This window comes from Ixodes scapularis, unplaced genomic scaffold (assembly GCF_016920785.2).
Source record: "Ixodes scapularis isolate PalLabHiFi unplaced genomic scaffold, ASM1692078v2 PGA_scaffold3__209_contigs__length_174095766, whole genome shotgun sequence".
NCBI classification, from domain to species: Eukaryota; Metazoa; Arthropoda; class Arachnida; order Ixodida; family Ixodidae; genus Ixodes; species Ixodes scapularis.
In genome coordinates, this window is record NW_024609868.1 from 98706965 (window position 1) to 98851143 (window position 144179).

Here is a 144179-nt window from a genome sequence, read left to right on the forward strand (position 1 = left end):
TTTAAGATTTCATCGTTACGTATTTTGCTTGACAACCAGGTCTCGGTGAGAACAACGACATCTGCGTCTGATGAGTCCACAATTGACGACAAGTCATCGCGGTTACGCATAACGCTTCTAATGTTAGTAAAAATAACAGAGATATTTACAAGGGGTGACTCACTAATGCCATCCGAACGCTATGGCAGAGCAGGTACTGGGTTAGAACTGCCGGTTTTTCCGAGCACCATGACGGGGTCATGAAGTCGGGAAGGAGACCCGTCTGGCTTCAAGTTCCGCTCAGGTGGGTTTAGTTCGCGAACGGAGTCTGTGCCAGGCGCGTAGATGTAACATTTGTTGTCAACGAATAGTTTGTCGAAACGCAATTTGATGGGCTTTCCATGCGACCTGGCGAACTCTATCAGTTTCCGCCTAGCAAGGCGGACGGACGGTATATAATCTTGACTAGCGGAAAAAGTGGTGCCCTTAAGCTTGAAAGTGTTTGAAAGTACCGTCTCCTTTTCTTTATAGACCATCTTTACAATAATGGGGCGATGCTTTTGGTGACTGAACCTGCCAAGACGATGCGCTCTTTCGATAGCTGATGTTGAAAGTTGGATGCCCAATTTTTCGCGACACACGTCCAGAACAGCTTTTTCCGATTGTGCCCAAGTTTCCCTTTCCCCGTCGGGGAGGCCAAAAAAAAGAAGATTCGACCTGCGCGCTCTGCTTTCTGTATCATCGCAGCGCGCCCTAAGTTCTGATATCTCGGAAACCGCGGATGTTATCTGGGGATCAGATCTTATGCCTTCACTTGCACTTGCTTCTTTTATTGTGGAAAGTTTGTTTTCTAAGTGGCAAACTTCTGTGGTGAGGGCATTGAACGATTCATCAGTACTACTCTGTTTTTCTTTTAACTCTCTAACCTCCTGAAGTAGTCTGGCCAAACTGCAATGACGTGACGATGTTGAAAACTTGGTTAAGAAGGTCCTCTTGCGCTTTCGTTATAGGACCAGGGTTAGTCTCAATATCCCCTCCGAGGATTAGAAGTGACATATATTAAACTTTCTACGTAGGCAGCAACACAAGCACTACCAACGCGATACAGTTCACAGCATTCGAGGTACAACACTGAGCATGCCTTGGGTAAATGGTCAGCTAGAACGAGAGGGACAAACACAGACAGGTAGAAACAGAGACATACACACCGCTGACTATCAACTAAGACTTTATATTTCTTCTTCTTCACTGTGACCCACAAATTCACACCTAACGTAATGCCAATGAATGACCCTAAATCCTTACAGTACACTAATAAATGAAAATACTAATTAAATAATATTAAATTAAAATTGAAACTAATTAATTACATTAAATTATTAATTATTAATTTTGGTACAACCCACAGACCACCGCCGAAACATGTCCCTCCTAGTCCCTTTCACGGCGCCGTGCCACACTGCAAAAACTGCCTTTCTTTCTTGCTGACCGTGAGTCACAGTGAAGAAGAAGAAATATAAAGTCTTAGTTGATAGTCAGCGGTGTGTATGTCTCTGTTTCTACCTGTCTGTGTTTGTCCCTCTCGTTCTAGCTGACCATTTACCTAAATTATGTACCAACTAGCTCAACTTCAGCCTGTTATTCAATGCCTTGGGGCCCGGCAGCAAAAAAAGGCACACATTGTTGCTCTTTAAACCAAGGTTTTCGAAACTACTGACCTGTAACGATATGACGAAAAACTTAGGCATCCTGCTCGGATGGAAGCTGTCGGGCCCACTGGCGATGTTGAATGATGCCGCCGCTTGTCTACCCAGTGGCACTGAGCTCGCGGAGTTGGCCGATGGTGACTGGTTGGGGCCAAGCAGGGGCAGAAACGTAGGAAACACGTGCTGAAGACCGATCCACAAAGAATAGGCCGGCGATGACGGGTGCAGTTTAGTTGTATCTGTAGACATCGCTGATGTGAAGTGGCCTCCGATGATGGTATCGCCGTTCCCAGATAGTGGTGACCATGACTGTGCCAGGAAGGTAGACAGCAACTGTAACGATCTGACGAAAAACTTAGGCATCCTGCTCGGATGGAAGCTGTGCTTGTTTTTTTCTCTGGTTGTTAGTTATTGCTTTATGACGGCAGAAAAAAAGGAAACTGTTCATCACAACAGCCTATTTTTAACACGATGGTGCACAACCCTTTCTTGTGAACGTAGCTAAACGTCGATCTTTCTTATAAATATTAAAAAAATGGTTTGAAGTTTAGACCATTTTCGGTTCTTTGGATCACATATTTGGTCTATTAGCATTTACGGAAGCGCGGTTTTTCAGCCAAGACGATGTAATACATTTTCCAAAATATAAATCCGTATGGGTTGAGATAAGTGGCAGAAGGGGACGCAAAACGCCACTTTATCGTAAAGATAGCCTTGTGTATAGGTCTGTTCTGAATTTTTAAATGTTAATGACCATTCTAACTCGATTGTTGTAAACTTTAAAGTGTCTTAGGTCACTGATTGCTACTGTTTACCGAGCCGCCGTCGCCCCCCCCCCCCTCTTCAGCCCCCCCCCCCCTCCCCCACGGCGAAATATATGAATTTTAAAATAATCCAAATGAACTCCTTGATTAAGCCTCCTGTTTAAACCTGCTTGCTGTTTTAATTAGTGGCTTATATTGACTGTGTGATCGTCATGAGCATCTTGCCGACGTTTCTACGATGTCAAAAATTTTTGGCTGCTCAAATGTCATTACTGCACCAACAATATTAGCGTCAGAAAGCGAGAACTTTCTTGATTTGCGTTTTACCGGTCATAATCCAAGCTATTTTATTTCAGGAATTCTTATATTTGACCTAAGCGATCAGCTACCGATATTGTTTTTCCACGAGTTTGTAAAAACCGCACACGAAAACTCCCATTTATTCTTATTTCTTTCTAATTTCATTCTTTCTGTGTGAATTGCATTTTATCGAACGCGTTCTGCTATGTGTATGACCTCCCCAGGTACAGTAAAAATTTCAGTTAACGCCGCAGCTTGGGCGAGTTGGTGGCACATATTAACACACTACACAAGACTACTGTAAACGTACAATCACACCACTTACTCCTTACACACGAAAAAGAAAGAAGAAATCAAACAAACCGCTCTGACTCATCACTCATTTTTATACACTACGTCTTCTTCTATGTCTGAAATTATCGAGTTTTCAGAATTACACGCACCTATCTACTAAACACCAAAAAATTTTGTTATTTTTCTGTAAATTTCAAAGATGGTGTACTAATGCAGTTTTTATAACTCCTGACGATGTGCTCGACTTCAGGAATTTCCCCAGTTAATTGATTACTGTGCCTACCTAAAATTGTACAACATAGCAGGTGAACCTCGCATTCACAATCATGGCAGTGTATGTCAAAGTGGCTAGAGTTAGCTCTGGTACTATTGTTTTTGTGTTCTTAGAGCCTATCATTAAGGCAACGTCCAGTCTGCCAGATGTAAATTTTCCTAGGCGAAAAGGTGAAACGAATACACCACTTCCTCTGAGCTGTCGAAGAAGCTGCTCTGATCTTTCTTGGAACAGTTTGCCCTTCGGTGGGAATAAGGGGAGTTCACTTGTTTCAAGAGGTTCGAAAGCTTATTAGGAGCAGAGAAGAGGACGTCGAGCTTGAAGTTATTGCGAGTTTTTGATGCCATAAGAGAGTCTGTGTATGGAGGGCAGAACGACTGGTCTCGTTGTTCTATCCCTGGCTCTTGGTACGAGAGATGTTCCTTTATTTTTGGTTTTCAGGATGCTCTCTGCCACCGATATTAATAAAAAAACAGGGTATCCGCCAGATGTTAATCTTAAAATTGTCGCATCAAAGTTTACTAAAATGGAGCGCTCGCAAGATTTTTGAAGCGATTTAATTGTTTAGGCATAATATTACTATACCTCTTTTTACCAGATTAGAATGTGCTGAGTTGAAAGGAAGAATCGGTTTTCTCCGCTGGACTCATATATTCAGCATATACGCTTGGGAAGAGAATGGAACCTGAGATATCAAAATCGGATAGATCTTTCTTCCGGAAGCATCATGAGTAATATCCAATGAATCCAGGCACTTTTTGAAAAGTTCAGAGAACGCTGGCCACAGTGGTTGAAAAATTGCTCTCCTCGACGTCAAGAATGATAAAATAGTCGTCAACGTACGATCCTTCCTTTCAACTTAGCACAGTTTAAGCTGGTAAAAATGGGTATCGTAAAATGATGGCCAATCAACTCGCTTCAAAAGACTTGCGAGCGCTCTATTTCAGTAAGCTTTGAGGCGCGAATTTCAAGATTAACATCTGCCGGTGTTAAAGGGGCCCTGCAATCATATTTAAGCGTCTACCTTTTTTGCGGTTTCCACGTCTCTTGGGGTTGGGGCAAGCCAGCGGGCACGGAGAGAGTAACTAAATATCAGTGCGTCATATTTTAACCGGACGACGCGGAAACCTTCTCCACCGACGAGGGCGACCCGCGGTACCGAAAGCGCGCAAAATGTGACGTCTTTGGTCCTGGGCTTGCCACTGGTCAAAGCCGCTAAGAGCTTTTTTTTAGTCGAGATACAAAATATAAGTGTCGCGAACCGTTTCAATTATGTATGAAAGTAGTTTTTGTTTACTATTTTAGATCAGAAAAGAAACAAATGCAGTTTAGAAAGTACGGAAACGAGAAATGACCAGTCGACATACCCGCCACCAAGCGGCGGAAAAAAACGGCGCATACTAGAAAAGGCTAGTGGGATGAGGCTACGACAAACGAGGAGTGTAGAAAGGTCCCGGATGTACGCGGCGGCGCTGTGGTGGTATACCGGCTCAAGAATCCGATCGGTTCCGAACGTTCCGAAGGCCTTCGGCGCGGGCCCTGCTGGCGATTTGGCCATTTGGCGGTGCGTCAGCGCGAAGTGGCTCCCGTTTTGAACTGATCTTTACCCCGTGTTTGCTGTCGTTTGTGGCCAATCAAATGTTATGCCGAATTAGTGTTTAGTCGCGCTGCAAATGCAATGCGAGCTGCCATGGCCGCCCGCTTCATACAGCCTATCCAACACGTGCTTTAGTGGCGCCCTCTCGAGCCGTCGACACGGAGTGCGGCAGCCGTGTGCGCTCGATGAGCTCACTACTCCTCCTCTAGTTCAAGGCCACTCAAGCCAGGACCTACGACGTCATGAAGGAGGTTATTTTTTGCTTGTTTTTGTAATTCTAATTTGCCTATAACTTTTAAAATAAAGCGAAATTTGAGAAAAGAAAAGTTGGATTAAGTTACTACGTTCAGTACGCTCAGGTTCAGTGCAAATTAAAAACCAGTCAAAACTCATTGCAGGGCCCCTTTAAGGAGTCGCGAGGGACCCCTTCACCGGTCGGTCCTCATTCCATGGCCATGGGGGGTGTGGGGAAGAGGGGAAGCGGACGCAGCCTGGCCGTCGTTGTTTACTTTCGACGGGTGACCGCGGTCCTCCCGAGCAGGCACCCCGCGGCGAAGACGTTGTCTCTTCCGCGAAGGGGTCATTTTGGTTTGTGTGTGCGCGTGTTTTTTTTTTTGTGCTCCAGCGTCTTACAGGGTTCGCTGGTGACGATGGAGTTTCGGGCCAGGAGCTCTGGTGTGGCGCCACTCTCTCTGGAACCCAAGGCTGTGCCAATGTTACGGAGCTGTCAGCCGTGGGCGTTCCAAACTTGATGAACGGCCGGGTCGGCCCCCAGCTGATCATTGTAGGGCTGACGCCCCGTGACTTCGAAAAAGTGTGAAACCATTGGTTAAGACTTCCCTGAGGGCGAGGGAGTGAGTGCCTTCAAAAGCCCCGGAAGGGACGAGGGAGTTCGATTCGCGGCAGAGCTCCAGGCGATTCTGCTCGCCACTCGGGCCGCTACCGAGGGTCGGAGGGCCCACGTGACGAAGACGGTAATCTACACCGACGCAAGGGAAGCACTTCGGGAGCTCTGCCGCCCAGACACACGCAACTCGACAGTTGAGAAAATCCGAAGCTGGATTCGTTCCAAGCAAGCACACTAAACAGTTCCGATCGCGTGGATTCTCGGCCACGCCAACATCCCGGGAAACGAGCGGGCGCAGCTACACGCCGTTAATTTGCCCTCAACAGGCCTCATCCCTCCGCCCGTCCATCAAGAACAAGAAACAGACCTTTTTGAGATTAAACGAGAGGAGCGACTCGCTCGAAAAGCCCAGCTATCCGCACTCCTGCCTGCGGACCCTCACCTGATCCCGCGGGGTTTTTCCCGGTGGGAGCGGGTGGCACTCAGACGGCTGCAAAGCATGACCCCAATGACACCGGTTTTGCGAGCCTGCTTCTACAAGCCCACCAACCCCGCGAATCCCGGACCGGACCCAAACTGCCAGCACTGCGGGGTCGCGGCGACGTGTTCTCACTTAATATGGGACTGCCTCGGGGCCTCGCGAGAACGCGTGGAAGTGCTTGCGACATTGCCACTCGAACTCCGGCCAACTACGTACAGTGAATGGGCAAGACCAACCACCGCAGTGCTCAGTGACGCAAAAAAAAACTGTATCCATCCGTCATCGCGTTCCTCCGGTCCTCCGGGATGGATTGAGAGACTCATTTAACCGTCGTCCCCCCACTTCACTCTCCCCTTTCCCTAACCCTCATATAACCATCGTCACCCCACCTCACTCTCCCTTTTTCCCACCCCCTGCACCAAGTGAGGCCCCCAAGCCAGGCGTGAGGATCAAAATAATATGCGTTTGAAAGAAAGGAGGTCGATTTTGGACTGATTTGTACATCTGTAAGACCTGTTCGATCCGAGTATTCCAACTTCCCCTACTTTGTACAGATGTACATAGTTTGTAAAGTAAATCGGTTTGCCAAAGAACTGGCAAAGTCTCCATCGCCTCCTGAGAACTTCAACGACCATCAGCCTGCCAAACTTGGCAGGACCAAAGTACATTACCAAAGAACGAACCAACACTCACTGGCGCAGTCGGCATGGATGGTCTTGAAAACTGTGGAGGCGACTGAAGATCACGAAGGAGACTCAAGTGCAGGCTAGAAAAGGGAGCCCACGGCGGACCATCACGTTACCCCAGGAATCCGCGCCAGCACAGCCGGCGGCTAGGACCAGCGGAGTCCTGAACCTGTCCCGAAAGAAGCTACGTCCCGGGAACGAGAGTCGAGCGTTCCTGGCGAACCGAAGCTGTTATGCGTCCAAGCGAGTGAGATCCTGGCAGTCGAGCCAGAGGAGCCGGTGGCAAGGGCCAGCAGAGTCCTGTGCGTGTCCCAGGGCAAGTCGCTCGTCGGGCGAACCTCTGATCTTGCGGGGCTCAGTTTGTTCACGACGGAGTCATCGAACCGGCGGCACGGACGACCAGCAAGCTAGCTACATGGGCACGGACCCCACGCGGACCTGCAAAGTAGTAAGCTCAGTCTTCTTTCCCGTTTTGGAAGGGGAGTGGTCGTGTTGCAGTAGGCCAGGACAGGGCGTATGATTACGAGGTTTGGGCATTTCAACATGGACAAACGCACCAGAGGGACGATGGACGCCGAAGGGACGTCGGGGGAAGGCGGTAGCACCACGACGTTGATGAGCGAGCGCCAAAGCGAATTCAACTTTGAGGAGGCGAGACAGCGAATAAAAAGTCTCGAGCTCGAGATGGAGCTCGAGCGCGTTCGATCGGCCAACCGCCGCGCCGAGGAGGGCAGACCGGCGGAGACAGGCGAACGTGGGGAGCAGGATGACCTGCGACATTTCTCCAAAGCATTGTCGGGCGTCATTCAGAAATTCCCATCCGAGGCCAAAGTGCCCGTGTGGTTCGAGGCGGTAGAGACCATCTTCGTGACATATCGCGTACCAAGGGCCATATGGGGCCCGTTGATATTCCCACACGTGGTTGAAAAAGTTCGGTATTTGGCCACGCGACTCATCGCGGCGGAGCTCAACGACTACGCGCGAGTTAAGGAAACCGTGCTCGAAGAGTTGCAGCTCGCGCCTGGTGAGTACCAAAAACAATTCATAAGCGCCACTAAGAGGAGAGAAGAAGCGTGGATACCATTCGCCACGCGGCTGCGCAGCTATCTCCACTTTTACTTGGAAGTGAGGGGAATTCAGACTAAGGACGACATAATTGACCTTCTCGTGGCTGACCAGTTGAAGGCACGGATGTCGCCAGAGGCGCTTAGTTACGTCACCCTGAAAGAGGACCCTAGCTGGTACAGGGCGCCGGAGCTGAGCCGGCCGATGAGGATCTACGAGCAGGCCAAGGGTAGAGGTGCCGCGTTAAAGAAAGTTGACGCAGAGAGCTCAGGGACCTTAGGCAAGACAAAAGGCGGGGGAGCGGCGAATACGACAAATATCACGCGAAGTCCGGCCGCCAGACTGGGTACGGGCCAGCGGAAAGAATGGTATACGGGTGCGGCTCCCTGGACCATCTAAGAGCTGACTGTATACAGGATACGAGTCGCGGGGCAAACGGGACCATCAAAGCACCATCTGAAACCGAAAAGCTCACTGCTCGGGTCACCACGAAGCTGCGCTCGTCGCCACCCAGTGGGCTCATAACGAAACGAATAGCTTGTGGGGGGCGAGAGATCGGCGCCGTTCTCGACACTGGAGCGGACATAACCGTAGTGAGGGAAGCCATTGTACCCGATGAGCTCAGGACGCCTTGCGGCAAGGTTTGCCTAGAATCCGCTTTCGGAGAATCTGTGGAGGCGAGCCTGGTGTTGCTGCCTTTGGCTTTCCTCGAGAGGGGTTCTTCTTTTGCTGAAGTTCGGGAGGCGGCGCCGATTCTCTGCGCACTGACCGACCGACTCACGTCTCGCACTGATTGCCTACTTTCTGGTGAGGCATGGGAGACGTTCCACGGAGCAACAATCGCGGAAGCGCCGGTCGGAGCGGTGGCAAGTGTAGCGGCGGGGGAGGCGGCGCCGTCAGGTGTGGGCAGCCCTGCACGGGAGCCCGAGGGAAGCATAGAAACACAGGGGAGCAGTACCGAAACAGAGGTTGAGGACTGCGCCGAGACGAGTTCTTTGCCACAGACGGATGACACTGAAACAGAAGACGACCTTGCAAAGCGGTCGAAGTTCCGCGAACAACAACTGGGGGACCCCTCCTTGCTTGAGGCGTGGGAAAACGGCCGCGAGGGCAGTGTTCAAGGGATTGGCGTGGCGTTTCAGGAAAACGATGACTATGGGGACTTAGAATGCACCCCACGAAAAGTGAAGGGGTGTCAAGAGGCGCAACTTCCTGATAGTCAAACAGCGCACATCGGAAGAGACGCGCACCTCGTTCGCGCGGTGTTCGACAGACACCGCCGGCTCTTCTCGCCCAATACGGCTATAGCAAAGGTGGGAGAATGCCGCGTAGCGCTACACCCGGGGTACGTGCCGAGGCGGGCCTACCCCTACCGCATACCCGAAATGCTGGGGAGAGAGCTCGGCCTTTCGACAAACATAGAGAAAGGCCAGGTGGCTAAGCCTGAGATCAGGTACCTCGGCCACGCGGCGGGGTCCGGCAAGCACGCGCCGGACCGGGCAAAACTGGCGGCCATCGAGGGACTATTGGTCCTTACTACTAAGCGGGAGCTGCGTAGCGCACTGTGGCTATACGGGTACTATAGGGACTGCATAGCGAACTATCCGGAGGTCGCAAAACCGTTCACCGACCTGACCGGTGGGAGGATCCCGAACCGACTTCCCTGGACAGGTGCAGCTGACAGGGCCTTCGAGGCACTGAAGAGGGCGCTGTGCAACGCAGTGGCGCTGTACACGTCCGATTAGGAAAGGCCGTATTGGCTTTACAATGAGCTTCGGCTATCGCGGTGGGAGCACGTTTGGCGCAATTGGGAGAGGACAGGGAAGAAAATCCGGTCGCGTTCGCAAGTTACCGCTTCACGTCCACTCGGATGCGGCGGTCGATCGAACGAGAGGCATTCGGGGTAATCTGGAGTCTGAAAAAGTTCGAAGTATGGCTATTCGGAGCCTCCGTGACGGTAGTCTCCGATTACGATCCCCTGACGTGTCTGACGCTAAGCGTCCCTCAAGGTACAAAGATAACGAGGTGGGCTCTGGCTCTCCAGAAATACGACGTCAAAGTCGTGCACCGGAAAGGCTCTAGACACGGGAACGCGGACGCCTTGTCCAGAATCGTAAACGAATGTTGGGAGCCCTGCGACACAGTCGGCGCCCGTCCCGAACTGGGAGGTGAGACGAGCTAGGTGCCGAGCCATAAGCGCTTGACGGAGCAATCATGTATTTATTTTAATTCTTTTTGACGGGAATAGTCCCTCAATTTAAACCTGAAACAAAGAGAGCTGCTGTCAGTGTCGCATGCCGTTTGTTACTCCGCGCCAAGTGCATTTTGTCCTTGTTGTTGTGAGCATTCTAAGCCATTTTTCGGCGTGGCTCGCCTTTTGGTTTTGTGATAATTGGTGCTTTTATTATCTGTGCCGGCCCATGTGGATGAGGATTGTGCTTGTCGCGGAGCTAACCGTGTTGGTTTTCCGCAGTCCTTTGTTGTTGTTATCGTCTTTTGCTTTTTTGTTTTGTTTTGTTTTGGGCGAGGGGTAGTAAACTGTTAGCAGGTCCAGGAAGGACCAGAAACACTCACGGTGGGGAGGTGTTAAGGAGTCGCGAGGGACCCCCTCACTGGGCGGTCCTCATTCTACGGCCATGCGGGGGTGTGGGGAAGTGGGGAGGCGGACGCACCCTGGCCGTCGTTGTTTTCTTTACTTTCGACGGGTGACCGCGGTCCTCCCGAGCAGGCACCCCGCGGTGAAGACGTTGTCTCTTCCGCGAAGGGGTCGTTTTGTGTTGTGTGTGCGCGTGTTTTTTTTTTTTTTTTGTGTGCTCCAGTGTCCCACGGGGTACGCTGGTGACGATCGAGTTTCAGGCCAGGAGCTCTGGCGTGGCGCCACTCTGTCTGAACCCAAGGCTGTGCCAATATTACGGAGCTGTCAGCCGTGGCCGTTGCAAACTTGATGAACGGCCGGGTCGGCCCCCAGCTGACCATTGGAGGGCTGACGCCCCGTGACTTTGAAAAAGTTTGAAACCATTGGCTAAGACTTCCCTGAGGGCGAGGGAGTCAGTGCCTTCAAAAGCCCCGGACGGGGCGAGGGAGGTCGATTTTGGACTGATTTGGACATCTGTAAGACCTGTTCGATCCGAGTATGCCAACTTCCCCTACTTTGTACAGATGTACATAGTTTGTAAAAAAAATCGGTTCGCCAAAGAACTCCCAAAGTCTCCATCGCCTCCTGAGAACTTCAACGACCATTAGTCTGCCAAACTTGGCAGGACCAAAGTACATTACCAACGAACGAACCAACATTTACTGCCGGATACCCTATATGTTAATTAACATAGATTGCAAAGCACATCCAAAAAACCAAGAATAAAGGAACATCTGTCACACCAAGCGCCAGGGATAGAACAACGAAACCAGTCGTTCTGCCTTACATACACAGGTTCTTTTATAGCATCAAAATTCGCCGATAGGTTCAACGTCGATGTCGTCTTCTCTGCTCCTAATAAGGTTTCCAACCTCTGCAAACAAATGAACTTACCTATTCCCACCGAGACGCAAGCTGAACCAAGATATATCAGAACAGCTTCGTCAAGTGCGCAGAGGAAGTGGTGCATTCGTTTCTCCTTTCGTGTGGGAAAATGAAATAGGGCAGACTGGACGATGCCTTAATCATAGGCTCCGAGAACACAAAAACAATAGCACCAGGGCTAACTCTGGTCATCTGGGCATACACTGCCGTGATTGTGGGTGTGAGGTTCACCTGCCATGTTGTACAATTTTAGCAGGCACAGCGATCGACTAACTAGTGAAAGTATTGAAGCTGAACACATTGTCAGGAATTAAGAAAACTGTATTTGCACACCATCTTTAAACCAGACAGAAAAAGAAAAAAAAATTCTTGGTGCCTAGAAGAAAGGTGCGCGTGATTCGGGAAATTTTGTAGTTCCGAACCTAGAACAAGACAAAGTATATAAAAATGAGTTGTGAGTCAGCGCGGTTCGTTTGATTTCTGCTTTTTTTCTTGTGTAAGGAGTCAGTGTACGGTGTGAGTGCACTTTTGAGGTATTGCGCTGTACTGTGTAAATTCGAAATTTCAGTGTAGAGGCTTCAGTTGATTTCGTGCCATAATAGAGGGTATAGGGTACCAGTTGAAATGACGTTTACAATGAAGAAACCCGAAATTTATGAAATAAAAAATGTATGGGTCAAATAAAGCACATTCACGCTAATGCATTCTATCTTTAATCTGTTAGAAAACATAAACGATAACTGTGGTTTACTGCGACCTGTATAAAATAATTAATGAACGTAATTAAATATATGTTCCATTAATCCGACTAAGAGATCAGGCAATATAAACAAACTAAAAAAAACTCGGATTTTACGAAATAACACGTAGATTTCCTATAAAAATATGTTTGCAGCGCTATTCAATGACCCCCATTAAATTTGGAGATCAGTGGGAAATCTTATTAGGAGACCTAACTGTAAAATCCCTGGTACACTTACTTTCAAAGGCCTCGAGTATAGCGATGCTTTTCTAGCTAAAAAATTTAACTCTAATTTTTTTAGCAATGGTGCATCACTCCAACCACATACTCCGAGACCAACCGTAGACAAATATATCTCCTCTACATCTCTAAATTATATTTTTCTTGCTCCAAGCAGTAACCAATAAACACATTCATTTTTTAAAGCTAGTATGGTACGTTGCTGGGCTAGTTGTTTCATCCAAGTTAAACGTAAAATAACGCTAAAAAAGACACGAAGTAACCAGGACAAGCGTTTGCCCTGTTTACTTCGTGTCCCAGGTTTTTTTTTTTTTTTTTGGCGTTGTATTTTATGTTTTACGTTCTCAAACCATTAAAAAAATACAATAAAAACTTCCGCCAGAGTGAACGAAATCAAATCCGAACAAATTCTAGTCGTTGCCAACATATTGTGCTTTCCGCTGTAGCATATATGCATTAACTACAAAGATTTTTTCTGACGAAAGGAAAATTGGGTAAGTGGTGTTTATTACACAAGTGAAGCTCTTTCGACAACATAAATAAATATTTGCCCATATTTGTTCTCCACTAACTTTCAAAAGTGCTTCAGAAGCTCACGGAAACTCGGCTGAATAGGTTTTTCTAATGGAAGCCATGTTTCTGCTAACGGTGCAATACGGCTTTCAGGATCAAAGTGGGCTTTAATAAAAAATGAATCAATACTTTTGGAAGTAAGCAAATCACAGTTGGACTATTTCTTGATTTTGTAAAAAGAATATGATTCAATAAAGCGCAATATTTTATTTGAGGCGTTACACTAGGTTTGGTCAGAAGCTACCTATCTGGTTCGTTACTGTACACTTGCTTTAATGGTTACCGCTTCAATCTGGGTAAATTGCATACGGTGCTCCGCAGGGCTCTGCTATAGGCCTTCCTTTTTTTTCTAAACATTAACGATATCCTATGTATACCTTGAAATTGCGATACATTAAATACCAATGATACAAGTGTGTGTGTTTCTTTTTCTGAAACAGATTTCTGTGATCCTGAACAATGGTGAATCTGTGGTTGTGCGAGTTGTCATCGTGGTTTGATCGAAATCAACTTGCAATAAATGTCAATAAACCCAAAATTGTAACTATTAAGATGTAAAGTAAACCCGACAACTATGATATGCATCTAAATTTCAAAGCCTGTGTGATTGAGCGTGCTTGTGTCTATATATTTTAGGAATTATTAAAAACAAAATTTAAGATGCACACCTCATATCAATAAAATTCAGGCGAACATCTGCAGACCTATTTCAATTTTATATAAAATGAGTATGCTCGGCCCAAGTTGGTTAAAGCGCAATGTATACTATGCTTTATTGAATTCTTACCTGCATTGCTGTACACTATAGGCCCGAGTAAAACAACTAGACAAATTTCGAAAGGTTATTGATTTTACATGAATGGCAGTACGTTATATTGAAATCCCTGGCTTCGTTTGGCCTAAACAACCCCTTGTTTTTTTTTTTTTTAACGCCATTTGTTTCGAATAATGCAGCTTTTTCAACTAAAAATTTCAATATTTACCTTTAATAAAAAAAGAAACCAGACAAATCGAAATTTTTTGCCATATACCTTTCTAGAAACACTCAATGCAATCATTGACGTGACGCATAGAGCATACTTTTGCTGAGGACAAATTACGGCACACAGCAACTGGAATATTTAATACCAGATTTGCTAAAGAAACATCCAGACATTCAAGACATGATCCGAAACTCTAGGCCAAACGAAAGGTATAAAAATGTTATAAAGTACCTTTTGTTTTGTGCAAGTTGCAACGAAATAAATATTTCATCATATATTCTCAGCAATCAATATATCCACTTTTTCGTATACTTTTTATCGTTGTCTTGTTTGAAAGCTCTTTCCTTCTGCCATATATATAATAAGGTAGTTCATGAATGTCTTAACTACTGTATGAAAATGATGCATAGTTTGTTGGCAGGTACTGTTCAGTGTTGTATGGGTCTAAATGATTACTGCTTTTCGGGTTTCGCTGCGCGATAGTCAACCGGTGAAAGCGCCACGTCAAGCGGAGTATATCTGCCCTTTACCCGGCTATCGGATACTGTAAAAGTGTAAATGAAAACATAAACAAAAAACATAATATAATCTCGCTGACGGCCCTGCCTTTGCGTTGGAGCTTCTGTTGGTAGTGCTCAAGCGCAAACGCCTGACCTCACGCGAACATCATTTCTGCGCACACGGAGAGTCCACACATTGTGTGGTCCATAGCGGTCTAGTTTGTAAACATCGTGTGGGTCTGTTGACATAGCGTTAAGGTTGAGCGGATCTGAGTCAAGGGTGGAGGATTTCACGTTTTATGTTTTTCAAATAGAATGAGAGAATACATAGCAAACATTTATTTCAACCCATTTTGGCGACTTTGCATGATGTAGGGCTACAAGTCTTTCATGCAAAAGTTTCCGACGTTAGCTTCTCCACTTCATGGGGTGCAAATTGAAGTGGCTTCTCAGTCATGGTGATTCTGTCGGCCATCGATGGCTCCTAGAAAAAAGAAAAGAAGCTCAGGGTGTATCTGATAAACACTTATATTCATGCATATGAGCTATTAGTAAACTAATTACCTAAATTAGTGTTTATGTAACTTTTGAAATGTTTTCTTATTTCTAAGGGCATAATTTGTTCGTAGAAATGACATCGAACTTCATTATAGCTTATTATTGACGTAAATCTGGGTTAAATTTTTTTAGAGGGCGCTATATGGCGAGCAATGCCACTCTTGTGAACTTCTTTAAACCATAACTATGCGGTCCAAGGGTGCCAGCGATGTCGATTCCTCCGTGTTCTCGCCGCCGATTTCGCTTGGAGAGCCGACGGAGGATGGAGGGATCGATATCACCGGTGGTCTTTGACCACTTGGTTTTGGTTTGATGCAGTGTTAAGGGTGAGATTGCTTGCCCGTAGCACCCAGTGTAAAATGTTTATTCCCAAGTTGCATGTATGATTGAACTATCAGGTCAGGTGTTATTCTTCAAATGAAGTACGCCTAAAACATTGAAATAATATATAAATATTTGTTTTCATTTAGTGAGTTAACAAATTGTTTTTCAACTTTACTAGGGGCCACTAGGTGGACCAATTTGGTCCCAGAGCTAAAAATCACTAAAAAAAGTTCCCTTCCTAAACAAATTCTGGACCCACTTCGAAAACTTGGTTCTGTAGAAAAAGTATCTTAGCAAGGACATGTAACTCGAACTTACTATATAAAAAAGTTAATGTGAGTCTGCCGTCAGAACCATGCAGTTAGTTTACGTAGGCTAGGTAAAGTAACGTCACTGTTTTGGGCGCCAGGCCTATCCCATTCAAATATTTCAAGGATTTTACAGTACCTTTTAAATGGCAATACCTTCATCAAACTCCTCGAAAAAAATATATTTGGATGGGCCGTGATGCGCTTCTAAGCCTCATGATTACTTATCCTGTGGTATGACCACTACTGAATTCAGCCTTACTATTTTAGAGCTTTCTTTTCGGTTCAAAAATGAGCGTAACATTTCTGGCACGGTGTGTAAGCTTCGTTGGCATCAGAGGCTATCCCACTGTTTGATGCACCACTTGCGCATAAACGATTGTTTTTGTGCGCTTTAGAAACTTGTCATTTGCGAGATTCACGACTGCATGGAAAATGTCACGTGGCATTTTAGATTCTATTTACAATCTTTCTTTAAAAAAACATATACACAAATAAATGTATCATGAAGCGTTCTACATTGTGGCATATTAGCTCGGTCTCAAAATGGATTATCGACAAAATTACAAAATAGAGACAACTTAGTTGGAAATCTCTTATTCCCAAGCGCTTATAATATTTTACAGAGCTTGACTGTAGTCCCATGATTACATAAACGAGGCGGTTGCTGAACTCATGAGGATAGATGAAAAAGAAGCTTAAAATATAGAAATGGTTCCTTTAGGATATTCTTAAAGGCCTCGGCAGACGTCAGATAGTGTAACGTAATTTAAAAAAAAAAAAGTATTAGCTAAGCTTTAGTCTTGTGCTTTTTTTAGGTATTCGCCTTAGCTAGAATATTCCAAATAAACATTTCCTGCTCGTCATCAAACTATGCTATAGATGTAGTTAAAATTATAATAAACGATATATTCCACTTTACATTCATGTGAAAACTTTTGAGGAGTAAAGAGATGCAAGTCAGACAATTTTTACGAGTTAATTCGAGCTGGCATACACGGTGGCTGATGCAAACGATGTCGTCGCGGAAACGCGATTTAGTACAAAAATGCATTACAGTGGAGATATCGTGAGTTCAAGCATTGTTTTTTTATGAGAGCAACTAAAGCAGTTACTTTTTACATTGTACACCTCATATTTTTGCAGTCTTAGAGTGCATAGAGATATTAAACGCTGAATTGAGGTATTCATCAATCAGACTCCTACTGCTATAAAGTTTAATTGATGAACGAACGAGGTAGAGGGCTTTAGAGCGATACACTGCCAGCTGAAAGTTACCCCAAATGGTGGCCGCCATGTCGTACATTTCTGACCACTACACACGTGACCTTATAGTTTCATGTCTAGATTTTAACAAAGTACAGCGCTCAAATAGTTGAATTTTGATCTCAATAACAGTACCGACAAGATAAGTCATGTTTTGTTTGTTTAAAATCCAAAATGCGCTTCTATGACAAAACTTGGGAAGCTTCGCATTGCCTCCTCTATATGCCGGCAGCCGCCGTGCTATATCTTGGGTTAATATCAAAGCTAGACACTTATCTCTGGGGCGAAAAAAAATGTTTTAATAGTCTGTCATGCTTTTTGCAGCGATGGCAATACAAATCTTGGTTCAATTGTGCGTAAAAGCCTTAGGATTTGATACGGTTACGTGTCTCGTGGTCGAAATTGTACAGCGTGGCGGCAGCCAAGTGGGAGTCACTTTATCCTGATGAACGGGATGGGACATAGTTTATCGCTCTAAGCCCCTCCACGTCGCTTTATGAATCCTATTCTTTTCCACACACTTCGATTTTGCATTGGTGTGATGATAACGTCTATAACGTAAGAAGTGAAGATAACTAAACGTAATGAGCGAAATTACATCGAGGTGTTTACACTCCCATCCCGAGGTTGCTTAAGAATTGGATTATAAAGTACCGATAGACTTACTTTAAGCTCATCTTCTTTGGGAAGGAGCTTTAGCTTTCTCCACAAGCGCACGCAAACATCACTTGTCAAATGTAGTCGTTTCTTGTATGCTCTGGGTCCACCTAATTTGATATAAAATAGATCTAATAATGTTCCACCTCTTAATGTTCAATGCGCAACTGAGAATTATATGTATTCATAAAATTAAAGTTCAAACATTTTTAATAGAGCATGTAAAAGGATTAGAAAAAAAAAATTTATTATATATTTAAAATAAATGAGTATGAAGACGCTATTGATTTTATAAAAAAGTGATATATATATATATATATATATATATATATATATATATGTATATATATTAGATGCTTAATAATATAAACATTTATATAAATTTTTAAGTAAGTTCATAAAAGTAATTTCGGACACCATTACAATCAGCAATATTGACTAATTCATATATGGTCTCCCTAGGCCAAAATTAATAAAATGTTTTATGACAAACCGGAAATGAGCAGCTAAAAGGACTTAGGTAACGTGTTTATGAATACGTATATTTAAGGAAGAACATAGCCTACAGCACTGCGACTATCAATATTTGTTTTTAACTTTTCACAGCTTTTAGGCCAGCGCTAACTACTGGCCGAGAACCAGTTTCTCAAGGCGGAATCTTTTTCTTCCACAAATATGTGCTCGAGCGAAATCCCACTTGGAATGTTCTAATAGTAATATTATGCTCCTTAAACCATTCGCAATTATCACAAATAATAAAATTAGTTCAACGTAACATCGATAATATACAGCAACACGTTAATTTAGAGAACAAATTATAACATTAATTCGGGGAGTAAAATAGCCGCGTGATAGAGTCGTCCACGTGACGTTACTGCATGCTGATTCTTCCTGTTTGAATTCGTTATACACAGCTTAGACATGACTCGGGGGCAAAACATCACGTTGTAGACCACGTATTTCAGAACTAAAAAGTACCATATTTTGAGTTTCAGATGCTTCTGAAGATGGGATAAGTTTGTTAGATATATCTGATAATATGTGCTGCTATGATTGAAACATGTTTCTCACTATTTTGCAAATTTCAATTATAGATTTTAAAGTAGTTTGTTGGATACTTTGTATTAGCTGAGACTACAAATTTTGTTTGTGACCTGGAACCTCTAATTTCATGAGTTAGTTAAATGTTTCCGCGTGGTTTGTATTAGAAAAGATATTCAACATGCAAATATGGGCTTTTTGCTTTGATGAATTTCCGGAGAAAACAATGTTCGTGGTTTGGCTATGCAGAATACATTGTCGGAGCAAGTTATTCTACACAGACAAAAAATCTTAAAGAAATGTTTCCGATATCACGTTTTGCTGCAAAATACTTTTAATATGAAATACACATATTTATATTACTGAGTTTATTCTTATATTTGCAGATTGCTTCTAAATGCACTGGCGTTTGTTGTTTTGGTTTTTTTTTTCGCTTGTGACTGCGCGAGTGTCTAGTGCAAATCTTAGCTTTCAGCAATGTAAAACAAGGAAAAATATCTTACCTGTCAGAGCGCTAATCACGAGGGCGAGCAGGATGGTGAGAAGAGCGCTTATGGAATTGCTCCAGTAGGATGACAGCCGTGAGAGAATAAAAACGCCATCAAGCCTGCGTGATATATATACATTTTTGGCATGCAATGTCTAAAACTATGAGTTCTTTTTATCTAGAAAAGGAAGCTAATACCTTTGATGGACCAGCAGCTAAATTATACTAACAAAAGAATAAATCTGCGAATGATATTGTCTTGGATAAATATTTCAAGATGACAATTAGGAGGCACATGCGTCTAATTTAATTACGAATGACCGTAACTTAAGATATATATTTTAATAGTCGTGCTCAAGCAGAGTTGAAGACTTCATGGTTTATGTTCGAACATGAGTCATGCGTTGTATTATTCATTGAGCTTATTTAATAAACTATATGAATTCGTTTCATAATTCATCTAGCTTAACACACAAGGGGCTGGTATTGAGCACAATCTGAGAATTTGTCAAATAAGCAAGCGAAAGTGAATAGCTGCTTTATCATGTATGTATACTGTCTACAATAATAAATACTAGTGTCAATTTGCAGAGGTTTATTTGCTAGACAAGCTGAGCACTTTGAACCCTAAATTTGGTCACGTCACACCTAAAAATATTTATTGTATTATATAATCAGTTATGACATCAGGACATCAAATCCACGTTTTCGGAGCAGTATGCCCGCAAGGTAATGAATACCGCGCGACGGTTATCTCTTTTACGACTGTTAAAATGATTTGAAAATGCTTCACAAATAAAAACAACTTTAGAATTGAGAATATTTTAGAGGTATTATCAGTCGTTGGTGAAGCACCCTGCGTAGTGGATGTAAGACATTATTTACTTCTTTCAATACCCAAGTTCTACTTGCAAGTATAAGGATAGTAATTACATATACAAAACATATATTTTAGTTTATCGAAACGCTACGGCGTTTTGCGGCAGTGTATATGCATATATATATATATATACATATATATATATATATATATATATATATATATATATATATATATATATATATATATATATATATATATATATAATATTGCGAAGTCCGGGTCTTGGCTGCCGAGAGTTTGTATAGAATAAAGAGCCACTTCTAAACCTTAACTCCCTTACTTAGACGTTACCCGTCTAGGGTCGAAACGTCTAAGTAAAGGAGTTAAGTTTTTGAAGTGGCTCTTTATTCTCTCTCTCTAAATATATACAGCGTGTTTTTTTAAGCTTAACAGAATTAAAAAAAAAAAAACATGAAAGCTAGGTTAACGCGGTCTGCACAGGTGAGTTATACGGCAAGAGGGACATAGTATAGGGGGCTAATCGTAACGATCAGTCGGCTAATTAGTGAAAATTCGTTAACTTTTTAATTATTGAAAATAGAGATATAGTTCCAATTATAAACTTGCTCAGCGTCGTCGAAAACCCCTAAATCAGTCATTTTCAGAAAGACTTTGAACGCGTGAGAAGCGTAGTTGTACACTAAAGTTACCGCTCGTGGAGCAGGTACAAGGCTGGGGCTAGATAAGAGACGGAAACATTGCACGGGCGCCTTATCGCAACCGCTAGCTTTGTACGTGCTTCATGAGTGCTAACTTTAGTGCACTACTACGCTTCTCACGCTCTGAAAGTCTTTCTGAAAATGACTGATTTAGGGGTTTTCGATGACGCCCAGCAAGTTTCTAATTGAAACTATATGTCTATTTGCATTAATTAAAAAGTTCATTAACGAATTTTAACTAATTAGACGACAGATCGTTACGACTGGCGTCCTATATTATGTCCCCCTGGCCGTATAACTCACCTCCGCAGACCGCATTAATCTAGCTTTCATGGTTTTTGAAAAAAAGTTATGTTAACCTTAAGGAAAAACACCCTGTATATATATTAATTAGTAGGATTATTGCTTAAGGGTTCCTATTGTACGTTTGGTGTACCTAAGAGAAGGCCGCTTGGCCGTTTTTAGGGCACCCGAAAAATAAGGATTATTGTTATAATTATTAAAAGTTCTGGATTCTTTCCTGAACACTGAGTTTTCTTAGTAAGCTCCACACAATGCTTTCATTAAAAAAATCAGGTGTTAAAGTCCTCGTCTTTTAAGCTACATTGTTCAGGAAGGGCGTCGAGAGCACAGTATTTTAAACGTGAGACCCAAGAACGAAAAGGGGCATGACGAGGCGCTAACTATTTGACTTGTCGCCTTGGCCCCCAGCCTGCAATGGTTCCTTTCGCTAGTGCGATAACATATAGGCATAATTTCAGGTGAGACACAAAGTGATCGTTTGGCAAGGGGCTTGGCACTCGGATCGAGTGAAACCAAACTTGTTTCATAATGACTGGAACTGCATTGAATATTTAGAAAATGTGAAAAAGGTCCCTTTTTTAATGACAGGGCACGAGACTACTATTTCTACATAAACCCTTGAGTAAGTATGTAAAACTATTTTATCAAGTGTTTTTCATGAATTAACCTTCATGGTTAATAACGATAATAACGTTAAGATCAGCGGATGCTGATCTTAACGTTAAGTTTTGGCGAAGCCTTGTGACAGTGCAGTGAAAATAAAATTAACTAAGAAAGTAATTATACCAAGCAACATTTTTTTCCCAAATAGGTCCTTTAGCCGAGACCAACAACACAATAGCCTTTTTTCTGCACGATACGTACATATTGGAGAAAGAATTCGGTCTGCACTCCGAGGGACACCCTGCATACAGGGTGTTTCGAAACGCGGGCAAAATCGCTCCTGCGAAAAGTACGCATTGAAGAGAAAAAATGGTGATGTCATAGTGGTCCGTGTCAAAGGGCCCATGAAGGAGAACGATTAGCTTTTAGAATAGTTCGGTAAATGCCTTTAAGTAATTAAATTGCTATATACTGAATTCAAAGGTATGGCCTTAATTGAAACCTTGCTGGGGGTCACGGGAAACTACTAAATACATTAACATTACAATGCTATAAGGCACGCGCAGCCTTTTATGGCATCTCAAGAAAATACTAAATTTGGACGCGTTTCTGAGTTTCGGTGTCTTGTCGTAGCACATCTCCGCGTGAGCAACCCCGTTCCCCGTGGCCCAAACGAGAAACGTATGTACTGTACGTAAACCGCCACGCATCGCAAATAGAAGAGCCTAGATAAGGAAACATCTGGACCGCCACATGAGGTTTGCCTTATTGAATGCGATGGCAGTGTGAACAGGCACCTTTACGTGCAATGAATGGCGGCGCACGCATGTTGCGCATTTTAGACACGGGGCGTGATTGCCCTCGCGGAGGTGCACTCCGATAAAAAGCCGAAAGCCAGAAACGCGTCCAAATTTAGAATTTCTTCCGAATGCCGTAAATCACTGCGCGCGCCTAATACCCTTTTAATGTTGGTGAATTTGAGAGCTTCCGATGATGCCCAGCAGGATTCTAATTGAAGCCATGTCTTTAAAATCAATAATTAACAAATGAATTACTCAAAATTAATTAATTACCGAATTATAATGAACGATAATAATTTTCTTTAATGTGCCTTTTGCAAAAGATTACTCCGGAATAAACTTTTGTGTGTGTGTGTGTTTGTGTGTGATGTGTAGTGTTCGCAGGTGAGATTTTGCCCGCGTTCCCGGAAACACCCTGTTAGATCATTCGATAATGCTAACATTTAATGATTGAGGCAAAATTTAGAGCATAATACTCACGTCCTTGGTGTCTGGAAGAAAGCATTGCTACTAATATTCATTGCTCTTGTAATATTTCCGGGACAGTAATCCATGGTTACCGGCATTCGAGGTGGACGAACTCCAAGGCGTAATTTTTCACTCATATGCCACAATTGGAAGGTAGTCGTCAGGAGTGTGGCTACACCGGCTCCCTGTAATTTGAGAGCCGTTAAACCTTTACAAACTCATTATGAAAGCAAAAAAATGTGCCTTTCTGTAAAACGTGAAGGATGTATCACATTTTTCAAAAGCAGCAACAACAACAATTAGATGAGTTTTAACTTTATAGCGCTAAGGAGCTGGTGTCACAGAAAACCCAGCGTCAGTGGCGTGATGGGAAAATCCTGATTGGTCATAGGTTCATGACGCCACAGCTGCATGACCTCGCGTGGGAATTTCTGACAACCCACAACGGAACGTTAGTCGCGCGTGGAATGAAAGTGATTAAAAACATGACTTGTATTGCAAATTAACGGCGGCTCCATGTCTCAGATGATTTCACTTTATAATGTAATGAATTTTTTTTTAAAGAAATAAAAAGAAGAATTTTAGGCAGGATTCACCCTCAAGTTGCCAACCAGACACGCTAGTCACTAGGCCACGCATGGCACGCTTGCACAGCTTGGGAACAACCGGCAATTTATACGTTGATATGCGTTCTCGCGAAGCCGAAGTGAGGCGACAGCAGCGACAGGACGATTCGGAGTTTCGATAGCGTCTTCTGATCTCGGAGAGCACGCGCGCCTCCGACCACGAGAAGCGAATGAGAAGGCGACGTGAACGGGAGCATCCTCCAAGTTTTTGAAAGTTCAGTGTGTTAGAAGGTAGTATAGCGTGGAGCAATAGTTTGCTCAGACTAATGTTGAGTCATGTTGCACAAATAATGTCTAAATTAAATTTATAAGATCACTTTAATAACTGATCTGTCTTTTAATATCCGGTTGTTGCAAATAACGTCTGTCTAGACGAACAGTGAGTACACATGCAACTGAGAAGACCTAATTCTAGCCGGGACTGCAATGAAGAGCAGCACACAAACTACCGCTAACAGATATTCAGCTTTTTTACACTGTTTCTCTACCAATACAACGGCGTTGATATTTAATGCAAGATATTGTGAGAGCCTCTTGGAAAGCTAGCTGGAGCCAGCATCAATATCACCTGTACCTTGAAGCACCTGGTAATAAGAGGAGACCAATCTTCCAGTTTACCATGAACCTGAAATATACGCGTCTGTAGCTCGTTGCTCGCCCTCTCGCGGCGGAAAGGGGAAGCGCTCTTGTGACGCTCCTCCGGTTCTCCCACTCAGCGGGCACGGCGGAACTGCTCACGAAATGTCATTTCCGAATGCAAACAACACTCTTCACTGTCCCAATGTAGGGAGTACTGCGACCGCTATGGGATTGTACCTTACTAGTGAGTTTTGCTATATATATAGAAGCTGACGCAAGCGCAGCGCGTTTGCGTTAGAGTTTCGTGCTCCACGTTGTGCATGCGCGCGTTCACCATCAAACAATACAAGACCGCTAATTTCAGGTTACGAGCACGCACAGTGTGGAACACGCAACGTTAACGCAAACACATATTGCTTTCGTTCGCCCTCCCCCCCCCCCCCCCCCCTCTCCGTATACGTATTACTAAACTGTACTACTGTTTTATCAGTCTTCCAACGCCAACAAAACGTGCTGCAGTGAGCAGACGAGCAAGCGTCTGCGCGTTCCTTCGAACTGCGAAAGCTGAAATCGGCAAAGCGACGGCGCATAAAAATAAAATAAAATAAAATATGAGAAAATATATTTCTCTACAAAAAGATAAGAAAAAGGGCGTCTATACTGCTACGTCAACGCCGTTTTCACTATATCTTCCTTGAGCTCGGTGGGCATTCAAGGGGCGAACAACAGTCATTGTCTGGTGAGTAATTATAACAATCTCGTTAATTAACTTTTTAATTATTGGTTTATCGACCATGCGACGATTGCAATTTTGAAGACAACGGCAATCAAAAGCTAGACTAAATTAAGCAACTAAAAAAAAAGAAAAGAAAAGCCACTGGTCCGGAGATAGTTATTGACAATCCCTCTTCTTTCTATCCTCCGATTCCTGAACTGAAAGTTCCGACTGCGTTGGAAGAGCTGATCATGGACGCTTGTAGAAGTGACGGTTTCGAGACGTACAAATTTCCGCTATCTCATATAATCACTGCGGCTGTCAGGATGCGGCTTCTGGTACGCAAACACGCTGGGAGTGCATTCAGCGTCATTTAACCACCTTAGATTAATCGAAATATTGCCGCGCGCATAGCTTACTAAGCAGGCAGCGCGGCCGTGGCCTAACGGTTAACGCGCTTGCCTTCCACGCAGAAGGCCAGAGTTCGATTCCTGTCCGTGGCTACACATTTTTGTACTCTATAATGAGAATGTTCTGGTAAATTCGAGAACCGTCTTGGGCTGATACGAGGTTAGAATGTTCTGCGCACCGAACCTTCTACGCCGAATGTTCCAGAAGGCCACGCGTGTACAAAACGGGCAAGCCGCGGAGTCAGTCTCTCCCAAGCATTCGATCCCGCTGTATCTCCGACATCGACGCCTGCGACGCCAGCCTTTCTTTATTTTTGTTTTGTGCACAAGTTCGCCCCACCAAACGTTTAGTTTCTTCAGTTATTCGCAGCCACATCATTTGCCATTCGTGACAATATGTAATATACTACACGTTGCTGTAACTATCATCTCTTAACTTTTTTTCGTGTGTTTGTTTCAGAGATTTATTCTCACGTATGCAAGTATGCTGTGAAATGAATACCTTGCTGTTGACGCAGGGAAACATCAAGGCCGACAGAAACAGTCCAACAAATGGTCCAGAGACGGCGCTGCTAACCATGAGAAGAATCTAGAAGCGATAATAATTTTGTTTTAGAAACAATAAAAGGTTGTTGGTATGTTATTGCCCATAAGTTTGTTAGGATTGTTTTTTTAGGAAAATTATGTTTAATAACAGTTTCGGGGGTGGTGAGCAGTTGAAAGAGATAATAGCCGCATTATTCGAGATACTGCATTTTTTTATTCTTTACATCTTACTTCAACATGTCAATAGTCTATTCATGTTTTACTTTTAGTTAATACCATTAAATAAAAGAGGGTTTTACGGATCGCCTTCAATAATTTAACTGTATATTAGGCACTGTTACGAATTAAGCTGCGTACACCTTCATTTAAAGCATTTAGAAATATGTTTTCAATGTTGGCTCTTCAGAATCCTGAACAAATTCACTCTATCGGTGTGTATTTCGCAGATAGATTGATGTGTGAGGTGAGTAACTACGGGATGGTTTGGCGAAAATAGGAAATCAGCGAGCCGGGAAGCTTTTATGTACAACGCTAATAAGCAGAAGCAAACTTAAGGATGTAGAAACGAACACAAAATATTTTCTCACGAATGCTTGTGAATGTGTTCTGTGAGCGCGAGCGTCGAACCGACTGAAACATAAGTTCTTCTTCTTTTTTTTTTTTTTACGGAACGCTTTCTTGTTTTGGCACAAACTAATATTTCGGAGGAAAACGTTATTATGCCCAAGTTAGTCTCCTATAATCGCCAAACATGGGTCAAGTTAGGTGTTTATCTTGCATGTTGCCGTGGTGGGCACATTTTGAATGCCACGTGACATTAAGTTAATATCGAATTGGCTAAGATGGCACACAAGCGTAGTTTTTGGTCTATCGTAAGTTAAACCAGGCTGTAAATACCCTTTGGAGATTCGAGAAAAACGTACACTTTTGGAAGGAATTAAATGTACTGGTATGCGAGATCAAAAATAAAAATGCAAGCGACGAGGGCGTTGCCGAGTTGGCGGCTCCCAAGTCAGTAGCTTACGGTGTGTGAGTTCTCTACACAACGAGATGCAGGTCGCATCATTTATAATGGAGACCACACACATGCACATGCAATGCCTGTTGGCATTCTAAAAAAACAAAAACAAAACTGGTTCACTTCGCAGAACTGGATTGATTCCCGTGTTCGTTACCCACCCTCCCCGTTGCCATGTTGATGAGCCTCATACATTCGATTTACCGCGTAAACGATCTTACACGATGCAGTTGTTTAGCACTGACAAAAGCGAAAATTCAGAACCAAACTATCCGACCAGTTGTTTGTTTTAAACAAAGAGAGCTGCGCAATAAACCACTGACATTTCATATATATATATTATTATGAACCATGCTTTATTAACTTGTTTCTTGCGGTAGAACAACGTCTTACAAAAAAAATTGGCAGCTTACTTGCCCTGATAAATAAGATGATGTCCTCCATGTTCCATAAACATTTTAAGATTATAATATAGATAAAGGTTTTCTCCCTGACTAAACCTACTCAAGAGCCCGTAAGAACTATTGTCTTTAAAGGACACTTTACTATATTTCACCTTAATCGAGATGCCCAAATTTCAGTTGATTAACGAATATAGATCTTCCAATTCAACAACGTACATGCATTTATTATCGCATAATTTGTTTTAACACACATATATATATATATATGTAGAATAAGGTGCCCACAAATTGTTGTGTGCCATGATTGTCTTTTTTTTTTATTTCCTTAGTTCCTTGTAGTAGCCAGTGACTCTTTGGTTAGTGGGTGTATTTCTATTGAAAAAGAAAATTTTTCATATTGTTTTCTTCCGCTGCTGTATAGTACAGGAAAACAGGCCTCGGCAGCTGACACCCCCCCATTAGCCCATTTTCTCTCAAAGAGGTAGTGAAACGATTTTAAAATTGAAAGTGTTTGCTCCTTGCCTTTTTCATAATGTATATATCCGCCCAAGCGAGACAAGAAAAGCCCTACCTTCCCCCGAAATACGGCGACGTGATTGCATAATTGCAAAGAAAGGAATGATTTACCCCCGATCTGCACCCGCTTCTAGCGCTCACCGAAACTAGGCTATGGCGTCATTAGGAGTACACAGGCTTTTTGGTGTGTCATCTATCGGACGGCAACATAACCACTTCCCCTCCGTCGCTATCCTCACCATCCCATCTGTCCTGTAACGAAGCCTTTTTTGTTTTCTCGATCACTCGGCGCGACCTTCATCGATATGAGAGAGTTTTAGTAGATCGCTCCCGTGACTCCGATAACGATACCCTTTGCTGCGCCGCCTCCTTTGCTCCTGCATGGTATCGTCATCGGGGATATCGTAGGTATCAGCACGACCTACTAAATCTCGCTACTAAGCGTGTACGGTTTTCTATCGTACCCAAATCGAACTTTGACAAGTCGATTATCGCTTAGGGAGGACTCGGGGCCCTGAGAATTGAACCGAACGTGCCACTCTCAGTTGACGCCATTGCGCCCCTTGATCGAATGAAGGTGGGGTTTGAGGGGTGCACTGACCTTCGATTTGTTTCATGATTTCTAACAGAAAATAGGGCTCGCAAAAACAAATTGTCTGCTTTTCTTTATTTTATAGGTTGACATCAAACCATTGCGGCAGTTGTTTGGCCAAATAAAAAAATCGGTGCACCGACCACTTGAAACAGTTATGTGAGTACAGCACTTTACATATCACTTCAAATGATATCCAGTCACTGCGCGGTGGGCGTTAGAAAGCTCGGGTTAGAGTTCCTACCACACTGCAGAATTTTTTATATAAGTTAGACACAGCCGACGCAATTTCAAGGCAGAGAATTGTCTGGCTGACCGAACGTTAAGAAAATTATATTTTTGAGTTACTCCAGTTTTTTATGAGACGGAAGGTTTCATTTGTGCTCACCCTGGTCGCAGAGCCAAGGTAAGGTATGACGATACTGAAGAGGGTCATTATGATGCCTATGACAAAGGCTATTTGAAAATCCGGGGGGAGAGAAATTGAACATGGGTTAGTATAAAAAGCACAGTAAATATAGATTATCGTTTAGCAAATCAGAAGTGTGTTTTATCACAAAGTATTTTAGGGCCGGCGTCTACGAGAAGAACGTGATGTTAGAAAAGATAACCACAAAAATTACGATATTCGCGCTGAAGTTAGGCAATTTATGTTTTAGTAAAAAAAATAACCACGTTTATGAAGCACGGTTTTCTTAATGTATAATTGCACACAGCAATATTCATAAAATGAAAAATTTACGCGTCCTTCAGCTGTACACTCTATAACTCCGACATATTAATCTTATAATAAAAGAATATTTTTAACATTTGGACACTGTTTTTGAGGCCCTGAGAGCTTTTGCACTTGTCCATGTTACACGACCGAGAAGATTGGCCGCAGATCATATATCAACAAAATGCTGAATTCCTAAATGTTCGAAAATCAGACTCTATATTTCAGATTTTTTTAATTTCTTACGCGCGTATTACACGGTATTTCTCTGAACGCCGGCCAAATGGTTAAAAAAAAGTGCGCATCGCACGGAACAGAAGGGCTGAAGCACTGTTGAGTAGACTTAAACTAAGAACGACTTCTGAATTATAAACAGTTACGTGGTAAATTTAGTGGTATAGCCTTTAACAGACATTTTGTGGGAATTGTATAAAACAACTAAATCCGCCCGATTTATCTAAATTACGGCGTTGAAACCATTTGATAACGTTTGTAAAAAAAATAAAAACGAAAAAAAAAAAAGGTTATCTTTTGAGTGGTTCAAAGGTTCGGTTTCATCCCAATCTGCGCCACTGGTCTTGCTCTACGTGGTCAAAAAGTGCAACTACTGCGTCGCCTCCCTCGTAGCAAGGGAAGTGTGGCACTCGCAGATAAAAACAACTGTTACGGTACAGTGACGGGCTTTTAAATAATAATATTTAATTATTCGGTTCACCACCGTCATGCGAGGAGCCGGCGCACTTTAATTTTGCGCTTTTATCAAAGGGAGTAAGGCTTGTAGCGCTGAGATGCACACCGATGGAAAACCAAAACCTTCAAACGCGTCTTAATTCAGCGTTTTTATGAACCAGGTAGAAGGATGTACGTGGCTGCATCTTTTAAAAAAAGAAGTGGGGCTGCCTCGTAATTTCCGACAATGCGGAGCAGTCGAGTTTAAGTAAAACCAAACTTTTAACGAACAGAAAGTCAGGGTGCAAGTGAGCTGGTTCATACTAAACATTTTGAAGTAAATCGAGACGAAGGTATAAAAATGGTGACACCAAAAGAAGTGCCAAAATAATTAAGGACCTCATCACTGCAAACGTTGATAATTTTTTACTGTGCTGAGTACTTTTTGAAGGAACGATTGAGTCGACGTAACGTGAAACAGGCTTTATTTTGGAACTTTTATTGTGATTTGGAAGCGATCATAGAGTTGAATTAGCCTTTTAATAAGCAAAATAAGTTAGAAATATTTTTTTAAGTATGCGCGAGGGGCAAAAAGCAAGGGAATGCATAAATCGAAATGAAAACACGCACGCACTGATTAATCTGGTATTACGCTAGACATTCTAAGAATTCTACTACATATTTTATACTAATATACCGAATAATTATGGCAAAAGTATGTTTAGTTTTATTTGCTTTTATTAGAAATACAAAACCGCTATGGAAATGTGCGGAAATGAATACAATACATTCACCTAGAGTAGCGTAAAACTACACAGCACATGGATCAAACCGTTGTGCTGTGATTAAAATAATCCGCGAGAATGGAATGCCTAAAATTCTGTAAATATTTTTGTTCTATTTTTTTTTTTAATTAAAAAATGTATATACAATAGAACGATGCGTTATATTTTGTGCAAACGCCACATATATTTTCTTTAATGTAGATTACAGATCCTAATTAATGGAAACTAATGTCATACCAGTAAATTTACCTGCATTGCGGATCTGCAGTGCAAGCCTTTTTTTTAATCCACACGATAAAGTTGAAATATGCAAATATTTAGATATCCTCTGAAATGCAGTCTAAGGAACCAACTAGAGGGTATACAATGAACCTAGTCCAGGCCTTTACGTTGGCGGAGGAGTCTACCCTCCGTTATTAAGTAGTCGTCACAGTAGCGATGATCTTTATTTTTCTAAAAATTAGTGCGGCGTAACTTAGTCCAACATGAAATATGCCTATAATTTTATTCCTCACCCTCGAGTCCTCTGATGCTATTTGCACGCTGTGGTCTAAAGGAGTCTTTAATTACGTTAAATGACCCAGTTATTTATGACATGCATTACGACTTATCAATTTTTTTAATTACGCGAAAGCAGTAATTGTTTCTTGGAGCGCAGTCGTTGTTGTCAGTGACCGCAAAAAAACGGGAAACTAATGCGACGCCCATGGAGCGTACCTGGCGTTGTGTGTGACCACGAAAAACAGGCACCTAAAGAGAGGGCGGCGCGCGCTCGGCAACCCCTCCTTCCCCCCTCTTGGGTCACGTGTCAAGCGTGACCAGAAGCTCAGAGGGGGGGGGGGGGGGGGGGGGCAGGGAATTTCCGTCCCTCACTTTGCACAGTTCCAAGGAACCCCACCCCAAAGAGAAGCCGTCTCCTCTGGGGCTGCTGCCCGTGCGTCGGTAAAAAAGGAGAGGGTGGCGCCCGCGCGGCAGCCTCGTGAGGCGTGGCCGAATGAAGGGAAGGGGGGAAGAGGGAGTGGGAAATTCCCACTCCGTCTGCTAGGCGCAACGCCGCTCCTCCTGCAGGCGGTGCGGCAGCTTCTGCCCCTCTCGGCGCCAAGAACGCTATCGCATTCACAACTCCTCAGAAGTGCTCAGGTGTATTCGTAATTTTTTTTAGAAACACGCACGTGAAACATGTTTGAAAAAGCGTACTACAACACGCAGTGATCCCTTCGTTTTTTCTTTTTTTGTTTTGCTTTTAGATTTTGCGAGTCCTTTTTTCCATTGTTGCTACCTTATGACTTTTTTTTTTGCTCCAGAAATAATCAGTATGCTACATACTGACGATTCCTAGAGCAATAAAAAGTCATATCCGCGTGACGTGTTAGAACATGGATATTTTACACCTAAATAAGTCATCATAGCCACGAACGTAGTCATTTGTGCGAGAAAAATTTCATACACAAAACTGCACCTCGTACACTTTTAGTCAAATTTTACACTCCGTTCGAGCTTAGCCAACGCTAGAAGCCGACGCAGCGCTCTGCGTTGACGCTGCATTTTCTAGCGCGAGCAGCTATAGCCATGTATTCATGTCTTACATGGCGCCACCCGTAAGCCAAATATTTTTTTTTCATTTTGTGGCCCATCAAAAGTCAAGTTCACTTTGTCGGCGGGCAGGTGAAGTAAAATAGTGAAATCCCTTACCACTTTAATGCTACGAGCTCCAGTGATCCCATAAAGAATAATTCACGCCTATTTGTGAACCCTTTCAATGAACGCACGTGGATATAAAGGAACAAATAAATGCTTTCACATCTGTGTAATAGTGTGCTGTGGTGTTGAGTTAAACTTTAATTATATCATAAAAAGGTTAATTGACAAGAACACCAGATCGCACGTACGTAAGAAGGACGGCAGTTTGATATTCTCCTCCATAGGATTTTATGCTCTCAGGCCATACATCGATTACAAAGTATTTGCAGAAAGTGCGACAAACTAAACTTACAAGAAATTTTTTTTTTATTTATGATACATTGACATTAAGCACGTGCTTCAGAATAGAATATGTACATTGAATTTAAGAAAAAGTTTCATACCTAATACTTTTGTGATTCGTGTAGCCTGAACATCCGCCAGAACGAAATACTGCGACACCACGTCAATATAGAGAACGACAGCTTGGGAGTTTATGATTGATGATATGGTGCTGTAAAGACGAATACCAGTCAGGAACTGAGATACAATTTGTGTAAGGGCTCTCAACAATAAAGCGTATGAAGATGTTTGAGGCACTGAAAGGGAGAGTATTATCAGTACGCGAATGTCAACTGATGGTCTCGAATCAACACATCAAGGTACATAAAATATGATTGGTAGGATTTATTCAAAATCAAAATCAAAATACTGTAAAAGACTTAATTTTCGCGGGTACGCGAATCGCCTACAATTCGCGAAAAATAGGTTTCGCGAACAATTCCGGGAAAATATAAACAGATTGGAATCTATATTGAGATCCCACCAAATTGCGAAAATTATAACCCGCGAATAATTCCAAAACTTCAGCTTTGACCTAAATCGCGAAATACTGAGCCCGCGAAAAATAAGTCGTTTACAGTATGAGAAAATTACACTTCAGTGTCATGTGTCATATACTTTCGCACGCTTAAACTTAGATGATTCATCGATAACGTAAGCCTAGCACTCGAATGTTTATTCGTGAGTCCCTTAAAGGAATGCATGTAAGCCTTTAATCGTTCCTTAGCCTTTTTGTGTCCCTTTGGTACCCCAATATAATAAATAAAGAGCGTCAGGTGATAGCTTTTTGTTAAGGAATATGCTCTCTATTGTGTCTTCTGCGATTATTTTGCCTCCCGATGTATTTCACAACCTTTAAATATGTGATTCTTATATCTAGATGGGGTAAGGCAAGACTTAAGAAAAGAGTTATCATGATGGGTCGTTATTAATAGTTGCTGGTAGTACATAATAAAAGTTGTTTGAATAAATGTCAGGCAGTCTAGTTTCTACGTGCCGTTTGTTAAACACCGAAGGAACAATTTTAGGGAAGTTTAATTTTTGACAGAAACAAAATTTTCAGCTGTTTAGCCTAAGCGACTGTGCGTGTGACTCATATATAGGGTGGTTCAAATCACCAGGATCGATCTAAAATGGACCGTAAAAATCGACGCCTGCACTTAGCCATCTAAACTTTTCGTCAAAGGTGTAATTCACAGGTCGGTTTTTTCTTGTAAAATTACAAAGCGTAGCTCTCTTTCTGTAAAAAAATAAGGCCAAGAAACTTGCCAGGGTCAACCACGGGCAGCAACGCAGACGACAGGGGTCCAGTAGCGGAGTGTGTTTGGCGTTCGTATTGATAGATGGCGCTACCTCCTTATCGCGACGGCTCGCGACCACCGTGGTTTTTTAAAATGAATATAATCTTTTTTGAAATGTACCTTGGGTTAAAAAATAAATGCAACAATAAAAGCAAAACTTAAAGTAAACAAACTCGTCTGCATAGCGGCGGCGCTTTTGCTGCCAACGGATTTCGTCTGCGTGTCGTCTGCTTTCTTTCGCTGGTCGGCTGCATCTTCAGACGCTGCTCCCGACGCCATCTATCAATACGAATGCCAAACACAACCCGCTACTGGACTTGGTCGTCTGGGTCGACGCCCGTCGTAGGCCCTGGTAAGTTTCTTGGCCCTATTTTTTTACTAAAAGAGAACTACGCTTTGTAATTTTAGAATAAAAAACCGACCTGTGAAATACACCTTTGACGAAAAGTTTAGATTGCTACTTGCAGGCGTCGATTTTTTCGGTCCATTTTAGATCGAGCCTGGTGACTTGAACCACCCTATAGAACAGATTTATTGGCTCAACTAACACTCCGGCCAAGCGTCTCTACTGGGACCGAAGTTGACACAAGATAAGTCACTTGGAATTTTCGTTGTCTCTCGTTAAAAAATCTTTTTCTCGTCTCATATTTTAACTTGCTTGGTGACTCAAAACGCCAATAGATTTACAAGAATTGAACTTAATATACGTGCCTTGTACTCGCGCTGACTGCTCCGGCCAGGAAAAGGCCTGAAAATCCTGTAAATTCTGACAAGTGCCTCTTGATGTAGTAAGGAAGGAGCTGTAAAAAAGCGTAACTCACATTGTTAAGTATCATTCATAAACTTCCTCAGACAAACGTTCTTTAGATAATGTAAATTCCTGAAAGCGGGATGTCAGGACGTTCAATATAATGTACGACACCTCCCGCTACCACAACTTTCAGCAGTAGCTATTGAAACTATCTTCGTAAGCTTTGGTTTCCAACAATAGATTTTTAAATTGCCACGAATTTCAAATATTTGGTAATGCCAATGCGCTTCGGGTGCGATCTCGACATTTCTCGGGCATTTGGTTGGGGTAATACTAGGTTTAATATTTTGTAACTATACAAATGGAATATATATTATTCACCTGATCTATCCGCTTGATGGCTCCTGTAAGCTGAGGGTCACAATCACGAAACCAGTATATGAGTAATAATGACATAAGTATGTGTATGATATAGTAACCGGTCAACATCACGATTCCAGCACGGGCTGTCCTGTAAGTAAAATACACACGCATTCATTAGCTTGCAATGTGGATAATTGAAGCAGCAAAACTATAATGATTTTTTTCTTTTTTTAATCATGACATATGCAGTATAATGCAAAATATGTGCCACCGACGACACGCATTTCTGGTCGATAATTTTACAAACAAGGTTCATGCATCTCACTACCTTGAATCACGGCTTGTCATTCAGGAATAGTGCAGGCGGTCTCTATAACATAATCTTTCACATGCAGATTGTAAAACAATGCATTCTTCGATTTGTGTGCTAAATATAAAGAGGTGATCTCTGTTAGACCTACAGTCTTGAAACTATCTACACAATATTGTAGCTTTCATTCGTGACTTGTATGTGGGAACTCCGTTCAGGTAAATATTAAAATACCGAAATAATCGTGTGTAATTATGTCTCTACCCGTGGACTATAAGCAAATGACTAAGAAATGCGCTGGCAGTAATTATCAACCACAAACTCAAGCATACAAAGTCACGATGTTATGACAGACTGGTAATAGTCCAGTTGGTCATCGTTGAGCTGCTTCAACACAAAAGAACTACACTGCGCAAATAATGTCAGTACTATGGCTGGGGGTCGATAAAAACTTTTAACTCGATTAACCGTCACCCCTTAAATCAACTAATTAATCGATTATATTTGTAATTATAATTATATTTGCCTATATCTATATCGGCAAAAATAAGGTGTGTGCAGAGATAGCAGTCCTAGATGACAAAAACAAAACACATTCTAATTTAATGTGCAATTTTTGCTGCATGCCTTTTTCTTAATTCGCCTTTAAATAAGATTGTTCTTCATCATCCCACGGCTGCTATGCCAAGTGGCTTAACATAATCAGGCTGAACATGAGCTTTTGCGTCAAGTGGTTCAAGTATCAACTAACTGAATTGTCAGCTGACACCTGAACGGAGCTCTGAGTTCATGTTGATTCCGAAGTCGCCTTTTACCACGACTTGACGCTATTCGGTATGACTTAAGAAGGGCTGAAGTACGTTTAATCCAAATGAATGAAAGCAACTGGTTTACGAAGTTTAAAGAGAGGCGTAAATGGATTAATAAATACTGTGAGTGTCTGTCGCTTCTGTTTTCGGTTACGTTTTAACTACGGTTTAATTAGGTTTCTGCGGGACCAGACCGCGTAATTTATTATATAAATGATATCTTCAAACCATAAATACATTGTTGTAAGTACTGCAAGAATATAAAACCAATGTCCGTGAGAGATGTTAAAGCTTATATGTAGGGTGACCCAAGTCACCAGTCTTGATCTAAAATTGACTGTAAAAATCGACGGCTGCACGTAGCAATCTAAACTTTTCGTCGATGTTGTATTTCACAGGTCAATTTCTTCATTTTAAAATTATAAAGCGTAGCTCCCTTTCTCTAAAAGATAGGGCCAAGAAACTTCGAAAGGGTCAACGGCGGGTGGCGCCGCAGACAACCAAGTAGAATTGCGGGGTGTGGTTCGCGTTCGTATTGATAGATGGCGTCGGGAGCAGCGTCCGAAGGTGTAGCCGACCAGCGAAAGAAAGCAGACGACAGGCAGACAAAATCTGTTGGCAGCAAAAGCGCAGTCGTTATGCAGACGCGTTTTTTTTTTTTTTACTATATGTTTTGCATCTTGGACTTTATTTTTATATATATACAGGGTGTTATTTTTTATTCGAAACAGATTTTTAAAAAAGGCGTCTTTACTGCTACGTGAATGCCGTCTTCACTATGTGTTTCTTGAGCTCGGCGGACATTCGAGAGGCGAACAACCGTCACAGTCTGGTGAGTCATTAACTAAAATCTGTTAATTAACTTTCGAATCATTGGTTTAATGGACCATGTTGCAATTGTAATTTTGAAGCCAGCCGTCCTGGAAGGCTATACCAACTTACACATAAAAAAAAAAGAAATGCAACTGGTTCAGAGATATCCGTCGACAATTTCTCCCCTTTCGATCATCCGATTCCGAAACTGAAAGTTCCAAGTGCGCCGGAAGCGCTGATCACGTGACGCTTGTAGAAGTGACGGTTTCGTGACGTACAAATCGTCATGATCTCATATCTGCACTGCGGCTGTCACGGTGCGGCTCGAGGCATGCAAACTCGCGGGGGCGGTCTTTAGCGCTCTCGCTTTTAATGCGTCATTGCCCCCGGAGCTTCACTCGCGATTGTTTGTCGGCGGGGAAGGGCTTCGCCAAATAGCGTAGGCGCACGAACGCTGACTCTGCCAGTCGACTTAACGAAAGAAAATGAAACGCTACAAGAAAGAAGTCTTTGCTATTTATTATCTTCAGCGAAATAACTTCAGAGATCAGAATTGCTGAAAACTTAAGTTTCTGGTGTGCTTAGACGCTAAGGTAATGTCTCACTACAAGTAATGCTAGAAATGGCGATTCTCCAGTGCTACGCATGCCATGAATCGTTTCTTCATAGATTGAACCACCCACTTCAGGACGTGTGGTTCAATGTTGGCGCATGCTGAGACAATTCGGTTCTTCAGGTCGTTGACATCTTGGGGCTCAGTTGAATAGACTTCGTTTTTGATGTGACCCCAAAGGAAAATGTCTAGCGGGGTCAGGTCAGGCGATCTTGGCGGTCAGAACATAGGTCCACCGCGCCCAATCCACTGCTGGGAAAAACAGGCGTTGAGGTAGCTCCGCGCACGCGACGAGAAGTGAGCTGGCGCTCCGTCATGCTGGAACCACGCTTGCCGTGTTGGCCAACACGGGTCATACACCCGTGTTGGCCAACACGGGTGTATGACAACACACTTGCCGTGTTGGCAAGTATGTTGGCTGTGTAGGACTGAGCTGTCAGTGTGCCTTCGAAAAAAAAAAATGGTCCCACTATTCTGTCACGAAACATGCCGCACCACACATTCACTGACCACCGAACCTGATGGTTATGCTGGCGGAGCCAGTGAGGGTTGGAATCAGACCAGTAGTGCGCGTTGTGAACGTTCACGTTGCCATTTCGGCAAAACTGTGCTTCGTCAGTCCAGAGTACATTAGTGAGAAAATCGGGGTCTTCATCCGTTTTAATAAGGGCCCAATTGCTAAACTCCAAGCGCTTCTCAAAGTCACACTCGCTGAGGTCCTGATGCAAAGATATGTGATACAGATGGAGCTTGTGCATTCTCAGGACTTTCCATACCGAAAAGATGCTGCCTCCGGAATCTTCGACGACATTTCGGATGCTGATTTCGGGGTACGCTCGCAAGTAGGCTAACACAGCGATTTCAAAATCTTCGTCCAAGACAGCTGCTTTCCTTCTTCTTTGACGATGCACAGACCCAGTGGACAGAAACTTCTTGGCAACCTGGAAGACGGTGGATGGGGCAGGAACAGTGCGACCAGGGTGTTGGGCGGCATACAGCCTCGTGGCAAGACGAACGTTGCCATTCATTTTAGCATACACCACAATTATTTGAACCTTCTCGGCGACTGAATACCTCGACTGAATTTGCGCAGCCATTTTAACGCTACAACTGGCAGAGCCGGCCTTCGTGCGCCCACGCTATCTGGCGAAGCGAATCCCCCGCCGACAAACAATCGCGAATGAAGCTCCGAGGGCAATGACGCATTAAAAGCGAGAGCGCTAAAGACCGCCCCCGCGAGTTTGCATTCCTCGAGCCGCACCGTGACAGCCGCAGTGCAGATATGAGATCATGACGATTTGTACGTCACGAAACCGTCACTTCTACAAGCGTCACGTGATCAGCGCTTCCGGCGCACTTGGAACTTTCAGTTTCGGAATCGGATGATAGAAAGGGGAGAAATTGTCGACGGATATCTCCAAACCAGTTGCATTTTTTTAAATGTGTAAGTTGGTATAGCCTTCCAGGACGGCTGGCTGAAAATTACAATTGCAACATGGCCCATAAAACCAATAATTAAAAAGTTAATTAACAGATTTTAGTTAATGACTCATCAGACTGTGACGGTTGTTTCCCTCTCGAATGTCCGCCGAGCTCAAGAAACACATAGTGTAGACGGCATTCACGTAGCAGTAAAGACGTTTTTCTTTTTAAATCTGTTTCGAATAAAAAATAACACCCTGTATATATATATATATATATATATATATATTGGGTGCCCCAAAAATATATATTGGGTGCCCCAAAACAACAATATCGGTCTTCCCCTTGGTGCGCCAAAACAAACAATGGAGCCAGCAAACAAACGAAAAATCCTCAACACACATAAAGTTAGGAGACAAATGTATTTGCGGTGTTTAAGTGGGCGTAAACATAAAGCGTCGGTGTCACACTTTTTCTTGACGCGTCGGCGTCGCCGTCGCCGTCGGCGTAACGGTAACGCGTGAGCCTAACGCTTTATTCTGGACGCGTCAGCGTCCCCGTCGGCGTAACGCGTCGGCGTGACTCGTCGCCGTCGGTGTAACCGCGCGGTGCATTATGGGAGACGTGCCATAATGCACCGCGGTGACGCACGCGTTGCATTATGGGACGTCTCTCATAATGCACCGCGCTGGAGGGAAGAAGGAGTAGGGGAGGGGGAGGAGGATGAAGGGGGAGGAGGAAAAGGAAGAGAAGGAGGAGGAGGGAGGAAAAGGAGAAAGAGAGAGGAGGAGAAAAGGGGGAGGAGGAGAGGCATATTGTCCCCTTCGTACTTTCCCCTCCTCCTCCTTAAGGGCTGCGCTCTAATTCGGCATAACAGGCGGCTGTAAACGTCTTTCATTTTTTTTCGTCACAACATCGAGCAGATAACCTCATTCAAGAAGTATGCAAAAGGCGTCCAGTTCAAGTCGACTACCTTGAAAATGCAGTCACACCTAGTATGTGATATAGCTGCTTTTATTTTGTTTGTTCACAAGAACTAGAAGAGTGCCCTACATTTAGAAGTTCTTCCTAACGTTAAAACGTTCATAAGACAGGAATAACAGAGAACATGCAGGTGAGCTAGTGAACTTTAAGCATTTGGAACACTCGAAACGTATAAAGAAGGTGAACAAAATACACACACACTCCTCAGAATTCCGCCGTCACTTTTTCAAGCAGGATCACACACATTTAGAGCAACGAGGTTCGCTCGCGCAAATGATTTAGTTTATTTTGCAGGACAAACGCGCGGGAAGTTACCCTATCATTATCAAGGACACGGTCTGACTGTGCGCGCTTTGCTGTCTAGTAACTCAAGCCTTTGCCTGCGCTTTGTACTAAAACTACACCTGGCTGACTTCTCAACTTGCCTAGATTATATTTGCCCCTCTGGTAAAGTGACAATAAATACCATCCTAACACTCTGTACGACTGCCCAATAAATCTGCGCTCTCTACATCATTTCAATATTATAAATATTCTAAGAACAATTTAAGCTAGTTAGAGTTAGTCCTGAATAATTTGAGTTCTGGAGCGAATCAAAGGTGCTTGACGGGGTCTCCAATTCTTCGTCCAGAAATGTGAGCAGAACTGTATGTCCAATAATAAAAAATAAAACTATTACTCGATTATATTTTGAACAAGCTTCGAACACTACCTCAATGATATAATATAGAGTTTTTTTTTTCATACACAGTTCAAGTGGCCACGCATGAGGACACATTGCGTAATAGTGACACGATTTCATGGCTACTTCTGGCTTAAAGATTTCCGCATATCCGCAAAATATGCCCTAGTTGTTTGACAAGTTACACTTTGAGAATGACCAGTAGGCTATGACGAGATTTTATGACAGTTTGTGCCACTGTTGAGAGTGAAACATACCTTTTAGCGTCTTCTAGAGTTCTTGATGCCATGTACCTTTGGACAATCATCTGGTCAAGGCCGGTGCGATAGAGGTTTCCCGCGGCGACGCCGATGAGACATGACCACACATTTTCATCCTTAGTAAAGTCAAGGCTGGCACTGAGAAACGATGACATGTTAAAACGCATTATTGCTGAGTATCATTGCTCTATTTTCTCCCCGGAAATTGAGTGAGCCTGGTTTTAAGTTACTAGTTAAAAACACGTGGTCATATCTGCTTTGTCCTTTTAATTTCCTTTATATCCAGAATTAGAATGTTCGCAGTAGTCAGGCTTGTAAAATTGTAAAATGTTCTTCGGTTCAGACACACGAGCCATCGACGAACCACCACTTATCATCCGCAGACCAACGGGCTAACGGAGCGGCTGAACGATACGACGCCGACATGATCTTCATATACGTCGACGGAGAGCACATGACATGGGACGAAGTGTTGCCGTACTTTATCATTGCGTACAACACAGCGTTTCAAGAAAACACGGGAATGACGCCGTTCCAACTGGTACACGCGGCCTAACGGTTACCACGGTGCTCGACGCCATGCTGCGTCACGTGCCAACCGACGATGGCAACGACGACGCTCAACTGATCTCTCAACGCGAGGAGGAAGCTCGTCAACCGGCAAGAATGAAAAGTGAAAACCAGCAGCGAATCAATGCACGCAGTTATGACCTTGGGCGCCAGGACGTCCATTTTCAGCCCGGAGACTGGGCATGGGTGTGAACACCGATACGGCGCCGCGGTAGCAGCGAGAAGCTTCTGAAACGCTATTTCCCTACAAGATCATCCGACGCCTCGGCGATCTAAACTACGAAGTTCTTCCCGACGGAACGCACCCATCTGCAAGACGCCAGTCACGACCCGAGGTGGTGCACGTTGTCCGGCTCAAGCCGTATTACGAACGGCAGAAGTTTGGACTCTCGTTAAAGAGTGAACTGTGAACTGTGAACTGAGGCTCGCATTCCTGCTGTCCTTTTGTTGTGGATGTTTCTTTTAGCTGCATCGGGACGCTGCATTTTTTTTAAAGGGGGGAGTAATGCTGCGCGCGAACCTGAACAAGCAGGCAGCGCGCTCGTGGCCTAACGGTTATCGCGCTTGCCTTCCACGCAAAAAGCCAGGCTTCCATTCCTTGCCGCGGTCACACATTTTTGTTGACTCTGTAATGTGATCTTCTGGTGAATTCGAGAACCGTGTTGCTTTTTCTTGGTCAGAATTTTCTACGCGCCGAATTGTCTAGGCCGATAATTCCAGAAGCCCACGCGTGTACAATAGGTGCTCCGCGTAACAAGCCAGGGTCAGTCTCGCTCCAGCGCTCGATCCTGCTGTTTCGCCGACATCGAGGCCTGCGACGCTGACTTACTTTTATTTTGTTTTGGGCACAGGTTCGCCTTATTAAATGTTTAGATTCTTTAGTTATTCTTTGCCTCATCATTTGTCATTCGTGACAATGTCAGTAAAAATGTAATTCGTGGGCGTTGATGAACACAGGGCTATTACGTTTCAAGTGATGCCAATTATTCAAAATTAGACTGGAAAATAAATACTGTAAACATAAATGTAAAAAAAAAACTAAAAATTTATAAAAAAAAATTATCTTGGTGATTGTGATAAAACCGACAAGCACATCATGTGCTGTGTTAGCCTTACGAGTGCGTCACGAATGGTTATGATTTTTCGGGCAGTTTTGTGTGGTTTCGAATACTTTGCACACATGACACTCCAAGTGCCGCATTGATTATCAGAATAATAAATACAAGTTTACATTTATTCAGTAGTGGACCATGGGACGAGTATGCCTTGATGAGAAGTTTTCACTTGTTCATTTTTCTTCCGAGATTGCGTACAGTCCCTTCAGTTATTAGTGTTCTGAAATAGTTTGCTAAGTGGTTAAGCTTAAGTAGTCGAGAAGAGAGAAAGTGTATCGCGCACTGTACGTTCTGTATTGACTGCTGTCCGAAAGTTGTGACTTCATGCTCACACTGTGCTATCCCCTGATACGTTATGATCCACCCAGTGATGGCGTGAGTCCTTATGGAGAAATAAATCGTCTTACTCAAAAAGGTATGCTCGTAGGTTGATATCATTCAAAGGACGAAGCTTGAAATGGCCGGAGTTCGAGTCGTAAAGGATCTTCACAATAATGGTGATAGGGGCGACTATTGTGATCACACCTTGCACGCAATCCGTCCACACTACGCCCCTCAAGCCTCCCTGCAAGTAGAAGGTAAGTGAAGAGGGGGCAACACATGACAGTATATCGTTATTACGGCAATTCGGAAAGTAAAGTAGTGTCAATGTCAAATACACGTAACCTGAGAAGGTTACATGTAATTAAAACCACAATTTAGGCACCTTAAAAAATTTCTCAAATAATAATGCACACGTTAAATATGTATCTTAGATACTAGAGCTATATAAAAAAAAACTAATGTAATTTTTTATGTGGAGGCTCTAGCGTATTTGCTTCTAATTTACTATAACAAAAGAGGGACATGCTTGGCTTCCATGTCCCTATTTCGTTATCGTAAAGTATTTTTTTTGCGTTTTGATTTTGCCGTAAAAGAAAGCATATATGTTGTCTTCAATTTTAATGATTATTTATGGTACAATGTGATATGTTTAAAGCAGATTGAATAACTAAAACGTCCCTCTTCAATGCACTTTTAAGTTTATAAAAGTGGGAAATAGAATTTTAAACTTTAATTGCTTTGAAATTCCCAAAAAATAGCGCTGCATATTGGCTGCCTCGATTAAACTTTCCAAGTCGGTTAGGGCATTTGATCTAATGGCTTGGGGTTGTGTCCTAGGTTTTCAAAACAAAAAAAAAGTGATAAGTACGAAATCGGTTAATATTTCGTTTGTTCTTCTAATTTGACTATTTTTCGGAGCACGAAGGCTATGAATTGTTTTAGTTTAGTTTGCCTAGTGGTGTGGTGGCACAGGTCGGCCAAATATTCCCGAAGGCAACGCGAAACTAAATATGGCAGATGAAAATAAAAGGAATACATTAAAACCACAAGACGCGTGATTGCCGCACAAGAGCAGTAAAAATTTAAAACAAAGTCCAGAATACGTATTATAGGTAAAGATATTCATAAAGATAGTTTTACTCGAGCACCACATGAGCATCACGTAAATACATCAACCAATAATAATTTGCGTAGATTCGTTCCCAGGAATTTTAGAATTCTTCTGTTACAGTACCAAGCTCAGGATTGGTTTATACACAAATGAAAGTTTTATTAAACCTACATTTAGTTTAAAGAAAAGGAACTTATAGAATCGATATCATTTTGTCAGCGTCACCGACATCAATTCTTAAATCTTCAGACAACGAGCGCGACACTATGGTACCTGGAATGCTTCTCCGACTGGTGTGGGTAGCGTCCTATTATCCTCATACATCCAAATTGGTCCCGAAGTAGCAACAAACGATGTAACAGAAGCCGCAGTGTCATGCTGTAGGATGTCGCGATCCTGGTGATTGGTCGCAGAAATGCAGCGAAATGCATTTCTGCGACAGAAATGCAGCAGTGAACTCGAGTGTCGCTGTCGTTGCGGCGTCCCAAGTTCTGGCTGCTGTAGCTTCCGTGGACTGTCACACCACAGAGCGACCTGCAGCAGGACAGGCGTCTGCCGCATCCACCACCAGTGCTGGAAAACCGCCAGGATCGCGACCATTGACAGCATGACACTTTTATGGCGTCACCAGGTGGAAATCGAGGGACCACTTGTGTTTCCGAAGGTATCGAGCTAAGATTTTGCACAGGGGTGATTGAAGAACGTGCACTTGGGTTATGAGAGGTTCACTGATCAAATTTATACGAGTAAGAAGTTTAAAATCATAAACTTCAAATTGCTTTTCATGGCGTCTGTCTGCTAAATCATCCATGTTTCAATGCCAGAGTTTTATATTTGCTAGATTGTTTCAAGCACTGAACGCGGCACCCAACAGTGATGAACAAACATAATACCGCGGCACCTATATTTTTGACCGGCATCACGTACATATCATGCCTAATCAATTGGCTTCGGTATAAGGTCATGGCAACAATTGAATTGCTTCACGCTCTTGAAATATTCAGACTTAAAGATAATAAATACCAGTGCAGTGTAGAACGTGCCCGTGAATCCGATGGCAAGGCAGCACCAGATGAAAGGTACCTGAAAGACTAACCGAACAACCGTACATACATATTGGGATTGTTGGCAAACTTACGGGCGACAAAACTGCAGGGAAGTCACTTACTTGTTGCGACCGCCATTGCCGCTGAGAATATTGCCACCGCTCCAAGGCTTTGCTGAAAATGTTTGAATTATATTGTTGTATTCCAACAGTATTATATGGAAACCTCTTTTCTCGAGCGATTTTTTTTTTCTTTTTTTTTTGTGAACTATTAATAAACGTTACCATGACTTTTTTTACTGGTCAGACTTCAACGGGGACAGGTTAAAGTCGACAAAATGAAAAGTGGCCCTTTTTTAATCTACAAATAGCTACAAATGCGGTAGTTAAGTTTTATTTATTTCTGTGTCTAAAGGAACAAATGGTGGCTTATTTCTATCAGCTCTGAGGACATGCAAGAGTGGTTGAAAAAAACGGCCGTATTCTGACTGTAGAATTTAATTTAATCGTAACATTTTTGCATAACATACTTTTTGGTGAGAAAATACTTCCTTTATATTGTGTATGAAGTCTGACAAAATTCCACAACAGAAACACCCCTCGACCACCAAAAGAATGATACACTCACTTTAGAAAATCACACGTGGGGCTGTCGTTTTTTCTCGCTCCTGAGTCCAAACTAAACTGACTCAACGCGTTCAAACATGTAGAGCAGGGACAGGAGAGATACCTATCTCGTACGAAATGCGCTGTTAATACTGCGGCAAACAGAAGTTTTAAGCTAACCGGAGTTTTAAGATAACCGAATGATAATGTTTGAATCACTCTCCTATTTTAACTTTCCCAAGAACTAGTCTTGTCTGCGTGTGAATGAATTTTGGTTTTTGTTGTCACCGCCCTATTTATCCGTAGCGAAATGCTGCAACAGACTTGTCGTTATTGATTGTGGCCCCTATGACGTTCTTTTCTTAAAAGAAGAAAAGAAAAGAGAGTTCGAACCATTTAAGCTTGTTTGGGGTCTTGCTTCACGCGTGAGAAGACAAGAATAAGGGGAGTGTGTTCCTGCTTCTAAGGAACGTTACGCGAAGTACGAGCCTACAAACGCACATTTTAAAAAAAATAATTATAAGGAATGAAAAATATCGCCCTCTCTGGAGTTTTCCAAAGGCGTTCTAAATGCATAGCATTTCGTAAGCCTTATCGCGCCTCTTCTTTTGAGTGCACAATCAGAAGGCCTCTCAAGGGCGCATTGCGAAGATTTTTTTATAACGTCACAGTGCCAATGACGTCATTCTGCCAAGTCATGATCTCATGTGACATCTTGAAGTCACGTGACGTAACAGTGTCACGTGTCGTTACACTGAGAGGTGACGTCATATTTTCACATGACGTGAGGATGTCGCGTTACACCGTGACGTCATTGAGGCTACAGCACACGGACACAGAATTCCTGAACCTTGCCCTAAATACGGTATGCATTCAGAAGTTCACTTTCACGGCACAAAAATTTGCAGAGTCGCATTTACAGTGCAAGGAACTACTAAACCTTTCTTAGATTCTAAGCGTACGAGTTGTTAAAATTATCGGAGCTTCGTTGAATGCTGAGTAAGGAAGTCACAAAACGGGAAGCTTGGCGGCTTTCCTCTGTGTGAGTATACATCTCGTTACACAGTACATAATTAACACTCTTATCTGAAATTAATGTGTTGTGAATGTTTATACAGATGCACCATTGTAAATCATTAGAAATGAATGACAGGTTTATTTTTCACGGAAGGTTCTATGAACACTGCCACTAAATTGATATGATATCGTGTGTACGAGTGCGTAGGCTACAGTTACCTCAATATTTTAATGGAATGATTTAGGAGACCGTTTTCAGGCATTCAGTCAGGCAGTGCATGCGGGGCTCGCTCTGAGTTGGAGTGAGCGTTTTCTCCACTTCGCCAATCACGGAACCGACGGTTGTTTGAGTCTAGCGTGATCACCAAGATGGCTGCTCGTTTTTGAGTTGACCGTTGTTAGGCTTTTACCCACGTGAACCCTGCGAGGGCAGTCTACTCGAGAAACAAAACGTACATAACTCCCGACGCCAGTAATGCAAACGACATTTATTTGACAAAAAAAAATCATATCATTATGGGGAAAACGAGCATCACTTTGCACACATAGTAGCCGGCATCATCTAAACTACAACAGTCTAACATTATTCAGTTACCACAGCCCTCTAATAAACTGCAAATGATATTGGAGTGACGAAAAAAGGAAAGGAATCAAGCGTATTTTCCGAAATGACGCAAGACATTCATGCAGAAAGAGTCCACTTGGAAGAAAGTGTCCCTCACAAATTTCATTCGGAGTGCGGGGCGTTTGGCGAGAGAGGAGAAGGGGGACCTTTATTTCTAGAGTGGACGGAAACTCGATAGAATCTTTGAACATGTGCGTTCGACTCGCCTAAAAAAAAAAAAAGGAAAAAAAGCCGTTTGTCTATTCGAAACAAGTAGAGCTTGAGCGTTCATTTCGCACGCTCGATTTTCTTCGAACAATTCCCGTTTTGAGTTGTTTCAACCTCATCGAGAAAGCCTCTGGGCTTGAGGTACTTGATCTTTAAAACAATCACATGGTATTTCAGCTAACTTGTGCCAAGACTTAAAAATAAGCTAACGCACGCTACACGTGTGGAACCAATGCACTATTGCTCACAATAATATTGAACAAATCAAAATACTTCTGCGGTTTGTCAAACTGGCTAATTAACAAAGATTAATTTTCTAAAGTTTTAAGCCTTACTTTGTTGGGAAATAAAATAATTCTAAAGCAGGCTAGAAAACACCTCATCCACTTTATGGAAACAACAAGGTGACACGTTTCTCAACACACTCTCCAAGACATGTATTTAATTATTTGTTTATTTATTTATTTCAATACCTTCAATGCCACACGGCGTTAGAGAAGGGAGGGGGGGGGAGCCAAAGTACAAAAAATAGAATTCAACACATATTAGTTAACATATTAATTTTCAATGGCAGGCTTGAATGCAGGAACGTCTGTGATTGTGGTGATAGATGTGGGCAGTTGTTCCAGTTGAAGGTTTTGAGAAACAAATTAAAGTAAAAAAGGGTTAGGGAATTAATATTTAATAATTAAAAGGCTAGACACATCGCAGAATATTAAACTCGCCTTGGTATTTCTTATAAACCCGTGAAGCAAAGAATTTGACGGGCCTCTCTTAGGCGTGCGTTATGATCTGCTATGCTTGGTTACGGGGAGCTTTGGATGGTTTCTTTGTGCTCTGCACACACGGTACTATTGTGATATCCGGTTCATTAGAAAATAACGAAGACCATAATTAAATTTCTCCAGAAGTAGAGCACAACCCAGAAAAACAAAAAACTTATTAAAACGTGCCCGCGACGAGCACGCTTTCAGGATAAGTTTTTTTTTGTTTTTTTTTTGTGGGGTGTGCTTTTTGGTGGGTTCTTGCAGTTCACCTTTGTCTAAATGTTACACGTTAAGTGCTCCCAGCGCAGTTTCTTGGTACATCGTAATTCACCCCGTGATGACATGAGTTCACGTGAGGGCTACGCTTTGTCTGGAACCAGCGGCGCGCGCCGACGTTTGCCTGGGTATTTACCATTAAGTATGCTGGACTAAGTCTAACTCGCCGGCGACAATCGCTTGCGTTCATGGACGCTTTAAACATGTCCCAGATTGCAACCGGCATTATAGCCAACCGGCAACGGCCAGGCGGCGCCAGCAGAGTGAGAGCGCACGGTTATACCCTGTCTCGTTGTAACTTGGCAAAGGGTAAACGATAAGCCGCACATTGCGTGCCGAAGGCTTCAAAATGCGCGACGTATACGAGCGCAATGCACACGTATTGGAGCGTGACGCAGCGAAAAGCCTGGTACTTCTCCGGAGTTGAGGTGCGCTCCGGTGATAGGCAATCACGTTCAGATTGGCCCGCCAGGGCCGTAGCTTCCGCTCCACTGGCACGTTACGCGATCACGGCTCCCTGGGATACCCAGTATTTCTGGCTTCAGACACTAGGCTAAGCGGCGCCACCAGAATAAAAGTTCACGTTCGAACAATGCAGCCGCCACTCCCAGGGGTACCCAATATTTCTTGTTTCAGTCACTAGATGGCGCCAAACCAAACAGCATTGCAGGTTGCCTATTGACCTTCTCTCGTCTTGCAAAGATGCCGAGTCACTAAAACGGACTTCTGCAAGCCTTCACAGACGCCATTGTCGGGAAAAATGACACTGTCAAATCTAATATGGCGTGTGAACTGTCCTGCTATGGTAGTCAAACCATTTTGAAATTCACGTGCCAATTATTACAAGGTCGGAACCAGCGCACAATGGAGGAACGGCTGCATCGAGGAGCGTGCAAGTCATTCAATTAGCGATATCGAACGTCGCAGCGCGGCCAACATTACTAGCCGACGAGTCAATCATACAGCATCAAAAGTGTAACGTCACTGCACTCATCATCTTTTCCTGTGGGAGTGTTTTTTTTTTCCAGTTTGCCGTGACGTTGAGGTTTAAGTCGACCATTTTGCATAAATTCCGCGGCTGCAAACGCAGGGCAGTATTTCGAATGGGCCTATTAGGCAGCGAAGTACTCGGAATAAAAAAAAATCTTTCAGCCTTTCCACTTTGGTGAAGAAGGAAGACCTGCGAAGCTGTACTATGGTGGGAATGAGGTAATGGTCGGCTGCAAGTCGGCTAGCCAGAGTGGAGAGGCTCGAAAGGTTGGGCCAACAATGAGCGACGGCGGCAAGCAGACAACCGGCAAACACAACGCTCTGGACAGCCATCGCCACCCTATGAGCGACGGCGGCAACCAGAGTTTTGTGTCTACAATTCTTTGCGGGGGACACGATCCTGGAGAAACTAGCCCTTGACCGCTCCGCTGTAAAAGGAAGCAAACACCGAAGGTCGTTTAAGGCGGCGCCCATGCGTAGCTGCTTAAAGCGTTCATACACCGTCTCAAGCTAAGAGCGACAAAAGCCGACGTTACGATTTCATGGACAAAATCAAGCAGCGTCAAAAATTTATCGTCACGGGCGCTCATTGCATTTGTATGTTTAGTGTCACTAACTAAAGCAGGCACGCGCAATAAAGGAGCCGTGATCCCGCGCTTTTCTCCTTCGTGGTTGGTTTAGCAGGTGATAAAGCGAACCCGGAAGCCAAACGAGCGTTATGGGGAATTACTTTTTGCACTTCTTCTTGGCTCCAGAAGGTTGCAACGTTGGCTGTGATGAATTGAAGTGAAACTATGTTGGAAATATGTAATGACACGACGCGACGATCGCATTCAAACTAAGTGTGACTTACCGCAAACTGTCGCCTACGAACGAAGTATGCTGGAATAAGCATGACTCGCCGCCGACGACGAGGCGTATGAAATGTACGCTGGACTGACAACTGATTTCCGACGGTTGCCTGTGGACTAAGGACCTTACACTAAGTGCATAGAGAAATATGTGGTAAAAACCGGTTTTGCTGGAGCCGGCGAAGTTGTGGCCATAGCAACATTCGAACTCTGCCGGAATCAACGCAAATGAGTAAATCGCCCTTGAATATGCTGAACTAAGTAACACTCGTCGCGGACTATCGCATGCTACTGCAGGTGAACGTCGGCAACAAGTCACAATGCAAGTCATACATAGTTGAGATGCTTGCACTTTCGTTCATATCCTACTTGTGGCGCCTAGCAAAACCATAGTCCTGGGTTCGATTCCCACTGAGCTCCTGGGTGAATCTTTCAAGTTTCAAGTCTCATGTTTGAATTGTTATGACTAATTATGCGTCCTATATGCATTGAGCGCTTACGAACCTCCTTCTACGGGCTATGTATGTTTAATAAAAAAAAATAAAGCAGCGCCGTAAAAAGAAACGGAAGACAAGATGACGAAATGTACGAACAAAGCGCAAACTCTGAACTGATTTATTGGAAGAAAAACATAATCGACAAGCATCCCGGTTCATCAAAACCATCAAGTCACTGCCGCCTGCACGTGTCAAACCTGCTGAAGAATGCTATCTCTATGTCAAATATTGCGATAAAAGGCGAACTGACGCACCTCTTTTTTACTACGAAATACGAAGAGCTTCCAAAATCTGTCTGGTCGTATGTTGACTGTGTCATCCTAAGATACTTGTTTTGCCAAGAAGAGGTTTGCAACCGCACCTATCAAAGTCTATTGCCAAGTTGCCTGCTCGCGAAGATCTAGCCGATAGTACATGCTCTCTTGATCTCTGTCGTGTTGCAATGATTTGGACACGCCGTGTGCGTACAAATAATAATAAACGAGCACGGCGCGTACATTATTACCCCGTGGTTCTTTCCATATACAGGACGAGGCCTCGTCGCTCGCTGCTACCGCCGTCGACGCTAATCCATTATTTTGTTTCTAGGCACATGTTTGCAAATGAAATCTTTATTTTTGTTTGTTTTACGCTTGTCGATCCGCTTTCATCTGCGGCAATATGTATCTGTTTGTGCTGGCCTTCACTTCGACCTTAACCCACTTCACGTCGTCGTCGTCGTACGTGATTTGGCTTCACGGTGTTTTTCACCCTCTAAAATATAGGCGAAGCGAGTCAGACCTAACTTCGGAGGCGCCAAAAAAACACTGGCACTCCATAACGTTGCAGTACTTTTTAGGTTATGCGAGATCTTCTTTATATACGGTAAAGCCATGCCTCCTTTTTAGACTTTCCTTGGCAAGCTTACACGGGTAACGGAGTCCCCTTACCCGGCCATCCGCCACACCAATCAGCAAGCCATCTGGATAGCCACGGTTCCTAAGCCTAGTAGCCTGATTAACAAAGCTAGTAGGCATACGGTGTGGGCATGAGTTAACCAGTGCCTCCTTGAGGCAACAAACCGCAATCCCCCGCTTCACAAGTTTAAAATGGCTGGAGTCAAAAGGGAGAACACTTTTTTTTTTTTGCTCTTAGGGCTATAGCTCCAGCACACATGTGCATCCAAAAAGTGAACTTTGATATCTAAAATCTGTAAACAGCGATCTACTGGGCATTCTCTCGTGAAGTTCAACCCACAAGCATGCGATTTAAACACCTCTAATATACTCCCAATAAAATCTCCTCTACTATGAACAGAGCCTTCTCCCCGCACAGTACCAGGTAATCGTCAACGTACCTGAACACCCGGATCGCATCACCAGTAAGCTCGCTTGAAGTGCATCTATCGCAACTCGAAAGAAAATTGTCGCTCAGCACAGGGGCAACTCTAGACCCAATACCTTACTCTCTAGACACTCTACTCTACACTACTTTAGAGACTATAGACACAGGGGCAACTCTAGACCTAATACCAATAATATACCTTATTGACTGGTTGCCATATCCCTGCTTCTGCGAAAACTGAGAACCGTCGTAGAAAACGTACATTTACTTGAGATATAAAGATAGCACCTCTAAATATTTGTCAACGCTCACTCCTCAGGCATTTTGAAACGAAACTATCCCGTAAGCCTCAATTCACCCCGTTACCACGCGGTGCATAATTTATGTTGCCTCGGCCTCCGTGTAACGCGTTTTCGTCACATTCGGGCGCTACACTTTTTCATGAAATCCAGCTTATAAACACATTATCTGTTAAAAAAAATGAATGAATTTCTCAACAAGACTGTAAGAAATACAACACTGGTTCAACACACATCTTGTGCACCCGCTTATTTAACACGTAATGTGTTTATGGGATAGATGTCCTAGAAATGCTAAAAGCTCGATTGTTAAGAAGGGCGCTACACGCAACGCAAGGCAACATCAAGGCAACATCAAGTACTTAGCCCACAGGCGACCGACGGCGGCAAGGCATACTTAGTCTGCAAGTGACCGTTGGCAGCAATCCATACTTACTGTAGGATATTTAGTCCGCAGGCAAACGTGGAAAGCCTGTTGCACTTACTCAAGCATATATGCTTGACTGAGTACAACTCGCCATCGATGGCGATGCACATGAATTGTATACAATTCACACGACTCGCCGCCGGTGTCGTGTCGACACTGATGTCGACAATTAGTTAAAACAACCTATCGCAACTGTCTGACGAAACTCGCGGAGGCCCGTGCACAAGCTGGCGAAAACACGCAGCCCGCGAGCTTCCACAGCTAAGGCGTAGGATTTGCTCCGCTGCTTCGACGAGGTTGTCGCCAGTGTGCACAAGCCTCCGAGAGCTTCGTCAAGAAGTTGCGGTACGTTGTTTAATCTATTCGTTTACACTCCATGGTGGGAAGGAAAAAAACATAGCTGCCGCGCCATCGCACACTGCCCGTACGGTTGTCTGCGATGCCTCCCCCGTGCTTCGGTACCGAGGACGCCTGCCAACATTAAAATGGCGACGTACTCAGTGTTGTCAGACCACCAAGCAATTTCGCATAAGGTCTATTGAACCTAATTGACTCTCTGCCATATTTTTTTTTTCTACATGGAATATCGAAAGCTTTTGGTTCAGTGAATCTCAAGAGGAAGGACACAAAGGCAACCGGTATGAATTTCTGAAGGGCGGACGGTTTGCAGTATCAGCTTCCACTGCTAGCAGCGCTTAGAAGCACCCCTTCCCGAGTGAGTTTCCCGACCGGGATTCTCTGCCATGCATTTTTTTTTAAACTCCACAATATTTCTGTTGAGTTTCTTTTTTTTTTTTTTTTTTGCAATATCTGATGTGAAGGAACGGCATGTGGCCGTGAAATTTTGTTTTATTTTAGGGAAAACTACGGCAGAAACTCTTGAAATCTGTCACAGAACTTCTACAAAATATGCTAATAAAAGACCGAAAGTCTGAGTTTTTTTTTTTTTTTTTTTTTTTTTGCTTTAAAGTCGGTGAATTATTGTCCGACGACCAACCTCGTTCTGGGTGACCCCTAACTTCCTCTACGAATGAAAACATCGTAAAGTTTGGGCACTGTCCACTCCGAGTTTGTTCGTCTTGGTGAAACTGTTAATCATGTGTTTTAGCTGCGAAATTTGCGACCCTTGCGAAGCTCAGTAAGGTAGAAACGACCTAATGTCAGGGTAAGGGGGAATGGTAGTTTCATCACGACAGTGTAGCAGCACACACTGCACTGTCATGCAACAATCTTTTAGCAAAAATAGCATGACACTGCTTCTCCACCTTTTATATTCTCAGGGCCTCGCCCCGTGGGATTTCTTTCTGCTCGCCCGGATGAAATAAGACATGAAAGGAAACCATTTTGTGAATGTGGAAGCAAATCAGGCATTGGAGAAAACGAGGGATGATTTTGAAACGCTTAGGAAAAAAAATTAAATGCCGCCAGATCTTTAGCAGACGATACCGGTCGGCAAACTGACTCAGAAAGGGTGCCGCTAAGCGCTGCACAGGCGGAAGGTGGAACTACGAACGCCCTGCCCTCCCGAAATTCATTCCGCTTACTTTGTGGTCCGCCTTATACTTCGTTATTGTTGAAACTTAGTTTTTATTGCCCAATATCTAGCTTAAAGTAAATCATATCCATTTTTGTGTTATATATATTTTCAGATATTTTTTTTAAAAAAATGGTGAAATGACTGCATTGGGTTGCATGTTTTCATTACTTAATATATTTGTAATGCATATATAGCGCAATTTTTGGTTCAATGTTCCCTGATTTAATGCAATTTTATTTATTTATTTCATAATCAGGTGTGCCTATAAGAAGGCGGTAGGAATAGTTTCTTACTTCAGGAACTATCACCACTATAATGGTTATAGTTTGATAGGCCAGTGTTGTAAAACCCTCCTCTTCAGATTTTCACTCCCACAATGTTTCAAAGTACCCACAAGGTTCTTTTAAAAGGTGTAATTATTTTTCAAGGAAAACATCTTTAATATAAATTTGTATATTAGGCTTGGAAAATAAAATAATTCAAATAATTGCCACCTGAACACGTTGTCTCCATTAGAGGCACTTTACATACGTACATTATAGTTTTCGTTATAATGTCCTAATGTTTTGACCTTAATACACTGCTTATATGAAGTGTTACAATGTGTCGAAAGTGCCGACCTTCTGTCGACAGAAAACTGAAATATTTGAAATAATATGACAAATGTAAATATGTTCTCTGAATACATTACACAAAAAATTGACTATGCTAGTTTTTTTTTTTTATCTAATTGTACCCTAACACTTTTTTTTAGCGTGAGCTACACTGGTTGAGGTTGAGCAGTTTCGCGTGGTTCGCATAATGAGCCGTGCTCCGTGCTGCGCATGCGCGAGGAACAGTGACGCCACACGGCGCACAGCTGGCGCGCCGGAGCCGCCGCCGCCGCGCGCTCCGCCGCCACCGCGTGCTTTTCGCCAGTCTGCGCATTCCAGAGGAGTAACGTCATAGCCGCGGCAGACGCACTGGCGCCGCCGCGTGCCCAGCTGTGTGCCTCCGTTGCGCAGTAGCCAAGTCTGACGCTGCGCCGGAGCCGCTTGATGGCGCCTCTCATGTTGTGTGCATAAGCTCACGCTACGTATATTCTGGCATAGCCGAGCTAAGCCACCGCAATGTTTTTTTACGTACCTAAGTGTTTGATATTTAATTTTGGTTGTTTTCTTTATTAGATCGAGTAGGGCGACTCATCGGTCACTCGACCAATACTGGAAAGCATGTCCGCTAGCGTTTGCCCGCTAGAATTAGCAGTCACATATTCTCAAGCACTGAATTTAACAAAAAAAGAATGAATTGAGCAACACACGGCTAAGAATTATGGTACCTTTAGCCAAATACTGACTAGGAATGCAGAGACTGTTTTAACTTGTCCTGCTATTACACGAGAGCAACGAGCATGGGGCATCATGGCTTCAGTAAGCTTTTTACTGCATGAATCGAAAACCGAAACTGATCGGGAGCATGCCGCGTGGTGTTACTTAGCCGATTACTTTCATAGCGTGTTACCCTTCGAAGCGCTAGATTAAGAGAGTTATCTAGCCTGCCAATTTAAATACAGAGAGCGCTTCTGTACCCATCATACTTGGAAATACTGTTTGTACTCATCTAGTAAACAGTAACACTGTACTTGCCTAATCATTAACAAAATAGTAGGGCATATGTACGAATCGGGTCAGTAATGTGGTTAGAGTAGACAGTCCAGTAGGTGTTGTGTCGGAGGTCGTGCTTTTTTGTTTTGCTGACATGTACGTGCCTGTAACAGTGCTTGGTATGTTGGTTGGTGTTCGTGCTGTATATGTATTGGTGGAGGTCCCGTGAGTGGAGGTCCCGTGAAGTCTAAAATGAAAAAGAAGAGTTTTTTGTTCTTTTATCGAGCGGTTGCTACTACGTTTCCTAGGTAGCCCAAGCTGACGCCTGATTTAGTAAGCTAACTGTTGACTAGTCATGTATCTATTGATGTACACACAGCTGTCCTGCGATCTACTGGCCTCCATACGTCCCTACCTCTCTGGTCGATAACAGTCGCTCTAATTATGCCACTCAGACACCTAAATACTTGTTCTGCGTACAAGAGCTGTGACGTGTAGGCACAGACGCGCACAAACGAATAACCACTTCAGTAGGTGTAAGCACACAATAAGAGAGAAAAGAAATAAAATAGCGGTAGCGTTGGTGCGAGCTGTACGCTTCTCGTCGGTGACGACGAAGGTGAGTGCCCAGTGATTCATCGCTGCAAACGACAAGCATATGTTGTGTTCAATAAAGTCAGCATCCCCCTTCCTCACGTAACGATTTCTTTTTTGTGCGTTCTCAGCCGGCAGTAAAAATACAGTAAATCTAGCAAGATGCCGTCGAGCGTAATCGCGGCGATTCCGGCACACAGACTGGCGTCCTTACAGGATATAGATACTGTATTGGTGACTGGCGCGGATATTTAGTGTGCCTGATGGCACTGGGAAGATGTCAAATAGACGTTTGCGCTCTATTCTCTCACTCGGCCTATAGGCCGTGCTGTTTGCAAGGCCTCAAAAGGGAATCCGAGCGTCGCTAACCGGCTGCCATGTTACTTTATGGGGTAGTAAGATTTCACTAGCTCATTTTTGACTACGTATGGGGTCGTCATTTCTTACCCTGGGGTCGTTATATTTGGGACAACGTTTTACCACCCCAAACGTAGTCACATATGACAACGTTTTTTTTTTTTTTTTTTTTTTTTTAGAGTGTAGGCGATACTCGGCAATAAGCCATACTTGGTCCAGGGGCCCTAACCCGGACACCTGGAGAAAAAGTGGGCCAGAAAACCGGCGGCATTAATTGGCAAGATGAAGCCCTTCGCCAGCAATCAGGGTCGCAGAAATGTTTCGCCGACTTTTTCGCCAAGTGTTACTTAGCTCGCGACCGTCGGCGGTGAAGCACACCCCGTCCATCATGCTCAGTTCACGGGCAATCTTGTGCGGCGACTCATTTTCTAGTCCAACATTATTACGCTTAAATCCGATCATACCCGAAGCTACAATCCGATGTAACCAATAAAGCTGTGCAAAGAGTGCATCATTGTGCTCTCGGTTTTATTTTTATGGGACTATCACCGGGCTAAACCAAACCCGCAAGAAAAAAACAACGCAAAGACCACGCTGCTCTCGTAGCGTGTGACCGATTTAGTTGGTGATACAAAACGTACAGAAGTAATGAGTGCCGTGACTATGCAGTTTTTACACTGCATCGTAGCGTTGGCTTCTACGCAGGCGAGTGTCGGCGGCAAAATACAGATAATCGAGCATTGACCTCCGGCGACCGTTACCGCGCGCGGCTGGTTCCAGAGAACGCGTAGCTCCCCACGTGGACTCAAAACATCACAAGGTAAATTACAATGTACCGAGAAATAGCGCAGCAGGTGTTTGACGTCAGAAATACACACAGAAGTAGAGAACTGATAGACCAGAGGGCATGTACACACTAAACATTGTAACACCCATAATCGTGTAAAAAGGGTGTAAGAAGGGTGTAGGTTAGGAAAAACACCCTTTTTACACGCTTTTTAACGATTTCTGACTATCGGTGGGTGTTAAAAGGGTGTGCTGACGTTTTACACCCTTTAAACGCCCTCTTTATGCCCCACTTGCAGCGATGGTGTCTTAAATCGTGTAAAAAGGGTGTTTGGGCGCGTTCTACGTCCTTCATCCACACGGTGCGAAAGGGGCGTAATGGTGATGCTGTCAAATACACCCATGATTTCATAGCCGTTCATATTTATTGCTTTGGTGAAACTGTTGTTGATGTACGGCGGTACAAACATCGAGTATAATTAATCGCCACACGGAGTCGCCTATGATTAGGAAGTGCTTGAGAATAGTTTTTGCAACTCCTATTGAACTCTTCGTTCGACTCGAGTCTAAAATTACGTTTCGCGCGTGCATCAATTTCAAAAGTTCAACCTTGATAAAAAAAAAAAAAAATCATCTCCGCTCGCAAAAAAAAAAAAAGAAAATGAACGAAGACGTGTAAATATACAACCTAGGCAGCACACAGAATTGCGCTGTTATGGAATTAAATCGGAAAGATTGTGCCGATATTATTTTGGTCTTGCCAATACCTGTGAAAAATGGGATGGGTCGCGCCGACGCTGCCAAGAGTGTCCTGCGTGAATCGGCTATGCCGGCGAGATATTTCTAATTCTTGAATGCCTAAAATCCGACGTTAAAAAACAAAACAAAGCAAGATTAAGCGAAATAGAATCTACTTACTTTTAACCTGAGAAAGACCTTTTAAGCTGAAGACTTGAACAAACTGTGGCGCCCTTATTTCGGATATTACAAACTCACAAACTCAGCTGACTCGGCTTCGTACTACTTATAGCACCTTCACTGAGACTCTATTTTGGAGTGTAGCTCTGAAGAAACAATGACGCAAGACAATCGAAAGTGCCGGATTAATGACACCCCCAGGGACGCGAATCTTATCTCTGCGTAATGACACCAAAATATATAGCTTCCCGACGCTTTTGTTTTTCCGGTTTTTCTGTGGTGCACGTGAAACCGCGTCTTCGACGGCGTTTAAAATTGTTTTTCGTATTTATTTTGTGATCTCGCGGTCCGCACCAGAGCATGCGCGTCTACAGGGGTGGCAGTTTTAGACGCTCAAAGTTGTACTACGCAAAGCAAGTCCTGACGAGTCCGATTTCGCGACCTTCCCTGGGCAGGGCAGGTAACAATACAAAGCAGCAGAGGGAGATTAGCTGCTTTGTCCAACCCTCTTTGACCTCGTCTTCTGATAAGCCTCCAAACCTTCTTTTGTGTCTTCGTGTTGCTGTGAGCGAGTGCGAAGGCCGCTTCTAGCAAATCAGAGGGGTAAACGCGAAACACGTGACCGCTCTCCTTAGGACAAGGACGCTTGGACGAAAATTTGTCACGTGACTCGCTCTGACGCGCTGATGGGCTACTGGGGCCGTAGTCTTTGCCGCCGTATGCCAAGTTATGGTGAGTTGTACACACTTAAAATGTTAACACCCTTATTGGTGTAAATGGCTTGTCCTATGGGGAGCACCCTTATTCGTGTAACAGAACACCCTAGGAAATGGGTGTAAGACTTAGCACCTTCAGAAAGGGGTGTGATATCCGGACACCCTAAAAAAGGGTGTGATATTCTCACACCCTAGAATAAAGGTGTGATTCTTCTAACACCCTTAGTCATGGGTGTGATGTATAACACCCTAAAAAGGGGTGTGATTAATGTCTAACACCTTAAAAAAGGGTGTTACTTTCTCAGAAATTCCTGGGGAGAACCCTGCTTGCGACATTTATTCTTTCTAGCACTGGTGACGTAAGCAAAACTCTACAGGCTTGGAAAAACGGAACGACCGGAAGTTACTTGGGACACAAGCGGCAGTTCATGTTTTTAAGCATGCTTGCAAAGTGCTTACAAATAAGAGAGCGATCTCATGTAATCCGTGGTAGATGCATAATCCGATTCGGGCAGCACAGAACAATTCGCAAACACAATGCCGGGGATGAAGGCGGTCGCTCACATTCAACGGAAGCCTCGCGGTCACCGATGAGCAGCTCTCTGTCGTGATAGATGCACAATCCGATTCGGGCAGCACGAAACACCGCAAACACAATGTCGAGGATGAAGGCGGTCGATCACATTCAACGGAAGTCTCGCGTCCGCCGATGAGCAGCTCTTTGTCGAAACTCGACCAACAAACACAGCACAATAATTCCATAGACTCCGACGAAATAAATGGCCAATAGATGAAAAAGTTGGCATAGATGTATTCCGGCCGTCCACGACGATTTGGTTTTTCAAATGGAACTCGTCAGGACCTGCTTGCACGAAGAAGAGAACACTGACGGACGCTTTTTGGAAACCGGATTTACGTGGTCCCTACAACTCACCATAAACTGTCAAACGGCGAAGGCCAATGACCCCAGTAAGCCATCAGTGTGTCAGAGCGAGTCGCGTGACAAATGTTCGTCCAAGCGTTTTTGTCCTACGGAGAGCGGTCACGTGTTTCGCTCCACACCTCTGATTCACTAGAAGCGGCCTTCGTACTCGCTCACAGCCACACGGACACAAAAGAAACTGGGGAGGCTTATCAGAAAAAGAGGTCAAAGGGGGGTGGACAAAGCTGCTAATCTCCCTCTGCTCCCTCCTGGGCTGCACAGGGAGGGTCGCCCGTATGTGGGACCTTGAAGTTGTTGTTGTTCGAGTGGCAGTTCCCTTTCGTGTGGAGTGTGAAGTGTGGAGCCGGGGAGTGGCTTATGCTTTCTGGGTAGAACTCGTTGATCGTCGTCTTGTTTATGCGTTTGAATTCCTTCTTTCACTTTCCTTTTTTTTCTTTATGTGTTTTATAAGTGTATTTCTTGGTTAAGTCAGGCGAGTTTGTGCTACCCTAAAAAAGGCGCCACTGTTTGTTCCAAGCTTCAGCGCAGTTAAAAAGAAAATGAATAAAAAGATTAAGCAAAGCGGAATTTGCTCGCTTTTTGCCCGAGTAAGACTTCTCGGGCTAAAAGCAAGCAGATTCCGTTTTGGCTAATCTTTTTATTTTTAACGTCGTATTTTAGGCGGCAAAGAAATAGAAATACCTCTCCGGCATAGCCGATTCACGCAGGGTAGTCTCAACGGCAGCATCCCGCCTGGGCCGACCCTCGCGGAAGGGCCGAGCGTGGATTAGGGCCGAGCGAGCCGGAACTGCCGAGTGCGGGGGCTAGGCCGACCACTGCGAAAGGGCCGGGAGGGGTGTCGAGGCCGAAAGAGGGGGGAAGGCCGGGCACGGCGGCAAGGCTAAGGGAAGCGTAAGGGCCGATAACGGGGGTGGGGATTAGAGCGATCAGTGCACGCGTGGCTCCTTCGTCGACGCGGGAATTCGTTGGAAAGAAAACCGATAGATGGCGCGCCCTGGTTCCGCTCCTTTCTGTTCGGAGATCTGTTTGGTTTGACGAGTCTGGCTTGGAGCACGGTGGAGGAAAAATGTGTTTCTTCCACCGCGGCCTAAAAACCTTTCTTTTTTTAGCACACATTTTGAGCGAGCGAGCGAGCGATTGTCACAGCAGAGTGAAGTCTGGAAAAGCGAAACAACGTAATCCCGCTGCATGAGCTCTCGTGCATCCAGATCCTCTTGCAGTGCTATGAACTCGTGCTCTAGCTTTCGCTATAATACACGGGGCTCCTAAATTGTCTCAACATCTTTGTCTTCTATGTGCTTGACCAAAAGGGCACGGGCACAAGCCCTGTTTGCATAGAAGCCTCTTGGCTCCCCTCTAGGCTGACTGGCGCAGTGTCTTCACGCGGCGAGGTCAGGAGCTTCATTTCGTTGCGTACTACTACTTCCGACTTTATGAGCCCTCGCAGTGAAAGGCCAGAGGCAGAACCTCAGTTTTTCTGCACCCCAGCCAACAGAAGAAAAATAAACTTACCATGATCCCAAGGATAAATTCAGAGTATACTTGATGTGTGGTGTCTGAGGTGGCCAAAAGAAAAGAAAAATATTCCTAGGAGGGAAACTAAGCCTATCGCACATATTACACATTCTGTGCACTCCGAATCATCTGTGCGACCGATCTAGGTAATTGGCAAAGAAAAAGTCTACTAAGCAAACGTTTGGATACAATACAAATGAGGAGAACTACGGAATAGGATTTGCTCCTTTTTGATCCAAAGGCCCGACAGAATTCTAAATTGAAACCCGGATCACACCGCTTACACCTCATACAAAAGACAGTCTGACAGACACGATCGAGTCACCGCGAGAACCGTGTTTCGAATGCCGCGTGCCATGTTTCTTCTTGAACTCATTGCCCTGCAGCATTCGAAGAACGGACCTCGCGGTGACTCGAGTTCGAACCTGTCTGCAGACCGTCCTTCGTAGGATTTATGACCAGTGTGACCCCAGCTTAACGTTCAGGTATATATTTTATTATGAAAATCCTGAAAGATTACGTAGTCGGGGGCGGTATGTCATAAAGCAAAAGTGACGGGGTTGCCATGGTGGGGAAGTACAATCAGAGATGCTTAAAAGAGATGTAAAAACATTGCAAGGCGAGTAAAAAAAAGAATTAAGATTAATTAACCGCGTTTGTATGAGAAAGCAATTGACGTTGCACTGAGTTTCTATTTGTGCACGAGCTCACTAGGTAGCCGGACAAAAGCTCACCGGACAAAAGATCACCGACAAAAGCTTACCTATTTTTTTGGCTAAAGACAGGCTGGGATAAAGTGCGGGCCCGATGGACACTGCACCATTTTTAGGAGGACTGGTACCCCTTGCCATACAAAGGTGTCGACAGATAAGCCATAACAGGCGAAGCGACGATTTGGGACCAAAATTTAGGTCACCGATATTGAGTGGAGCTGATAGCATAAAACTTGCCGGAGTACCCTTACGCCACGCCGAAGGAACTTCGTGGATCGAAGTTTTGAACCCGCTTTTTCAATGTTCTTATGTCACGCTAAACGAGCACATAAAGGTTATGCAGAATCTACTCATCGACATTGCAAGAAGGCAGTGGCATATAATGGTCAGTGGTAAGCGTGTTTCACATGCAGCAATTTCGGCCCTAGAGCGGCGCGATTGCTGCCGTCGCGGCGCTCGTGCCGCTCAACCGCTGGTTCTGGCCAAAGCGCCGGGACGGCAGAAATCGCGCCGCTCTAGGGCCAAAACCGCTGCATGTGAAACACGCTTTAGTCTGGAAATACCTTTAGCTTATTACTGGAAGCATGCTTAAAAAGGCTGGTTTAGGCGTGTTAGCTTTGCCTCCAGAAGTTGAAGTTGCTCGAGCGCTTGTAAACTTTGTTTAATTTTGTCAACGCGCGATTCAGGTGTATTTCTGCAAACTAAAAAAGAAAATAGCGTGGTACAGAAATTATATATGTTTTGCTGTTTCTTTGTGCATATTAAGGCGCCTGAACCAAAATGGGTTCATCGGGACCGCCAACTAGGGCCGCCGTTATGTCCACGCGTCTATGCCTCGACATTACGTCGTGGCCAAATGCATGGAACTTTCGCTCTAGATTATTATGTTAGACAAGCTTCGTACCCCAACTACGGGTTTATGGACAACATTTCGTGTCAGATGAGGAACCTCTTTGCAATTGACTAGGGAAAAATATATTCTGAAATGTGATTATAAAAAGACGGCTCTCTGACTACAGCACTACCGCTGCCACAATACGCCGCGTCCTGTCTGGTTCTACCTTCGTTTTGTCTGTCCCTGTTGTTTTGGCGTATTACACCATGACACAATAAGACGCAAAATGCCTCCAACATGGCGTCACGGCACTGATAGCAGACGACAATGTTGGTTTCGATTTCGAGTCTAACCAGAAGTGAGTTAGGTGCAAAATCTTATACTCAAAGGCGCAAAAGAAATGAGCACAAAGAAGTAGGCGTGCACACTCGGAGCGCTACAAACAACTAAATTTTATTTTGAAAAGAAAAAAAAAGAGAACGAACATATATACACACTTTACTATACCTCACCCCAAATGAACCTGAATTCCTTATTTGATGAAACGAGTGACGACGCACTCATGCAACCGTCATACTCATTTACTTTCTGCCGCTTTTTTGGATTCCTACTTCCCCGGGATCTGTGTTTTATCCTGCAAAGGATCACACGAACACTTATTACAGTGGACTTCGAAGTTCCATGAAGGAGACCGCTTTACAGGATGTTGATGACCTATGTACGATCGGGTGGTGCACGGAAGCACCCGATGACAAAAGCTCCGTGTGAAATGACCACGACTGACACACCGTCCTTTTGCCCCGCCTTAAAATGGCCAGTTTCATCAGGAGCGAATGACGCGAATCCTCAGATAAGGTGGCCTGGTCCTCACCGTGACGGCGGAGCACTTTGCTTCTAATTAAGCGACAATAAGTGGGCACGCGAGCGTGTGTAACGTAATCATGCCGTCATTGGAACAATGCTGGTTGAAGCTTGCACAGGGATTCTGCAGGTGGGGCTATCATGCTACATACGTACGATCGCCCATATGTCGTTGATATTTTAGACTACCGATGTAGCGCATCCCACATGTTTGTGTGAATGTTTTTTTTCTTTTTTTGTGCGCATGCTTTTTTGTCTTTGTTTATTTTTAAGCATAATCTAGTTAGCTTCAATGGTGCTCTGAGGGAACGCCAACAAGGCCGACAATTTTCTTGAAATTTATATCGACCCTTTTCTTTTTCGTTGGTAACCATTTTATTTTTATTGTCTCTTTTTAATTTTGACAGTAGGCTTCAAGTTGAGTTTCGAGCTTCGTGTCTCTCAGTCGCTTTTTGTCCTTTTGCTCTAGAGTTTTCTTATATATATATATATATAAGCAAACTTTACCTCATTCGTTTTGGAAATTGGGACACCCGGATAGCAAATTTGAGCAGAGACAGACGGAAGTATTTGAGAAAGGGGAGAGCACAGGGGAGGGGCGAGCCTAACGGCCTCGGAACGGATTGCTTACCAAGGTCGCTCGGCTAAACTCCATGGCGCACCCTCTCTTTCCCTCAGAAAGGGCGAGAGACGTGATGAGAGAACTGTTACCCTCCCGTTTTCCCCACACAAATCTCCTTTCTGGGCGAAGAGGACTCAGCGTCCTTGAGCGACAAGGAATCCGTTCATTCCTAAGCTGACAGTACAGGGGGAGCTACGCGCCCGCCGGATCAGCCATCACCTGCCCCGCTCTCTGCGCGTGGTTACGGGAAGGAGCGTGATCACGTGATTAAAGTTAGACGTGCGATTGGTTCACCGAACACCTTGGCTTCCATTACCCTGTCAGCTCAGGGGTGACGGAGTCCAGCCCGTGAAACACACACAGAAAGTGAGGTCACGTTGACCAAGGCCACGCGATAAGGTAGGGGTCGACTGGAGGACGGTGGGGACTGTTCGACTGGTTCGGGGAACTTTCGGCAAAATTCGACGAAGTTCGCCATCGTGAACAGTGTTGTGCAACCGGGAACTGAAAACGGGCAGAAACAGCTATTTTCTTCAAGAGAAAATAATTGCAAGATCAACGTGCGCATATCAGGACATCGTGGTGCCAGTTTTTAAGTTGTTTTAGTGCATTTTATTGCTTAGCGGACTGATTTTATCGTGCGAAGCGGCTCGGCATCTTCGCCATCCACGCTACCTCTACTGGAAACGGCAAAAACGGTGTTTTTAGAGCTCGGATCACCAGCAGCGCATTCCGTCGTAATGCCAAGTGCGATCTTGAACATGCGGATTGTCAAAAGTTCTGCCACTAAATAAGCTACGCTTCAGAGTAACGGTATCTCAAAACGTCCCATTCGCATTTGAACCGTGCACATTTCGACCCCTTCTCATTTGGTCCTTCTCGTTTGAACCTTCTCATAAGATCCGAATCGTGTTTTTCGCAACTGGACCCCATTCTCATTTCGCCCGTTCGCGCTACGACCGAATGACACTAGTTCGGCATGCTTCTAACGTTGTTATGCCTTCGCGGCCTTGTTGATGAGCCTTACCTTAGTTGGGTTCCCAACATACCATCAGATATATGTTATGTGTAGAGGTACGCACTGAAAATCGTACATTGACGCCTGCTTCCCTTCATCTAAGCAACCAAGAAAAAAAAAGCGATGAACAGTTAATTCGGAAACTTTGTTTGAACAGAAATAGCATACATAATAGCAGTGGTTCTCAACCATTGATGTTTCGCAGACGCCTTGTAGAAAGGCGGAGATGATGGAGGACCCCGTTTGGGGTGCGGGGAATAGAAAGGTATAAGTTATCATGATAATGATTTAATAAATAGATATAACTAACTGCTAATGTAAAGTAGACTTATCTCATTGACATACACACGAGAGTACTAGTACTCTCCCGAAATTTGGAACGTTACTTCTCAATGTGAAGAAAGAGAACTAATATTGCCGTGCGTGACTGATGAGACAAGGCTTCGCGGACCCCTAGGATGTCTTCGCAGACCCCCTTTTGAGAACCACTGCATTATAGAAGTGGTGGCATTGTCCCAAGTTGAGAGACCTCGAACAACGTGACATTTCGGAATATGATCTGACTCCGAAAAATAGTTGGTCTGTTTTATTGTCAGCTAGTAGCCTTTTAGGACGACCTCGACGCACTGCTAAAATAATAGCAGAGAGAGTATGCCTGCAGTGTGGCACACACACACACACATACACACACACACACACACACACACACACACACACACACACACACAAAGTATATCAATGTATTTATATTACCATAAAAAACGATTTTGGTATAGAAAGAGTCAAGTGCGACGGGTCAAAGCGAGATATTTTTGAGAATGGCTGTATTGAAAAGGGCTAGGTGAGAAGGGCGAAACGAGAACGGGCCCTAATGAGGAGGGTTGGAATGCGAAAGACAAAACGGGAAAGGGCCAAATACGACGGGTCAAAGCGAGAAGATCTTTTTGAGAATGGTTGTTTTGAGAAGGGCCAAGTGAGAACGTCGAAACGAGAACGGGCTCAAATGATAACCACCCCATTGGCCGTATTGTGGCTTAAAATCATGGTTGGCAGTTATGTGAAGCTTTATCTGAAATCACAGAAAACGCTTTTTTGTCCTCCACATATGTTTAAACAGTTCGCGACAAAGCAAAGCTGTATTACATCAGCTTCCTTGTCAGCGAACGGAGTGCCGAAACTCTAGACGCAGCTCATTCAGTGGCTCTAGTCCAAACCATGGATATACTCTCGGCAGCCCGTACACACCTGTGACCTTCCTTTGTAGTGTGCATACATGTCACTACTACCTTCGACGGACCGAAGACGCAACGAACCGCCCTTCCTTCCATGTGAGTGACAAAGAGAGGACCTCTTGACCATCGGGGATGTGTTCTTGCTACGCGATGTACGCTTTGTCATGATCCGATGAGTTTGGACTGCGTCGAACTCTGTGACAGGAATATTCGACGAGTCCAGCCTGTAACCCACAGAGATCGGCCCGACAGGCCTTATACAGCCCTAATTGTAAGTATTTTTTTTTATTCTAATAGACTGTTAGAGACGTTCTGATTGGTTATTCTTTTATGTTCGAAGTCATTTGTATTTTATTTTTCCTGTTAAAATATGGGTGTCTTCGTGTCGCAAGATGTTTGCCTCCCAGTATATCTAAAGCTGAATACCACAGAAGCGTTGGTTAACCCTTATTTCCCCAAATTCGGTTTGTTGGCTGGAAGTGGAGTGCCAGTAATTTTCTTTACTCGTCAAGCTTTTTTTACGTGCGTGATTCATTTGAAATTCTTGATTGATTCAAGCGTTATGTTCTGTTCAACTGTAATGTTCCTCTCGTATAACAGACTATTTATTGAACTGTTAATTTCGTAGTACATTTGACACTGGTGAGATGAAAAAGGCCAGTGATTTGATTTATAACTGGTAAATATTATGAAGGAAATATTAGCACATTTGTAACTACATATTTCTGTGCCGCAAATTTCATAAATTGTAAAGTTTTTTTTTCCAAATCAATGTAGAGATATAGGTGTAATCTTAAATGGTGAGATTGTAATTAACAGGTCTTAAGGTAAGATGAAGGGTTGAGGAACCCTATGATATTGCAAGAATAGGGCTAAGCAATTTATGGATTGACCTTTCTACTATTTTATTAATTTCTTTAATCACTATCAGTATTTAATACTAGATCGGTTGAGCTCTGAGTTAGGACAAGTCGGGCGAACAAAACAACAGTTAACGCCTATGCCGGCTAGCTGGAAACAGCGTCTCAGCTGAGACTAGGGAAAGCACTGCCAAAGCCAGCGCAGAAGCTGAGCGCGACTCACACCTCGTCTCAAGACGCTCGCGCGCCCCACCCTTTGCAATGCTTTTTTTCACCCAATGTCGGCTGGGACGCTGATTCCAGCAAGTCGGCCCAGGTGTCTTACTTACTCATCTATTTGTTATATAAGGCAGTACTGCTATCTCCTAGAATACTCAAGTTTATTGTATACAAAATAACGAAAAATATTCACTGGAAAAGAAAGTTTTCAGTATAGAAAAGTAAACATTAAAAAAGTCGGTAGGCCTTTCTGAGATTTTATGTTAGAGAGCAACTGAATCGATTAATCGAACAGTTGATTAAACGGCGACGATTAATAAAGCTATATTTTATTTGGATATTCATAATTGACAAAGGTAAGAGAGAACTGACAGTGACTGAAGATGAAAGGTAAACGAATATTTAAATTTACAGTGGTATGAGGTGGCCTAGCGGGAACTGGCACCTGAATCGAGGCCCCCGATTCTGTTTCTTTCAGAACTGTGAGCCCAGAAATCTTCGTGGGATCCCGGCCATCACGTTCTTGCCCGGTTCACAGCTTGCAGGGGTGAATCCTGGCACTCATTTTTGCTTTAATTTTTCTTTAATCGTAATACTTAATAAAATGTATTGACGGTATACTTTGAATTGCATGCTTCTATATTTACCTGGATGCAATAAAAAAAATTCCACAGTGAATGTGACTTGTTTACTGCAGCTTTCTTTTCAGATGTATATGTAGTGTTCAACTGACCACTATAAATACATCTGAAAAGAAAGCTGTATGTCCGCTAAAATGGCTGCCGAAAATAGTACAACCCGCTCTTGAAATCGGATGCCAAAATTTAAATAGCCAGGGCGTAAGGTTGGGAGCTAATATTGGATAAGCCAGTGATTAAGGTTTGATGCCAATATTGGTTGTAGGATTCACAATCAGTAGTGGTCCAATGATGGCTTAGGTGTTGGTGAAATTGTGGCCCAACGTTGGGCTTAAATTTTGGTTAAAAGGCGGTCGAACCATGGCATAAATGATGGTCCAATATTAGCCTAAATATTGGTTGAATCGTGGTCCTACAATGGCATTAGTTAATGGTCCAGCGTTGGATTGGGTAGCGGTTTCGAGAAAATCAACATTAGGCCAACATTGGAGCCAATGTTTGCCATTTGCGGGCCTATTTGGTCAAACAATGGTGTGCTGCTTGGAAGCTGGGGCGCAGTAATCGTCTAAAAGATAACGCACTATGTTTCTTTTTTTTTTTGGCAGTGTTATGTGTTTTGTCGTCTGCTCTCCAGCGCGTTCTCGCTGGACTGAATCATCGGTCTTCCTCGCGCAGATTCCGTCTGCGACGCAGGTGACTTCTGTAGTCATTATACAGAGCTGTGACTCTAGCGTGCAGTGACTTCCAAGCATGCTTTGCCATCCGTGATCCCTCAGTTTTAGCAGACCGTTTTTGCACCTTCGATACGATACTTCAGCGGTGCGATCGGCCATGGAGTAGTTATGCCTGGGCGCGTATCGGGCCGGCTGGAACCACGGCTACTGTTCTCGCACCGATTGCAAAATTTCGATTCCGGTGTCGTAGCGGGACTCAACAGTTTTAGTCATGACTGAAAGTAAACATCTTGCTGTCCTTTAGCTGCGGCAAGTATATTTGAGATTGCTAAAATTCGTAATAGAAAGAAATGAAAAAATAAATAAATAAATAACTAAATAAAAACATGAGATGTGCATTCTCGTTTTTTCTATTTATATTCCTAAAAAGTTGCCGCAAAATACCTCATGCGTCCATGGCCGAGCGGATAAGAGGGCTGCTACTTTGGCCTACCTAGCGAGCGGATTTTCAATTAAACATATAAAGGAAACCAACCAGTCCTGGGTTTCTAAACCCAGGACGGGCTGGTTTCCTTCATATTTTTCCTTATGAAAGTTTTGCTAATAAACTGTGCGTTAAAAAAAGAAAAAAAAACAGGTTTCCAAACTAAACTTGTCCGACCAAACAGGTCCCCAAACAGAAAGGAGCGAAAAACAGGGCGCGCCATCTATCGGTCTTCTTTTCAACGAATTCCCGCGACGCCGGAGTAGCCACGCGTGTGCTGATCGCTCTAATCCCCACACCCGTTCTCGGCCCTTTCGCGTCCCTTAGCCTTGCCACCGTGCCCGGCCTTCCCCCCTCTTTCGGCCTTGACATTCCTCCCGGCCCTTTCGCAGTCGCCGGCCTAGCCCCCGCACTCGGCAGTTCCGGCTCGCTCGGCCCTAATCCACGCTTGGCCCTTCCGCGAGGGCCGGCCGAAGTGGTAGTGACCCAGTCTCAACACTCAACTAAAAACGGCGTCGCGTACGTTATGTCAGGATATCGTTGGCGCGACGGATCCCATTCGTTAAATATAGGCTGAACCAAAATGGTGTGGGCACAATCTTTTTGAATAGATCCAGTATCGGCGATATACGTTGTGTTGCCTGGGCTGTATATTTACACGTCTTCGGTCACCTTTTGCGAGCAGAGGTGATTTTTTTAAATCGAAGTTGAACTGATAAAACTGATGCACGCGCGACACGTAATTTTCGGCTCCTCTCGGAGGAAGAGTTCGATCGGAGTTGCAAAACACATTCTCTGGCACTTCCTAATCATACACGCCTTTGTGTGGCGATTAATTATATTCGATGTTGGTACCGCCGTACACCAGCAACCGTTTCATCAAAGCAATAAACATGAACGGTTATAAAATCATGGGTGTAATCGACAGTATCAACATTACGCCCGTCTCACACCGTGTGAATGAAAAGTATGTTGACGTCCGTTAACCACTTGACCGTGGACGGAAGCATAGAGCACTGCTCATTGTCATTTGCGCCGGGTTTTCGGGCAAAAACCGGTAGGAATAAATGGCCTCTCCTCTGGCGTGAAAAAAAACGGCGTCGATGACCAAACAGAGGGGAAAGCGGATTTGACCAAACAGAGGGGAAAGCGGATTTGTGTAAGATTAATGTGACGCGCATTCTTGCACGTTCTCGTTGATGTCCTGAAGTTTTGACGGGACGCCCAGACCGATGCATCGCTACATAATTCCAAGCAATCTGAGCTACGTCTTGGTATTGCACAAAGTATAAAATCCACCGCTTAAAGCACATATTAGATAAAAATTCGAGCTTGCTGATGCAGGCGACATTTTTTTTTTCCGACTCATTTCATAGCTAGCTCCTCGATTTGGGGCACATGCTGCTATACCACGATGACGATCAATCGATGTCACGATGTCCTTACCGGTTCCTCTCGTAGACAAGGGTTTCTTCAACGTGATTAACTCTGACTCTTTGAAATCATATAAGTCCATCACACCCTTCCTACACGTTATGAACGGGGGGTGTTGCGACGAGTGCCTACACCCTTCTAACACGATTTCCTGAGCATATTTCAAATTGTGGGTGTGATAGGGGTGTAAGAGGGGTGTATGTAGGGTGTAAGCCTTCTCGTACACCCCTGTTACACCCACCAATACTCAAAATCGTGTAAAAAGGGTGTAGGAAGGGTGTAGGGAGGGTGCTGGTTAAAACAAACACCCTTTTAACACGATTTTGGGTGTTAAAATATTTACTGTGTAGGGGCCACGTAGGTCTGGTTTACAAAAAGGGGGGCGCATGTCAGTGTATTCCTGTTTTTCGCGCGTTTCAGTCGCTGCCGTGATTTTTCGTCGTGAACGGCCGGAATACATCCATGCCAACTTTTCGGAAATGGTCGTTTATTTCGTCGGAGTCCAAGGAATTATTGTGCTGTATTGGATGCGTTTCGACAAAGAGCTGCTCATCGGCGGCCGCGAGAGTTCTGTTGAATGTGACCGACCGCCTTCAACCTCGGCATTGTGTTTGCGTTGTTTTGTGCTGCCCGAATCGGATTACGCATCTATCACGACAGAGAGGTGCTCATCGGCGACCGCGAAACTTCCGCTGAATGTGAGCGACCGCCTTCATCCTCGACATTGTGTTTGTGGATAGTTCTGTGCTGCCCGAATCGGATTACATGAGATCACTGTGTTATTTGTTAGTACTCTGGAAGCATGCTTCTGATAGTAGTCCAAGGGGGCTATGTTAGAAAAAATGTTTCATTTCTCCTCAAAAAGAAACGGAAGCGACGATATCGCGTTTGATTGGTTAGAAGGTCAAATTGCGAAAATAGGTAACTTTCGTCATTTGAACCTCAAACCAATGAAACGCGATATCGCCACTTCCGCCACTTACGTTTATTTTTAGGAGTAACGAAACATTTTAGAACATAGGCTCCCTGCTTCCGTTTCAATAGACCATTTTACGGTTTACAAACATGAACTGCCGCTTACGTCCCAAGCAACTCCCGGTCGTACCGTCTTTGCAAGCATGCCAGTTTTGTCCACGTCACCAGTGCAAGGAAGCATAATTGTCACAAGAAAAGTGCAGTTGGAGATTCAACTAGGGCCTTCGGTGGTACAATTTGAAGGGGTTATGAAACAATATCCGGTTGAAATATTCATGACCTTACACGCACGGACCGCCACTGGTTTAGAAGCGTCTTGGTCGTAGTGGAATTGCGAGGATAAAAGAGAACTATTTCTTTCAGTCTTGCTTTCGCCAAGTTTGATTACGTGCGCGTGAACGTAGCTTTGCCGTTTGGCACGGTTGTAATTGCACGCACTTGCCCGCATAAGCACAGACATGGCTGCGGCCAGATGACCTGCTTGCCATCGTCTATGGAGAATTTTGTAGAACCTCTTAGAACCTTGATTAAAAAATAAAAAGTGAACCAGGCATTTGCAGTCATTTTTTCGTGCACTCTTTTGTGTTATTACGCCGTACTTTACGGGTGTTGGTAATCCCGTCTTTTTTATTTCCCTTTCTGGCGGTGATACGAGCAATTTAGATTGCGTACTGCGCAGTCATAACGCCCTAATAAAAAGGTGTACAGTTGAATCACACCCTAATTTAAGGGTGTTCGGAATAACGCCGTCCTTTAAAGGTGTTAGGGAAAACACCCTATTTTAGGGGGTGTTAGGAATAACGCCCTTGTTTTAGGGCGTTTTGCTACACCCAAATGGGTGTTAGTTAAAGGACAAGCCATTTATTTACACCCACCAGGGTGTTACGATGTTTAGTGTGTATGAAATAGCGCAAAATTAAACTCACTCACACTGAACACACATGCACACCGGAAAAAAATCAGATCACCCACGTCGAGATGTCAGTGATCTTTTTTCCGGTGTGCGTGTGTCTTCAGTGTGAGTGAGTTTAATTTTGCGTTATTTTCTAGATGATGACTACTCAACTCGTCCAAGCATCCGATCCCTTTCAAAATACGGTACTCTGTTGCCACCTGTGAAATTTTTGCACAATGGCGGACTAAAACATCAACGTCACGGCATACTGAAAAAAACACATCCACAGAAAAAGGTGATGATCGCAGGGACGCTGCAATTTCAACGCTGTTTGATTGGCTCGTCTGCTCGGAATGTTGGCCGCGCTCCGGCGTTCGCTGTCTTATGGAAGGACTTACACGTCTCTCGATGCAGTCACTCCGCCATTTTGCAGTGGTTCCGACCGTATAATAATCAACACGTGACTTTTGAAAAAGGTCTATATGCCTCCTCCCCTCGCTGTTCCTTGAGTTACAACAAAGGCTTCTTACAAACCAAACGCACTAAAACTCAAGGCCCGGCACGCACCCACTAAAGAAACAGAGCCTAGGAAAAACTTGTTAAAACGTGCTCGTGAGAAACTCTCGCTCCGATGAAATTTAAACTTCTTTGCGTCATTCCGATGGACCCGGAGATCACAAGAGCGCGGAGTGTGCAGTGCATTCAAAACAACACAGAGTACACCGCAACAAATAATAGCAAATCTTAACGACCGCCTAATCACGCATGACACATTTTGTACTTCCCGGGTTTATCAAAAAGATCGAGGAGATTGGATTTCCATGTCCTGGCACAAGTTAGATGTAGCACACTAAGACTCTTAGCTGCTAAAACTGTACGCAAGTAAACCTCCTGAATTTTCGTGCCTGATTATTTTTGTAAAACAAATTATAACTCTTCAACGCTAGAACTGCACAAAAGTTCAGTTAGGGAAATTCGGTGCCTGATTAATTCTCCACATAAATTAAACGTTAGCGGCGCTATCTACGCTGTTCTCCGGTACTCTAATTCAACGCTCGGAGGCCGGGTCAAAACCTCTCTATTAAAACGCAATTAGTGAGGTACTATGTTCCGTATTCTTGTGCAGAGAGGCGCGCATGCGCAGCTTGGCGGCCTCAAATTCGTGCGGACAATATAGAACTATCTACAAAAACACCCTAATGAAAGTGTAGAGGCCTGTGCCAGTTGCAAGGGTCACATGAATATAATGTGAAGTCACGTAAGCCCGCCATTTATTATATTCAGTTAACAGACATGGTAAACAAATTCGCGTAGCAATATGAAACCCGTTTATAACGAACAGCAGGAAATGCCACGATCGGTTCGATATAGCAAGTAATTCGATATAGCAAAAACCATTTCCAACGCACTTCCACGATGCTTTCGCTGTAAGGTGAGAGCCTCTCCTTCTTTCTCATCTCTTCGCTTCCGCCTTGTAACAACGCGCTGGAAAGCCTTTTTTTTTTTCTTTTTTTGCATGTGTGCAGAGTTTTTTTTTTTAGCTTATCTCCCTTTTGAATCGCTTCTCTTCGTAGGCAACCGTTTAGGGATGAAACGTTCCTTTTTTATGCGCGTTGGTGCGGAGTGTACTTTTTAGCTTTCTCCCCTTTGAATCGCTTCTCTTCGCTCGCTTTTGTTCATAACTTGAGCTTTTGGAATTTTATTTCTTTCCTACTTTTTTGGAGGGGAAGGGGCAGGCTTGAAGATGATTGTTGACACGTCTTTGGAAGCCTTCACGATGGGGGGAAAAGTTCGATATAGTCAATATGTTGGTCGTTATAAAACGTACTTTTTACATGCATTTTCATTGAAGATTTCCGTGAGTTCGATATCGACAATAATTAGCTGTACGTGGGTTCGTTCTCTCTCTCTCTCTCTCTCTCTCTCTATATATATATATATATATATATATATATATATATATATATATATATATATATATATATATATATATATATATATATATATAGCGTAGGATGTCAAAGACTATAAAGTGATGAAGTGGCACTTCGAGGCGTTGTTGGAGTTCTTAAGCATTCAGTGAGTCGACGTTTCCGCCTGAGACAGGCCTTCTTCAAGACTGGTCGCCAAAATCGGTTACAGAGTTGTTTTCGGTTTTGCACACGCGGGTCGCGTCACGTGTCAGATCATGTGTAAATTTCCGAAATAAAAAACGCTGCAATACTCCGTCCCACTCCCCGCCCGGCTGCAGTAGACGCCGCCAGCCATCCGAGCCAACCAAAGGCCGCGTCAGCTTTCGTGACCCCAGAAACGGAGTGCGGTCACGTACGGAAGGCGCAGTCACGTTCACAGAGTTGGATCGGCCCAGATGGCCAGCAACGCACGCCTCAGGAGGACGTAAAGCCATACAAAGCACGGTGAAAAAAACCATGAATTAAGCGCACACAGTAAATCAACACCAAAACGCATAGACGAACCCCTGAATAGAAAAAAAATTAAATAAGCGCACGTAGTATATATACGCCAACGCGCATGGAAAAACCCCCTGCATAAAAAAAAAAGTTTTGAAAAAAAGCGCACACAGTGAATCAAGCAAATGCTCGGCCAAAATGCATAAACAAATCCCCTGCATTAAAAAAAAAAGAGGAAACACGGAAGTTTAACAGTTCCAACACGTGATCTGACACGTGACGCGACACGGGTGTGGAAACCGAAAAAAATTCTGTAACCGATTGTGGCAACCATGCATTCTTGAAGAAGGCCTGTCTCAGGCCGAAACGTCGACTCCATAATTGCTTTAAAACTCCAACAACATTTCGAAGCGCGACTTCATTAATTTATATATATATATGGGTGGTTTCATTTCAAATCGTGCAGGCAAAAAAGGTCGAATTTTTAATTTCGATGAAAAAAATATATGTTATGGCGGCGTCTCTAAAACCGCAGTCGCCACAAACAAGTTCGTCGGATTTTTCGTTCTCGACTTATGAATTTTTAAAGAGGCCGTGGAGAAAAGCAGTGTTTTTCACACCCGTCGTGGGTTGGATGTTTCGCTTGATCTCCCGCCGTGGATTTTCAGTCCACACTATATTAACTTTTTTCAAACACTTTGTGAGCACAGGTAAAATGCTCCAATAGCATAAAATAATTTTAGGCGTTTTGCTTTTTTTCTGTAAAAATGTCAAAAACGCCCCCTCGGTCAATTGTTGACGAACTTTGACAATTAATTACCGGTGATCTACTTGGGTTACATTGATATTGTTTATATCCACGGAGAGCCCAAGACACGCTCTTTATCCGTATTATAAAATGACTCGGCTGTATAAAATATCCTTTGCGGTACATTTACGTTAATATTATGCGAAAACCAAAAAGTACCATTTTTGAAATTGATTTTCTAAAAAAAAAACATTTTTTTTATTTTTTTATATTTTGTTTAAATGTAGATATGATAGTTGTCTACACGAAAATTAAGCCGAGAAAATGTGTATTTTTTTTAATGTTTTATATTTAGGCCTCAATATCGGAAAAAGGCGTCTTTGTTTTGCAAGACCTAAGTCAGACATAGCGACCCATGCGTCTCTATGAATTGTGAAAATTTTTTCTTGAATTTTCTTCTGCATTTTGTAATCAATTATAAACGAATTTTGTGGTATTGAATATTTATTTATGTTTTGATAAGAGCGGGAACCACGAGAAACATCTCTAACCAAATCAGCAGGCCTAGTAGACTTTCAATAACCAAAAGGCACAGACGTTGTATTGTTTCGATTTATAAACCTTTCACAGTAAACTATCACGGCTAGCTATTAGCTGTCTTATTACTAAGACAAAGAAAGTCACCACATCGTCGATATATGATATACCATTCTTTCCGAAACCAAACACTGGGGTTTGTTCACCGCACATCGCACAGGTCACGAGGGAATGTCCTTTCACTTCCGTAATACACAAAAGTGATGACACAGAAACGGTCAGAAACACACAGAGAGTGTGTCACGGAGAGGGGTAGGAAATAAAAATAAATAAATAGGAATAAAGTTGTCCAACTCCGATCTTAATGAAAATTGCGTTAAGAAAATAAAGTATTTAGGTTCGAGCGGTGGCAAGGCGATGGGTCCACGCCTGGTGGACAGTCAGACAAAGAAGTCGACGACACGTAAAGGTGAAAAACAAAACAAAAAAAAAACAATAATTTAATAAAGACGGAAGAACAAAGACCAACTCCTCCGGGCATTTCCTAAACGGGACGCAACCAAATGCGTGCGAACACGCTCTCTACATCACCGCCGCTACGCCATGACAAAACAAACCCAACAACTGTACAGTGCTAACAAACAGTTAGTAAGAAAACATTGAAAAAAAAAAAGAACGTTCAGAAACAACCGCACCCGAGAAACAAAGTTCAGCGGGGCGAAGAAACCCACACGAGTCGGTCCCACGACACTGAACTCTGGCAGGATGACGGCGTCCAGATGATGCTCGAATCTGTTCCACCCTCTATTAAGCACACCCACGACGGCTATGCGGAACAGTGACTGTGCGAAACAAAGTGAAGAATAGATTCGAGCAGCGATGCGCGAGAAGGTAACCGAGACTGCCTCAAGCTTTATTTCGGGAAAGGAGCTTTCAAGGTAGTTTCTGCAGTTACTCAAACTTTCTCTTTCCCTTTCCCTCTTTCGAAAGAACACGTCAGCCGGCGGTAACTTTTGAACTCGGGAGAAGCCCACTCTTCACAAACGGTTATAGTTGACAAGGACGCTGACTTCGGCCCAACTAGTCTCCAGGCAGAATACAAACACAAGTATATTTACCAACACGCTCGTTTTAATGTCAATCTCCGGGCTTTGCTGTTTCCAAAAGGGATAACCCTTTATAAGGACAGAACGAGCGGGTTGGTGGGGATAATTAAACTTAAACAGTCCCTTCTCGTTTCTTCCTCAAGTTTAATAGATAACCCTTCGGTGCTATCGGATCTCCCCGGAGAGAGAGAGAGAGCACGGCCGTTTCAAGGTAAGGAAAGGGCGCTCGAAGCTCGGGCAAGCAGGCGGTATCGTTTCACGCATGCACGGATGGCTGGTTTCAAATTTTCCCACATCCCCAACGAAACTGACCCATCTTCCTGTGTGCGTCTGCAAGATTTGTGTACCGCGCCGCCGGTTTTAGCGCGCACGCGGCGTTGTTTTAGCTGGCAGAACAGTTGTTGACCGTCGATATTGTAAGGCCGTGGTGTCCTCGTCCTTTCAAGCAACGATTCCTTTGCTTTCCCTTGTGGAATACTCTGACTGACTCCTCCTGGGTGACTGTCACTGTTCGCCGCGTTAACGACACATTCGTACCATTCCACTCCTCGTGACACAGGGTGCGCTGCTCGCTTTACTGTCACGGGCCGGCCTATCTAACACAACGAGCGCGAAAGGTCGTGGTCATCTGCTGGCTCCGAAAGGGCGGGACGTTCATGCAGGCCAATGAGGGCCCCAAATCAATACGACGTCTGTCGACTCCCACACGTTAAAAATTTACGACACCTGCTGGTCTGTTAAGAAGTGTTACTTTCTTTTTTTAACTCCTCCGATATAGCTTGCCGCCTATAATAAAATTTAAATAATAAATAAATATAACAGGGTAGAACTACTATATTTGATTGTTATGTGGGAAGGTTGGAAAAGGAAAAAAATGTTTTCCAAGTTTGTGAAGACGCGCAATTCGCAAGTCCATTTCGAGCCATAAAAACACGTTTTTGTACGATATTGATGCGTAAATATAGAACATTCAAACAAAATACACACTTTCTCGACTTAATTTTCGTGTAGAAAACTATTACTTCTACAATTTAACAAAAAATGAAAAAAATAAAAAACTGTTTTTTTTTAGAAAACCAATTTCACATATGGTCATTTTTGGTTTTCACATCACATTAACGTAAACGTACCGCACAAGATATTTTATAAAGCCGAGTCACTTTATAATATATATAAAGAGCCTGTTTTGGGCTCTCCGTGGACATAAAAAATATTTATGTAACCCATTCATGTGAATGTTGCAAAAACAAAACTGATGTGTTTTCGAAATCCGCACAAACAGATAGTAACATCTCCAAATATTTGCTTGCACTCGGTGCAGTGTCTGGATTGCAGCTGTAAACCGTTAACATACGACAGTTCAGTTAAATATTTAGGCGTCTTTGTTGACGAACACATGCTGTGGAATGCGCAGGTGGAATGTGTTGTAAAAAAACTGCGAGTCATATCAGCGTATTTGTATAAACTCAAAAGTATGCGCAGCTTGAAGATAAGATTACTTGTGTTTAAATGTTTGGCGGAAGCTGCATTACGGTACGGTATTACACTGTACGGTCATTGTTCAGAATACAAAACACGAGCGATAGATAGGATACTAAAGCACATGATAAACAACATATCATATGGAACTTCATATCAAGTATTGGAAACTCAAGAGAAAGCTAAAGAGCTGAACATCCTGTTTTTTAAAAGCTTTTTTACATACGTAGCAATAACAAATAATTATTTCAGTAATTCCTACAAAACTGTCGTAAATAAAAATAGAAATTTGAGACGTATTGAAAGATACGTCATTCCGAAAATATACACACTGTATGGAAAGAAAAACAGAAATCATTACATTCCTTCTTTATTTAACGAACTCCCAGAGTCCCTTATGAATATAGATTCCACTAGGGCACTAAAAAGGAAAGTAAGGAATTGGTGCCGAGCATCCGAGCTGTAGATATCGTAGCCTGACCGTTGCAGATATTTCGTACTTTTATTTCATGGTTGCATGAGCAGACTTGGATATAAGCACCTATATTTCATGCTTCTAACGTGTTCCATTTTTGTATTTATTTGTGTTGCTATTTGGGTGTTCCTTTCATTTTTGTTTTGTGTTGCGGAGTGCTATCTTTCTTTGTTTTTGTTACAACATGTATTCTAGTTGGTCGCCTGGCCCCACATACAAGCAGAATGCTGCTTTTGTGGGCCAGCTCTTTATTTTGTATTACTTGATCTGAAAATAAAAATTGAATTGAATTGAATTGAAGTAGATGGCCAGTAATTAATTGTCAATGTTCGTCAACAATTGACTGAGGGGGCGTTTTTGACATTTTTACAGAAAAAAAGCAAAACGCCTAAATTAATTTTATGATATTGGAGCCTTTTAAATGTGTCCACAGAGTGCTTGAAAAAAGATAATATAATGTGGACTGAAAATTCACGGCGGGAGATCAAGCGAAGCATCCGATCCACGACGTGTGTAAAAAACACTGCTTTTCGCCGGGGCCTCTTTAGAAATTCATAAGTCGAAAACAAAAAATCCGACGAACTTGCGGTTTGTGGCTACTGCGTTTTTAGAAACGGCGCCGTAACATATATGTTTTTCATCGAAATTAAAAATTCGACCCTTTTTGCCTGCAGGATCTGAGATGAAACCACCCATATATATATATATATATATATTGTGGCCTTAGACACGACTAAAATACAAAAAAAAATGAGGGTGAGTTCCTCATTTAGTATTCCTACTCAAGGGGCTGAAGGTGTAAATCCACGAGACACATTTTTACTTGTGGACAAACGGAAACGCCCGTTAATGTATAAAACCTTTGTAACGACCCCTATTTAAAGAATATTTGAAACTTCTTGTGGGATGGTGCCATACCGTTAGGATGAAGTAAATTGTGCAGGCCGTAAGGGAGATTTTTCTTCCGTAGCGAGCACGCAGGTACTGCAGAAAAGGAAAACATTGATGTTAGTCAAACTTACTTTGATGGTACTGTCAAGGCGCAGTTCTTAGGAATCTTTATGACTACGGCTTTATTTAAGTAGTCAGCAGTGTGGTAGTACGCACTAACTGTGAAATACTTTTTTAAGCAATAGCTTTCAAACCTTTAAATGTCTTAATAATATTTCGCCATCTACGCCACTATGTGCATTTGGAAAGGGCAAATTTCGGATGGCTCCCATGTGAAAGAGGAGAACACCGGTGTTTGAAATTACTTGTAAGTGTGCGAAAATAGTTTCTGCTGCATTCCTGGTACTACACTGTTGCATTTGGAACAATACAGTGATGTCTCGTTAATATGGACATCTCCGTTCACCCCCAAGAAAGGTACATAATGTGAGCTATATATTAAAACCAGACGAAAATGCATGCATTTGACTGGTTCTTACCCGAGAATCGTCGTTTAAATAGTAGGACATTCGTACTAACAAAGTTTGCTTGAACTAGACACCACTAAAAAATTTATAACGTAAAAGCCTTTTGAAAATATAAATTCGCACTAGTCTATTCTTTCTTTTTTCGCACGTATATGTTATTTCCGTTTTTGCTCTACACTGCGATACTTTTGAATCATAACTTAGTGTAAAATTAAAAACAAAAAGTTTCTTAACGAATCGATGACAGAAGTGACTGAAGCCTGTAGCAATATCAAGCCCGATAAAGATGTGTATTTTGCCACCTTGAGATGGTTATACCTACCTGGATACATTCTTGCGACACCCAAACTTTCACAAAAAAGAGGATTTAAGAAAATAGAGCGAAGTTTCAAATACGCTGCTCTACTTGTTTGCTAATGAACAAATTTCAAATAAAGCACGATCATTTTTGCTGCAAGCGCAGCCGAATGAACTAAGGTCCCTTTATACTGAAGGTAACGCAGTTGATCCTCTCTACGCGTTTCGCTTCTATACACCTGGGCAAATCCTCTTTCAAAGGCTCGGAGCTGCCATTACCGGGCAAGGGCAGACGCCCAGACTACAATAGTGTCCGGCCAAAAGCTACCCGTACTCAATGCGGACAGCATGCTTCGGATTGAAGTCACGTACCCTTAACGGGACACTGACACCACTAACATTTCTATTTAATTTTTGCCAGGCGATTAAATATGGTGTCAGGATACTACCCACTCAATATTTTGATGCACAGTAGCGTATATGCTAATAAAGCAATAATAATTAAAAAAAAAAAAAACTCAACTGTTCAAAACCGAAATTGTAACACGATTACCGAAGCTCATGGCCGGAAGTCACGTGGCTAGGTTTGATCGCATTGTTTCTCCCTCCGCTTTTCCAGCCCCTGAAGCAGGCGACGTCGACGACGACGAACTTGCGTGAACCGTGTGTCGCGTGATTGTTTCGCACTTATATTCCTTCTGCTCTATGTTCTGCGCTTCAAGATCGATTGGCCGGTACCACAAACAAACGTTCTGAAGTAGTGCGCCACCATGGCCGTCGCAACGTTGGTCCGTCGGGTTCCTCCATCTCCTCGTCCAGCCCGCGGTAGGTCGGAATATTGAAAATGACGTGTACACGTACTTTCTGTGACCTGAGCAACTCTTTTTTTTTATTAACGTATTTGCAGGTTTTTGGACGTTACATCAAATAGGGTTCATATTCTTTCCTATTTTTAATATTGAATATGTGTCTTAGATAACCCACGATTTTTGATACATTTGATACACATAGTTTGAGCGCCACGTGACCATGAAAACGAGAGTGAGTGCGACTGACACCGTTCATTTTCAGACTGGCTGTTTTCGGACGGGAAAAAAAGGAATTTCGAGCAGCAAATTGTGCTCTGCGTATGTGGGCACTTATAGGTCATATTCAAATAAAAACATCTGCGAGCATAAATACCCTGTTGGCTAGCCTTTAAGCACGAGAACGACGGTTTTTATTTTGTCATGTAAAATATACCGTTCGTATGCCGGGTTCATTTCACCAGTGTTGAATGTTGAGCCTCTAACGTTCCCTAGAGCGGCAATACAAAGATAATAATTGGCGCAGCGCACACGAACGCACACTTCCTGGTGTGGAATACATTGGACCCATCTAGGGCGCAACGAATAAAATTGTGCTCTGCGTATGTGGGCACTTATAGGTCATATTCAAATAAAAACATCGGCGAGCATAAATACCCTGTTGGCTAGCCTTTAAGCACGAGAACGACGGTTTTTATTTTGTCATGTAAAATATACCGTTCGTGCAACGTTATTTGAACATGTAAGTAAGCGGGAATGCCTTTGATGAGAAATGTAATTGCAAAAAGAGTAAGTGTCGCGTGTATTTAGGGCACAGTCTCGAGCGCGTTAAAACGCAAAACATTTAAATTGAAGGTGAAGGCAGTAGTTATTTTGGGGCATTCACATACACCGGTTTTATGTTTACTGGTTTGTTGTGGCAAGTGCCAAGAACAGGTAATTGAGAGAAAGGTGTTTCTTGTGCGTGAAAAAACTTTGACCGCAAAAATACATTTGTAAAACACGCATCATGTGAGGTAGGTTCACCAAAGAAGACTGCAGCACATTTACAGGCAGGAAACTTAGGAGACAAAAAATACTGCTAACTCTATTGTCAATGTCGGTGAACGTAAGTTTTAACCCATAAAAAAGTACGAATACTTGAACCGTTTTTGTTGAATTATGCGCGAGAGTTCGAAACACTCTCGCAGGCACACCTTATGACTCTTCGCTGTTGTTCACTGACGTGGAGGAAACAGCAAGGAGCGTAGGGAGCTCCTTAAATTCTCGATTAGATCTCGAAAGGGAAGAGCAAGGCTTTATTTCATAATGGAAATCAGTGTACGATGAACACACGTGGTTTCTAATGACACAAGCCAATCATTAGGTAAATGTCTACAAACATTCGGAACCGGCGTTATGTTGGTGCCACGGTTAACAAACGTTATTATGCTGACGTTGGCTTTTACATCACTGAGGGAAACCTAGATCTACTACCACATGTCGTCCTCAGACGAAGAGGCGCCGCCAGGGGGCCAGCTTGGCTCGACGAACTTCACGTGAGCTCCCGTCTTTTTACTTCTTTTGACAAAATCTCTGAAGGTTTTATATCAATCGGTTCGCACAAAACAAAGCGCAAACGCGTAGAAAAAAAAACACGAGATAAATTTTAAGACCCAGTCGCGGATTAGGGACCCGGCGGTGGTTTAGAAGGGAAACTTAAGACGCCGGCCAAATCCAACATGGCCCCCCATCGACGTGATGCTCCAGGGAGCCCAAGACGCCTTCGCCCCCGACCGCTGTGTCCTCGAAGCGCCCACGCTCCAGCGACTCCCATGGATACAAAGCGGAATGGTTCAGGGGAGGCTACCGTGCTCAAGACCACCAATCATCGGCATCCCGTCACTGAAAGCACTGACTCGGGAGCGCCGGCGGTCAGGACGTCCCCAACGGTCGACGAGATTCAAACCGGGACCATTGCCGGCCTCCCGGGGTGCCTGGAGGGAGGCCACGCCCACGCGCCCCCAACTCGGCCGACGTGCACCCATTTCGAAAGACGGAGAGAGAGAACATGCGCCTCCTGCGGTTCCCCCTTCACACCCCGGCCGTGCCCCGGACTCACCAGGAGCGTCCTCAACTCAGCGAGAGGCTTCCTCCGTCTCGCGCCCCATCCACATGCCCGTGGAGAGGGTAATGAACGATTGAGTGATTGATTGATTAGGGTCTTATGGCGCAAAAGCATCCTAGGCTATGATGCGCCAGATACAGACTATTGCAGAGAAGGTTTCAGAGGAGAAAGAGCTTTAGTAGCTGTGGTAGGTTAAAACTATGTATATGACTTGTAATTAGTGAAGGAGATGAAGTTGAATATAAAATTATAGCCGGTGTAAAAGACCGATAGCTCCCAAAAAGTTAAAAACACAACTGTGTGGTACAAGTGGGTCGTTGCCAAGTAGAATACTAAGGTGTCAAGGCGTATGCTCATTATATAATTGAGAAAAATGTTTTCGACGTTCTCTGTCATACGCTGGGCATTCAAGTAAAATGTGTAAAACTGTTAGAGGACTAAAACAGTTCTCATACTCTGGGGCCTCTTCCCTGCGCAGGAGGTGGCCATGAGTAAGGTGTGTATGACCCATCCTCATTCGACACAAGACAACCTCATAGAAAAGTTCACGGTGTCGAGCACTCTCCCATTGACTGATCAGTGGTTTTACAGAATGGAGCTTGTTATTAACTTCTTCATCCCATTCTTGCTGCCACTTCCTTCTAATACAATGCTTTAAAAGTGTGCTATAACCTTTGTATGGAATGTCATGCAGGTCCACTTCTTGCTCACCAGCAGAACTTGCAGCATGGTCTGCTTCTTCATTTCCGGGTATACCAACATGGCTAGGAACCCAACATAAAATTATTTTAGTATTCCTTTTTGAAGCATCAATAATTTTATTCTGTAACTCCATGATTTTTGGGTTTTTCGAAGTCTTTAATGATGAGAGTGAACGCAGAGAACTCAGTGAATCAGTGTACACGACTGACTGCTTGCTCTTTGTTTTTACAATGTGATCAACTGCAAGACGGAGACCGCATAACTCTGCTGTTAAAATAGTTGCTGTACACGCAATCCGTTTTACACAGCGAACAGAGGGGCCGACCATAGCACATTCAACAAACGAATCTGCCTTAGTACCATCCGTGTAGTATGAGTTGTGTCCAGAATATCTACTCTGAAGCTCAAGAAATTCCTGTTTTATGTATTCTGGTGGAGTTTCTTTCTTTTTAATTTTCGTTAGTGAAAGGTCTCAGGAAATGAGGCAGTGGTCCCACGGAGCTATAGCTTGTTGAACAGGAGTGACGGGCATTGTACTACTCAGTCCAATTGAATCTGCTTTGGATGCATTTCTCATACTAAAAGGTGGTATTACAGTGGGCTTGTTGTCAAAAGTATGTTTATATCTCATTTCTTCAACAGCTTCTCGAGAAGGGTGCAAGGGAACCGAACGAATTCTAAGCGAATACATAAACCCTAAAGCAAACCTTCGCTTCTCCAGAGACCATTCATTTGACTCTGCGTAAAGGCTGGGGATAGGCGACGTGCGAAATGCACCTGTAGACAGCCGCAGTCCCTGGTGATGAATAGGGTCAAGCATTCGTAGGGCTGAAGGCCTTGCCGATCCATACACACTACTACCATAATCAAGGCGCGAGCGATTCACTGATCTGTAAATTCGGAGGAGGCAGAGGCGATCAGAGCCCCAGGAGGTGTGGGAAAGCACCTTAAGGATGCTTAGTGCTTTTTGGCATTTTACTTTGAGATATCTGATATGCGAAAGAAAAGTCAATTTACTGTCAAAAATAAGCCCTAGGAATATATGTTCAGGTTTTGTTGGAATTGAAGCGGATCGCATGCTGAACAAGGGCTTCACTGAAGTTCCCCGTAGGCGAGAAAAACAAACAGACACTGTTTTTTTTTCAGGTGAAAAGCTGAAGGCGTTCCGGTCTGCCCACTTGAGCAAATTGTTAATTGCTAGTTGGACCCTACGTTCGCACAAAGCAAGGTTGCAGGATGAGACGGATATCTGAAGGTCGTCAACATAGAGTGAATACTGTACAGATGGTGGAATGGCCCTTGCTATTGAGTTCATTTTAACTATAAAAAGTGTCACACTCAAAACGCCTCCCTGAGGAACGCCATTTTCCTGGCAGAACTCTCTAGAGTAAGTAGTGCCCAATTTAACACGGAAGGTACGCATCCCCAGATAGCTCTTGACGAATGCTAGCATTCTACCACGAATGCCAAAACTATACAGGTCTTGCAGGATGCCGTGACGCCATGCCGTGTCGTACGCCTTTTCCAGGTCAAAGAAAACAGACAGGCAGTACTGCTTATTTACAGAAAGCCTCACGAATAGTAGTCTCCAGACGAACTAAATGATCTATTGTAGACCGTGACGAACGAAACCTACACTGGTAGTTGTCAAGGATATTTTCTTTTTCCAAAAAATACAAGAGTCGTTTGTTAAGCACTCTCTCCAGAGTCTTACTAAGACAGCTTGTTAGCGCTATTGGGCGATAACTGGTCGCGCACGATGCATCTTTTCCAGGCTTTAGCAAAGGGATAACAGTAGCCACTCTCCATGAGGAGGGAAATGTGCTCTCGTGCCAAATGCGATTAAACAAATACAGGACTATGTCAAGTGTAGAGGGGTGGAGATGTGTAAGCCTGTAATAATGGATTCCATCTGGTCCGGCAGCCGTAGGTTTGACTTCATGCAGCACCCGTTCCAGCTCACTCAGCGTAAGGCGCGAGTTGTAAGCTTCTTGAGCACCACCGGATGTCCGAACAGACTGCCGCTCTGCCTGAGTTTTGTGTTTCAGAAAAGCAGCTGAAGAGTGCTCGGAACTAAAAACACGTTGAAAGTGTTCCCCAAGGAGATCTGCCTGCTGTTCAAGGCTCTCGGGGCAAAGTCCATTTGCAGAAAGAAGCGGTACTGAAAAAGCACGGTAGTTCCCATTGACTTTATGAATTTTATCCCACACTTCTTTGCTAGTGGCAGTGCAGTTAATCGAGAATGCATATCCTCGGAAACTTTGACGTTTAGACTGGCGGCGTATGTATCTCGCACGAGCCTTCATTTGTTTAAATTTGATTAGATTAGTTTGCGTTGGGTAACGTCTGAAAATCCCCCAGGCTCTGTTTTGCTTTCTTTTCGATTTTTCACAGTCGGCATTCCACCATGGTTTAGGGCGACGGGGTAGGTGAGACGAGGTCATGGTGATAGCTATCATTGCAGCATGAAGAATGTGACCACTAAGCAGACTGGTGATTTGATTGACAGACAGATTGTCAAATGATGGGGAAGCGAGCTGAGTGGCCTCACTAAAAGTACCCCAGTTTGCCTCTTCGAACTTCCAACTGGGTGTTCGTGTGGATAGTGTAGCGGGTAGATTGATGCGGTTTAAAATTATGGGAAAATGGTCGCTCCCATATGGGTTGGGATCAACAGCCCATGAAAAAAGGGGGAATAATGTTGGGTCACTTAGTGACAGATCAATGGATGTGAACGAACGAGTTGGAGCGCTGAAATATGTAGGCTCTAGTTTGTTTAACAGGCATAAAGCAGTAGAAGAAAGAAAACACTCAATCATCGAGCCACGTGTGTCACGTCGTCCACTGCCCCACATAGGGTTATGAGCATTGAAATCTCCTAGGATTAGATCTGGTTGGGGGAGTTCGTCATAAAGAGATTCCAGCTCTCTGCGAGATAAGGTGTAGCTTGGAGGAATATACACAGAACAAACAGTTATCAGTCTATCAGACAAGATGCGAACTGCCACAGCCTTTAATGTGGTATTAAGTGGTACCTCGACACAAGAGGTAGACCTTGCAACAATTATAGCTACACCGCCAGATGTGTGGGATGAATGGAGACGGTCCCTACGAAAAACCTGGAAGCGCGTTTGGATGTTAGTATGATTCGTGTTCAAATGAGTCTCCTGAAGGCAGAACGCTAGTGGGTGATGAAGATCTAGTAGAGAGTAAACGTCGTCATAGTTCCGGAGTAAGCCTCTGCAGTTTCACTGGAGAACTGTTTCTGCCATCTCACAAACAGGAAAAAATATATATATATCTTAAGGGTATATGTTTCACTAGACCTTAAAATCTATTTTGACGCGGGGAGCATTTTTCTTTTTAGCCGTATCTTTCGGCCTTCCGGTGGTACCACCGGAGGCCGAAGGTAGGGACTCCGAACTTGAGTGGAGTCTGTCCTCGTCCGACTTCGACCCACTCTCGTCCATTGGTTCACCGGAGGTTGCCGCAGGCTGATCCTTATGGGCCTGCGACCCCGACGGCTCACCGAGTTTCCGGGCGCCTTCAGAGGTGCGAGGGGGAATTCCCCGACCTCGAGGCAGCTGGGTTTTAGCGGGCGCAGGGGGTCCACACCTCTGCGCTTGGGTGGACCCTGACGGACCAGGATCCTCCCTTCGGTCAGCGAGGGGAGTGGCTTGTACCACTCCAGGTGAGGTTGATGGGGACTTGGGGTGGACACACAGGTCGTCCGTCGACGTCTGTGTTCCTGCTGACACCGTTGACCGCGCAGGTCCCCTGCGCGCGGCCTCGGCGAACGAACCTCGAGATAAAAATGAGTGTCGTTTTCTTGCTTCTGTGTAGAAAATATTGTCTTTGACTTTCAGGGAAATAATTTCTTTCTCTCTTTTCCAAACAGGACAGCTGCGAGAGTATGCCGGGTGAGGTCCCTGACAGTTGACACAAATAGTAGTGTTTTTACCACAGTTATCGGTGGGGTGGTCAGTACTTGCACACTTGGCAAGCCTTTCCCCTGCAAGAGGCTGTTCCGTGTCCAAAACGTTGGCAACGGAAGCAACGCCTTGGATTTGGGATGTATGGCCGAAGCCTACAGTTTAAATATCCGGCCTTGACTGTTTGAGGAAGCGTAGTCGAGTCGAAGGTTAATACTAAATGTTTTGTGGGTCGCTCTTCACCATCACGCCGGAGGGTAATACGTCGCACAGAAACGACACCCTGACGTGAAAGTCCCTCAACGATCTCGTCGGTGGGAATTTCGAGAAGGTCATCTTCGGAGATGACGCCCTGCGTGCTGTTGAGTGAACGGTGTGGGGTCACAGATACTTTGTATTCCCTTACTTTGTTGAGAGCCAGAAGTGCCGTACTCTGCTTCGCAGTAGTGACTTCCACAAGCATGTCGCCTGAGAGAAGGTTTTTCGCTTTGAAGTCCTTTCCTATCACGTTTTCTAGGGTCTTTGCAACTAAAAAAGGTGAAAGCTTTGAGAGTGGTTGGTTGTTCTCCGAGTGTATTACCAGAAACTTTGGAAAGGTAATAACTGGCATTGTAGGGCTTGCTTTTTTTGATGTTTCTTCGGTCCGACCCCTTTTCAAAAGCCGATCTAGAAAAGATTTTGCTTTGGAACCCATACGAATGGGAAAAAAATTTAGCACCCATGGTGTGCCACCCACCACCGAGTCCAACAAAGGGAATGGTCAACAACCCATAACAAATAGGGCTTTGCTGGTACCGTTGAGCCATTAGCACTTGCCCGGGTGCTATACCCAAGCGTGGTTAGAATTTAGATAATTCATTACCACACAAGGTTGGCCCTTGCCGCCAAAGGAGATGAAAAGGGCGTAAGGAAGGTGGAGTGAAGAAAAGGGAGAGATTTATAAGTAAAAGAAGAGAGGGGATAGTAGGAGAAAAGGCGACTGACTGGATCATCCAGGTCGGGCCTTACCAGGACACCCGTCTACAGGAAGCAGGGGCCAAAGTAGTGTGTTGCCTCACCCGGGGGGCCCCGAAGGGTCCAAACCTACCCCGGGCTCGGCTCAACCACCAGGATGCCCTTTTCCCTGGACACGGGCTCGCCACGCACAGCAAGACGTGAGTGGGTCTTACCCACTTTCTACTCAGGATCCGTAATGTAGCCAATGTGGCTGGGGTCCGTGGTGTCGCTACTCACCAAGCACCTAGCACCTAAGGCGCAGGCGCCCCCTGCGGGGCTCGGGGTCCGTGGAGACGCCACTCTCCAAACACCTGCTTTCACAGGTGCCCCCTGCGGGGGGTAATGAACGAGACACCCGAGTTAAGCACTAACAACGGCGAAATAACGGGGGTGAACGTGCCGACATCGAACAGCTTCGAGTGCCTTGGGGGGGACAATCCCGACGGGTAGCCTAGCGTCGGAACAGCAGCACCGACCAGTCATGATCCGCCAGGTGAGCGCCGTCCATGCGAGGTTGCGCCTGCCGAATTCCTGACCCAGGATGGCTACACGCTGGTCACATACCGATCGGAGAGAAAACTCAAAAAGCCAACAGACCAAATCGATAAACTCTACACCGTGCTTTTTCATCCCTCGCTAGAAAGTCGCCCATTCGAAGCAACACAACGGAGCAAAATTTCTAAAGAAATCAGAAGCGCTTTCAGCAAGACGGCCGTCACAAACATCCGACTAAATCCTCCTAAAACCTCCTAGCGGTTGACACACCTACATTGAAACCAGAGACAGGATTCTGCTCGTCCGCAACCTGGTCTAAATTCCGGTGCGCTCTTTCCCAGCTACGCCGACAAACGCCTCCGTGGGAACAGTGCATGGCATGGCCGGCGAACACTCTCTACAGGTAATTCGGACTATGGTGGAGGCAAAAGGGACCATCCTGGACATCGCCCGTAAGGGAAAAGGCACATCAATCTTCGTCTTTTTTGAGGGCCCAAGTATGCCTGACCACGTGACTCTGGGCCCGCGGTGGTACAGGGTTTATCGGGCTAAAGAACACAAAATGACTCAAAGGGATCGCCATCACAACCGGCAGACCTCCATGGAGATGCCCCCGCTCACATCAACATCAATATCGGAACCTCCACAAGCAGAAAACAACCCATGGAGAGGCAGACCTACCTTTGCGCGTATACTCCATGCAGGTCAGGAAACACCGAGCCGGAACGTGTGGGCCACAAACCCACCACCCCCACTCGGTGCCACGGTGCAGCTGTGTCGCAACGCAGGGGAGAGAGATCCTTCTCGAGACACGGGGGCGCCTGGATTCGTGGAGACGTGGATACTCGGGGGCCCCCATCATCGTCAAACTGCGGCCGCAATCGTCAACTCATGTGGTGCAGCCAAGGAGATGGCGGGATGCCCAGACGAGAGATGCGCTGCCGATCTGTGCCGTCACCCACCGAGCGGTCCCAATTGCGGAGAGCGATGACTGGAGGTCGGCATATCGAGCCCTTTGGTTTGCCGGAATCATCCTCCCGCGGGGCATTTTGGCCTGCACGGAGCGCGCCTCCTTTTGGTGACATCGATATGCGACGGAGACAGTAAGTTGGCCACTGCTTGTTTCGCTGCTCCACGAAGAACACAAGAGGGAAGACAAACGTCCTTACACAAGCGGGTCCACCTCAAAACGCGTTTGAAAGAAGCCGGAGCGAGAATGACAACAGCAGTAGGCATCCCACGGAACCAACCAGCCTCCCCTGCAAAACAGCTAGTGGGACTCACCCAACCCTACCGCATACTTCTCTGGCAGCCGACCCCAACCAGCCTCGGCTCCCGGTCTCCCCAAATGATCGCGGCCGTCCCCCTCCCAGTTCGCCTGAGGCGCACGCTGCTGCTCCTCCTCCTCTCTTCTCTACTCTTTCGTGAGTGCATGCGACACCAGCGCGGTGCATGTGCGGTCACTCGGGGAATTCCGCGGAGGTGCTGAATGACTTCCACCAAAAGTGTGTAGCGACGGAAATGATCCTTCATCACACCTTCACTCCACTGGCTAAAGAACTGCTCTCAAGTCTGCTCTAGGCTAATCCACAAATGAAGGGAACATCCGACGAAAACCGAACCCCAAAGGAAAATACTAGTACTACCCGGCAACTATCAGACACTCAATCATCACAGCCACATTTCCGAGGGACAGAGGAGTTCCCGCTCCTGCCTTCTCGGTGGGAGACGTCTACAACCGCCGATACCGAAGACTTGGTGTCGTCCGTGCGGAGAAATATCAACCGCGGTCGACCTCTGCATACACCACCATCGCCGTCCCCAACACAACTGGATGAAGCACTTCGTGCAGCTATCCAGGCGGAAATCAGGGCAGCCCTGACGGCCTTCGTCTCAAGAATAGTGGCTGAGCTCGAATTCATGATCATCACCACCATCTCAGGGCTCCACGCCCCCACACTGGATACACAATGATGAACCACACGAACGGCATCGCAATATTTCCGGAGGCCTCGACACAAGGTAGACCCATAGCCATGCTTCTCCCCCAACACCCGCCGCCCGAGAGGGAGAGAGAAAAAGAGAGAGAAAACACCCCTCTGAACCCTTAATCCAACAGGAATGGCCCGCTCTGCAGGAACGCGGCCGTTCCAGGGCCAAGGACGCGATAAATGAAAGAGCCCAAACGAGGTCCCAATCGAGGCAGAAGAGATCCCCATCGACCAATCGACAACAAACCTCATCCAAACCCCGGCCCAAGGCCAACCACAAGGGGTGGGACACCCTCCCGTCGACATCACAGACGACCGCCGGTAAAGACAAATCGGTAAGCTCCGATGATGGGGCCTCCCACACCTCCACCTCGGCCCTAACCCCCCCAACCGTCCCCAAGGAACTAGCAGATGAGCTAGCCAACATCAGAGCCGAAATGGCCACCCTTAGGCAAGAAAATAATGTCTTAAGACAGCAACTCCACAGGATCCGCAGTCAAAACGCGGCAATCTCACAACCAAACTTCCCCGCTGAAGAGAAAGGAAGAAGAAACGGGTCGCCACTGCTGGCAGGCTTCAATGGGCTCCGCCGTTTTTTGGTGAGTTCTGTGCGGAGATGTGCTGGCCAGTGCTTTGCTTTTTGCGTCTGTGGTCAGCGAAGCCGACATTCAACCCCTGGACGTCGAAAATCGCAAAAATCGATCGGCATGGAAGTCGACGGCTTGTCGAATGCGTCGGAGACTTCGGCGCCTCGAGAAGAAACCACCGGTGATCCTACGTATTGCCTGGGTCGAGCTGTGGTTTTGGGGGAAGATATCTCCAAGAAGGATTTTTATGCGAGGGGAGCTGGATGGACAACGGCGGTCCGAAAGGCGTTACGCAAGAGGCAAGAGGCCTCTAGAGCTCTCCAGAACACTGCTAAGCCTCACGGTTGGCGCGAAGGAGCAAATAGGCCTCGCTCGACTCCGAAGCCAATGCCGACTAGATTGCCGGAGGACGACATCAAAGTAGCTCTGCGACTCAGGGGAGGATTGAATTTGCGAACGGTAAATCGCATAGTTCTCCAACGAAGTATTTCCAAGGCGGCGGAAATAGACGACATCGCACGATTTCGAACCGACACCTTTAGGTACAACGAGCAGCAGAATACGCTGATCTTCAGCACGCCTGACGAAACTCGAGCGGGAAAACTCAATTCTATCCAAGGCATTGAAGTTGACGGTCGCCAGTACCCCGTAGCAACGTACTTGGTAGCACCAGACGATACCGTCAAGGGGGTCATCCATGTCATTCCTGCGGAAGACACCGATGACATAATCACTACAAGCTTGGTACACCCCGGCAACCCAAGCATCGCACAAGCGAGGAGAATGGGTCAGTCCAACTCGGTTATCATCCTCTTTCAAGGTCGCCGCGTTCCATTCTGGTTACGATATGGCTGTGTGGAAACGCGATGCTTTCTCCAAAAGAAGAAACGAGAGTACTGCGAGGACTGCGGTAACCTAGGACACCGTGCTGATGTGTGTCCAAGAACAGGCCCAACGAGATGTCGTACTTGCGGTACGCTCAACCCCGAACAAGGTCACACATGTGTGCCGACCTGTGAAATGTGTGGCAAGGGTCACCCAACGGGAGCAAGGCAGTGCAAAAAATTATTTCGCACTCCACCCAATGCGAAACCCGCCGCACCACCAGATACCACCAATGTCGAGAGCCCAACCCTGCGCAGCTCCGAGTTCCCCCCACTTGAGACGCCTCGCGCGAGATCAAGACCGAGGGACCGATCCAGGTCACGGAGCAGAACTCCCTGTCGACTAGCCAAACCCAGCAGGTCGAGGTCAAGATCAGAGGCCAGACACAGCATCGGGTGGAGCGAGGTGGTAGCCGGTCACCCCAAGACCAAGGCAACCTCACGCACTGCAGACAAGACTTCCACCAAGCTCTCAGAGTTGAAGACTATGATGGAGAACCTTCAAGACACAGTAGCACGACTTCTGCTACAAACTGCAGAGTCCGAAAGACGAAGGAAGGAGGCCGAAGTTTGGTATAGCGCAGTACAGCAGCAACTCGACTTGCCGAGAAATGAAGCAGGACCAACTCCCAAGAGGAGGGCTGTCCGCCGCAACATGACACCCCTCACTTCTACCCCCTCGGGCACAACCCCCAAGGATGAAGGAGTGGCCATGCAACAGGACACGACCAACCAAGACATAGACACACGCATAGACCAGCTGGAAGGCGAGATGCGCGAAGTAAAGCACTACTTGAAGACCATCCTTGACAGACTCCCACAACCCAACAATGGCCAAGACAAGTAAAGGTTGCATTGTGTGGCGGTGGAATTGACGAAGCTTGGCTACGAGGAGGGGACACCTTCACTAGTACCTACAATCCCTACCACCAGAACGCAGACCAGACGTTTTGGCCATACGTGGAAGGCCATCACCATTCCGAGATACCAAGCCTTTAATCACACCAACTCATCAGGGGTCATACGACTCACCACGCTGGTGCGACGCAACCTACCAGCACAACTTCCTTCAACCGGCATCGAAAACATCAGGCACACCTTCATCGAAATCTTGGCGGGCAAGAAGAAGAGCCATCGCAGCACGTTCATCCTCAATGTATACACTCCTCCGAAGGCACGACACTCGTTTCACCAGCTCCTGCGCGCCGCCATAAGCATGGCCAAGGGAAAAGCTCTGCTCATCGTTGGTGACTTTAACGCACCACAGATGTCATGGGGCTATTCGCAAGATAGTGCTAAGGGTCGGCAGCTTTGGCAGGACATTGCCACCCTGGGACTGGACCTACTCACAGACCTGACGCAGCCAACTCGGAAAGCCACGGGCGGATGCAAAGACACATCACCAGACCTCACACTCGGTCACTGCTTGGACGCAGAATGGCACAACACCCTGGAAACTCTGGGCAGTGACCACTATATCCTCAACAATCTCCTGAGGCGCGGCCCTACGAAGCCCACGGGAAGGTCTCTGCGATTAGTCGAGTGGGACACTTTCAGGCAGGAGCTTGACGAAGTGGACCGAGACGGAGAGATCAAGGACCTGGATCAGTGGACAGCAGGCATCAGAGAAGTTGAGGCCTCAGCCACAAGAAACATTCCCGAGGAAGCAAATCTGACCGCGGCGGACAGTCGGCTCCTGCACCTATGGGAAATGAAGACACACCTTGGAGCACGCTTAAGGCGAAAGAAAGGAAATCGTCGGCTACACAAGCGAATCGCAACATTGTACAAGACCATCGAGAGTCACGCCACCTATCTCACAACTAGGCAATGGGAAGACACCTGCAACGAGTTCGAAGGAGCTCTTAACACTCCAAAGACGTGGAACATCCTTCGACATCTCCTCGACCCCGGATAAAGCCGAACCACAGTCCGAAATCAGATGGAGTGTATCCTGAACTCATTCAAGGGAGATGGAAAAGAGCTTGTCCAAGCAGTACAGAACAAGTATATTGGATGAGCTCCGCCAACACCTGCGATGGAATACACGGGCCAGCCAAACCCTACGCTAGACAAAGAGTTCCGACCCTTCGAAGTCGTGGCTGCGATCCGAGAGCTCAAGACCCGCTCCGCTCCAGGACCTGATGAAGTCTCCAACAAGCTACTGCGGCACTTGGATGACAGAGAGATTGACCGGCTAACATCATACTTTAACGTCTGCTGGCAAAAAGGAGAAATCCCAGAATCCTGGAAGACTGCGAAGATGGTGTTTATACCCAAGCCTGGGAAAAAACCTAACTGGACGCCCTGCGCCCCATTTCGCTCACGTCCTGTCTCGGGAAGGTCTTGGAGCATGTCGTACTCAATCGCCTTAACAGGTACGCAGAAGCCAACAGAGTCTTCGCGGACATGATGGTCGGGTTCAGACCCAAGCTTTCGACGCAGGACGTGATGCTCCGACTGTATCATCAGATTGTGGCACGGGGATACGCACCCAAAAGGGACACCAGAGCCATACTCGGGCTGGACATCTCGAAAACATTCGAAAATGTCAGCCACGCAGCCATCCACCGTGGGCTAAACTCCATTGATGTGGGCGAGCGCATCTTCAAATACATACAGAACTTCCTATCAAGTAGGCAGGTGCAGGTCTCGATCGGTGGTTTCCAATCTGACCTGCAAACTCTGGGCGGAGTCGGAACACCGCAAGGAGCAGTGCTCTCTCCGTTTCTCTTCAATATCGCCATGAAAGATTTACCGACGAAACTACAAGGCATCCCCAACCTTCACCACAGCACATACGCAGTCGATATCACTCTGTGGATGGTAAGAGGAAGCGATGGCGCCATCCAAGACTCGCTGCAAGAAGCTATCGGCATCGTGGAAGCCTACGCTAAGGAGCGCGGACTAGCCTGCTCTCAGGAAAAGTCGGAGTTGCTACTCATGGCCGGCACCACGGTAAAAACTCCCTCAAGCATCATACTGCAGGTCGGAAGCAAAGACGTCCCTCGGGCCCGGTGACTTCGGATACTCGGTCTGTGGTTGCAAGAAGATGGCAAGAACACATAGAGCATCGGAGTCCTCCGTAACCACGCACAGCAAGTAGGAAGACTCATAGCAAGAATCGCCGGAAAACGGTACGGGATGAAAGAGCGGAATGTCATTCGCCTTATCAAAGCCTTCGTCATTAGCCGGATTGCCTACATTGCACCCTTCCTGGACTTGACACTCACGGAGAAGGATGCCATCGATCGCATCATCCGCTGCGTATACAAGAAAGCGGTTCACCTAACCGCTTCAACAGAGACCAAGTGACTCGAGAGGCTTGGGCTTCACAACACCCTCTCGGAAATCATTGAGGCACAAAGGATAGCCCACTACGAAAGGCTACCTCTGACCACACCGGGAAGAACCATCCTCACATCTTTGGGCATCAACTACCACCCAACAGGGCACAGTACGCGAGGCTGGCTTCCAAACGAGCTACGCGAGCAACTAAGGATTTCGCCTCTACCTCGTCACGTGCGTCCAGTGCACGACGCAGGCAGAGGCATGGCCAGAGTTAAGGCTCTGGAGAACACTCTACAGCAAGGCTACGACGACTCCGAGGTGACCTATGTCGACGCAGCCTCAGCTGACAGGGGTCGAATGACCCTTGCAGTTACGAATCGCTCCGGCCAAATCTTTACGGCAGGCAGCATGTATACCAGCAACAGTGCAGAGGCAGAGGAAGCAGCCAACGCCTTGGCCCTCACCCTCAGCACCACGAAAGTCATCGTCACTGACTGCCAGATGGCCATCCGCCAGTACATGCGTGGTCACATCTCTTACAAAGCCCTCAAGATCGCCACTGGTCATCGTCTGATCGACCACCCAGTCCGCATACTGTGGTCTCCAGCCCATGCGTCACTCCCAGGCAACGAGAGTGCTCACAGTGCAGCCCGCGCTCTTACCAACCGGGCTAGCACACCAAGTGAGCACTCGGCCTTCGCTACGAGGAACCACGACAACCTCTACACCTTTAAGGGGGTGCTAGACCACTACCGAGTAGAACGCCGAGCCTACCCAGAGGCTCACAGCACTCTCAGCAAGGCAGAATCCACCATCCTCCGTCAAGTCCAGACGAAGACCTTCCTCAACCCGGCGCAGTTGCACTCGTGGTACCCAGATACTACGACCCGTCTTGCAGGAACTGTGGCGAGATCGCCACACTCCACCATATACTCTGGGGGTGTCCGGAGCTGCTTCTTCATTCGAAGGATAAGGAGTTCATCAAGCAAGCCAGGCAACCAGGCGCCTGGGAATCCTTCCTGCGGGATCCTGACCCCACGACTCAGAAAATTCTAGTCCAGCTGGCCTCGGACACCGCCGGGAACATCGCGTCTCGTCTGTCGACCGAGGGGATCGTTTCGTCAAGAGTCTCTCCCTAAGAGAGACTCGGTTGACACGGGGATCTAAGAGTCTTGGACCCAATAAAGTCTACCTCACCTCACCTCACCTTAGACGAATTCTGCAACTGCAATGACTATGAGAACGAAATGTGCGCGGCATTCGGTTTCGGCGAGAACGACATCATCCGCTACGAACGTTGCAGTGATCTCAGTGACACTCTTGGAGAATACCATCTACAAAAGCCGGGAGGCATCATTTCGGCGCCGGGGCGTGGAACCGGATTTTTGTTGGTGTCACGGTTAGCAAGTGTTCTGTTGACGCAGGTTGGCTTTCGTCCTGCACGTTTTCATGTCCATGTCTTGCTGGTTCCACTCCAAGTGTTGCATGTACCAATGAGTGCTTGTTCGGCGACAAGCAACGTTGTCAGGAGGCGCTTTTTGTTGCACCGAATCTACGCGCTTTGCTTTTTGCTTTCAATTTTTTTATGACAAGATTGAATTGAATCCTGGTCCTCAAGTTCAGCTAAAGGTATTACTGATTAGACAAGAGCCCATAATGACCAAGTTATACCAAATCGAAGGAAATTTGGCATCGGCCGATTCCCAATTGAATGACTTGTGCAGCCGACTAGAATGTGTGGAATCGAAAATTGATAGACTTTACTATATTCAAACTGTTCTCCAAGACTATAAATAAATATGTGATGCACAACTTACACAGTTACATGCTTTGTCATGCCTGGTAGAAACACTTGGAAGTCGCAACTGCCGCAATAATCTGAGCATTATGAATTCCCTGAATCATATATAGAACAAAGTGCCAATGCTTGTGAAGAACTTGTTACAAATCTGTGTCACACACTCTTAGGAGTAAATAATATTCTTATCAAAAAGGCATACCGGCTAGGCAAGCAGTCTTCTGATCGTAACCGACTACTCTTTGTAAGTTTTTGTTCTTTGAAACATAAGGAAATAATTCTGTTTAATGTTCGCGAATTAAAAGATACAACTGTTAGCACCTCGTAAGACCTCTCGAAATCAGTTCGTGCTGTTAAAAAGGAATTGTGGGAGTATGCGAAGGATCAACGTCGTTCGGAGAGGAAGGTTGTGTTGAAACGTGACTGTTGACTTTTAGATGGGGTCAATTACACATTGGATGGTAAGGCAATGGTGGTGACTTGGCATTTACTGCCTAATAAATGCAAAGGATGTCCAATGCGTATAAACTTTGTTAACTGTAGAATAGTAAAATACAAAGTTGATGAGCTGCGGCTGCTTGTAAACATGACTGAGTCACAGGTTGTGATTGGGACTGAGTCAGGGCTGGACGACAATGTTCACGGTCAAGAGATCTTCCCCGGCATTTACTCCTGCTATAGGAAAGACAGAAATGTCTGTGGGGGTGGTGTATTTGTTATTGTTCATGAAAGTATTGTTTCCAACGAAATGCAGATTCAGCGTGAAGACGTTGAAAACATTTGATGTGAACTTTCTTTCGGTAATGATGAACGGCCGGCCGTCGGTGCTTTTTACAAACCACCAGGTACACAGCCGAGTGTCCTAAGATCATTATCGAAAATTGTTCCTGTTATTGTATGCACTAAAATTATAATTGAAGGTGACTCCAATCGACCTGCAATTAATTGGAAGACGAATAATCACGCTACTAGTGTTGGAGAACTATACACCTAAGTTTTCAGACTTATGGACCTGTGTTCGCTTGAACAGCTCGCTTTTTAACCAATGCGAAACGATGAAACAGGTCATATTCTATATTTACTTTTATCCAACACGCAAGACATTATCTTAAATACGCAGGCAATTCCTAGCACCAGCGACCATAAAGTAGTCGTGGCAGATGTTAACCTAGCAAATACCAATGTTGGTTGGTCAAACTCAGGGAAGGTGTTTTTATATAACTAGGCAGGCAACGCAGACGGTATGTCGCGTGCAATCTACTCGTATCTTGCAACCTTCGAAAGGTTGGCTGAAGATATGAATATCGACGATCTGTGGCGTGTTTTAATGCGAAAGAATTAGTTGTCTCAATGAGTGAAGCCCGCGTTCTGTGTATAGCGAAGAAGGCACATAGATTCCCATCGCCTGCGACGCGTCACGTGCCTCCATAGCAACGGCGTCATTGTTGCTAAGGGGCCAGCCGAACTGTTGGCGGCGCGGCGCAAAAAGTAAAAACACGCCAAATTTTAATCAGGGACGTTTCTGTAAAAAAAGTAAATTAATGGCTCTAACAATAAAAGTTCGTACATTTCGGTCTCCGGGGTGCGCGGCGAGCACGCTTTCCCGGCGCCACGGTGGCTCGACGCTTCCGCTGTGCCTAGTGCGTGCATCATGCTTTCGCATTTCCAAGCGAAAGCAGTCCAAGCCTCTCTGCAGCAACTTTCCTTTTTTAGAAATAAAATGTCCGAATGGACTAATAGCTTTGTTCCTTTTCAATGTTTACTTGAATGCGTGCACATGACAAACCTTGGGTATTTTGGCGGGTCCGCAGCCTTATTAAAAATAAGCGAAGGGCGTTCCTAGAGTACCGTAGCACTCCACTTGCAGGCGATATTACCAAGCTGCACAAACAGTATTCCTGAAAACTAGCATTCAAACAGCCAAACAACTAATAACCCAACGGAATTTCGGAGATACGTGCGAAACACTAGCGAAAGTGATAGCCTCGTTTCTACGCTTAAACAGGATGACCGTTGTGCAAACTGATATTAATAAAACCCAGATTTTGAATTCTTTTTTTATTTTTTTATTTCTTGCTTAGCCTTTTCTGCACAGCGGGATGTTTCTTTCGATGAGCCCTTTTGAGACTAATGAGATGCTGTTGATTAGGCTCGAAGCAGAAGGAATGACGAAGCCTTTAAATGAACGGGATGTAAGCAAATGCAACAGGCTCCAATAATATTCTTCTCTCTATTGTGGTGTCATGTTCTGGGATTATATATCTGGATCCTTATGTTCCCTTTAATAAATATTTAGTACCGCATCATTACTGGTAGGTTGGAAGCTTTGTCGGGTGGTTCTGATACACAAGGGATGTCCAAAGAATGTAGTCACGAATTACCGTCCAAGTTCACTGACTGGTATTGCGTGTAGGGTAATTGACCACATTTTATACACATGCATAATCCATCACGTAAATTCTTAGGAAATACTGCATACGTACCAACATGAATTTCGCCAAGGTTACTTGTGCGTGAAACAAATAACAATTAGTACACTAACTGGCTGAGGCTCTTGATGGCTGTGATAGTATTGACTGCATTTTTCTTGATTTCAGTAAGGCCAATGATGTTGTCTCCCGCGATTTTCTAAGAGCAAACCTTCATGGTTACAGAAATGATAAAAGAGTGGAATATTGGACACGCCAATATTTGTGCCTCAATAAAAAATAAGGTGAGTTAAACTGCCTCAACTCCGAATACGCTGACATGACATCAGAAGTTCCACAAGCGTACGCTCTTAGGCCGCTAATATGTATATTGTATTTGTACGATATCGTCAATCTTGTGTCGTCTTTAGTGCGATTCTTTGCGGACAATTGTGTTGTTTATCGAAAAATACGAGAAAGTGATGACATCGATATTCTACAGGCAGGTATAAATGCTATTACTGATTGATGAAAACTGTAGGAAATGAATATCATTTTTTAGAAAATCGTTCATATTCGTTTTACTAGACGCCTTGATCTGTCATTTGGTGCTTATACAATCAATGACAAACCCGTCACTGTCACCTACCAATACAAATATCTTTGGGAATTCTTAACTTCGACCCCAAGTTGGAATAAGCAAGTTGATTATACTGTGTCTAAAGCCTCAATAATGCGTGGTTTCCTCTCTCGGAATTTTCAGTCTGTGCTACCTTCTCTGAATGGAACACTTCATTTTTCGCATGTTCGCTCAATTTTAGAATATGCTTGCACTATATGGGTCTCTTACAGTGCTATTTAAACAACTAAACTAGAGAAGGTACCAAACCGAGCTGCCCGTTTTGTTTTAAACAATTATGGCAGGCGACTTGGTATGTCACTTGCGAAAGATAGACTGAAATGAAGGAGTTAAGCTACAGGAGGAAGAACCTTCGACTCAAATTGTTTAATAACATATTTCACTGTAGGACTGGCATTGTCAAAGAAAACAGACTACCTTTACCCGCCACATTACATATCGCAGTGAAAGGATCAAGGTTAATGAATTCCAATCCAAAACCGATTTTTTCATGAACTCAATGCTTACTAAAACAATGGGGGATTAGAGCGGTCTGCCATACTCGGTGGGTAACGCTGTTCCTAACGGTATGTTTTATTTAGCACTCGCCTCGTAGTGTTTCGTAAACCGCATTTTAAGAAGCGTGAACTTTGTTGTGAGATAGAAATATTTATGAGGTGTTATTGTTTTCATAGCTTTTGTATAACTACTTATATTTTTATTCTCAACTTCCTCCCCCTACTGTAATTCTCCATGGCGCTGTGGGTATTTGAAAAAAAAAATTATTAAATAAACAACTGAACTTTGGTCAGGGCATCCCTCATTCTGTAACTTTTGCTTCTAGACTTTGAAGTCATTTGTCCTCGCTCTGCTTCGTCTCAAACTTTATTTTGAAAAAAAAAAAAAAAATGTTGAATATAGTTCGCTGAAACAACATAATTTTTTAGTTTAGAGGTGATGGGATCTAGGAAAAAACTAACTGTAAATAACGTATCGTCAAGCTTTCGTCGTAAAAAAATAAAAATAGATGATCTGCCACACATGGGCAGCTACAGAGTCGCTGCAAACAGCGGAGCAGGTGTCCTCGTCGCTACTCAGTGATGGCGACGAATCTCGGCACAAGCCCCACCGCGCGGGCTTATGAGTAGGATTCTGGTCACGTGCCAAGCGGGATCCAGTCGAAGAATTAAGGGAGGGCGAGCTATAGAGAGACCGGTGGGGCTAGGAAAATATTTTTTCTTCTCTGCTCAGACAATAGGTTGCGCCACCTTTAGTGTAGTAGAGAAGCATTAGTAAAAAATGCCACCTGCTTCATAGAGGGAGTATGGAAGATAATCCTGCAAAATTGCAACTAAAACAAAGTTACACTTTTTTTTTTAACTTCTCTTTATGCGCGCACCTCGTCTCTCAGTGGTGGCTCCCTAATGCACGTTCCTTGGTGGTAGCAGGAAGGAACATTCTTTGTGGAGTTAACCACTCTCCCGGATGTCCAGTGTCCACCTGCACTATTTCATAACATTACGTGGCCCGAATAATTATCTTGTGAACTGTTGTAGACTCATTAAAAAACGTTGCTTTATATCTTCTATTAAACAAGTGTGTATATGCAGGTGGATCTCGTCTTTAAACAGGAGTGGTTCATTTGTCCCTGTTTTTATTCCCTTGTAATCTATCCACAAAATGTAGAAGAAAAGCTACATGAATTACATTTCCTAAGATCGCCATGAATTCGTATCAGAATCATAAAAAAAGTTTGGAGAGCGCACTGCGCATGACAATTTTGCGAGCCTGTAGTTGAATTGTATTTGTTACGCTTATAATTAAAATAAGCAAAATAACACCATTCAAAAAGGCGAGTTATTGATTTTAATTACACTTCAGTAAAAACAAACATATATTAGTTTATTTAATACTGTTTTCTATAATAATTATCCCATTATGAGGGCACTTGGCTTCACTTATTGTTTTAAAAAATTGCAAATTTTTAAGAAATTTATTCAGGCCAGTGCCTCCTATGTAAGTTACATTATGCCTGTCTGCTCCGAGCACTGGCAAGCGGAAGGCAGAGGGCAAATAGCACGTTTGGCTGCCGTGCGGTGGAGCCACCTAGGCGTACAAATTGCCGTGTAGTGAAGCCAACCATCTATTCTGTAGAAGGTGCAATGATCTTGCCCCAGCAGCACCGACAGAAAGAAATCTAAATGTTCTTGACCGACTGCTCGGGTCCAGCACGCCGTTTTCAACCGGAATATTACTTCTTATTCTCCTACCTTTTCGCCCGCACACGATCAAACGCCAACTATTTCTATGCGCGCGATTCAAGGTGACCGCCAAAGACCCCAAACTGCCGGTAAAGCGGCCAAGCGTTTTCCGTACTGATCTCTATTGTAGTAGGCTGGATCGTGGACCGCGGTCTCGGCAGCTGGGGCCGAGTGTCGCCACTGGCGGCCATTGATTGACACCGGCCAATGCATGGAACTCTTTGGGAAGAACAAGAACAAGTGACGTTTTCCCCTGTTTCTAGGCTGTTGTCGGCACTGAAACTTTTTGGATGATTTTCGAAAAGCCCGTCAAATAGCTTGCATACAAACATTAAAACTCAGAATCCTCGCAGTTCTTATAAATAAATATTTTGTGGTCGAGAGTAGGGCTGGGTAATTGATCGATTAACCTTCCGATTAATCGATTAAGGATTTAATCGCGATTAAATTGTTCAACCGGTTAATCGTTTTTTTTAATGGATACTCAAAAGAAGTACGTTCCCAGCCAGGTACTATGAGCAAGGCTCGATTCTCGCGCTCGCGAAGCGCCGCGTGTTCGAGGACATACATTACAGTTCTCGCGAGGCCTGACGAACAAGCCGGGCCCGCAAATGACCCCCGCGCAACTACGAAACTTCACGTGTTGAGGATCTATTACACATCCTGCCCAGGCTAGACAAACAAGCGGAAAAACAAGCTGGGAAGCTAAGTACGCCATGGGTACTTGTTCCAGTATTCGGCAAGTAAAAATGGACGAGTTCACGAGTATGAACGGCAATCTCGCTGGAAAGGTTGGGTGTAAAGTAAATTCCAGCGGCGAAGTTTTTAACTCAAAGGGAGTCCAATGCATCATCTGCAAAAAGCCGTTTTCGTACAGCGGAAGCGTAAATTCGCTTCACTATCGCCTACGACCAAAGCACACATGTAGCTGCCAAAACCGCCAAAACGCAGGCAAAAATCAGCGCCTTCTCCATCGAGGTTCCTTTCTCTGAAAAAAGAAGAAAGCATCGCACAACCTCCGACTTCTTGTCTTCCTGTCGGAGAATGTGGACAAACTTGTTTGTCTTCGGAGCTGGAGCAAAAATATGTGAGTTTTTGAATCGTTGAACTATATGCATTCTCAATTCTAAATGTCCTTTGCGCCGTGTAACAAAGAGTAAAATAACTCTTCAAAGGCAAGAGGAGTTGGATTATTTTTAATATATTATTTATGAAAATTAACTGAACCGAATAATCGATTAATTAGTCGATTAAAGGGTGGCGATTAGACGGGTTAAAATTTTTATCGACGCACAGCCCTAGTCGAGAATGACTCCGCTGTAGTGGCACCCAATGAGGGGAGAGTTACCTAGAGTTACCGCGGAGTCGGTGGCGGTTTCGTTGAGTTGGGTTTAGCAGACGACAAGTCGAAGGCTTTGCAACGCGGAATTCGCTCACTCCCGGAAAGCCGCTGTCGAAATGGAACTTGTTTGTCATTCATCGACTTCTGGGCTTCCCTAAGGACGGTCTTATTGACGGCGAGTTCCTTTGTTTACTCCACTACGAGAGCAAGCTTGCCAGCTCAGCCGTAGGTGCTCCGGTACGTTTGATTTTTTTATTCGGCGACCGGACGTTTGACAAATACCGATTCGATCTCCAAACACCCGACATAAGGATCGCAGCGCGCCATAAAATACTCGTTTCCGAGCACAGTGTACATGCTTTGATATGCTTACTTTTGTGCGTTTCTTCCATAGACTTGCGTGTATTGCCTAGTGTCAAGCAATGGCCGCCGGTGGCGACACCGACGTGCTCCCGATCCGCGATCCAGCCTACTAAAATAGAGATCAGTGGTTTTCCGCGTCGGCGCTGCAAAAGGACAACCTGGCCGTGCTTGTTTCGTAGTTTCGTATTTTGTCTCAGCGAAACTCGTTTCATTTAGAGGGGTCACATTTAGAAAAGTGTTTCACCCATGCTGTTCATATATATATATATATATATATATATATATATATATATATATATATATATATATATATATATCTACACAAGTTGTAAATGTAAGCTTCACTGCTGTTCAGTTACACTACGCCCGTCAGCCTCTCTCCAAGAGTTGTCCAGGCCCGATGCTTCACCCCACAACACGCACGCACGGCTAGGTAGCGCCGCCTGGCGGACGTTCGTCTTTTCTATTTTTCTAGCATGTTCTATTCCCATTATTATTGAAGACATATATATATATCTTCCCAAAGTTGCCTCATGAAACCAGAAAATGTCAAAAGTGAAGCGTAACTCTTGCATTGGTTGAAAAATTTAGGTTCTAAAATGCCTTGGGCCTATGGCAATCAAATTACCAGCGGAGAAGCCTAACATTGGTGCTTGTACAGCGAATCAGGGCCAAGATGCCCAGACTCTGGCCACGTAGGTCAAGTTTGCCGTACCTCATCATCTTCGGGCGATTCGAGGCTCTAAATTATCCTACCAAAAGACAAATTTTGGCCCGAACAACTCTGCTGCTTTTGTATGGAAATTGCCTTACCTCGAAAAGGGAGGTGATCTTTAGTCGGTAGAGCACTGGAACGATGATGTGAACTGTGAATGGGAGACAAAACTGGACCGTGATGAAAGACCAGGCCATGTGGATTCCGTACGCGTAGTAGTGGGCAGTGAAGGCGATGAGGCCCGCCGATGACAGAAGAGACGCCAGAGCAGATAGGGCCAGCGGTATTGCCGCCAGAGTCCGGCTTCCCAGGAATACTTCATCGAGAGTCTGGTGGCCGGTTCTTCTAAGAGAGAAGAACAGTCCAGGGCCTATGGTCGCTAGAAGGAGGATTCCGAATATTGCGTACTCGGCGGGATGCGACATGTTTCTTCGTGATGGCAGCTTCAACTTCGACCAAAAAGTGAGCAGGAAAATGCTCGTTTAAAACCTATGCTTCTATGCCACATGTATCCGGTGTATCGGTAAAACATACGTTCAAAAAATTGCATTTTATCAATGCCAGTGGCAATTCCACTCATGAGTTTGATTTAAAAATGAGACTCAATGCCATTGAAAAAAACACACACAAAAAAAACACTGAAGTGGATGAAATTAAAAAAAAAAGCTTAATATACTTTTGTAAATTTTGATTACTTCTCTTACTTTTTGTTTTAGAAATATTTACGCCGCTAGACGCAATTTATATGGGGGTAGCCATGCTCCAGGCCCCGCCCAGCGCTTACAAAACGAAGCACCTTCTCTGCTGTGATTGGTTAAACAGATGATTGGTGTGTAAAATGTTCGTTGTAAAATTGTTGCTCCGTGCAGTAATACAATTTTTATGGACAATATTTTTTTTATTTTTTTAGAAGCAACTAATCTAAATGGACTCATGATTGTTTTCGTAAGTATCCCGAGATTGCCATTCCGATTCGGCTTCAAAGAATAACAGATATGGCTGCCAGCATTCGCGGCGTGCTCAACGTGCGTAGCTGGCTTTAGCTCGATTCTTTTTATGAATGCGAGTCGTTCTGCTTTCACTCCACCATGGTGTTTGTAGGAACATGTCCTTTACTGACCTAGTTTGCTGTGAACCGTCGCAAGTATGCGTCCTCGGTAGCGCTGTACAGGTGCTTAGATTCGTAGCAGGACGGGCCTCAGCCTAGCGTCCCACATCAGCCATGTTGATACATCTGGCCTAATTTGTTCCTTTGCGCCTGTTGGTGCTGATTAAATATGTTGATTTCCGCGAACGCGGCTGTTGTGATTGCAACCCTGCTTTCATACAAAGAAGATGCCTACACAGGTAAATGTTTTCGAGCCATTTGGGTGGTGGCGATCGGGCGTCTCCCCGTCATTTCGCTTCGAGAGGCAAGTAGCTCACATATTTTGCACTGCACCTGGCCTACCAAAGCGAATATATTTAGGTCACGTTTTGATTTTTCTTCATGACGCTAACTTTGCTCGCAGATTCCATGCGAAAAAAAAAGAATCTAAAAGTCGAATTAACTGCAAATTTATCTTGTTGCTTTTTTTTACTCCTGTCGGCCGCTTTTTACCGCAAATCGACAGACGCTGACAGACGCTTGTCTTGAGCCGTGGTTCGTGCATGATGGAACGTTAGAGCACCGCTTACATGGTCGAGTCTTGCGAGCGTTGTAAACGATTTTATACTGGTTTGGAATAGCAGACGGACGAGGGCGAAAACGAACGCCGAGGCGCGGCGTTCGTGTCTGTGTCCCATGGGCATTGCAGACGACGTAGACGATGGCGTAATGGATGACGATTCCAGAGGCTGCTGCTTGTCTGCTCGCACGACTAGCAGGCGGTGTAAGACGATAGACTAGACGCACTGCATGTTGCGAGAGTGAGACTCAGAGCGTTTTTAGCGTGTTCAGCCGAGCAGCCCGGCAGCTGAGCAGCCAATCCAATCCAGTACTAATGGGCAGTGCCACTGATCTGTGGGCGGAGCTTAAAGTGTGCCACCTAAATTGCCTCTAACGGCGTAAATATGACGCAATTCTTTTACCATGAAAAATTACTAAAAATAATACGTGTCCCATCTATGCCGTTTACAAAAAAAAAAACGTTTTTTTTTTTATTTTAGTGTAATTTTCAGTCTTGTGACATCCCGTCCACGACGTGGTTATCCGTTAAATTTTTTACAACCCTTTACACCATGTTTCCGCTTATATAAAAACTTCTTTGGTCACTTACCAGATCAGATGACCGGTGCGAAAAAAAAAAAAACAGAAAGCGTGCGTGTGTGGATCTAGCACTGATTTTGCTTTTCTTTTTTTTACTTTAAAATGTCTTGGCGTCAACTGTTTTAAAAGTACGGAATACATCTTTATACATTTGTCATTGGTATTTTTATTCCAGCATTTGTCTAGTCATCAGTTCGAAATAAAAGGTGTTTTTGTTTTGTAGTCCACTTAAATTAAGAAACATTCACTTCATTTAAGATAGTGTTGTCAAGTACGGCGGACACAATATGCCGGGAATGAAAAGATAACTTTACTAATGAATGCAGCTAAAACCGCCTATTTTATTTTTAGAAAGCGTTACTCCTTCTGGGATGCATTTAGTCGAGACATTTAACTCTATATAACTGGGTCATTGTATAGGATGGTACATTGCTTCCATGTTGTAAAATGTACCGGAAAAATCGGCGCCTGCACATGCAAACTCGAACCAATGTGCCTTTAGCCGCACTTTCCTTCCTCGTAAAAGACGAGATCTACAGAATTGCCAAACTCAACGGCAGACGTGTTCGCAGATGTTCAAGTTGAAGATTAATGTACTTTGCGGCATCGTTTGCGTCTTCTTTTCGCTGCACCTATCGGAAAGTGGCGCAATAAACTATATTATTCGATAACTCGGTCATCTGCGAACACGTCCGCCACTCCCTTGGATAAGGCTGTGGGCCCCCACATTTTAGAGAAAGTGAAGTATGCCTTAATGTTTAACGATAACAAATCGATAATTGATAGAAAACCTGAGACTGGGACAAATAAAATAGAATGACAGCATGAAACAGGGCTGTCCGTTACTTTATTTGTCCCAGTCTCAGGTTGTCTAACGAGCTCGACTGCGTACTTTCCCTTCTAAGAAATTAATCCACCAAAATGACTCTTTTGTCAAGGATTAAGCTTTCTGGGTGCAAGCGTCGATTTTTCCGTTTTTGATTTACAGCGTAGAAAACAGTCTGTCAAACCCTCTAATTAAATTGAATAAAGAAAGATTAAAGCCATTTTTGTTTTATCTGGTGTCATTGCACGCAATGCAACCTAAAAAAGGAAAACAAAAGTTAAAAGCTCATTTTATTATTTTTGTGTTAAAGTACAATTAGAGTGCGCACCCGGTACGAAACGCAGAACCTGTAAATAGCTCTGGGTCGACAGGTGGCAATATTTCCGGCGTTTTGTTTTATCTCATCTGGTTAAGCTTTACGGTGCCATCTCGCAGAGCTCTAAACAAAATTATTATACCTACTTTGTATCAAACATATCACAATTGCTAGGGTTTCTTTCATTTGCTAAATACAAGTCACTAAATGCGATCTACAAAAACAAAAATGGAATGTCTAAATTAGTTTCTTTAAAGTATAGAATACGCTACGTTACAGGTGTTTGCTAACACCCGCCATTGTTGTTTCAAGAGTGGCTTTTTTATATATAATGGCATTTTTTATTTACCTGTACATACAAAAACTTCAATCGCCCACATTACGACAAAATGAAGGAAATGTGGTGACTCAACGCTCTGACCTCTGGATATTCTTCACCCTGCTATCAGTTTCCCCTGATTGTATTTAGCCTGATACATGTGCTGCCTGCAGATCTAAAGGGAATAGCTGTCCAGGAATCATAAAAATGTGCATGGCAGTATTCGCTGCGGTGTGATGCAAGTTAAAGGACATGAAAAATTGGTCGCGTGATGCTGATGAAGCATGAGCGCTACTGTGCTTGTACGAACGTGCCAAGTATGTGGAAATATCAAAAAAGGCGAGAATTCCTTTTGGTAATCCAAAAATTTCCGAAACATGGTTGAAACGCGCATTAATTGCGGCTCACGCCGATTGAAAGTGAGCACCAACTAAATTTACATAAAAAAGGACACTCGCATTATCCACAAAAAGTGAAGAGGTGGAGAGGTGATTTTCATGGAACGACTTTAGAATCTTAGGGGTTAGCTGTCGTCACATGTTTTCAAACTTTTCAGCAGCGTAGTTGGTGACATGCAGTTTTCAAGCGAACCGTGTGGGGTTTCTTATAGTGTGTTTAGACGACACGATTGTGTTCTTTGCTTACGATAGGACGTGCTTATGACACGACGTGCTGAATAGAACTTTTCCCAGATTAGTAAGATTGTAACTATTTCCTTAGTGCACAAGTTTTAACGCGTCACAAGAATAGACGCTACAAGTATACAGGGACCAAAGCGGTGCCCTTCAACTGTGTGACCTTCGCGAAGGTCACAGAGTTGCTCTTTGCTCAAGTAATAGTATCGCTTGCACGCCCAAAATGCGATACTGAAGCTGACACCCAACACTTGGATGTAGCTTTCAGCCCTCACTGTAGCTTCCACTCCTAGCTGCGGCATGCGAAACAAGCCAACAGATTATCTAGTGTCACTACTGGCACACACTTGTCATCACAGTTAAGTTACAGTTAGACATTGCACTGGGTGTATGAGCTTTTCAGAACATATAATGTGGACATTCCCATCACTGCAATTATTTCACATCAGCCAAATTTCGAACACCCGCCTACCATTGAGGGTGTCAATTGTAAGCAGATTGATAATAATTAACTACTTCGAACCCGCGCTCTTCAGGTGTGCTCTAGTGTAATCTGTCAGCCGTATTAGCTTGTCGTCCCTCGACGTCACAATTTACATTGGAGGCGTGGCTGTGAGCGTTAAAACCTGGACTCGATTGCACGAACTCATCCCTTAAGAACACATGCGTAAGGCTGAGACAAAACGAGCAACCGCAAGAAACAATTGTTTAGAAGAAAAATCTGCAAGAGAATGTTTGAAGCCATTTCAGATCACAATATTGAAGATAAATTAGTCAGTTCATTCCATTGACGGATGTTGTTTTTTTTTGTGTATGAGAACACAGCAAAGGGTTGATATCTTTCGTTAACAATAACAGATGCTAGGCCTTAGTTTTCAAACTGATCCCAGTGTTTATGAATACTGGCTTTCCCAGTATCTTCTTATGTCATTCAACAAATTCTCACAAAATCCCCCCTCCTCAAAAAAAAAAAAAAAGCAGGAAGTTTGATTTTGCAATATTGTTCTTGAGGAGAAGCAATAATTGGTTTTGGGTGGTGAACACAATTTGAATAAGCACCTGCCCGTGGTTTTATTTCTCGTATTTGTATTTTGGAGTATCCTTTAGGTCATCAAGCTTAAATATTCCCGTTAGACCGCTCCGTATAACCCCGCGAGAATGAACGAAGAGCAGTGAAAGCGACTTTTCCTTTTCAATGAGCATCATGTGAAGATATGAAACATATCGATTTATTACAGACATTGATCACCGTAAACGGAATACCTCACCCATCAATGGCTGGTATTTGTTTGACTCCGTCTGGCCTTTGCGTTTGCGAAGTACAAACGCGATATTGTTTTATAAAGTTTTAAACTCAGAAACGCGTACGTCATCAGTCAAATTTTTATTCAAACTGTTAAGCATTAGTCTCGTGATGCGATCATCGCGAACCCAGAACCGACTGAGAACTTACATGGCTTCGATAAAGTAAATTGCGATTGTTATTACATATATGGCCAGATTTATGTGTCTAATATTTAGAGTGTAAAAAAACAGGTATGTTTGGAAAGAAATTTGGTCATATAGTAGTCAATGTAATATAAAAAATGAAAGTTGTTTACAAATCTCCGTAATGCGAAACTAGAGCGCTGCTTTTGAGGAGCTGGAAGAGAGGGTACAAGAAGAAGGGTATGCCCCGCTCCCTCCTCCGTACCCTTAGCACCTACTTTCCTCCTCATCACCATCTCCTCCCCCTCCTCCTTCACCTTTCCTCGTGCCGCTGAATTGTTCATGGGTGACGAGGCACGAAGTCGTGACGTCATGTTCCGCGCTAAATTTAGCGGGGAAACTGAATTGCTGTTGAGCTCACGTGACGTAAATTCCCCGCCAAATTTAGAGGGGAAACTTAAACCGCTAAATTTATTGAGGAAACGTCCCATAATGTAACGCGCGAGGCCACGCCGACGCCGATGGCTACGCAAACGCCGTTTAACCTGGAAATTGGCGCCTGAGAGCTGCGCTCTAAACAGGTCCACCACTCGAAGAGGAAACTTCGCAAGCTGGTTGTGTCTGGTATAACGCCATGTGCATCGACACAAGGCTACTTTTCCAGGTCAAGGTATTTTCACCTGTTTTGTTTCCCTTTGCGGCAGTAGAGACCGGAGCAGCACGACGCTTCCGGCATCCAGGCTGTCGAGCAGGCGGCCTGCTGCTACAGCAGAACGGGGACAAGGTGTAAAGTACCAGCTTTAGACTATCGGAACCATGTGCCTATCTTAGTCCTCGGTCAGAGAACAAGTACCCGAGCTCGGTTTCATGCGATGTCCTGGAAGCGCGCATATGGGACGTCGCTTTGTGACAAATACCTGAGCTTCCGCCTCTTGGACCATAGACGCCCGTTTTAGTCCTAAAGTAACGTCTCGTATGGTTCACGTGTCACCGGGTTGAGCACTTTTCTGTCTCTACCAACAAAAAGCGACTTCCGAGTCTTTTGGTCAAATTCCCGAGGACTTGTTTTGGTTTACCCTTGGAGTTCAGAATTAATGCTTGCTCTCAGTGAACAGCCGGAGAAGGATGATATGGTTACTCTCTGGGTTCAGAATAAGCCGACTGGTGTTGGTTTTAAGCGGGATTTGTCGCACTCGTCGAAAGCCAAAGCTTCGACGGCCCATTCGTCGAATAGGACAATTCGTAATAAGGCAATTTGACGAAATAAAACTTGTCGAAAGGTGCAATCTGTCAAAGGGTGATTCGTCAAAGAGGTTGAATGACGGCCCGGGGTACAATTTCTTGGTTTCTTTGTATTTTTTTACTTATTTATTTATTGGGTTATGGGGATATTTATACAGCGTGTAGTTATTTATTTATTTGTATTTGGACAAGGGCTACAAGATTGAAAGAAAAATCAGAAGAAAGCGAAGAGAATACAGACCTTGTGGCAAGTTGAGACATATGTCATCTTTGGATCGCCCTTTTGTAATTTTCTGTGTTACTTTTTGTAATCAGTCGCCGCAGACATTCGCCGACGTAATGACCGCCCCACACTGCAGAGGGGAAGCCGCGAAGTTGTTATCTTCGACATGAAAGAGCACTTTGGAAATTCATTACTGCTCGACAATTTTACGGATTACTATAGCGCAGTATTTGCTTTAAAGTTTTAGAACAAAAATTATATTTTGACCTTGAAAAAGCGGCGGCCAGTTGGCCTCTTCGACGAGTTTTCCACCGACAAGTTGCCCTATGACGAATTGGCCTATTCGACGAATTGGCGGCTAACCAGTTGTCCGTCGACGAGTTGGCTTTTTACGAGTTGGCCTAGACACGTTTTAAGCTCCCACAATTGAATGTAAAAAATGCCAGTGTTTTCCCGGCCGGGCTGGAAACACTTGTGTTCTCGTATAAAAATGTTGCAATTCTAACCAAGAGTAATCTCGTATTCTCTCTTGACAAGCTTTGTTTCAGTTTGTAAACCTCGCACATTCGTCGCAGGATGGTATGTCGAACAAAAGCACATTCCTTGTCCTACACAATCTTGCGTGGCAGTCGAAATGTCGTGAACAGACCTTGAAGTTCCTTGTTGACTACGGAGGACGTGGCTGTTGTTATGCTACTAACGAGGAACATAGGACCTCCCAGGCGACAAGAAAAATTCAAAAGCAGCTTGTCACAGGGAACTGATGCATGGACCCAGGTAGGAACTGGCGCCTCACTTGAACTTCTTCTAGACTCCTGGCAGGTGTAGAAGTTAGCAACACCTTTTTCGATATCATGGCCTATTCCAGGCAGCCAGTACCTCGGTGCAGCTGCCTCTATGGCGACAATTTTATTTTGTCCTGCGTTTGCGAAGTCCATCACTCCTGCAAAAGATACTTCTCGTTTATGCGGTCTTATCTGCTGCTTTCTTGCTTTTTGCGGTGAACTTTTTTTGTTGAGGATGTGAAGTGTACGTGACTGGCACAGCTTTGTGAATCCCAGACAGAACTGGATGTACCTTTGTGATGGCTGCAATCTTCTCAGTTGTGAGATGTGAGCTAGTCAGGACCTCAATCATGAGAACGTCTTTTGGTGGACAAGGCTCGTCGTCACTGTCAGGTAACCGGAGACGGCTTCAAACGTCTGAGTTTTGGAGTCGATTTTTAGACCTTTACTAGAGCTCAATTGTACGCCGCTAGTTAAAATGCAAATCGTGGCATTTGTGGTTACAAATCTTGTGGTACCGGCCTCTGCGGAGCTAAGATGTCAAGGAGAGTTTTGTGATGGTGACAATGTGAGCGCTTTGTCCGGTGATGTATCGGAGAACTCGGAACTTTCAGAACACCACAGCTAATCCCTCTTGGTTCATTTGTGAAAAGTTTTTCCCAGCATCAACTAGAGCTTTTGACGCGAATGCGATTAGGGTTTTTCCCTCGTGGTTTACCTGTGCCGGGACCACGCCAAGGTAGTATGGCACCGTCAAACATGGGAAAAGGAGAGAGACACAACACGAAGCGCTCTACCAACCAGTGGTGCTTCGTGTTATGTCCCTCTGCCTTGGTGCCTCTTTCAGGGCGGATATAAATGCGAAAGCAGTAACTGTACAATGAAGCAAAGTCGGCGTTGTCTGTTGCAGCGAAAAACGACAACTAAATTTTCATTGGCAGAGGGAAACGGCTCCTAAAATTGGGTGTAGGCCCGTTTGTCATGTGCGCCTTCGTCATAGGCCAACTGGTAATAGGCCCGTTCGTCACAGCGGAACATTCGTCATAGGGGAATTTGTTCCTAGGAACGTTTGTCACTGTGCGAACCGGATATTTCAATTTGCCTAACATATATTCACCTGGTTGTGCATGCAATAAAGATTAGTACGGTATATTTAATTTTACTAAAGAGAGGGAACATCCAAACAAGTCATCGTTGTACTTAGAAAACAACAGATTTATTGAGCGAAATAAAAAAAAAATTAAAAAGCGATATTCCGAGCTGCCACCTTCAGGGTTTCTAGACGATTGCGACCATTGTAGCGGCTCACAATGATTTGAAGACGCCGGTTGCTGTCGTCGTGCTTCTTGGACACCCTCGAAAATGTCGTGCCGCCCTCTGCTTGAGCCAGCTTCATCTCTGTTAAGGATAAAAAGAACACACACACTCGTGGAGAAAGCTTTTTGAGTGGGCACCGTACTGAAATTTTGAGCCACAAATTCAAAGATGTACTACAGAAAGCGTCCAAGTTCTCAGAGAATTAGGTCAGTTCTTACGTACAGTCCCCGGAGCCACGCTTCGATGCTGTTGTTCGTCCTTGTTGGCCTTTCTGCTAGTGTTGATTCTCTGACTGACCAAACTAGAGGAGGGGAGGTGGCCGACGACAAGCCGTTTCGACGGTGTCTCCCGATATGCACGTCCTCGAAGTAGTCCGCCACGAGTAAGGCATCGGTGGGGAAAACCTCAAAAAGTTCCTTGAAGGCCTCGGGAATGTCGGCGATTGGCAAGAAGGCCAATGCTGGATGCATTCCCATTTGAAAATCAACAAGAAATAAAGTAACCAATTGGCTTACCTGAAGACAACAATAAGACGTATAAATAGAATGCGGCATATCAGAACAGCAAACTCGTCATCTGAATTGAAGCGACTCTGGTGACCACTGGGGCGCACCTTGATAACTGAAAAAAAGATCCCTGTATCGTTGATGGCCGCTATCTTGAAGTCCGTGTAAGCCACCTCAAGGCAGTTGGCCCCCACATGTGACTCAGAACGACGTCGAAAAACCTTAAAACGAGAGAACATATTTTGAAGTGTTTGAACACATATCCAATAATAGGACCACCGAGCGTTTCGTTTTATACGTTTATCAGAGCTCTTGAATGCTCACCTTTTGTAGGTAGCTTCAGATTTGTTGGGCAACAAGCCGTAAACCATTGGCTTTACCACGCCGTTGACTGTGGCATGCTCCGTGTACAGTTAGTAGAAGTGTGCCGGGGTCACATTCAAGGTCCCGTCCGCGAACCACGTAGTCGGGTCTAGGCCAACTTGTCGAGTCTAGGCCAACTCGTCCGCGGCTAGTTCGTCGAATAGGCCCATTCGTCATCGGGCACCTCGTCGAAGAGGCCAACTGGTCGCCGCTTTTTTAAAGCCAAATATATAATTTGTGTCCTTAAATTTTAAAGCAAATACTGTCCTTAATAGTGCGTGTTCTGTCTTTTGTAAAAAAAATGTATCAGCAGGCGCTTCTTAAGAGGATCATTACAAACCAGTGCACACAGACTACACTCACACAGCGCTGAGCGCTGTATGAGTGTATTTTTCTGTGTGTTTGGATTTTGAGTAACTGTCTACCTGTGCGCTGGTTCGTAATGATGCCTTACCAACTTGCCCAATCTGCAGTATTAACAGGTCTGCTCTCTCTTTTTGAAGGTTGCAACTTGCCGTTTTCGCCACTTTCGCGGTGCAGTGGGGCATGGTCACTATGTCGCTCTTGTATCAATGGAGCGCGTGTTAACCTACCCGGCCGATCAGCGTCAACTAAGGCCTTAGTTGACGCCGCTTCGCAGCGACAGTCTACGGCGGCTCATCACAATATAAGTAGGGCTCCGTGTTTTCGGATAAATCCGAAAAACACCCGCCGGTCAAATTCGGTTAATTCGGATTTACCCGATAAACTCCGAATTTATAAATTAAAAAGTCAAAAACCTTTTTTCTTCTTTTTTTTTTACGATTTGGGCAGCGCGGGGAAATGGTCCTAGTTAAATGCCACTATAATTATCTTTCAAATCTCGGACCGTTGTCAAAAAGAGGTCTCACCGCTTGTCTCGTCAAGGTTGATTCAGGGCAACATGGCATTGTACACTCAGGTCACGACTAAAGCCACTCTTTTGGTTTCCTCTTAGGGTCATGAGATTTGCGATTTAGAGAAAGGAGAGGTTATGTTTTTGTAACAGTGAAAGCTGTGGGCCATAGAGATTGTATAAAAAAGGGAAGAGGGGCAGTTGAAACTTCTCTATTACATCCTTAACCCCTCCACCTCCCGCGACCGCGGGCTAGATTGATGGAATAGGATGGGATGACTACGAGCTTCCTAGTGACCACCTCTGGGAGTTTATTGATTTTAAGGTATCACCGTTTATCAAAGCAACACTTGTGTGCGACTTTGGTCGTGGTACAAATTAGTATTGCCCATGGCAATGGCACCAACGCCAAATTCAACCGAAGAAGTTTTAATTGATACAAGCGCGTTTTATTTTTATCTGGCATACGTTTACATTCGGTTATTATTAATTTATCTATTTTAATACGAAACGTAGCGAAATTAAAATCCGAATTTCGAAAAATTGGGAATCAAACAGATATAAACTCCGATAAACTCCTCAAACAGATATAAACTGCGATAAACTCCGAATCTTCGACAAAAGATAGCTCAGAAAAACACCCTCCGAATTTGACGAAAAATAAACTCCGAAAACACGAAACCCTAAATATAAGTAATAAAGAAACGTAACAAAAGGACGATCAGGCCAATCAGGATGATGACACAATTTTCCACTTGTCTAAGGTTTCTCTCCTATCTTTGCCCTCTTGTAGTGTTTCTTGTAATCATGTAAAGAAAGTAAAGATAAAAAGGAACCACAGACTTTTACCTCAAACCGTTATTCAACCCATTTGACAAATCGCCCTTCGACCGATTACCCCTTTCGACAAGTTGCCCTAATACGAATTGCCCTATTCGACGAATTGGCCGTCGACGAGTTGGCCGTCGACGAGTTGGCCGTCGACGAGTTGGCCGTCGACGAGTTGGCCGTCGACGAGTTGGCCGTCGACGAGTTGGCCGTCGACGAGTTGGCCGGATCCCCACGTAGTCGCGTGAGCCAGACAGCTCAAGTTGCGCTCGGTAGCAAAGATCAGGATTCTTTCGCCGTTGCCCTCTCCGCTATCGTGGAGGAGAAAGGAGTCTTTTTTTGGCTGTGGTCCGCATGCAGGTAAAACAGTCATTATTATCATAATATGTCGCGCACTGTGATTTTGCGCTGCAATACACTTTACTTTGAACTCTGTGGGCATTCGATCGTATGTCACCTTTGCAAGATGATACGCTGTACTCGAAATTCGGCAGCTGCCTTTGCTCGCGGATGGTGCGCCGGAGTGTTGGCGGTGCGGGAATCTGCAAAGCAGTGTCGTCACTGACACAGGCAACCGCAGCCAGAAGTATTTGGTCTGGTGATAGACGGCCTTCCACTGGAATAAAGGACATTAGTGACCTTGTTTTGGGAATATAAGAGCAGGCACAGATTTTGGTACATACCAGTTTCTCCTTCATCTGATGACGAACCCAAGCTCGTTTATCTTGGTGTTGTCATATACATGTGTATGGTCTCCTCAATAAGAGATTACACGAGTCTTGGCGTGATTGGTGACTATTTTTTTGGTTTTACAAACTCCTCTTCGCCGGCAGGCCCAATACAATGTAGTTTCGTAAACCTTAATGCAAGTGTAGGAATGTCCTTCGTGAAGAAGCATATCGCCACCTCTCTTAGTAGTAACTACCTCCATTTAGAAATCGAGAGTGATATTTTTATAATCGGAGGGCAACCGGCATAAAAAGCCCTAAAACAGGGCACAAAAAAAAAAGAAAAAAGAATCGCGTTCGGTGGGCTTTTTTCTATTGTGAACTTTATATTCTCGAAGGTCTTTTGTAAGAAAAGGGACCCTGATAAGACAACATGCAGGCTAAAGGCTGCATGCTGCCTTAACTTGGGGTCATTGGGACATGCGTGTTTCCCGTAGTCAACCTCATTGGCCTTGTACGGATTTAATTAAGTGACCCCCTTTCGTAACTTTCCTAAGAAAACAAAATTGAAAAAAAATGTTTAACGACCTTGGGGTCATTGTGTGACGAACTGCCAGCATGACGAATCACCCTATGACCAATGTTCCGCTGTGACGAACGGGCCTGTTACCAGTTGCCCTATGACGAATCGACATGTGACGAATGGGCCGTATCCCCCTAAAATTCTATTGGCTGCGAAGCGACTTGTGGCTTTATAGCAATGGCGTCATTGTTACTAACCAGCCAGGCGAACTGTTCCGGCGCAGCGGGAAAGGGAGGGGGGGGGGGGGGGCACGGGTATGCACTGGCCTGACTTTAGGCTTAACGCTGGGCCTATGTTACCCTTTGAGTTCTCACGTCCTCAACCGGTACACACAGCTGTTTGACGTGAAGGGAGGACGCGTGTTTGCGCTCGCCTCACGTTAGACCTTGCGTATGCCAAACGTTAAGCATGATTTTAAGCTTTGAGGTCTAACTAGAGTGCCCTAGAAGTTGGGTAGTTTTCTCACCTATCAATCTTCCCGGTGTGTTGCACTGAAGCGGCCGATGTCGAAAAAGCTGGAGGTAAAGCCAGTGGAAGCTAGGGGCGCAGCAATGTATTCCTCCTGAAACAATTATTTTAAAACGCGCTCTGTGCTCAAATTTATATAGCTACCTTACCGTGATTGATTCAGAGGCAGACACGAGAAAACCGATTTGTAAGAACCGCCTAGCCGACCTGGGGTCCTAAGCTTGACACTTGGCGGAAACGCCGGAGAGAAATCTGGAGGCCGTGATTGGCCAACGCCGCACTTGACCTTGGCGCCGGGCAATCATAGCCGCCGAATTCCTCGCCGACTTTTTCGCCAAGTGTCCAGATTAGGGCCCCTGGTCTGTCCTATGCGCGCTGGAAAGTTTCCGGTGGAAACTCAAACTGGGGGCCACCGCCACGTCAGGCCGAGCCCTCCCGTCCCGTGAGCCCACTACAACTCTCTAGGCCACTGTAGTCCAACGTCGTCAACCGGTACCCGCAGCTAGGGCAATGATGATGATGAGAAGACACGTAATTTTAGCACGCGCCGCGCCAAGCTTCGCACTCCCGCCGCTGCTTCACCCAACGGGGTTGCAGTCACCAGCGAGCCAGGGCAGTCTGCGCAGCGGCCTCTTGTGCCCTTCTCGTTACCGAAAATGCTTTCGCATTCACAACTCATAAGAAGTCCTTAAGTGTTCTCGGAATTTTTGTTTGGAGAATCATGTACCAACTAGACCATCACTCCATTTTAATGTCTTTAAAAAAATGTCACAAGATAAAAGCAGAAACTTCGATTCGTTGTAGTGAGCTAACCCTTACTTGCAGAGAACAAGCCCTTTTATCATCTTAAAAGCAAGGGCATGGTGCTCCCTCCAGTCCCAGGGAACGTTCACGGCCAGGATTCCGGGACAAAGTGTCCTAGTTCCAGGTTTTGACACCAGGTGGCGTATCAACCATAAGTGAGATATGGAAGCGCGGGGAACAGGCTTACTGCTCTCTTAACCTCTACTCCTATGCACCTTTACGGCCTTCTATTATTTTACTGTTTTAGTCCGCCCGCCACCATTTGCGAAGAAATGCTGCATCATGCGACACAGACAGATAAGCGGGGATTTGAAAGCGGGGGGTGGGGGGGTGGGGGGCATGTTCGCTGATCGCGTAAAGATATGGGCTGTGTGCGAGGCTTGCTTGTTTACACTAACCTATATTGGGACTATTTTACTATTATTGAACCCCCCACCCATAAAAATACAGGTTTATTTTATTATGAACTTCGGCAATGCGTTGCTTTATTTTGTTCTTCCACATGTTAAGTGAATATGACATAAACCTCTAGACTGCAGGTAAAAACGATGCCAACACTAAAAGGTCTCTTCTTTTATACCTACAAGTGTTTTATTGTTAATGTTTTTACCTGTATCTCGGGGTTTCAATTATGTTCAATAGACCTCTCTCGAAATACTGCCTTTTTTGACAGGTGTGTAATCCCTGCAGAATGTTGGACTACCAAAGGCGGACTAAAACCGCAACATCACGGCGGCACACTTCATGCGTTCGGATGGAGTAGAAAACAAGACACTCACAAAAAAGGTGATGATCGCAGTGACGAGCACATTCGACGGTATATGACTGTCTCGTTGGCTCAAATCGTTGGCCGTTCCCCGACGTTCGATGTCTTAGGGTATTGCTTGCATCTTCCACAAAGTCAGTTGTTCCGCCTTTATGCAGTGGTTCCGACCTTCTAATAATCGGCACGCGAATTTCGGAAGGTTCTATTTAAGCCAGCTCGTTGGTCGTCCTTATATTCACTACATAGTTCAGTGTTGTGTAAAGTGTGGATCCGTGGTTAGTGCCGTTCGATTTCGAGGTATGCTTGTTCATTCGTGCAAAGGCTAGCAGTTTCAATAATAACCGATAAATAAATATCAAAATCCCTGAGACACTACCTATTACGAGCTACCTGCGGTAATTACAGAGCCACCATCCTAGGATATTGACTAAATCGCTAAAGTCAATTGGTTTCTACCATATAATATAATATCTAAAATGATCGGAACGCTCGCAGTGCTTGGGTATATTTAGAAATTTATAGTCGAGCTTTTGCCTTCAAGAAAACAACCGAAACAAAACGATTGCACCGTTCTTGTCCACTTAAAAAAAAAAAAAAAACACTAAAAAACTGCCATGTGACGGGCCATTGCAGCAAAGTGTTACCGGGTCGAAGAGTGGAATAGAAAGAAGTTCACTACGGTCACTACGTCGTTATAAAAATAAATATGTAGTTTGCGGTTTGTGACGGGGCGGTTTTTGAATCCTATAAAAGATGCCAAGGGCGTATCTGTCACAACATATCTGCTTATTAATTGTAGCAGTGATGTCGCGCAGACAAGACTGGGTCAGTGAAAAAAACGTAAATGTTTCTTGAGCTCCAATATGCACTCCGCAAGCCAGTGAGAATTATTTTCGATTCTTCATGCAGCCAGCCTTCATTCGTACTTTAGACGCGGTTAGAGGGTAACAAGTAGCAGGCTCACTGCAGGGTACAACGCATATTTTTGACGTGAACCGTGCTTCGCTTCGTCAGGGGGTCTAGACAGTTGGGAAGCCGAGAAGTGAAGACGTGGATGAACTGGATGCTCATGGGTTGAGCCAGGTGATGACGTCATACCTATATATATATGTATATATATTTTCTTTTTCGAGAACGCCATCACTTTGAGTAGGGGTAAAAGGACATCAAAGTAAAAAAGTATTTCTACCAGTCGGGAATTGAACCCAGACGAATTAGATTATGAAGCGAGTGTCCTTTTAGCATGTCACGACACATCCTATCTTTTCTGTATTTGCTTTCTCTCTGCGATGTATCATGTCACGATAAATCATAGTTAGTCGAAGTGCCATATGGCGGGAAATCTCTGCGGGGCATCCGCTCTGCGTCCGGCAGATAGAAACTTAACATCCTGTCACATGTTCTAGGAATTTCTATCGAGTGTACATGTCACGCGTTAAGGGGGTCGCTAAACTAACCGATGAAAAGCGCCGAGAGCGTAGATGCCATACGTTTCATGTGGAACACAAATGTCCAGCAATTTGTCTTGCTACACGCATTTCCATCGTGCTCTAGCGAGTATACAGATAACACAGTCGATCAAAGAACAGAACGAAGCTTCAATCAAAATTTTTGATGTGAAATGTTCTTTGGTTGGGTGTTTGGCGTTTCGTGAAGCCTAGATAAAAGCGTGGCCGCTAGGCTTGACACTGTTTTGTTCTCGGGTGGGTGAGAATAAGTGATGTGGTCGACCTTGATTGGTTGAGAAGGGAGGTCATGCGACCAGAGGGTTACAGAGGAGTAACGTAGGCCAGGAGGAGTTCGACAACCTGGGAGCAATGAGGAAGAGGGCCTCGCGAGTATGAAAGGTTCTCGAATATCGTCAGGTTTATCAGCCATATTAGTGGTAGTATCGCTTTGTTTTCGGAACAATTACTAAGTGTACACATCCTGCGCGTTAAACTATCTCATGAAGATTTCCGTAAACTTAGGCATCTTGCGTCTGGAAACTCAGAGTATCGCTAAACGTTTCTGGTGTTAGAAAGTTTTACGTATGCAACACAAAAGGCCTAGCAATTTTATTTGAATTTTAAATTATGTAGAAATTTTGTTTGGAAATCGTTTCGGCCTATGACGAGGCAATTATATATTATATATTTTTATTATGTATTGACGACATAGTGAACATTGACTTGGGATGTAAATATATAATCTATGACGATGATTCAAGTATATTTTTTCAGACATATGCGAAGCGGGTCTGAGGGACAAAGCTTACGCGTTTTTTTTTTAAGTTATAAACTTGGGCAGAAGTGAACTGTTTGCATATTAATGTATCCAAAACAAAAAGCCGTGATGTTCTGCCCACGAGGTCAGAGCGGTGGGCTCTACCATCCTCTTAATTTTGTTTTTTTTAATATTTAATTTTTAAAAAGTGTTAAAACGCTTGGAATTGTTTTCTCAGAAAACATGCTTTGGACTAATCATGTTAAATATCTCTGCGCTAAACTGAAAAAAAACACAAAAATCGTAGGAAGTTTCAATAAACACAGACATATTCTTCCGACAAGTGTAAAGAGGGTTCTATATAATTCGTTATTTTATTCTCATTTGTGCTATTGTAATCTTGTTTGGGGAAATACTTCTTTCTCGAATTTAAACACACTACATTTACCGCAGAAAAAGGTAAATAGAATAATTGCAAATGTCTCCTACACTCATCCAAAACAGTAATTGTTTAAATCATACAACATTCTTAATATACTACAGGTTTATGATTATCGATTAACCATCGCGTATAAGTAGGCGGCATTTGGGCGCTCAGATATAGCTCTTAATTTTTCTGTTTTAAAAGAAAAATCTGACTTTTATTCATATAGACATCACCAGCCTTGGCAAATTCCGAAGTGTAGGACCAATTATGGTAAACAAAGAATAAATTACATTTTACCTGTTTTATTGAATAGCCATTTTAATAGAAATATTGATGTTGTAAATCTGTCCAAAAGCATTATCTTTAAACTGTTCATTTAGCATCGTAAGTTGTCCTTTACATGTCATGCTCACACACATTGTAAAAAGATTTTCCTGTGCTCTGTCCCAGCTGCTAAATGGGGGGACCGGAGCTTGGTCAAGCTGCATTTCTGCAGCTTTTTTCTCCGGCCTCCCATTCACCACATGTATCTGTGGTGAAAATAAACTCTTATCGTAACACGTGCACGCCGTAACTAATCCATAAGCTTCCGCGTGCATGTGTGCGCGCGAATGAGCTCATGAGTCCATACGCAGGTAGACTTGCAGAGACGTGAAAACAGATTATGTGGGAATGCTTATTTGTAAGAAGTAGACGCTAAGTAGTAAAACAAAAATGAGTGTCAGCGGACAGTTATATCTTTCGCGCGAGAGTAAGTCAGCAGCAGTTTTTCACCCCGCATATGCGTAACAGTGTAGATCTATACCATTTGTACGTGGTGTATTTGCCAGTGAACGAGCACAGATATTTACGAGATATTTTGCTAGATAAAATCCGCAAATACTGAGCAAAACAATTACTAATATTTTGACATGATTGAGGTTAAATAATAAAAAAAACGTCATAAGAAGCGACTGGTAGTAATGTTCGGAATGTATTAATCTTATTTGTGCATTACCCGCACGTGCCATTTTATGAACGCCTGTGTTTGCTATTTTAGAGTCTGAGGCTAGGTAAGCGATCACATCTGCACATTTGTTCAAAGTTTTCGTCATCTATTGCATGCATATAAACACCATGGCAAAGTTATTTCTTGGTCTCTTGTCTTGCGTGGAAAGTGTTAATATATTGCCGCGGAAACAAGAACTGGGTAAAACCGTCCGTGTGAATAAAAATAAATATATATAAGGGAAAGTATCCAGATGAATGAACTTTCCTTTATCGAACGAATCAGTGTCGTACAAAACCGCCGTAAGCCAAAATGAACGGTGGAGCCAGGATGTTAACTCTGGGCTTACAATGTACGGTCGGGTGTGCTAACCACTACACTGCTACTACTACTGCAGTATATATATATATATATATATATATATATATATATATATGCAACACGGGCACTTCACACCATCGTACGTGGTCTCCGAGGACGATATAAACGAACATTTGCAGATGAATTAACCGTACTTAATCCAATGAATCAAAGAATCGAAGTTTTCAGGAACCCGCCGAAAGCCAGAAAACGGCGGAGCCAGGATTTGAACTCTGGGCCCAGAGTTCAAATCCTGGCTATATACATATATATATGTATATATATTATAAGCGCAGCTGTATAATTTTGTACAGACCCAAGAAACGTATTCTATGAAAAAGAGGTCACCGGAAATCAAGTGCACAACCCCAACCATTTGTCATTTAATATTTAATTACTTCTGCTGTATCGCAGTGAACCCTGGACAATTTCCTGGGAACAAAATATAAACCAGAACCGGAATATTCGTTTAATGATAATTATTTATATGCTTTTATAGAAATCTTATAATTATAAGTACTATTTAGGTTGGTAGTAGTGGTAGTAGTCATTTTCTACCAATATGAGATATTCACTAGGTTCGTGACTATTTTATTAAAAGAAATCAAATAAAAGCACCAATACATATGCCAAAATGCTCCAAGGGGCTTTCTGTTAGCTGCAATCCACCTATCAACCTGGTGTTTCTTGTAAAAGAATGTACGTGTATACTTCCTCCCTCTTTATTGAGAAAAAAATATTTAAAGGTGCACTGACATCAAGGAATTATTTATAACATCACCTTGCTGTGAACCATAATCAAATATATGAGCCGCGATTTCCAGTAACAAGCTAGAGACCTTGCAGTATATTGTCCTGACGTTCTCATGAATGCGCCGCTCTTATGCGCATAGAAGAGCAATAACAAATTATTTTCTAACTGGCTGGTAATTCCACGTGGTGGGCCATAGCTAATATCGTAGTCTATCGTATGTTGAGGGGTAGCATAGTAAACTAACTATAAAATGGTTCAAGCGAGTCTGTTACCTCAAAAACCTCCCGTCGTCTTTAAAAAAAAAAAAAAAGAAAGCCTCCACTTTCAGGGGACTTTTTTAACAATCCTCGGTTTCCCCACCTATATTAAGTTCAGCACCTAAGCTGACAGTGGGGTGGAAGCTAGGGACTGGTTGGACCAGTCCTACGGCTTTTTCATTACTTGATCACGCTCTCCCGCTAAAACCCACCTGAAGAAAGCGGGTTCAAGGGGTGAACTAGAGGCGGTAAGTTGGTCCGGCTAGCGCATAGCATTCATCGCACTCTCATTGGAGAGGTTAACTGAGTGTACAGACTTTCCAATAATCGGCTTCTGTAGTCTTGCCTAAAGTATTTTGATTGGTATTTTTAGAAATAATGACAACCAAACCTGGTCCCAATGCCCACAGAGGACCCACAGAACATTTCTGTGGGGTCCTAAAGGTCTCTACGGGGCACCCATGGGGTTGTATGGGTGTCCTAAAATCTCTGTGGGGTCAGGTCTGTGGGCCCATGGGACATGTGGGTTACTGTGTGGGGTCCTTTGGGTAACCTACACAGCCTGTGGGGTCTTCTTGGGTAACACACAGCCTGTGGGGGTTTTTTAGGTAACCCACAGAATCTGTGGGGATAGAACCCTTGCTTTCATGGGACATGTAGGAAATTCTGCGGGTTTCTGTAGGTACCCCGCAGCCTGTGGGGATGGAGCCTACAGGATCCTATAGGACAAGTACGACACTGTGCGGGTTGCTGTAGGGATGCCACACTCTAGGGGAGCGCTCTGTGTTGCTACACGGGACATGTGTGAGGCCTATGGGAAGCCTGTGGATGTACCCCTTAAGATATATTTCCGCGCGCGCAGCTGAAAAGTGGTCAGCGCGCGCGTGGCCTAACGGTTATCGCGCTTGCTTTCCACGCTGAAAGCCAGGGTTCGATTCTTGGCCGCGGAGGCGCGTTTTTGTTGACTCTGTAATGTGATGTTCTGGTGAATTCGAGAACCGTCTTGCTGATTCGAGGTTAGAATGTTCCACGCGCTGAACCTTCTACGCAGAACGATCCAGAAAGCCACGAGGGTACATAAGGGATTCCGCAAGGCGAGCGGAGTCAGTTTCACCCCAGCGTTCGACTCTGCTGCTACGCCGATTTCGACGTCCGCGACGCTCTGTCATTATCTTTTGTACCCTTTTAATTTTGGCACAAGTTCGCCACATTAAACGTTTATTTATTCCTGTTTATTTGTTGTTTATTGGTCACCACCCGTGACAATATTCTACGGAAGTCATGCAAAATATAACATTTTACTTTTTTGTAAGTCTTTTTTTTTTTAATAACACCGCTCACCCCAGTGCGCAGAACACTACGCCGATGACGTCGACCACGCGGGGTTTTCTTTCTTCCACATTAAACCTTTATTTATTCCTGTTTATTTGTTGTTTATTGGTCACCACCCGTGACAATATTCTACGGAAGTCATGCAAAATATAACATTTTACTTTTTTGTAAGTCTTTTTGTTTAATAACACCGCTCACCCCAGTGCGCAGAACACTACGCCGATGACGTCGACCACGCGGGGTTTTCTTCGAAATGGGCTTCTAATGCTCACGCATTAATACGTTATGTCAACATTGTTCCGCAGCTGTCAGTTTCGTGTCCTGCGCTCTGACCTTATCAGTCTTGTGTGTTCTGTATTTTATCGAAAGAGCATATTGTCGAAATGCAGAGCAATAAATGTATGTTTATAGGCAACAGACAAATTAGATGCAGGACATGACTCATGTGGACTCTTATTAGGATTATTATACAGATATCCAATGAACCGCAAACAAAACAAGAGAAAACGCCTGTGCACTGACGAGTATTTATGAACAACTGCAATCATCTTGCAGCAGAATAGTGATTAAGTCTAAAAGAAGGGCATGTTTGAAAATGACAAATATGGAGACAGACTGAAAAACAAAAAGCAAGCAGTTTTTCTTGAGTAAAATGCCTGTACCCAAGTTGCACACCGCGTCGGCCGGTATCCTGACTACGCCGACCGGTCCTGTAACAGGATGGCGGCGCCCGGCCATGGGCGCCGGTGAGCTACCGGCCCCGGCTAGCGTCGGGGTTTCGTGTTATTCACTGGCCAGTTCAGAAGAGGTTACAGTGACTGACCGACATCGTGTTATTGCTGTCTTTGCTGGCCAGTCTTTCCATGGAGGTTCCAGTAACTGGCGGGCATCGATATTTTGCTGTCTTTAAAGGACAGTATTTACATGGAAGTTCAGTAACTTTCCGGAATCTGCGCTTTGCTCTTCACGCTGGCGAGCCCCGCAGTGGAAGTTCCGTTTACTGACCGACATCGTTTTTTTTTTTTTTTTTTTTTTCAACTTTTTCACTATGAAGTCAAGTCATTGAGATTCCTACGCACTGCGGCATGAATAGCATGAGTAGCGAGGGGAAATTTTTGCGTTGATAAATCCTTCGTAAATGACTGCCGACGCTGGCGTATTTGAACCCAGCATGGCAAGGCTGACGTGTTTTACCGCGAAAACGAGAGAAACAACACTGCGGTGAGGAAAACACATTCAGGATTTTGTGAATCTGACCACGTACGCTACGAAAAATAAATTTTAGAACGCCGAACGAAACTTTTTCAGGAATCTAGTTTAATTTGATGTACTATACTTAACATCCGGCCGTATATGCGCACGTGTTTCGCTCAGGTAAAAAATAAAAACGGTATAGGGAGCCTTCGAATGAAAAAAAAAAAACACGCGGCAAGAATGAGCACGCGCTTTGAGCGACAAAAACACTAATAAACATTACTCTCCAGAAACTACAAATGTAAGAGATTTGTTCATTGCTTACGACGCCACGAGAGGTACATAAAGCTCCTCAGATCATGTTATTGGTGATTTTAATTGAGTGGGAAAATATGCTATTTCAGACAGGAACCGACTGTGTTCTGTGCTAGTTATGATCATCTAACAGAAATATTTCAAATGTTCAGATAGCCAGACGGTATCTGTCGTCCGATAGCTTATGTTATGCGACATACGGCACCAGAGAAACGCGATTATAAAAAAAAAAACGCAAATAGTGAGAAACACCAGTCTGTTGTGCATGTTTCCACTGCGGGGTTTGTGAATTGACTTGACGCTACGAAAAAAAAAAAGTTACAACGCGAAACGACACCGTTTCTGAAAGCTAGTTAAGGTATCCGCACTCTACTTGAATTTCAGGAATAAAAACGTATTTCTCTATTGGAAAAACGTACAAGAAAAAACCTGCTGCTTGTACAGTTCTGGTATGACACCAACATAATTTCTTGTTATTATGTATGCAGCTAGTTTGGTTTGGCGTTCTGCATAACTGGAGATACCGGCACCGCTATGGCTCCGGGTCTGTCTATACTGGCAGTCAGTTTGCTTGCCGATATGATTCGGTGTGGCTGGTAGGATTTTGCGTCCGATGACGTAGCGACCGCGATCTTTCCAACAAAAACGCTTATACCACAAGACCACCGGTATAATCAAATCATACATGCAGAAAGACGGCCGCCATATTCCACCAAAAACGTCCATCGTTCACCACCGGTATCGTTACATACACAATGAATGTCGAAAAAGAACATAAGCCGCGTTTACATGAATGCAACTTAGGGCCGGTTGCACCAACGTCGCTTATCTTAACCCAAAGCGGCGCTTTCCTAAGCCGGCTTAGCGCCCTAAACCGAGCTTAGGTAAGCACGGGTTTAAATTCCGGTTGCACCAACGTTAAGCCGGCTTTACAGACGCGCCCCTAGCTAAACGCTGGATTTGCGTAGGGAATCTAGGGACAAACAGAGCAAACTCGGGAACGCTCAGAGCGACGAATACGATTGGCGGAGAAAAGTCACGTAAAGTAAAAAAAGAAAAAGAAAAAACTGCCGTAGTAGTCGTCTTTGGCGTCTGCTTTTCGCTGTATTTCTTCGGTGAGTAACAAATTAAAGGTCTCCAAATTCAATCATTTTTTTGTTTAACTTTCAATAACAGAAGTCAAAGCTTCAAATAAACACGAATGCTCTTTACATCTGTGATTGTGTTTAATATCGGTTGATAACAGGATATTTTGACAGTGGTAGTAGTTTTCGTGCTCACATTTTGAGGTGAAGGAGCCATCGGGGGCCCCAAATCTCACCGAACGCGGGAAGGACACTCTACTCGCTACATCGCTGAAGACAAAACATCATGGATATAAGTAGGCAGGTAAGATGTCTACTAAAACCAAGTCAAGCCTGAGACCGATGAAGTTCAAAACAGTGACGAACTCGCCACGGCAGCTGCGAAAATGCCCGGAAATCGTCGAATAGAAGTCGTCGAGAGGTCAGGTCACGAGACCTTGCATCGACGGTACTCGTTGCTATCAGCAAGGCGACAGAACTGCACTGTACCGTCGTTGAACATCCGCTGCAGCCTCAAACGGACTTCAGTTTCACACTGTCGAGTTCAGAAAAAAAAAAAAAAAAAAACTCCCACTAGTACATCACATTGTGCCGATAAGAACGGTCGTCTCCTCGCATCACCTGCCCCAGCCTGCCCCGATACAGCAATGAACGAATCTAACACAGTAGTCGTTACGATTTGTCGTCGCCACGAATGAAAGATATAAAGCAAAATATTCCTAAAAAATCGCGATCACCAAAAAAGTTACGGAGGACACAACAAGGCGCAACTTTCAACTGAATTTTATTGAAAACGTGTTCCGGTATATAGTCTCAACCATCGTCACAATGACAACAAACGACAAAAGTAAAGGGAAAACACCATCACAGAGCACAACTCGGAAACAACAGTATCTCGTTCTCGGGAAACGAATGAAAGATATAAAGCAAAGTATATAAAAAAAAAATGCGATCACCAAAAAAGTTACAGTTATGGAACGATACAGTTTTCTGAAGCCAAGATTCTACTCGCGAGATAAGGAAAATTCACTGAAGATTGTCTCAAAACTCAGAAAACGAAAGAAATTGAATTTTCACTGTTTTATTACTTAAAAGCGCCGCAATCTAATGCAAACGGCAGAGGTGTCGACAATCAGCTGATCGCCGAGATCATGTACTGCCACTATTCAACGCGCTGATCAGATTGAAGGATACGCGCTGCAAGTGTAAATAAACAAGGTGGTAAATAACAATACGTTACAGCTATCCGAAAATTAGTAAGTATGTACATACAATAAGCTCGTTGACAGAAGAACCAACGGGAATACAGACGTGAGCCCCACAGCTCCGTACGTTTCTCGGTTAGGGCTAACACGCCCTGAAAGTGGAGAGCCAACTTGAAAACAGGGGTCGATAAACACTTCACGCGACAATATTTTGCATCCTTGTCACAATCGAAAGTCATTTTGTCAAGACTTTCACGCTGATGTAGCCTAAAACACTTTGCACAACCAATTTCGTCCACCGCGTCGACCGTGACAAACCAGCCGCCATGTTTTTAATCCAGGATTAAGAAACAACCAGAAGCAAAGCGCCCAATGTTGGGCGCTTAAGTTAAGCGTAGTTTAGTGCTAGGTTTAGCGATAAGCGAGTTTGGTGCAACCGAACGAAACCGAAACTAAGCTTAAGTTCCCGGCTAAGCTCCGCTTTGCGTTAAGCGACGTTGGTGCAACCGGCCCTTAGTCGTATTGAATCCGGTTGCCGCATACAATATGCGGTCAGGCAAACGGCATAATGCGCAAAGCGCATCGCATTTTGGAACGGGGAGGATAATCGCAAGGCGCTCGCTGCGGGAGCGAGTGAATAGCTGAGAACATGGCGGCGGCCAACCTCGTAGGCGGCGCAGAGAGCGGTCCCGCAATTTTTTTCCCGAGAACAAACGCAAGCTTTTATTGCGATCATAAGTAAGCGGAATATAGCAGAGCTGCTCGGTGAGGGCGGCTCCGTCCAAACCATTGCGAAGTACGACTTGCGCGTCCGAAGGGGTCACAAAGGCTTCGGTGCAAGCACGAACGACACCGAGAGCTCCGAGCACTGTAGAGCACTGCATGGTAGCGCAGAACGAGCAGCTCCTACCTCGGTGCCGTTCCTGGCTGCGCAAGAGCCTCTCGGACTCGGGGTCCGGTTGGTCCGGTCGCGATCGGCGACGTCTGGCGCGGCGAAACGCGGAGGCTTCCTCAAAGCGTGCGCACACACGTCGCCTCTCGTTCAGAGTGAACCGGCGGCCCAGCCTGGAGTCCTAAACGCCTTGGTCTTGATGCTTATTCCGTCTCGCAACTTCTTCCACAGCACCGAAGACAGCGGGCACGATCTTTACTTTTGCCGAATGCGTCGAAAGGCCTCCACGTGCGATGCACCGGAAAACGCGGTGCGGCTGGTGCCGGAACGGAACTGCACAACTTCGAGCTTTGAGTCAGCTTGCACGGCAACAAACCGATCGTGACACCAAGCCGCGGATACCGCATCGCCGGTCGACAGCAGCAAACGGCCCGTTGCTCGTATCGTGGGCCGAGACTCGTACTCGGCCAACTTGGCGTCTTTTCGTGGTCCCTCGCGTCGTCGCAACCAGCCACAAACCCGACAAACCCAACCAGCCCGAAACCGTAGCAAACGTAGCCTGCGTTGGAGAAAAGCGAAACCGAAACGTAAAGCTTCCGCCCGGTGGCTTCCGCTGCCGCGCCTTTTCTAACTTCTCGGCTTCCACTTCCGGTCGTCGCGGAGATGACGAACAATGGCGAAGATAGAGTGGTGCGTGGGGTCGTTCGCTCGTTTACGGTTACGGGACAGATGTTTTGCGGTCCGTTTCTACTGCGTCTCTGGTTCTAAACTCGACGGCGCCTCTCATAGTTCAACCAGGTGTGGTCGGCCTGGGTCAGCGGGGCCGGCTCGCCTCGTCCGATTGCCGGACCGCCGGCGACTTCCGAAATCTTTAGGCCTAGGATCCGAAGGTCTCTGTGAAACGGTAAGCGAATCTCGTCCCGTTTTCGTTCTACTTTTAAATTACGTTAGGTGTGTTCGTGACAATTTTGAACTAGAATAATTGTTCTTCATTGTGGTTTGTCATTTACCGAAAATGTAAATCGAGCAATGAACGAGGAGCCATGCGTGAAAACGATGTCTGTACGATGTTAACTTCTACCTGGGCGGCTAAAAAAAAAAAAAAAAAGTCAAGACTGGTTACGGTTGGATGCGAGGCTGCTCCCAATGCAATGGTAAGCACTTAATGCGCCTTTCTGGACGGCATGTAAGCTATATAGCGATCAACGAGACGAGTGACGGCGAGAAGCTACGAGTGCCGGCGACGAGCGACGAAGATTTCTCACTGTCGCTGCTTGCGTCCCTCGGTTTTTGGGTTTCGAGAAAACGTCGCTCATCGCCTTGGTCGCTTGCACCAATCGCTTTCATAATGTGTGTCTCGTCGCGCGGCTGACTACCGTATTTATTCGAATATGAGTCGACCTTTTTTTTTTTTTTTTTTTTTTCGGAAATCGGGACCAAAGAATTTCGACCTCCATTGGCGACCAAATTTTGCGACGCTACCGGAGGCATGAAGCTATCGAGTCGCCGAGCCGGCTTGCCGTAGAGCCGCGCCGCTTCTTGTTTCAAAAAGCTTTTGGTAAACAACAGAAATGGCCCGCCCGCGGTGGTGGTGCCGCTATCGCGCGCACCGCTCCTACGTCGGATTTCGCCATCGCGCCTCTAGTGTTCCCCTTGCTGGGCAATGGGGAAGGAGAGGAACGCGATGCGCGATGCGCAATGCACTTTGCCCTCCATCCTCGCTAAACAAAAAAAAAAAAAAAGGTGTTTTTGTTAGTTGCTTGAGGCGGCTCGGCTCGCGTGTTGCTCATGGCGACACGGCGGCTTTGCTTGCGTCTTTGTAGCTTCTTTCCTCGCTTCGCACCTTTTTTCGTTTCTTGTCGTTTTACAACGGTGTCAGTGAAGTATTGTTGCGAATTTGCGAGGATGTCTACGAAGCTGACGAAGCTTCGGACGACGATGACATGCCCAGAAGTTCTGACGGTAATTAAGTTTTTGGCATCGCCCCGTGATTTAGCTGAGAGTGATGTAAATAAAGGTTTGTTTCTTTCTTTTGCCCAAAATGTCCCCTGTGTTAAAAATACAAAAAAAAAAGGTCGACCTATATTTGAATTATTTTTTTTTTAATTTATTCTCGGTGGGTCCAATAAATATGGTTCGACCTATTTTCGAGTAAATACAGTAACTTTAATTCTTATTTTGGGTTACGTCGGACGCAACTCGAATGGTTGACAGTTAGTTACGTTGGGCGTAACTCTAATTTTTATTTCGGGTTCCGTCGGACGTAACGTTAGACACTGCGTTACACTTAAGCAAAATAGGGGCTGCTGGTTCATCATATAAACCAACCATTGGTGTTTAATTAAAACGCATCACTGGCCTAAAAAAATACTGCTATCCTAGAGTTTATGCTATAGGAATGTAGCGCTTCAGATAAATTTGTTAATTTTTACTTTTAGTCCCTGCCCCACCAGATACAACATCTGGCCTAAAGCAATGTTCCGGACCTCCTTCCAAGACCACAGGCGGGTCGTCATTCAATCCAGGAGTCGGCGGCGTCTCATGGGCGTGTTGCTGGTGCTTCTTACTGGATGGTGCTACCGAGGGAAAAGTGGTCGTGCTTGGGAAAGGCAAGTATGGCCGCCGTAAGTATACATATTGTTTTTACCTTTGCTCGAACCTACTTTAAAGAAATGCACAGTTTGCATGTGTGCATCTCTCAATGCTTCTACAGTCGGCTGTTATTATTTGGAGTGCTCCAACTCTGTCAGCGCTAGTTTCTCTAGATCATGCAAATGGGATGCAACACTAAACCACATATGCTCTCGCAACAAACAGTGCTGTGCCGAAGCGCTGTGGAATTTACTCTAGCTTTATAATGCAGCACAAAATAAATGACGCCAAGTATAGCTACTTTTGTGACTCCGTTTTACCAAAAGCTCTGCCGAAACAAACTTGCCGCCTTATAGGTAGTGCAAAAGAACCTCGCGTGCCTAACCTGGAGAAGGGCATTTTTTTCATAGGTCAATTTTTTCTTAAACGAATACCTTCAGCCTCCTTGAAATGTTAACATCATGTGACACACGGAAGTACAGTAAACCCCTTAATGTTGGCGAACCTTTAATTTTCGCGGCCTTTAATTTTGTGGAATTCAGTGGCTTCGATTATGTCTTCTGTGACCGATTCGAGAAGAAATAGGGGCCACGAAGATAAGGGGGTTTTACTGTACGTCGGAGGAAAGAGGAAGTCACTTTTGTTTGTATCCAAGAGTAAAACCAACAACAACAATTATGGTGTTGACACTTTGTGAGCCTATCTGTGTCTATTGGATGATATCAATTTTGTTTTAGTTCGTTAAACCTTGTTGCCTGTACATTGTGGGATGTCGTCTTCAACACGAGCAGTGGTTTTCCTCTGAAGCAGGCAGCATGGACGCGTGCCGCAGCACAACATAGTTCATTTGCAGGTGGTACCGCAGGTTGAAGGATGGTTGGCACAATATGGCGGAATCACAATTCAATGTTCTACCTCGAGCATAGACAAGATTTGCTTATTCTAAATCATTTTGTCTAAAAATCTGGGATTTGCGATGAATGTACCCGCATGGTTGGAAGGGCCAGACAAGCCTTGTGAGCGCTTTGTTTTCTAGCCTCTCAGTCCTGAACCCACTCACGCACCACATGTGTAAATGTTCCGATAGGTGGGATCACTTATTTGGAAAATGGTGAATGGCAACTGTTATCTTTATCAGAATTCTGTATTATGGTCAAAGTTGGACTGCATATTTGCAATACTTTTTCTCACTTAAAAATATGTCATACTAAAAATATGTAGAATAGCCGATGACGAAAAGAGAATGGCTGGGCGTCCTCCAGTACGTTCGTGTGCTTTTCACCCCACTTTGGACAGATGTGCTCGCTCCAGGCTCATGAGGCGCTGAAACGTCATCGAAGGTAGCAGACGGGCTGGTGGTGGAACAACGGAGACTTCTCCCTGCCTTTCTCATGCTGTCAGTCAGCGTGTACTTCTATACTCTAACTTAGCTTAACCTGCACAGAGCTGAGGAGAATAGGCTTTGCGAGTGCCCTTAATGCATATGCATTTGTACAGCTGAGGCACTTTCTGAATCAAGAACAATGTGTATCTTACCTTTAAAAACACATCATTTTGGGGGTGCAAAAGGAATTATTTTTGTTTGTATTGTCTTATTACGCATCGCAGGCACGTAGCCAGGGGGAGGCCCATGGGGCCCGGGCGCCCCCCCCCCCCCCCCCCCCCGAAATCTTGCATTTTGCATGAGTCATCCTCTTCCCCCTCCCCCTCATACAGCATTTTGTCATGAATGGGCCCCCCCTGAAACAAAATCCTGGCTACGTGCCTGACGCATCGACTCCTTCAACTTAATGCGGAGTCGACCTACGCTGTTGAAAAATTTAATGCCTGCCGGGTAATTGTTTTGCATTTAGTTAATATATCAGTATTCAGTTAGGTATCCCAAGTCATTAGTCGCTGAGATGCACTCTCTCTGTAAGTCAGTCATGTTTAACATTCATAAAACTGCTTGTCAAATAATGGCACTGTCGAGGACATGTACTCGGCACGAGCAATCGCTGTGCACAAGCTGGTCGTGTGGATACAGGCAGCAAACATCCCGGTTGAAACGTCCTTCCTCGCAATGTAGCTCAAGACTAGGTCAGGGTCCCACTCACAAACGTCTATACTTTGCATCTTTTTAAGCTGGACCACTTTTGACACTACAGGCCATTGCAGCCAAAACAGTGTGATACATGATTATAAGCTCGACGTACCATGGCATCTAACTAGAAGGTCACATGGCTTGCAGCTTCTGCCGTGGTTAACTTTAAACTGAGATAGTTTGGAATAATGCTCTCGGTTTTTAGTGTTGCCCGGCACGGTTAACAATTTGGTGATATAGTGCTGCAATGAAAAATCTGCATTCGTGACTATCACCTTATGAATGCATACTAGCTATTAAACTCTCCATTCTGCAGAGAAATGAAATGCACTTTGCTTCCAATTGCAGCTACTTCTGGAACTTCATGGTATGAAGCACCTTATGGCTGCAAGCTCTGACCGATATTGTTCTCTGGTCTGCGCAGGCCCATTGCAGGGAGTCACTCCGAGAGCCTCACCAGTGTTCCTGCCCGTGGTCGTTCTAAATTTTTTTGTTGTGGGTATGCATCCTTTCTGTCTTTCCCTTAATTGTACTCGGGCGTTTTCTTTTCATTATCGCAGATTTGCCTCAAAATTGGTTCAGCACACAAATGGACGCTTTACAACTGTATCCCACATATGTTGTTCAAGATAACTTTTCTTTGCGAAAGTTAGATTTTTTTTTATGAAGGTTAGTCTTTTTTTGTTTTTATTTAGAAATTTATGCGAGTTTCCATGGGCAACACTAAAACGTTATGCCAGGAGCAAGGGCAAGTTTACTGCTCTGATTTGTTCTCAACTGATTGCAAGAAATTTCGTTAATGTTCTGAAACCTCCTTTCAGCGCTTGCTTTGCAGCATAAAAAAAAAATTATACATAGAACATACTTTGTTTTTTAAACTGCTTTCTTATTCTGCAGGTCTGCCTGCCATAGATGTCGCACTACTGGAGAGTAGGCGAATTCGATTGTTGGTTTTGCCATTGCTTTTTTTTTTTTAGCCGTTGTCTTAATAGTTCTTGTAAATTTAGAGATTTTCCTAAAAAGCAAGCCGGGAAGAATATTTAGTTTGATTAGGTAGCTGAAAATAATGACTTAGTACCCCTTTGTCAGTAAAATAGATACTGTGTGCCGCTGTTAGTGTCAAGCCTAGATCCTCGCTTTTTTGGCATTTTGCTCAGAGCAGTACCCATTTTTATTCATTAGCCTCTTGGTGCACCAACTAAACTCTTTCTATCCAGGAGCAAGTGAGTGTACCAGACACCTGCCCTCTGCTGGTACACTCTACCCTCACGTTCAGCGAGTGTATGGACTGGAGTTGTATCCCCAGTCGACACTCGCTGAGCACGAGGGTAGGAAAATCTTTCCATTGCAGCAGAGCCATTATGGGGAGAGTCTGGCAGTCTATGATTTCGCTGCCGTAACGTCTCCCTTTCGAGGGAGCTAATCAGCCCGCGGCACAGAGCAAGAGGTGTGAGCGCGTGCGCATGAACTCTAGGCTGCTCCCAGCTGAGCGGGGAGGGCCGCCATTTTCATTCATTCGCCCGGCATAGGATCGATATTCAAATTTTGGATCTTTCCTTTTATTTGGCAGGCTCCGGCAATAAAATGATATAGTGTTATTCCTCGGTGGCTTAAAAACCTAAAAAAAGAAGTTCCTTCATGTTTGAACGCAAACTTTTATACGGGAAAAAAAAAAAAAGAAATAAGCCCGTAGCAGACGACGCATAGCCTCAACAGTGCTCCGTGCCGACAGCTTTGTGTCAAAATGGCGGTCGTCTCGTCTTTGCCTCTTTGCTGCCTTCTCTCTCCCTCCTTCGGCGCTCTTCTCCCTTTCCTCGTCTCCGGCGCCTTCGTCACCACACCCACTGGCTAAACTCTCCCACTATACGGCTCTGCATTGCAGTAGTAGTTTTATTTATAGTCTTTACAGTTGAATGTGAATATTTGACAGAAATCTCACAGGTTGGGGGGAAAGAGGGTTAAATGAATGCATTTGATCATTCGCCTTAATTCGGTACCCATCATTTTAACGCCTACGTGGCCTTGTCCTGGGGGGTGACTATGACTAAAATAAAAGGATCTATGTGCTGATCACGAAAGAATATGCTAGCCATTCTAATGTAGCTCTGCCAAGTACTTGATTGTGATTTGTTTTTATTTTCAGCTATTGGGTGCCTCAAGATCTGGAGATCCTAGTGGCCACAAGCTTGGACTCAATCTTCTTCTGTGGTCCGGCCAGGACCATGGGGGAGGTAGTCCGAGCAACAAGAGCATCGCAGTATCTCCCTGCCTGTGACTTTCGATCAGCGTCACGACGGGGGAGTCCTCGTGCCACCAGGTGTTAGGTATGCCACTTGAAATAAGCATTCTTCTTACCTATTAATAGAACAGCAAAAGCACTACGAAGCCTAAAATGCAAAAAAACATATTTAAATCTTGGGTTGGATGGAGCTCCAATTACAAAAAGGAGTCTGCAGACATGATTAACATGTGAACTTAAAGCCCGCGGATGTAGGTTCGACGGTGTCACAGAGATAACTTCCCGCAGATGGCTTCGCTAATGCTATACCCTAGCAAGTTCTTAAAATAATCATTGTGTTACATTGGTGTCATCAATCTTATGTGCCTACCCCACCCTGCAGTCGGGAGATGTGAAATATAAAAAAAATGTGAACTTGCACATTGTCAGCTCTGCAAAGATAATATATTGAACCGAGCATAGCACGTTCAACTTAAGAAAGCAATTCAGTGCAGGCCTAGTTTTGAGGTTCACATATGTGTTATTGCCCTTCATAATGAAGTAAAAACTGTTTAAGTTGTAGCCCACTACAGGCTTTCTATTAGTGTTAAAAAGTGTTATGGCGTTTTAAACAGCTCGCTCTAAATATTTTCTTGAAATATGAGGTTTATGGAAATTATTATGTGGACGTTTGCAGACAGTCATGGTGAGACCAATCTTTAGTGCCAAGTGTTCCACTTATTCAGAGTTGGTTGAGTCTGTAAATATTGTAGGCCGCAAATTATATTTTTATGGTATGCGATGGGCACAATCATCCGTAATGACTAGCTCTACCTAGGGGAACTTTATACGTTTCCTACGGCAAGATGGTTTCGCAAAACTAAGTATTTAGTTTATTCAACTCTTGCACTAACCTTATCTGTAGAAACTTTTTATATTCTTTACGATGCTGAGATAGGATTCTGGAAGTAGTTTTTCTAGAACTACGCTAGACATTTCCAGTTCATCATTTTTCTCGCAAAGCATTCGAGAGAGCCAAACCCTGTAATATACGGATGGAACTCGCAGAATGATGCGACTGGCAGTTTGAAACATTCGGCACTGTAACAGTAATAATGACATGTCACTTGCCTATGTAATGCTCATTGTCGCAGATCAAACTGCTTTTTCCGTCTACACTAATTTTCAGTGGACTCATTCAGCGAACTCTCACCCGAGACTGCAGCGCTGGGTTCTGCGAAGTAATTTGCATGAATATAGATGCAACAGGTTTCTTTGAGTGTGCGGCTAACACGTATTCTTCATATTGAATCTGCTAACTGTATTCATGACCATGTCCATAATTGTATCCACATTCCAGCTTATTTTTATTTTGACATTTGAGTTTTCTTCAGTACTTTTCTCAACATCTGTGCTTGTTGAGCCGTACTCAAGTCCATACATCTTGCCTTTCGCTATTACATTAATATATAAAACTGTTGATGCCGAGTGAGAATTCAAGGTACCAAATCTGTCTTGTGAGTTAAATAAGAACCAATAAAAAGCTTTACAAAGAAAATTTTGATAAAGGATGCTGTATGGTCATTAGAATAGCACATGCCACGCTAAAAAAAAATACAAATTCTTGTTAGTTATGCAAGGATGACAGTGCTGTGCTGTTTCTGATGTGTCACAAGAAAATCAGTGCCATACAGTGTTCCTTATGGAAGTACAAACTGTTGAATTCGAAGCCCAGAAGTTTCATTCAAGAATGTTCCTCAATACAAATGTATTTAGAGATCTGAGCCACTGACTTATACATGACTATGTGGCGAACATTCATTTTCATGTGCATTATAGTTTACAAGGTCTAGTCTGCATTGATTTATTGCATTCATGCTGAAACTGGGAGGGGTTCTCTGGGTATGAATAAAGAGATATAAATTTCTTGAAATCAAAACATTTGAGAACGGACAAAAGGAAGGATCTGAGAACGGTATCTTAGGTTTTCTTTTCTTTTTCTTACAGTATGTTCACTTTATTTCACCTGATGCATTTAGTTTTTAGCGCAGCTCTTAGCACCCGTTTCCACGTTTCGCTGCGTCGCTGTCGGCCTAACCGCCCAACTGAACTTGGTAGGAAATTGAATTAATGTTGCGGTCATGTGACGTTAATATTTCCGCTAAGTCTAGCTGAGAAACTGAATTTTTTTATGGATGACGTGACACGGTCATGCGACGTCATTTTCCCCGCTACTTTTAGCGGGAAAACTGCATTTGTGTTGAGGTCATGTGACGTCAATTTCCGCGCTAAATTTAGTGGGAAACGTAACCCGCTAAATTTAGTGGGGAAATTTTCCCGCTAAATTCAGGGAAATTTCCCGCTAAATGGGAGGGAGCAGAAGAGGAGGAGGGGAGGGGGAGGAGGGGCATACCCTCCCATCCTCCTCTTCAAGATCTGTGCTCATATTTCATCTCACGTCTCATATTTCATCTCATGTTTATTCAACTTTTATATTGCAGGTGCACTTGCAGCACAAATCTGGGTTGTGCTGATCCTCTACGCACAAGTTAGGAACTCCTGAGTGGCAAGAGTGGGAGTTCGGTCTGACAGCTCAAGGGACACCATTGTTCAGTATTGAATTTTTAATTATCTTTTGAGCAAAGTTAAGCTTTGCTGCTTGCAGTTCTTCTAAAAATAAATACCTGCAACCAAATTTACCAGGTCACAACATTTTGCCTCTGCTCTTAGTGCTCCTGGTGAGCCTCGGATAAGAGCTTACTGGTGTGCAAACATCATGCTTGTTTGAAACCACTCACTGATGTAGACTAGCTGACATCCAGCATTCCAATGAAACGCTGGATGTCCACAAGTCTTTCTTGAACAATGCAAACGGGAAAGGAACCATACAATCGTATCGTATTGGGGGATATTCTACACAGTGTTTTTTTGTATGTTTTACAGACTTTTTTTAAAAAAGCCATAAAAGCTACATTTACGCGATCTGTGCACGTGAGTTGCATGGCCAGGGCGGCATAGTATAAAAGGCTAATTTGTAATGATCAGTCGGCTTATTACAGAGATGTGCCAGACTTCTTTCAGAAAACTGGATGGAGGTTCATTGTAGCATAGTTTTATCCCGCAAGCCTAAATATCCCGTTCGTTTTCCACAAAGATATAACTAAACGTGAGAAAACACAAAAAAAAACCTCCTACCAATAGTGACATCGTAAGAAGACCTTTCGGCCGCCAAGCGTTTGTCGCTTAAGGGCCGCACGTCCAGTCGCAAGTTTTCTAGGTATATTCTCCCGCATTGGCACCAGTCGTGACACATTTTACTGCCCTTTTAAAAAATGACATGTGCGTGCATAGCTTCGATAGGCGCTGAAGATGCGTGAGCAAAGGTTTCGAAAGCTGCTTTTGTGATGTCGCTCTCTAGGGAAGGGCTTTCACTGCGCTTTAAAAATGAATCTATGCAGCCTCGATTCATCAAATTACCAAATAATTTTGATATTTGAGATTCTGGAGGTCAAATGAAGTTTTAAAAGTGTTTTCTCAAATACAAAACCGCTTCAGCCTCTCTTGAAGTACAAGAATTTTTAATCAGTGAAAATAGACCCATGGTTCCAATTAGAAACTTGCTAACCGTCATCAAAACACACTAAATCAACTTTCTTTGTGAAGATATAAGACAAGAGAAGCATTTTATGGCCTTCTAAAAAAATGGTCAATTTGGACGCGTTTCCAGACTTCGGTTTCTTACCAGAGCGCATCTTTGCACCTGCGGTCCTGGTGGCCGCAGTGCGAAGCCACCCCCTCGCCTCCCTCGTAGGATGGAGGGAAGCAAGGCGCACGTGTGTTTCGCGTCTAAGCCCCTGGGGAACAGGACTGTGGGCGTAGAGATGAGCTCTGATAAGAAACTGAAACCTAGAAACTCGTCCAAATAAAGCGTTTTTACAGAATCCGTAAAATGCTACCCCTGCATTATATCCTTCTAGAAAGTTGATTTTGTGGTTTTCAATGACTCGGCAAGTTTCTAATTAAAACCATATTT

The 144179-nt window shown here is 44.4% G+C and overlaps 2 protein-coding genes across 2 annotated transcripts; one reads left to right on the forward strand and one right to left on the reverse strand.

Moving 5' to 3' along the window:
- The first annotated feature begins 9378 nt into the window (after positions 1–9378).
- Positions 9379–9738, forward strand: LOC120849737 (uncharacterized mitochondrial protein AtMg00860-like). Its single transcript, XM_040221942.1, has one exon. It carries the CDS (start codon positions 9379–9381, stop codon positions 9736–9738), a length of 360 nt encoding a protein of 119 aa, XP_040077876.1.
- Positions 9739–22916: 13178 nt separating this feature from the next.
- Positions 22917–107465, reverse strand: LOC120849738 (sodium-coupled monocarboxylate transporter 2). Its single transcript, XM_040221943.3, has 12 exons — positions 107139–107465; positions 80947–81012; positions 45102–45153; positions 44957–45024; positions 42906–43063; positions 40811–40951; positions 34939–35068; positions 34518–34606; positions 32568–32677; positions 28703–28770; positions 25741–25827; positions 22917–23093 (listed from the first exon to the last, which is right to left on the reverse strand). Exons 1-12 carry the CDS (start codon positions 107463–107465, stop codon positions 22917–22919), a joined length of 1473 nt encoding a protein of 490 aa, XP_040077877.3.
- Between the last annotated feature and the right edge of the window lie 36714 nt (positions 107466–144179).

Excerpts from the sequence above, each read along its gene's own strand:
- LOC120849737 (XM_040221942.1), top strand. The coding sequence starts at position 9,379 with ATGCTGGGGAGAGAGCTCGGCCTTTCGACAAACATAGAGAAAGGCCAG.
- LOC120849738 (XM_040221943.3), bottom strand. The coding sequence starts at position 107,465 with ATGTCGCATCCCGCCGAGTACGCAATATTCGGAATCCTCCTTCTAGCG. Across the intron at positions 45,025-45,101 it reads GGCAATGGCGGTCGCAACAA|TCTTTCAGGTACCTTTCATC; the intron begins GTAAGTGACTTC and ends TTGTTCGGTTAG. Across the intron at positions 35,069-40,810 it reads ACTCTAGAAGACGCTAAAAG|GACAGCCCGTGCTGGAATCG; the intron begins GTATGTTTCACT and ends TTTTACTTACAG.